The sequence below is a fragment of the Notolepis coatsorum genome (genome assembly GCF_963971535.1).
Source record: "Notolepis coatsorum genome assembly, chromosome: 3".
Taxonomy (NCBI): Eukaryota; Metazoa; Chordata; class Actinopteri; order Aulopiformes; family Paralepididae; genus Notolepis; species Notolepis coatsorum.
In genome coordinates this window covers 129,901,117-130,045,295 of record NC_140167.1, presented here as the reverse complement: position 1 = coordinate 130,045,295, position 144,179 = coordinate 129,901,117, and the positions used below count along the sequence as shown (strand labels likewise).

The 144,179-nt window shown below is 43.9% G+C and overlaps 2 protein-coding genes across 2 annotated transcripts in view; both read right to left on the bottom strand.

Annotated features, from left to right (window-relative positions):
- Positions 1 to 46,597: 46,597 nt before the first annotated feature.
- On the bottom strand, positions 46,598 to 112,170 carry cavin2a (caveolae associated protein 2a). The gene is made up of 2 exons (XM_084310756.1): positions 111,433 to 112,170; positions 46,598 to 50,975 (listed from the first exon to the last, which is right to left on the bottom strand). Exons 1-2 carry the CDS (start codon positions 111,985 to 111,987, stop codon positions 50,127 to 50,129), a joined length of 1,404 nt encoding a protein of 467 aa, XP_084166882.1. The 5' UTR covers positions 111,988 to 112,170; the 3' UTR covers positions 46,598 to 50,126.
- Positions 112,171 to 134,732: 22,562 nt separating this feature from the next.
- Positions 134,733 to 144,179, bottom strand: part of tmeff2a (transmembrane protein with EGF-like and two follistatin-like domains 2a) — a 513,177-nt gene continuing 503,730 nt past the window's right edge. The window contains 1 exon segment of the mRNA XM_084310368.1: positions 134,733 to 134,919. Coding sequence (XP_084166494.1) covers positions 134,823 to 134,919 — 97 coding nt within the window. The 3' untranslated portion in view covers positions 134,733 to 134,822.

Genomic DNA, 144,179 nt, shown 5'->3' with positions numbered 1-144,179 from the left:
CGCTTTGTGCTGGTGACAGCAGAGAACGTGGAAGAGCTTCTGGTGGCTGCAGACCAGCTTCTCGTCACTGGCATAGTAGGAGCGTGCTCTGACTTCCTAGAGGGCCAGCTGTCTCTGGAAAACTGTGTCGGCATCTGGAGGTTGGTGGACATCTACTGCTGCCCTGACCTGAGGCGCAAGGCCCATCTCTTCATTGTGTGCCACTTTGAGGAGATGTTGCACGTCTCACAGGAGTTTGTGGAGCTGTCCCTGCAGCAACTGGTGGACATCATCGAGAGGGATGATCTGAACGTGAAGAGCGAGGAGACGGTGTTTGAGGCCGTCCTCCATTGGATCGACCACTCCCGTGAGGAGCGTAAAACACACATCCCTTTGCTGCTGCCCAAGGTAACTAATTGTATTAGTGTGCATTACATTAAAACAACACTAGGTTCCCTAGTACGGTGGTTCTCAAACATTTGGGTCCAAACTGTTCCCTAGCAACAGAAACCGTCTACAACCGATGTCTAAGTTGTACCCGCTGTCTCTTCCCAGGTTCGCATGGGCTTGATGAGGCCTGACTACTTGCTGAACAACATCCAGAACAACCCTGTGGTGAGGGACAGCCACGACTGCAGGGCCCTCATCCTCAGCGTCCTGAACCCCCCTGGCTCCGACAGGCTCCCAAACCCCCTGATGCGTCCACGCCTGCCCCAGGAGGTCCTATTGGCCATCGGAGGCGTGGGTGGCAGCATCCTGACCATGAAGGCTTACGATATCCGAGCCGGTGCATGGATGGACGTGAGCGTTGAGGGGGAGAATCCCCGGGCCTGCCACGGCACCGCTTATCTCTACGGTCTGGTCTACTGCGTCGGTGGCTGGGACGGCGTACAGGTTCTCAACAGTGTGCGCAGGTTCAACCCCGTCACTCGCAGCTGGCTGCAGGCGGCTCCCATGCACTCACGCCGTTGTGACGTCAGCGTGGTGGTGTTGGACGGCTGTATCTATGCCATGGGAGGGTGGGACAAACGCGTGGAACTGAACACCGCCGAGCGCTACGAGCCTGAAACCGACCAGTGGACAGTGATCTCACCCATGCTGGAGCACAGGAGCGAAGCCGGGGCAGCAGCCCTCCAGGGCAAGGTGGGTGGAACTGTGGGACACAGGGTGCTAGATGAACACAATTTATTTATTTTATTTTATTTATTTATATAAGTAAGCTTGCACATACAAAAGATGTGTCTGGGTCCTTTGGTGCATCAACATTAACAGACAATTAAAGTAGAATGAAATCAAATGGAATATATAAACTAAATTAGAATATTCTTTCTTATTACAGGTTTACATCTGTGGTGGCAGCAACAGGACAGAGGTGGTTCTGCTCACAGCTGAGTGCTACAGCCCAGACACCGACCAGTGGACTCTGATTGCCCCCATGAGCAGCAGGCGTGCCGGAGTGGGAGTCGCTGCGTACGGAGGAAGAGTCTATGCGGTAGGTGCACACGGAGACAAACGCTTTATACTAGATATTTGTAGATATGTATCATTTAACTTTCAATGCCTCTGTGATGCCCTAATTTCCCTAAATGGATTAATAACGTGTCTGCCTGCCTTAACCACACACTAAAACATTCCTCTCATGTGTCCTGTCCTCAGGTGGGAGGGTGGGACGATAGAAACGTCCTGCGTAGCGCGGATGCCTACAGCCCCTTGACTGACTCCTGGAGCGCCCTGCCCGCCATGCTCACCCCCCGCAGCCACTTTGGCATCGCGGTGCTGGACGACCTGCTCTTCGTGGTCGGAGGTGGCTTCTTCACTGATGGCTTCACCTCCATCTCCAAGGTGGAGCACTACGACCAGAGCAGCGACAAGTGGACTGTAGCCGAGAACATGACGACCAGGCGCTGGGGCCTAAGCTGCTGCATAATGCATGGCCTGCCATTTTACATGAGCCAGTATGCCGCTCCCCATGTAGGAGGAGGAGGAGGAGAGGAGGAAGAGGAGGAAGATGAGGAAGAGTAGGAGGAGGAGGAGGATTAGGAGGAGGAGGAGGAAGAGGAGGAGGAAGAGGAGGAGGAAGTGGAGGAGGAGGCAGCTGGGGATCCATCTAAGAACCTTAAACATTTATTAGACCAAAAGAAATCCTAGGAAATTAATAAATTACTATCAGCCAAAGGTGGTGCATTTCTTTCTTCTAGTAATTCAGACAATATCGGTTTTTAGTTTGTGTAATGTAATGTAATGTAATGTAATGTAATATCTGTTTTTAGTTTGTGTAATGTAATGTAATATCTGTTTTTAGTTTGTGTAATGTAATGTAATATCTGTTTTTAGTTTGTGTAATGTAATGTAATATCTGTTTTTAGTTTGTGTAATGCACATAATATGGGAACTTTTATCCATATGCTAGCCCGGCATAGTTCTGACAGCTGTCACTTGTGCTACTGCGAAATAAATTACACACGGCTTTGTGTTGTCAACTGATAGAAATTGTGCGTTTCTCTATTCCGATGATTTCTACAATATAATATATATAAATAACTGTCTTTTACTAGTACCTTACTACTATGTACTATGTTACTATCCGTATACTACCTACCATGCTAATATGTCTATTATACTATGCACTCAGTGTGAGGATTGGTTCTTTCCCCACCACAGGCTTCTTAAAGTACTGTGATGATTGGTCCGTTCCCCGCCACACGCTCCGTTCCTTTAAGGTACTGTGAGGATTCTGTGATGATTGGTCCGTTGCCGAACGCACACTTCTAAGTCAAGTATCAATTACCATCACGCACCTGATGTGTGTTCTAATCAGCGCCCCAGAGGCTTCATATACTCTGACCTTCTGTCATTCGATGCCGGGTCGTTTTGTGTACTACTGTTCTGAATTACACCTGCATATACCTGCTTTCCCCGTCGCTGTTGCTGTTTTTTTGCTCTCCAGGATCTTTTGTGGAGAACTGCTGTGGAGAACCTGGTTCCCCGTTCGGAGCTACGCCTCGTAATCTGCCCGCTTCTCGCGTTGCGCTCTGGTGAGTTTTTGGAAACTGTCTTTTGGATTATCAGTTTTTTGTGTGTGTGGTGAACACCGAAGAGATCCCGTTTTTGTTTGTACTGGACTCACCTAATTTTTGTGTTAGTTTAACACTGAAGATACCGTATTGTTTTTTCTCTGGACTCTGCTAACTTGTGTGTGGTACACCGAAGATCAAGTCACTTGGATTTATACTGGATCAGTCACCTCTCTGCCTCTGTGTGTGCGTTGGGCTAACTCTGATTTCTCTCTCTCTCCGTTTCCACCGGGAGTGAAAGCTGGGAGAATCTGCAGAGCCGCTTCAACGCCACTAGCCAATTCCTCACCACTACCTACTGGGAGTATCTGCAGAGCCGCAACATCTTCACATGCCAGATTCCCCGTTTGTTTCGATTACTGTACTTCATTCCATCTTGTGACTCTGTAAATAAACACGCCCTAGCTTTTGGCTAACTCTGAACCATTCTCTCGGTGCCGTTGCGTTTGAGGTCGGTTACAAACCATAACAAGTTCAACACTATTTGACGAACAATGCCACTGACTATAAGCTGCCAGAGATGCACATCTCCTGCTGACCAGAAAACCACACACTTTTCTGATAGTGGGGTGCCTGGACACTCAGTCATTTAAAATGTATATGCGAAAGTTTCGTTTTCACTTCTAATTTGAAGATAAGGATCTATAGAACAATTTTGGCTTGAGTGTCAAGGAACCAGTTGAATTTAATAAAAATGTATCCAAAATGGCCACAATCGAAATCATGAATTCTTTAAAAACGTCTTAATGTTCACACAATTGCTGTGTAATATAATTTTGTATTGCTATTTTAAGTTAATACTGTGTGAGGAATCAACTGGAGTTCAAATATTGATGTTTTGAATATTCTGGTATGGCAAAAATCAAAGATGGCTGCAATTTCTGTATTTATGCTCATACCTTTTATTCTATTGAACCTAGAATGGTTATGTTGGTGCCTGTACCTAGGTTTTCATGAATGAGTAATTGAATAAAAATAAAATAAACATGATTGGAGCATATCTTATATGATATTTCACACAATGAGACAATAAATATGTGGAGAACTAGAGTTAGATATGAGAACTGTAAACAACAGTTGATTGTGAAGAACAAACGATGATTGTGAAGAACGTCCTCATCACAAGAAAGGATCTGCTTCTCGGCATCAATGTCCGCCATGCCAAAGACCTGATGGAGGTGTTGCTGAGCAATGGGAATCCCTTTGAGGAGGGCAGTAAAGACCTGGTTACATTAGACAATAAGGTGTGTGAGTCTGCGGCTGCTGCCGTATCTGTCCATCAACTCGAGTCTACGGGACAAGAGCAGTACAACAATTTCAGGAAGAGTGCTTGAATCAAATGACAGACTTCTGACAGCACCGATCAAGAGCTCTATGGGAAAGCTTTTATTGTGCTAGACACAATACACGTCAAGTAGAGATATTTCTGTTGACGAGCAATTAGTTGCGCCAGGTGTAACAAGACATTTTCTCATTCCTGTCAAATAAGTTGTTAACAGATGGACAGTTCCCAGATGACAATGATGTCTACATCACTGCAGGTGATCAAGTCCACCATGTTGGAAACAGTCCACCAATGGATCAATGCAACCATGAGGAAGCTGACACTCGTGTCCTATAATACATCTCCTCCACGCCCTCCAAACATCATCACTTGGGAGGGTGCATACTGGAGATACAGACGTTTGTCGTAATCTTTCTGACTAATCTCCATCACATCATTTTAAGGGCCCTTTTCAGGCGGGGGGGCCCCCTTTATGCTTTTTGGGGGGTTTTGGTGATCAAATATTGAATATTGAACTATAATAATCAGTGCAGGGGCTCACTTATCCTTGAAAGACACTTTTATCACTGACTTAAAAGGCCCATACATCTCCATAAATGTTCATGGGGGAGGGAATAAGTGCTTAACCTACAGACCCCAAGAAGTGCCCTATATTCTGTATTGTTTAATATAAATGCATTTTTTATTCCAATCTCGATTTGTATTTGAGATTCCCAAATCCCATCGGACTTGACTTCTTCGTGTCCCTCAGTGAGTGTAATACCAGCATTCAACTGTATGCGCCACAGCGGTTTCTATCATCATCATCATCACCACCCACGCTATGCATAAAATATATAGGTCCGCGGAGAGGCATGCTGAGGAGGCCGTGCAAACTGCAATGGAATTGGAGTGCTTGCATTCTTTCATTTATTTGCATTTATTTTAAATTTGTTGGACCTTATGGTGTTCTTGTTCTGTTCTTGACTTATTGTTATGTTTTCTTCTTGACTTGTTTAAAGAAGACCTGTACGGCCCATGGGGACATTAACGTGTGTTGTCGGGCCTTATAAATAAATTTGATTTGATTTGATTTGGAATATGGGGCATCTCTCTCTCTTTACCTAATATTTTGATTCTATCCTGACATTTTTCAGTTGGAAGGGCAGTCTATATGCGTAACGGTAAAAATTTAAATAAAAAAAATATATAAAAAATTAAAAAAAAATTAAAAAAGGGCACTATTTTTTATGAGGCTCAAAAAGGCAGGTGCTCAAGCACCCCTTGAGCTCTATGTGTGCACGTGCCTGCATACAGGTATATAGTGCTGTTACATTTGTGACATATATGATTATGCAAATATACAGTACTGTTACCCAGAGATCCTAACAGAAAATAATATACATGGGGAGGAGACTGTACATTAGGAGGGGGTGGGTGGGTGGGAGAAAATATACATACGGTGGGGAGGAGACTGTCCATTAGGAGAGGGTTTTGGACATTTACAGTGGCCAGTTTCGAATAGCAGCCTCCCGTAGGTGCTCTTTAAGACCGGGTGTGAATGTGGGTAGGGAATAGGATTCACATATTTTTACGGCTGTGGGTAGGGCGTTCCACATTGTTGTGGCATAATTGCAAAACGTGTTTAGTCCCTTGTTTGTGCCGAATCTGGGCTGCACATGATTTGTGGAACTCCCTCTGGTGTTGTAGTCGTGGTATTCACTGACCTTTGGGAAGTATTTCGACATGTACATGGGTACCTGTGTGGTGTAGTGTATCTTGTAGACCAGGCCCATTGCAAGTTGCTTTATGTACTCTGTCGTCTACTCTAAACCATCCTAGGTAGTCAAAGTGGGCAGGGGTGAGGTCACTGAGGTGGGTTCTAGGAGTAAGGTCAAGTAGTAGTCTGACCAGTTTGTTTTGTGATGTTTGTATCTTGTTTTTAGCGCCTTTGAGGTGCTTTGGTACCATGAGGTGCAAGCATAGTCGTAGTACCCTTGAATGAGTGCTCCTGCCAGAGTCTTCAGGGTATTCTTGTTTACCAGAGAGGAGATCCGGTACAAAAATCTAGTTTGTTGGTTGACTTTTTTTATTACATTGGATGCCATTTTGTCACAGGAAAGATTTGCCTCTAGGATGGAACCCAGGTATGTAATTTCATCTTTCCTTGTGACAATATTGTCACCCACTGTAACTGAGAAGCTGTCGGTCTTGCTGAGTTTGTTATTTGATCCAAAGAGAATGGACTCTGTTTTACCAAGGTGTAATGATAGTTTGTTGATGCCAATGGTATCATGGTTTAGATTAGATTATAGGCTACCATGCTATTTAAGTAGGGAGAGTTTTGCACAATTGTAACGCTTTACAATAGAGGCTTTTCACACAATGTTAAGAATGGCCATTTGTCCAGTATGTTGGAAGAAATACCAGCTGCTATGTGTTGATATGTGAGAAATACATTAGGAAATCATTAGGCGGCGTATTGCTGGAACTGTTAATATCATGCTTTTCCAGTGTTTTACCTACTCGACCACGACACAGATATTGGGCATATCGGTTGACCCTATCACATTGGCATATTTAACACATGCAAGACTGTGTCTTCTTTGATTTTAATGGACAATCAGTAAAAAATCCATTTCAAATAGAATGTAACCAGGTGGAAAGAGGATGAGTGTCCTGGCAAAAGCAATAGTGCATGTTTGGAAATTCCAGGAGGTGGACCCAGAAACAGTCTTCGGTAAAGGTGGTGGTTTTGCCATAGATATAAAAAAAATAGTTTGATTTAAACGCAAACCATTTCAATCCCAATTTGGTTGTACTCATCTAGCAGGCTGTCATTAAAAATTACGAGCAGTTTTCAAGTTTTACAAATACACAAGAACTAGACATTTGCTGTTGGTGACCGACAGCGGGTATATCACCCAAACAACCCGAATCCTCAATCCACCTTTTGTTACTGATATGGTCAAACGGTTTGGCCTACCAACTGCCTTTATACATGTGAGGTATAGTGAGAATACACATGAACAGCCTCGGAGGAGTTGGAAACAAAAGCAGGAAACAAAGCTGTTTTTGAGATATGTAAATGGTGCTCATGTAGTTGTACGCCTCAAAACGTTAGGATATCACAAAGTAACAACACGTTTAAAATATCACCATGATTAGGCAAACCATTGAGGAGTAGTTTATGTTTTTAGTTTTATGAGAATAGCACCTCCATGAGGCCAGATGACTCGGAACTTCACAGGCCTCCTTGCTATTGTAAGACAAACATACCTGTCAAGTTTGGGGGTGGTTTTAGTGATTTGGAGGCCCCAGGCAAAGATTAATGTGAGGCCCTTCTCCATTCTGCTTAACACATTCATGGTGAACAAAAACTATTTGGAGGCAGTTAACAAAGCCACAGAACTAAAGGACAGACCCAACTGTTCTAGCTGAAGAACTTCAACCAACCTTCAGTCAGTTAGAGGAAGTCAATATAGCAAGAAAAATATCATCTTTAATTCTTTGAAGACAAAAGTATAGTACGTGTTTTTGTGATAAAACATTTGAACATCCACAATTCTCTAGGGGTAAGAACTGTGTGCGTGACCTTCTGATTTAGGCTCTTTCCAGCTTTGTTGCTTGACTGGTGATCTGTGTCAGGCTTACTTTTGGCAACTGATCTGAAGAGAGGGGGGAGACAAAAGGCATACTTACACATTATAGACGTTTCCCAACACCTACGCACACGCATATTGCCTCATTTGATCTACTACAAATATTTAACTCATTAGTGTGTTCAGTGACATTGGTCTTCAAAGATGGAAAGTGGAGGATCGGAGAGGAATACATTTTTAATATATCAGATTTTCAAACATAACAAATACATACCCACTTTCCCAACCACCAAACCAAAGGAGAAGACACTCACAGCAACACAATCCAACAAAGCAAAACAAAATTATGCTGTGAGGCAAAAATAGAGAATGATCAGTGACCAATTGATTAGCATGAGCCATCGTCTCAAGTGCGAGTGAGCTATACCTATAGCCCACTTTTAGACCTATCAATTCAATTAATTAAATAATGATTTCATATTTTTACATTGTCATCTTTAAAAACAAAAAAGATGCGCTACAGTGTGTTTACAAACAATTCATTTGTATTATTCCAGCGAGATAACTGCTGTTTGTATTTATGTCGGTACAGTAACAAGCTGCAGTCTCAATTTTCAGACAACGTTTATTATTGTATATTTTATTTATATATCGCCTAATGGACTGTAACAGTCTAAAATATACAGCACGTTTTTGAGTTGTGATATACAGTTATTTAAAATTTGAATGGCAGTTTGATGATGCACATTGCACATGTGTGAAATTCAAACAAACACACACCACCACTAAGAATCACAACACTGCAGAGAGCGTCTTGTTCCTGCAACCACTGGCTTAAAGAAATGTGCCCACTTTAATTTAAAGACGGTAATAAAATGGCTGGAAATCGGTAACATAAACAAGGCAGGCTGGGGGCTCAACATTCTGGAACCCTAGGCCATGGTTACACTGGGGGAAAACAGCAACGTTGTATTTTTGAATGATTACGTTTGCATTTCCAAGTTAAAAGGAAACGCAGTTTTTGCAGAAAAATACGTTTTCCTAGCGGACTGGGAGCTGAGGTTTCCGGAATGTTAAGGCAATAAATTAGTTAATCGGTTGTAAAATTGTGTTGTTCTTTTGAAGACGTTTCAAAATCTTAGTCCATTCTTTGTGTGCCTTTTATTAGCAGAGGAAGCTAGCTAGCTAGCGTCCCTGTATGCTTGGATTTGTGTAGCAGTTGAAGGAACTTTTATATCCTATAATATTATTTTGTGTAACATTAATGGTTTTGTGGATTACTGGAATATTTGGAGAGAATCAATAGTTTCTGCTTTGTTGTGTGTGTTCTTCACTGGCACAGAGGTAAAGGAGAAAATGCAGCTAACATTAAATGGCGTTCATGATGATATAAATTCTAACATTACTGCACAGAATTCCATCTATGTACAACATCATCACTAAATTAGTTGTAAACAAGCATACTAGTACTTGTTATAAGTTTGTCAAAACAATTGAGAATAATGCTTGAGTTCCACAATACATTTAATCAACAATTTGACAGTGAGCAGTAGCCATTTCTTTGTTATTAGAAGACAACAAGTGGGTGTGTTTTGGGAATCTTTTTGCCAAAGATTTATTACTTGGCTGCTGGTGTTAAAGTTATGTGATGTGTACGATTGCATGTAACTGTCTAACTGTTTCCACAAGAGGGCGCTATAGGCGGAGCTGCTAATTCTGCCGCCAGGTAAGAGGTATAAAAGGAGATGTTAACTCCCCCTCTGTCTCTTCCTCCGTCGCTCTCACAAGAGAAGGACTCTCATGTACTGTTGGGTGCAATGTGATAATAAACCACGCCGTTTAATGGCTAAGTGAGAAGACCTTGTCGTCATGACCAACTTATTGTCGCCCCATAAGTAACTCTGTCAACAGCTGGCACTAAATTATTCTGCTTTGATGGCCAGAATGCATGGTTAGCTGTAGAATGTAACGCTTTGTCATGCCACCCTACCTTTCTAGGTAAACACCCAGACCAAACACATCCACCTGAATTTATCATGGACTGATGAGATTTACACTGAATAGAAATGTATTTATGTTTGAAAATACCTATTACCAACAGGAATATGGGTCTGCTATGGGATCCCCATCCGCATGCGCATATGCGTGTTTATGGAAAAGTTCGAAGAGGACTTAATTTACACCAATACGTTATATAGACCCCATATCAAATACTTTGTTCGATTTAGCGATGATATTTCAATGGTCTGGTCAGGGAACGAGGTAGAACTGTCATCATTCTTGTCCTATTTGAACTCTTGTGTAGAATCCATCACTTTCAGCATGGAAAAGAGCCGAGAATCCATTAACTTCCTAGACGTAAAACGAACGTTAGGTTATGGCTATAACCAAGTTCTGTTAGTTAGGGGTGACGCTTGGCATCACACTGCACTCCCTCGCGTACGTGCACGCGTACTGAATAACATTCCACAAATATACCTTTAATACCAGTATTAGTCTGACCACACCCCTCATCAGCTTACCTTCATAAGCAGGTGTGTGGTCACCTGCTCTCCTCCTTCCCAAGCTTTCACCACAAGGTGAGGTCAAGGGCTGCAGCGGCCGTCTGATGCCAAGCGTCACCCCTAACTAACAGAACTTGGTTATAGCCATAACCTAACGTTCTGTTTCGTTAAGGGGCTCTGCTTGGCATCACACTGCACAAGGGAGGCCAAGCGGAGCCGCTGGCTGACAAATACACCCTGCTGACAGCCCCCCACAACCATCAGAACAGGGAGGGCCGAGCCCCCCCGACCCCCCCTAATGGAGGGCATCCCCCCTATTAGGGGCTTCACGGGAGGGCGACGGACCCGACCGTGCGAAGAGGCACTCAAGCAACCCAACGCACAGGGTGAGCAGACCGTGGCTTGACCCCACGACTACACCCACGCACAACCCGCATGCCACCCGGGAACGAACGTAGGAACAACCTCGTCACCGCCCCCAGAATCACGGGGTCAAGGGCAAACCCAACCCTGTGGCAAGGCCGTAGCAGCGGAGCGCGAAGGAAGACCCAGACCCACCAAAAGGACTGGACTCCCTGGAATGGGGGCCCGGAGAAGTCCATGATGCCAGCATCAAGACCCCACCAGGGGGGCACCTAGTGACCCCGCCCCCCACATCGCCAGCGTATTCGGACAAAGGCCCCTCAGCCGAGCGGGCCCTGTCCTCCCCAACAGCACACCGCCTGGAACACAGGCCCTGCAACAGGCAGACAGCATGGTCATAACACACAAGAGTTAACCAACGGAAGCAGGCAGTGCACCGGGGAAAAAGACCAGGCAACAGGCGGTCAACCCAAGCCTGGAAAACTGCGGACGAGGCAGGCGCCAGAAAGGACAGCTGAAACAGCCGCCCCGGCGGAAGGGGCGTATGCTGGCGTTGTCGCATAACCAAGCTTTCAAACAGCACGTCAGAAGTGGGATCCGTAGACCACTCGGCCCCCGACAGCTGCCCACAGAAAAAGCCCATACGATCGGCAGACGTCATGAACGTGCAGGGGCACCCTCAACCGGAGAACCGGGAGTTGACACTGCAGCAACACACCAGAGAACCAACCACCCAGGCATCACCCCATGCAACGGTTGGTCCCATAACCCCTCAGGAAAGAAACCCCAAAACACACCTGCGGCACCGCCGCAGCCCGCGTTCCGGTTCCCAACAGGGCTATCCCGGGCCTACGGGTCAACGAGCATCACCCCGGACCGGGCCCGGTGATACGGGGAGCACAGGGTCCCCCGAGGAGGTTAAAACCACCCAACAGGCTCCCCAGCGCCAAAACGCAAGAGAAGAGCGTAAAAATGGAAGACCAGCCCCAGCACCCCGCACTCGGTATTCCCAGGAGGTCACCCAACCAAGCACCAACCAAGACCAACCCGTACAGCGGTCGAGATCCGACGAGATCGGACGCGTACAGGTCGGCACGGCCGTAAGCCATTACGACAGTGCAGAATACAACGCACCCAACAAGGGTCCCATAACGCTCAACCCCGTGACACCCGGATCGACCTAGCATTTTTCCCCCTGAAAAAACCCCAAGTCCCTCAGGGTACCAGAACAGCAGATCTGCATCCCCAGCGGACAACGGGTGCAACTGATCTGGACCAGCGCGACCAGAACCAGTCCCGTGCCCTAATCACGCCGACCTGCCAACCCCAGGAGAAGGGGCAGATATGCGCGTTTGATCCCAACACAAAAAAGAAGGCGCCACCCAGACGTGTCGGTACGAACCGCGTCCGGTGGCCCACCCCTAGGGCGTGAGACCCTTCCCCATATGTCCAGACCCATTCCGTCATCATCCCCTGACATGAACGGGAACCCATCGACAACACACAGGATGTCGGAAGAGGAAAAACCCCCATCCCAATTGCTCCATAAAAACGCTGTTTCACCCAAGCAAACAAGGCGCGCCAGTCAGCCAATGGCCCAAAAGCACATCCTGAGCCAGCACTATGTGTGCGTTTTGACATACCCACATCAACAATAGGCCGTTTAGACCACCATATTGAATCCCCAAGACGCCCAGGGAAACGACAAGAGGGGCGAGATGCAATCAACTCCATGAATGAATGAATGAAAAAATTTACCCAACAGACTGCAGTACAGGAATACACACAAAAAGATAAGGGGAGGCAGACCTGAGAAAGACGTTAGTCTTGTTTCCATCAGGGACCCTCATTTCCAATCCATCAAGACACATTCAACTCTTTATAAAAATAAAGAAAAGGCATCACCCGTATGACCCAACTGCACAGCTGGGAGTAAAAACCCTGTTTTTCACATGATTTTAATCCAGTCACTCCTTTTAATCAGAGTGTAAGACCAGATCCTCCCAGAAACACCTTCCCACATGAGACTACGGTCAAGAAAAAAGATATGTAAACTGTGAGACACGTGACCAATAGACTCAAGTTTGACACATAAACCGGGCGCAGCAGGCCTGTAAGCCCTGCGCCCAACCTCGACATCTTTAAGACACCAGCTCATGGAAGGCGTCGCCATAGCAACAACGCTACAACGGGCGGGGAAAAAACCCACCGGATCCTGTCATAACAGGAGTCGGTAGAATACCCCTTCCCCCCCCCCCCCCCTGTCAAGCACTGGCTTGGCCCTGACTGGCTCAGCAGAAAAGATTAAAAAAAAACCTAAACCAATCAAGTGGGAAAAAGGAGGGGTTTATTCGACACCCCCTCCCGAAAACACACCCTTTATCCCTACACACAGAAACACAACCGTAGCCATCTTGAAAAACCTCCGGTAGAAACAATGCATAGCATAAGCTAATACAATGCCTGCTACCCACAAAAAGTGTAAAAGGGTTTACAACAAAACACAAGTCGCCTGTGCGTGAATCCCATACCCGTTGCCTATGTCATACATAGGAAAGAACGCCGAACGAGAGTAACGGCTAGGCCGTGAAAAGTGTGCGTACGAGCATTACTGCAACTAACAACACATATACTTAGTTAAAGCAATGGAATAACACCAGTTCTAATTGCATGTGGAGCATCAAGCTAAATAGAACCTATTACCGAGTGTAAGTTGCAGACCTTGCTTAACCTCGTAACACAACACAACTCACCCCCCAACGTAAACAGGGTAGATTCATATATACACAACCCCACCATATGATTTGTATGAAGAAACACACAGTTTGTTCGGCCAAACACAGTCCCCCTTATGTCGGGGAACTTTTTTATTAAAACTAATAAAGTGTAAGGCACAATATCACAGAGGGGCCGGGAAGGGTGTAGGGGAGGGGACACAGAGGGGAAAAAGTCACTCCTAACGGCGTCTGCCACCTCGCGCCGCTCGAGTCTTGCCACCCCGGGGAGCCCCGGAGGGACGGTAGGTTACAGTCTGCTGGACACAACGTTCCCTACCGTCTCCTCCGGTCTGGGATGGGCCGGCGGTGGCCGAAGCGCCGTTTCGTCCCCTGGCCCTCTTGGCAGGGCCAGCAGCGGCGGCGGAGGCAGTGGTAGCGGCGACGGAGACAGCTCGACGTCACGGAAGCCTTCTGCCCCCACCGGCAAGGACGGGAGGCGGAAAATGGGGTTGAAGGATGGATCTCTCCTCTGCCATTTCTCTGCATGTTGAGGTCATCAATTGCAGGGCCTTCCCGAACAGGCCAGCGTCGGAGAGGGCGGCCGTCAAAAGAGGGGCTCTCTTCTTCTCTGGCACACGGGCCTGCTCCAGCCAAAGGTGACGCTGGCCCAGGGTGGCCAGGGCGCGCACTTTCCCCATGGCTATGGCCAGCACCTGGGAAAGGTGCAGGACAGCTCCCGCAGCCTGGGTGATCTGATCGCATTTTACTTCGTTCAGATCCGTGCCGCCCGTCATTATCCCCGATACAAATCTAGCCAGGTGGGCGATGTTAGACGCCGCAGCCAGCGATTGTGTACCAGCGATGAATGACTGGTCACCCCAATAAGCCAATCGCCTAGCCGACTACCCCTGGAGGACCGGCTTGCATAGGGGTTCCCACACCATATCCGGACAGAGGAGCGCGGCCATCGGATTGTCAAGCCGAGGCACGCCCTCCCCCATACCTTTGACTAACCCCGACACCTGCGTAACTGGTACGTAGGCGGGAGTTAGTCCCATGATGTTGGACACCGCCTGACCCCGACGAACATAGGCCCCCATCGATGGGAAAAATGGGTAGACAACGTCCACCCCTCTCACTGGGGGACGCTGCCAGGGATGGCCTATGAGGTCATCAGGGACAGGTGCAGGCAATGGCAGCGGCAGCGGCACACCGTTTGCGGTGGCGGCTACCTCCATGAGCTCGGGAAACAAGGCCCGCAGTTCCCCCTGCGAACCTTCCTCCACGACCCCGCATCCCTCGCATACAGCAGGCTGCGACTGGTCAAGGAGCCACAATCCGATGCGGCCGACAGTAGGGCATCCTGCTGATGAGGCCAAGGTGGTTCCTCGACATCCTCGAACAAGGCGCCCCGTGGGGACCTTTTCTCCCCCCTCCGGGGTCTCCGGAGGAGGGATACTCTCCTCCACGGGACCATCATACAAGAATCCGTCCGCCTCTTCCATGAAGTCCTCAGTTTCCATCAGAAATCCAGAGTCGGACGCATCCTCGCTGGTCTCCAGCAACTCCCCAAACCCAGGCCGTTCGCGTCTGCACGCCACCATCTTGCGACGCGAGCGAGCAGACGCAAAAAGTTTTCGTCGCAAATCCTCCGGCTCCAAAACAATCCCCCGTTCATCAACGGGCGATTCCCCAGAACCAGAGGAACCAGAGTCGAGATCAGGCCATCGCCGGAGCGACGGCACCGAACCCTCGGCTCGTCGGTGAGGAAAACTATCCACCGGCAGTCTCCCGGGCTGGGTCGGCAACCACGAGAGTGGCAACAGCCCAGCACCGAAGCGCACAACGGAGGCGGGAATGGAGAACCGGTGGTGAAGAGTAGGTCTAGCGGGTCTACTCTCCGCGGAATACATTATGACCCAAACCTTTTCTTATACAACAAAGTGAGAGAAGAAAAGATTAAGCACAATGTAAACCAGTCACAACTCTTTTCAACTAACAACACGTCAAGTGGGGTACTACCGAAGGCACTTCCTTGTGGTGAAAGCGAGAAGGAGGAGAGCAGGTGACCACACACCTGCTTATGAAGGTAAGCTGATGAGGGGTGTGGTCAGACTAATACTGGTATTAAAGGTATATTTGTGGAATGTTATTCAGTACGCGTGCACGTACGCGAGGGAGTGCAGTGTGATGCCAAGCAGAGCCCCTTAACGAAACAGAACTAAAGTTAATAACCTAATCGCCACAACCATCTACAGAAAACCAACGGATAAAAACAACCTCCTACAGTTTTCTAGTCACCACCCGGTGCCTTTAAAGAAAAGCCTGCCTGTAAGTCAATTATACAGACTCAAACGTATATGTAGCTCTCAGGGGGAGTTCCACTCCGAAAGTGAAAGTATGTTGGGAAGATTTGATGAAAAGGGCTACCCAAAGCAGTGTCTTAACTCCGCCATGGCCACTGTAAATCAAATTGAAAGAAAATAACTATTCCGTAAGAAAGAAAGAAACAGAACGTCAGGCACCATCAATTATGTCCTTACTTATGATCCATTTAGTTCCGTTATTAAGTCCACAGTCATGAAACACTGGCACATTCTATCATCAGATAGAACCTTAAATGACCGCTTCCAACACCCTCCACGCTTTACGCATAAAAGGGCTACCAACCTGAAGGACCGCTTAGTTAGAGCGGACTCGTATTCAAGGCCAGAGCCTTTTATTTATGGAAGCTTCCCATGTAGAGCATGTACATCTTGTAGCCACATGATCAAAACAAACACATTCCACGACTCCCACACCGGGAAGAATTTCAAGATCAAATCGCTAATAACATGTAATTCCACACACATAATATATTTATTATTCTGCCCATGTAAAAAATACTATATAATATCGGACAGACATCCCGCAAATAAAAAATCAGATTGAACGAACACAGAAGCAATATAAAGCGGGCCGACATTAATTCCCCTGTGGCACGGCATTTTAACGAAATGGATAGGTCTAGAGATGGTATTTCTTAATAGAAGGGGTGGTAACCAACCATGAACAACTCCTTTTACAACGGGAATGTGTATGGATTCATCGGTTCAAATCTATCTGGTATGAATGAAGAGTTCAATTTGGCTCCATTCCTTTAGGTGAAAGCTGAGCCTATTCTAAGTTGTTTACTGTATAAACAATAACTAGTACACTGATTAATGAACGGTCTAACAACCTAATACCCCCAATGCAGGGCCGGCTCTGATCAATTGGCTGCCCTAGGCAGGATTGTATCTGTTGCCCCCTTGCATCACAGTTTATTCACTATACCAATAATATGCACTCACCCTTTTGTTTTCACATTTGTCTTTTATTGAAAATAACCCACACAATCAAACAGTTAACATCAAAACAGTGAACAAGTGACACTATTATAATACATATTTACAATATATTATCTTAATATTAACCAGTAGCCTACTGCCATAAATAAAGTAAGGTCAAATATAATTACAATGAACTTAAATAAAGTAAAATAAAGAAATAAATAATTGCACACAAGTACTGCACACAAACACAAAAGGCACACAAGCACAAGGCTTCGACTTGTAACATACTTAGAAGCCCCCTCATCAAGCTCACTTTACTCACTTACAGTCTTACTTTCCTAACCTTTTGTAGCAGGGTGGATTATCCCTGCTTCGTGGGAAAGGTTGCTGGCAGTCACAAGGTAGCTGGACACAGTAGAGCTCCGTCTGACTGCACCCTCGTCAAACCGGGACCCGGTAGTGGGAGTGAATGGGGCCGGGATTTACCAACCTGGTTTGGTACTCTGGTCCTCCTCGCCTCTCCGGGGCGGTCAGCAGTACTCCCCAACTCGCTCTCACTTCCCTGATTACCTCCGTGGGCCCTCCCACACCTAGTGACTGATATGCCTAAATGGATTCGTCCCTCCCGCAAGCAGTACCCTCCCTTGATGACCACTAGAAACCTTACAATGAAAAGGGGAGAGTTGGGTAGGAAGGGGTCAATCATATATACGTTACCCACACCAAAAGAGTTAATACTGGGCACAGGAATGGACACGCACACACAACAATTCCCGTCTTAGTTGTTTAGCATTAATTATACTGGGCAGTGACAAGTATTACTGCAATGAGTCAAATGGCATACACTATCATTATTCCTAATTACTAATAATTAGAATAATAACATATATAGCACTTATACAATAATACCTTCGACCCCAGGGAGAAACAGTTGGAACAAGACGGGAAGTTAAGAGGCATGACAGTCAATCAAACCATACACTTTATCACACTCAAAATAACAAAAGAATGTGGGCCCACTGTACCAGAACAAAAGTCCTATGCTAATGCCGGCATGTAATGTGTATGGGGTACCCCTGTGGACTATGGTTAGCAACCATTAGCTTCAACCGTAGGCCGCAGCACACTGTGTAATAGATCCAGAGCATCGAAGCCCTCTTGTACTCAACCATAATGGAGGCCTCGCCGCGTCACCACCGTCCAGGTAGTAAGATGGCGTCGAACGCTCTCGGCATGGGCGCCAGCAAGCGGGGCTGGAGCAGGGGCAGTGGTGGGCTGAGAGCGCGTGCTGTGTGATGGCGACCTCTGCTGGACGGGACGACTCCCGTGCTGGCTGAACACAGCCGGTGCAGAGCAGATGCAGAATGCCGGTGAAGACGGCTGCTGATAGCCGGCGCAGCAATACTCTTGCCCACCCTTCTGCTATACGGTTATACTGTCACGCAATGTGGCTGACTACACCACAGTCTCTTCAGCGCCTCGCGCCCGGGGTATACTGGAGTCTATATAGCCGTTAGCAGCATGCTAACTATACCGGCCACACTGCTACTATACCACACTATCTATGGACGTTAGTCCTTGGGTCGGTTTCTCTTACTCACGCACTATCACGGATGCTTCTAGAATAACCCGTCACTAGCAAGTATGTCTCGTCACCCGTCGCTCGCTCCGGCGGGGCTCTCTGGCTCACTTCTCTCACGGGGCTATTCTAAAGCACCTCCCGTTGTAGCTGCGACTGTTCATGGCTACATCCCACACCGAAGAGGCTCTCCTTCCCTCTTCCGTCCCCATTTACTTGCTCCGCCGGCTCTCTGGTACGCTCTCTGCCTGCCACCGCCCCCTGCTGGTCGCCAACTAGCCACACAGGGAGGCTGGGTGAGTGAATATGGTCCAGCGATACTGTTCATAATCCATATTCCAGCGAGTAGACCAAGGAGGAGCCTGCGTCATTGTTCCAGGGAATATTAATGGAAACTAATTAGAATGTCTTGGTGCACAAAGGGGAGATAAAAGGCAAGTCAGCACATCTGAATAATAGGCATTTTTCAGGTTGCTACACTTTCTTGCAGCAAAGTCATCTATGATGTCATCATAAGACAACTGTTTTGAGACCACATGATTTATGCTTATGATGGAAAGTCCACGGAGACATTCTTGCACCATAGTAGATCTCAGGTACGTTTTGGTGAGCTTAGAGAAGCTTCTTTCAGCAGCAGCCACTGTAACAGGAAGAGCCACAGAGATTCTCAGAGCAACCCACATGTTGGGGTACATTTCTGTCAGCTTCGTCTCATACAGAAAGGTCAAGAGTTCCATTAATGGAAATTTAATTAAACATTGTCATTACAATGAAATGTACATTTACATGTACATAGTCCAATAAAGCAGTAAACTGCAGTGCAATACTAATATAGCATAATGGAAAATGTATTTGGCATTAACATTAATGATACACAACCCTGTGATTAATTGGGCCACGGGTGAACTCTCAATGGTGAACGGCGTCAAGTCGGTCTCCGGCGAGAGTTTACCCGCCCCTTCTCCCTCTTCCTTTTTGTCTCCGTCTTCTCTCTCCAGGATGGTGGGGAGCGTTGCAGACTCTGTCATATCTCCTAATCCCGATTTAATAGGCGTGCCTGAGATCTATGGCTGGGCGATATGGCCTCTAAATGATATCGCGATATTTTTTGGCCATATCACGATACACGTGATATTTTGACATTTCCTCTAAAGCACTTAAAAATGCTTGATTTAACCCTTTGATGCATACAGTCACGCAAATATGATGATTATAATAAGTCCCTGCAAAATATGTTTCCATTATTAAACCATGAAGATGCTTTAAAAAATAATTAAATGAAAATGTACTAAGAGTAGTCTACTGACACACTAATAACATTTTTTATTTACATCTAAGACAATTTATATAAAAACTATTGGGTGCCTAAGACTTTTGCACAGTACTGTGTTTTCTATCCACTTTAGCCAAACACACAAATATATATATATATATATATATATATATATATATATATATATATATATATATATATATATTAAACTAGATAAGACTCGTGCACATCTGGTTGGACCCCGACTGGAGGTGCAGGTCAGCGCAAGAGAGATAAATAAACTAAAAGGAGAAAACCTTCAAGGGAAAGAAGGGACCGCACACTCCACAGGACTCGTTTTTGCTTATTTATTGTTGCACAACGCGTTTCGCTATCGCTATAGCACCTGAGGAAGCGATAGCGAAACGCGTTGTGCAACAATAAATAAGCAAAAACGAGTCCTGTGGAGTGTGCGGTCCCTTCTTTCCCTTGAAGGTTTTCTCCTTTTAGTTTATATATATATTAGAGGTGGGCATAGATTATTTTTTTTAATCTAGATTAATCTATCTGCAATCCTGGATTTAATCTAGATTAATCTAGATTAAAATGGCTAAAAAAGAAAAAAGAAAAAAAACTGCCGAAGGCATTCAAAATATGTGTGTTCTACCGAAATAATGACCAGAAGTAAGTCGTTACTTTTTCTTTCCTCCTTATGTTTCTCAGGCCAGGTGGCCCATTACACCATGAGCCCATCTCCCGTTTCCAAAATGCATTACAGACTGTTTGAAAAAGCTGTTTTGCTATGATAATTGGTAATGAAATATCAAAATAATGTTCAATAAGATGTACTTAATAAGTTGTTTTATTCAGAAGTTAACACAAATAAATAATATTACCAGTACAGTACAGTATCTAGCACACTCTCAGGAGCAAAACAGAAAGAATCATTTCAAACTTGAACTATGTGACATGGCTTGAATCAACTGCTCCAGTGGAGTTGCTCAGTGGCCAATGGTGTCAACTGTGGTTGTACTGGGCAGCTCCCAGGTGTGAATGGAACTGTGTGAATGTGAAGCAGGGCGTTCCTGAAAAAGAGCATATGTGCTCAGCGAACCTACCCTGGGTAAATAAAGGTTAAAAAAAAAAATGTAAAAAAAAAAAAAAAAAAAAAAAAAAAATTTAGATTAATGCGTTAATTATATTATCGCGCGATACTAGTATAGCGTTAACGCAGCACGTTAACGCCGTTAACGGCCCAGCTCTAATATATATACACACTACTGTGAGAAAATAATAATCACACACAAAGCCTTACAAAGGGATAATGGCTTATAGCAGACTTAATGATTTTAGAATATTTCAGATAATGAAATGAAATTTTTATATCATCAACTATCCAGTTAGTATTATACTGTAACGTTTGGCCACTTTAAATCATTGAATGTAGAGAGAGAGAGAGAGAGAGAGAGAGAGAGAGAGAGAGAGAGAGAGAGAGAGAGAGTTTGCGTTTTGAGCGTATAAGCTGCCGTAGGCGATGATGTCACACTCGAATGTAAACAGGAAGTTGAACACACGGAGATTGAAACTGGATGCAAGAAACGAATAACCAATAAATATTAAGTTATCCTTAAACCTCTGTTGTCAAGCGTCGTCAATATAACCCACCCCCTTTTCTCACGAATGGAACTAGTGTCATAGTGTCGTGGAGTCCGCTTTGAACGCTTCCAGTGTTAGCAGCTAAGAGCTAACGCTAGTTAGCTTAGCCTATTATGGTTTAACTTAGAAGCTAACGTTAGCCCATTGCATGTCATTTAAGGTCCGCGCTGGTCTGTCTATAATGAAATGAGAGGAACGCTCTGCACTAAAGCAAGTCTCATATCAGCCGCGACGTGACAACATATACTCGATGTTCACGATATAGTAATTTACTACATCTCACGTAGAACAAGCCGCGATACATCGAGTATACTCGATATATCGCCCAGCCCTAATTTGGACCTGGCGGACGTTTTTAGTAAAACGCGTGCTAAAGCACTACCGCCTCATAGGTCATACGACTGCCCCATTAATCTCCTACCCGGTACCTCTCCACCCGTGGGCGTATGTTCTCCCTCTCTCGCCCCGAGACAGTGTCCATGAACACTTATATTCAGGAGGCATTACTCGCGGGGCATATTCGTCCGTCCACATCCCCTGCCAGCGCTGGGTTATTTTTTGTAGCAAAAAAGGACGGTACCCAGCGACCGTGCATTGATTATAGGAGATTGAACGACATTTCCATCAAGAACCGTTACCCTCTGCCTCTCATGGACACCGCCTTTGAGTGCTTACAGGGGGCACAGGTATTCTCTAAACTTGACTTACGTAATGCATACAACTTGATCAGGATTAGAGAGGGAGACGAGTGGAAGACTGCATTGGGCATTATGAGTATTTAGTCATGCCCTTTGGTTTAGCTAATGCTCCGGCAGTTTTCCAAGCCCTGGTTAACGATGTGCTTCAGGATTTAATTGGGATGTCAGTTTTTATGTACTTAGATGACATCCTAATTTTTTCTCGCAATATGGTGCAACACCAACTGCATGTTCGTGAGGTGCAACAACGTCTCCTCAAGCATCAGCTATTTGTTAAGGCAGAGAAGTGTGTGTTTCACACTGACACCATTTCCTTCCTGGGCTTTGTGTTGAGGAAGGGTGATTGTAAGGGCAACCTAACAAGAAAAGATGCCAGTGAGGGAATACTGGGTGAAGCTCTTTCCAACGCGTGATGCTTGTTGATAATAAAAAGATGTCTTCTCCTTGAGTACTTTTGAGAGTTTTTATTCTTACTTGCAGTGTGGACAAATATAAGCGTACTGTAAACTCTGTGTTTAAACTGGACTTTAAACACAGGATAGTTGCTACAAAGTAAACCCAAAAAGTTACTCAATATAACTGAAAACAAAACAAACGAGCACGGTAAAAAGATAGTGTGGCTTCCCTGTGATAATTACCCAATTCCCTGCCGCTGCACACCTGTGAACACATACATATAGACTGCACCTGAGCGCACATGAGCCCCGCCTCCTGTGCCCACTGCCTGCTAATTGGTCAACACTTTCATGGTGACACGGTGCCTTCATACAATAACATAACGGCAGAAAATCATTAAATTGGCTACAACACCTCGGCCCCCAATTGATACTATATAAACATGTAACAATTCAATGCATGCAAGTGATTGTAGCCAAGTGCGTAGTCCACGTTGATATTTAATTCGTAATGTCCAAAGTTCATGCAGTCCGAAGGAAAACAGATACTAATCTTTTTTTTTTGATCAAATTTTTTTATTATTATTCACACGAAACAAGACAACACATTAACCACAATCACAATACATAGAACTTCACAAGAAAATAACAAAAACAATAATAATAATACAGACTAACAATTATACAGACAAGAGAAAAGAAAACAGAGTTCAACCTTCTAAATTTTAATTCCAAGGGGTACTATCTAATAAATGGTCTTTCCCAGTGTTCAGCCCCGATTCCCGGCCGTGTGACCCTATATTAATAAAACGTACATCTCCAATCCACCACAAGGACCATTTTTTGAGAACACGACCCGAAAACAGAGCAATGAACCTTCATGAAAAAACAAAAACCTGTAGAGGTGTTCCATAGACTCACAGAGACCGTGTAAAAGTGGCCAAACAGTGAAGAAATAGTTAAATAGCTGCCCCCCCATAATATCCCCAGCTAAACTCAAGATGACAAGACAAAAGACAAGACAGACAAAAACATTTCCTCCTCCCCCTCCCAAGAGACCGCCGGACTCACCCGAACACGCACCCCAACCCCGCTCAGCCGCACACTGCGGTCTTTACCTTCTCAGCTGCTGCGAACCACAGGTCAATTCCAGCCTGCCCCACCCCAATCACCCGGGCTGTGGATATCTCAAGATAAATCACATCCAATAGAGTTAGGGACCAGTTAAACATTGTAAGCTTCTCAGGCTCCTTCCATCTCATTGCTATTAGCTTCTTCGCTGCTGTGACGCCCGCTAGGACAACCCTTTTCAGTTGTACGGACGCGGGTAGTGTCGTTATATCGTTCAGGAGTAGCGTAACAGCTGTGAATGGGATAGTTAAGCCACACAGATCTGAAAGTTTGTCCGTTATTGACCTCCAGAAGCGGGCCACTGGTGGGCAATCCCAATACATATGCATATAAGTGCCAGTGGCCTTTTGAGAGCACAAAGTGCACCGAGAGTCGGTTATCAGTCCCATAGCACATAGCTTCCTAGGTGTAAGATAGGTCCTATGAATATAATTAAAATTAATTTGCTGGTGATTGGGGTTGCGGGAAGATAATGCCACATTTGCCCAAACATCATCCCAGTCAAACTCGGGGTCCAACTCCGGGATATCCACACGCCAGATTGTATCCAATGATACATTTTTATACGTGGATTGAATTAAGAGCGTATAAAAGTCGGAGACAAACCCTCTGGATGTCGTCCTGTCCACTATGAGCCTGAGGAAGGGGTGTGGGTGCAAGGCCTGAGCCCACGGTACGCCATGCGCCCTCAGTGCTGACCTTAGTTGAAGGTAAAGAAAGAAGGACTCGCCGGGAAGATCATAAAATTCTCTTAAGTCCTGAAACGCACGGAGGCCGTTCTTATCATAAATATCCTCCAGAGTATGCACTCCCCTCCTTTGCCATTGAGGAATATTAACCGGCTTGTGTCCAACAAGTAATTGCTGGTTATTAAAAATTGGAGAGTCCAGGTGCCAAGGGCATTTAACCCCACACGACCTCTGTACATTACGCCACGTTTGGATCACGTGAGTTATGATCGGTCCATACCTCAGCCGGCATTTCGAAATAGAGACAGTGGAGTACACTACATCCTGCAATCTTAGCGGAGATACCGCCGCCGCTTCTAAGGAGCGCCACGATACAGCCTCTACAGGGTCTAGCCAGCACATCAGAGGTCTCAGTGAAAAGGACCAGAAATAAAGTTTAAAATCAGGGATTGCGAGGCCCCCATCTTGTTTTCTACGTTGAGTAGTAGCCCTTTTGATTCTCGGGCGTTTGTTATTCCAGACAAACTTAGATACCATCGATTGTACCTTGCGCCAGTGGTCTATTGGAGGGGGCAGGGGGAGCATTGAGCTAATAAAATTTATCCTAGGCAGGATGTTCATTTTGATTATGGAAGCCCGGGCTTGTAAGGAGTTAGGAAGGGACGACCACCTGTCTAGATCCTGGCGTATTTTATCATAAGTACCCGTGAAGTTGTACTTAGTAGTTTGGTCCAGCGTGGGGAATATCTCTATGCCCAAGTATTTAAAATGTTCTACTATGGGGATATCAGCTGGTAGTCGTAGCGCCTTGGCCAGTTCATTAAGAGGTAGGCAGGCTGATTTGTTCCAGTTAATCTTAAAACCTGACAATTTACCAAAGTCGTCGATTATCCTCAATAATTTTGTGGCCGACCGGGAGGGGTCGTCCATGAAAATCAGCAGGTCATCCGCATAGAGAGCAATTTTGTGTGGAGTATTGTTGACCATTATGGGGACGATGTCCTCCGATTGCCTAATAAATTGGGCCAAAGGTTCGAGGGAAAGCGCGAACAGTCCCGGGCTCAGAGGGCAACCCTGTCTAGAAGATCTGGAGACTGGAAAGAGTGTGGAACAGTTTTTGCCTGTCAGTATCATCGCAGACGGCGAGGCATACAGGACTTTAATCATATGAATAAAACTCTTTCCAAGACCCATGACCTCAAGTACCTTCCACAGGTATGACCACTCAAGTCTGTCAAACGCCTTCATGGCATCCAAAGACAGAACTGTGGACGGAGTTGTATTGTCTTTACTGTTATCGATTACATGCAACAGCCTCCTAAGATTATCTGCAGCCAGACGCCCCGGGATAAAACCAGTTTGATCGCAGTGTACCAATACAGACATAAATCTCTGCAGGCGACGGGCCAGCACCTTGGCAAACACCTTTAAATCGGCCCCGAGAAGACTCAAGGGTCTATAGCTACCACAATCATTGGGATCTTTGTCCTTCTTGAGAAGTAAAGAAATCAACGCCATATTGACATCTCTTGAGAACTCCCCTTGTTCGATAGCGTAATTGATCATATCGAGCATCAATGGACCCAGTTGGTCCCAGAAAGCTAAATACACTTCGGGTGGAATACCATCCCAGCCTGGTGCCTTACCCCTCTGCATTTCAACAATCGTCTCCCTCAATTCTACGAGAGTAATCGGTCTCCCCAGTTCCTTGGCCTCTTCCTCAGAAATGTGGGGTATCTCAAGCCCGCCAATGAACGATTCAAATTTAGAGTCATCCAGATTACCCTCTGAGCTATATAACTGTGAGTAAAACTCTTTAAAAGTGTCATTGATCTTTTTCGAATCAGTAGTGACTGCACCCTGGCTCGTCCTAATCGAGGGGATATCCGAGAAATGATCATTTGAGCGTATTTTCATTGCCAATAGATGGCTAGGTCTGGAGCCGTGAAAATAGTAATTTTGTCTTGTCCTATGTATCAAGAACTCAGACTGTTGTTTAAGTATGGAGTTTATTTCTTTTTTGACTATCTTACGTTGTGTGTTTAGTCGTTCATTATAGTCAGTTTGCAAGGATGCGTATAGGTCCGCATATAATGATTCCAGTCCTTCTAGCTTTTTTGACCGGGATTTTCGCAAATTGGAGGCAAATAGTGTGACATGACCCCTGATGAATCCTTTCAATGCGTTCCACAGGACCCTAGGGTCTTCTACTGTGCCAACGTTGATCTGCAAAAATTCAGCTAGTTTACTCCTGAACTCAGAACAGAAGTCATCGTTCTTTAGCAGGGTCGAATTAAAACGCCATCTGGGAGCTCTTGCGGAGAGCCTGCCAAAGGTTGCCGTAAGGAAAATCCCCTTGTGGTCTGAGAGAGCCAAGGGAACCAATGAGACATCGAAACTATCAAACATATTAGGGGACGCGAATGCATAGTCAATTCGAGAGAAGCTTTTGTGTCTGGCTGACAGGTGAGAGTAATCTTTGAGGGTGGGGTTGCATAAGCGCCAAAGGTCTGTGAGCCCTGTGTCTTTGGCCCACATCCTAAGGGCCTTAGAGGCCCGTTTCTGGTCGCTCGTTTCAGAGGGCCCGGACCTATCCATCTCCGCATCCCAGCACGCATTAAAATCGCCACCCACAATGAGAGCGTATCCATTAAGTTCCAACATATTCTTCGTGATTGTATTATAGAACGCTGAATCAAATGTGTTAGGAGCATACAATGCTATTATAGCCATCTTCCTATGCAAGAATTCAACTTTTGCTATAGTAATCCTTCCCTCCGTGTCCGACCATACATCCAAGATTTTGATATCAAGGTTACGTCTTGTAACTATGACTACTCCTTTCGTCTTATCATCGGCTGAGGATGAGGAGATAACGTGATATTGCCGATTTGCCAGTCTTGACACGTCACCTACCAATAAATGCGTTTCACTAAGGAGAGCAAGGTCAATATTTCTCCTCTTCAATAGCCAAAGGACACTGGCACGCTTGTGTGGGGCGTTAAGCCCTCCTGCGTTCCAAATTAAAATATTCAATTTAGCCATGGTCGAGCTTGTATAAATGCATAGAGAACATACCAGTGCAGCCAGGCTGAGTACAGTGGTGCTGATCCCGGCGGGCCCGGACGGTCAATCCCAGGAGTTCAGAGGAGGAACGATTACACACATATAAGACAACAGTACATAAAACACATAAAAATACCACCCCAGCTACAACCCCCCCTCCTTCTACTCTAAACCCTATCCCACCCGTCCTATTATAAGGCCCCCTATACCCACTCTCCAATCCCCACCCTATGCCCCATCCCCTGAGGATGGTCATCTTCTTATCACTTCCCACTAGAGACATGGATCAATAAGACGCTCCCCACTCCAACCCCCCTCTAGATAAACCCCTGAGTAAACCCCCACTAGTCCAATAAACACAAATAATAATAAAAATAAAATTCAATAAAGATATCGGTTGAGACCCACCTGAGCCCTGGCCCCAACATGAGATAACCATAATGGTAAAAATAGCCATTATTAAATAATAACTCCACATCAACCTGCGGCCATCTATTTCCGAATCTGCGCTTCAACGTCGCATTGTTATGGCCCAAAAGGGTATAGGAAAATTCAAAACGAAATTAAATTAAAGCATCCCAGCCGATAGTCTAAGGCAGTATCGGGTCACAGGTTAAATGTGCAAAATTGTGTGAACAGTGTCAATTAAACCATGACAAAAAAAAGGAAGGGAAAAAAAGGGTTATGGTCAAAGTGCACCCCTTTAGCTGTCCCTCTGATCAGGCACAACGGCTGAAATGACATAACCTATGTAAGAATAGAATTAAACACATTCATTCATTAATCCGGGGATGGTAATAGGCAACACCTGACACCACCTGTTATCATACATTGTTTCAATAAAGATATCGGTCAGAGCAGTTAGTCCAAGGTAGGATCGAATCACAGTTAAATTGCTCATTCAAATGCCATTAAAACAGCGACAATAATTATTATATAATTACTCAGCATCAACCCTGTAACCATCTACCTTGTAGTCTGCATATTAATGTCGCAACGTTATAGCATAAGTGGCTCACGGAAAATTCAAAACAAAATTAAGGCGAATCAGCAGTTAGTCCAAGGTAGAATCGGATCACATTTAAATCGCGCATACAGATGACATAAAAACAGCGACAATAGGAAATAAAAAAGAAAGGAAAAGAGGGTAATGGCTAGAGTGCAAGCCATATAACCATATAGCCATGAAGTGCAAGCCATACCCGACCCAACCTGTTATCATATATTGTATATGCATATTCAACCGACCTTGGCATCTACTTTGGATCCCAAAGCTCAAAACAACCTGGATATAAAAATAAAAGCATACCAGAAGTTAGTTAGGGATTCGGTCACTCTTGAATTGTGCAAACCAATGTCCCTTTGAACAGCAACAGCAACCAAAATACGTAACCATTAACGGGTCTCGAATGTCTCAGCGCAGAGTATAGACGAAGCCCGCTGGCTGGCTAGCCCGAGGCTAGCGCGTAAGCTAGTGATGAATCCGGATAGCACGTTAGCCTATTATGTACATTGTTCAGCTAGCTCGTTAGCTTCCAAAGAGGCGATACACAAGTACGACCATGAGGTCAGCTTTAGCAAGTAACAGAAGTCATTGGGAAGCCCCGCTAGTTGGATGGGCAGAGGACAGTTAGCATGTCTGGGCATGACAGCAAGTGTTTGTGAATAGTCTACCTAATCAATGTATATAGGCCCAAACCGCCAAGTCACTCACCCTCCATAGATATCAAGCAACAGACTCGGGTGTCTCCGCGAGATATTCCTTCGCTTTAGCCAACGACCAAAACAAACGCTGACCACCGACCTTCTCCAACACAGATAATTTCGCGGGAGCGAATAACGTGGGCCTCAGGCCTAGTTTCCATAGCTTAGTCAGGACCACCTTGTATTCGGCTCTCTGTGCTTGAACCTCCGGTGTAAAGTCCTCGAAAATGGCCACTTTGTGATCGCCAAGCCTCAGATTACCCCTTCTGGTACGAGCCGACCGCATGATGAGTTCTCTCTGTTGGAGTCTGTTCAGCTTGACTATGATGGGCCTCGGCTCTTTGTTCACGCCGGGAGAAAACCTGCCCGCTCTGTAGGCCGATTCACAGATAGGAGGCATAGGGAGGACGTCCGTCCCTAGTATCTTCTGCAGCAGTTCGGGCACGGTCTCAGAGAGACGGCCTTCACCGCTGGTCTCCGGTACTCCAACAATCCTGACGTTGTGGCGTCTATCCCGGGACTGCATCTCCTCCATTGCCGACTGTAGTTTGTTGACTTCAGCCTGCCTAGCCAGCAGGGCGGATTCAAGACCCGCCATCTTCTCACACTGTGATGATACCTCCGTTGTTAGCATGGCTAGTTCGTTAGCATTAGCCGATGAGGCAGCGTGAATCGTCTCCATCTTGTCTGTCAGCGGGACTACCGCCAGCCGTATTTCTTCTGATATCTCACGACGGAGGCTGATACAGAAATCCGCCAACACTTTCTTCTGTGCTTCAGCGATGCGTGTCTCAGAGTCTGCGTGTAGCTTGGTCATGACCAAGAGCACAGCTTCGCTTAACTCCCCGACAGCGGGAGACGGTGCGGCCAGGCTCGGCGGTGCCGGCTTGCTGGTTGTGGCGCCTGGTTTCATGGCTCTGGTTTCCACCCCTGCCATCGTAGAAAGTCGAAAAAAGTCGATGAATGTATACTAAACACGACGACCTAGCAAACAGATAAAAAACAAATAAAAATAAAATAAAGACTAATGGGGAGAAACGTATATTCAGCACGGTAGAAGGGAGCTCATGTGAAACACGTCTACTCCATGATCGCTCAGCTCCGCCCTCCAACAGATACTAATCTAATTAGCTTCCAAAAGAAGACAGATCTTGGTGATAGTTCAAAGTTCATGTAGTTCATAAAGTTCATGTAATCCAGTAGGGTGGGTAACCCCAGTAATAGAAAATTGGCTTCAGTCTATTCAGCGTCCAATAGAAAATAGGTCTTTATGATGGTTTGCTCCAGGACATTGTACTTGATCTGAACTTTCACAGATCGCACAAGTCCATGTCTGTCAGGAAAGGTCTGCAGTACCTTGCCCAACAGCCAGGATCCACGAGGGGCATTAGAGTCCGCAATCATGATGATGTCCCCTGCGACAAAGTTCCTCTTGTCCTTTGTCCACCGTTGTCTCTCCTGCAACAGTGGTACATATTCTCGAATCCACCTGTGCCAAAAGAGGTTGGAGAGGAATTGAACTTGCCTCCATCGACGTTTAGAATAAGAGTCAATTTTGCTGAAGAGCCCTGGTGGTAGGGAAGGTTTGCCCTTTAACAGGAGAATGTGATTCGGAGTCAAAGGTTCAAGGTCATTTGGATCCTCTGAGGTTTTTGTAATGGGACGGTCGTTCAATATGGCCTCCACTTCACACAGGAATGTTTGCAATCCTTCGTCATCCAGATGTTGTTGATGAAGAACGGAAGTCAGCACCTTCCTAACCATGCGAATGACCCTTTCCCACACTCCTCCATGATGAGATGCAGCTGGAGTGTTGAAACTCCACTTTACTCCAAGATGAAGTAGTGAGTTTGATATTTTCTCCTGGTTTAGGTGAGTTAGAGCTTCTCTCAGCTCACGTTCTGCCCCAACAAAGTTGGTTCCGTTGTCGGACTTAATGTGTGACACTTGGCCTCTTCTAGAAATGAATCTGCGTATGGCGTTAATGCAAGAACTGGTGTCCAATGAGTAGGCCATTTCCAAATGGACTGCCCGGCTGGCCATGCATGTAAAAATAACTCCATATCGTTTGATGAGGCTACGGCCTCTCTTCACCTCAAATGGTCCAAAATAGTCTATGCCGACATTTGTGAACGGTGGAAGGTCAGCTTGCAACCTTTCCTTTGGTAAGTCTGCCATCTTTTGCTCACCCAGCTTTCCTCTGTTTCGTCGACAGACAACGCAGGAGTTGAGTACTTTTCTGGCAGCCGCATTTGCTTTGGTGATCCAGTACTGTCTGCGAAGTCCCGAAAGCAGGTGGTTCCTTCCACAGTGTCCCAGCTGTTCATGCACGTGGCGTAAGATGAGAGTGGTGATGTGTTGACCTTTAGCAAGAATGACTGGATGTTTTATATCATTGGGCATTGCTCCTTTGCTAAGTCTTCCTCCCACTCTCAAAAGCCTGTGATCCAGTACTGGATCAAGTTTGCAAATGTGGCTGCCTTTCTTCACTCCAGATGTTCCTTCTTTTAAAGCAGTGATTTCATCACTAAACTTGTCCATTTGACAGTATTGAATGATGGCTCTTTCCGCCGTGTCGATGTCTTCAGGACATAAGGTGTGATCACCCATTGTGGCTCTGAAACTCTTCATGTCCTCTTCCACTTTGTTCTTGTGAGTTATGTCAAACTCGGAGCTGGACAGAGCAGCTTGTATTTCTTTTCTCCTTTGACGCAGCACCTGCAGCGTCTTCCTCAGCTGGAGAAACCACGCAACTGAGGTCTTAAGTCTTTTCCATGAGGAGAAGTAAGTTATCAGCTGATTTGTTGCTTCTGGTGCGTCGTTGATGATGACAGCATTAACTGAGGCCTCTCCTCTGACCTCTGGGTCATCGCTGTTGACGGAACTTGAATCCATAATGTTAAGAGGCCATTCTTCCTCACTTTTGGAAAGGAACTCCGGGCCGTGGATCCATCTACTGCAGGTGAGAATGTGTTCAACTTTCACCCCGCGGGAGGCCTCGTCTGCTGGGTTCCGCTTTGTGTCAACGTACCTCCATTGTGAGATATCTGTAGCTTCTCTGATAGCAGCAATCCTATTAGCAACAAAGGTGTGAAAGCGCTTTGTTTCATTCCTGATGTATTTTAACACTGTTGTGCTGTCTGTCCAGAAGGTTGAGTTTTCCAGCTCCAGTTGTAACTCTGATATCAGGAGCTTGTCAACTCTTGCCGCCAGTACAGCAGCTGTCAGTTCCATCCTTGGAATTGTCACACTCTTTAGAGGAGCAACCCGTGCTTTTCCTAGAACAAAAGACAGATGGACCTTCTCATTATTGTTTTGCAGCCTTAAGTATGAAACTGTGCCGTAGCCATTCTCGCTGGCGTCAGAGAAGTGGTGTAGTCTGGCACCTGTTGACTGTCCAAAATCTTTGGGTTGAAAGCATCTTGGCACACTAAAGGTGCTGAGTCTTTTTAAGTCCTCTAGCCACCCCACCCATTGCAACTGATACTTTTGAGGAATACGCTCATCCCAACTGTAGTCCATTTTACAGAGGGTTTGCAGCAGCATCTTGGCAGGTAAGGTGAAGGGTGCTAGAAACCCAATAGGGTCGTAGACTGAGCTGACAACAAACAAAAGACCTCGCCTTGTGAATGGTCTGTCTTGAACTGACATTTTGAACCTAAAGGTGTCAGTTTCTGCACACCATTGCAGTCCTAGGGTTCTCTCGACGGGAAGGCTGTCCCTGTCGAAGTCCAGTTCCTTTACGTTCTTGGCTCTTTTTTCTACATCAATGGTTTCCAACACAGATCTGCTGTTGCTCATCCACTTCAACAATTGGAAACCTCCCAACTGGCATACAGCTGTAAGGTCTGTAACCAAAGATATGGCTTCTGCCTCTGAGGACACAGATTTCAGGCAGTCATCCACGTAGAAGTTGTGCTGGATGGTATCTGTTATGTGGACTGGGAAGTCTGCTTTGTTGTCTTCAGCCGTTTTCCTAAGGGCAAAGCTAGCACAGCTGGGCGATGATACTGCACCAAACAGATGGACAGTCATCATCATCATCATCATTTTATTTATTCGTACATGGAATCACCACAATCCAACAGTACATATTCACATAATTCACAAAAAATACCATGGCCGAAAGGAACAGGAAGAAGAAAAAATCGTATATATACCTGCCCCTACACACGTACAACACACCGATAGACATATTGTGTAAAACCAAACAGAATATACCCATTTAGCAAAAAATAAATAAAAATTTAACATCAACACAACCAAATTAAATCAACATAAATAAACCCATTTTGTCTATCTATCAGTCAAACTACATATTTAGGTTAATTCATTTACACATGTAGCAGGTGCCACCTAGCACCTGCCACGAAATTCGACCGTGCCTCGAGTGGGAGTCGAACCCCGAGCGTCTGCACCGGGGCCGACATAACAAACCGTTGCGCCAAGAAGGGAATTCCCCCCTAAGCGCTCAGTTTGTATGCCTCTGGGGAGTGAGTTTTACACACTTCTATGTGCCGTAGTCACACTATCGCGGCACATATCCGTTACATTCACCCCCCCTAAACTCACACCACCCAAGGCATCCGGGTCACGGCACCACTGTAGCAGGTGCCACCTAGCACCTGCCACGAAATTCGACCGTGCCTCGAGTGGGAGTCGAGCCCCGGGCGTCTGCACCGGGGCCGACATAACAAACCGTTGCGCCAAGAAGGGAATTCCCCCCTAAGCGCTCAGTTTGTATGCCTCTGGGGAGTGAGTTTTACACACTTCTATGTGCCGTAGTCACACTATCGCGGCACATATCCGTTACACACACACACACACCCCCACACACACACACTTATATAATGTATTATACTTCTATATACTATCTAATTTCTATTTTATTATAATATAACTAAATCATACTATTTATTCTACACCATATTGGTACAGTATTATACAATATTTTAATATATTATTATTCTATGTTACGCTGCTATATACTATATTACTATACTCATACTGGCCTACACTACAACTCTATGCTACGTCATCCTGACACGCTAAACTGCAATATTATACTAAACTGTGCTATACTGTCTATGTATCTTTTCTTTGCACAACCTTTTGAAGTGAAATATATTATTGGAACTCTTTTCATGGTTCTGCAAAGAGTTCCATAGTTTGATACCTATAACTGAGGTGCACCTTTGTTTTAAGGTTGTTCGTGCAAATTGGTGTTTAAAATTTAATTTCCTTCTGCTGTCATCTGGACAGGGAACGAACAACCTCTGTATATTTGCTGGTAATACTCTGCATTTTGCTCTAAACAAAACTAATAAAGTCTGTATTTCAGCTAACTCTTTAAGTTTCAATAGTCTGGATTTAATAAATAATTCGTTGGTATGTTCTCTTGAATCTACATTGTGAACTATTCTTACTGCTCTCTTCTGTAATATAAATAATGGCTTTATGTTGCTTTCATACGTGTTACCCCACACTTCCACACAGTAACTCAAATATGGTAGGATGAGTGAACAATATAATATTCGCATAGAATTATAATCAAGCACATTCTTTGCCTTGTTCAAAACAAAAACACTCTTGGCTACCTTATTTTTTATGTACATTATATGTGGCTTCCATGTCAATTTCTCATCCAACATAACACCCAAAATTTTTAACTCAGATACTCTTTCAATATTAACTCCGTCAATACATAATGCCACATTGTCCTTCTTTCGATTAGTAAATATCATAAATTTCGTTTTTTCCAAATTTAGGGATAGCTTATTGTTATCAAACCATATCTTAAGTTTACACATTTCATTTACAATGTCATCTGCAAATTTTTTAAGGTATTTTCCTGAACTGAAGAAATTTGTATCGTCAGCAAATAAAACAAATTGCAATATGTTTGACACTTATATCATTAATATATAAAATAAAAAGTTTGGGCCCTAGGACCGAACCTTGAGGGACACCACATTCAATATTCATACATTCAGATGTGTAACCAGAGAGTTGTACATATTGTTGTCTATTTTCAAGATAGCTACTTAACCAGTTCATCGCCACCCCTCTCACACCGTATGTTTGTAATTTAGAAATTAAAATGTGATGATCTATCGTATCAAATGCTTTTTTTAAGTCAATAAACACCCCTATTGTGTAATTCCTCTCATCTACTGCTGTGGTTATTTCTTCATATATATTCATTAAGGCTAAGGCTGTTGATCGATTTGCCCTGAATCCATACTGACTCTCACTCAGCAGGTTATTCTTTTCAATAAAACTATCTAATTTATGAGCAAACACTTTTTCAAGAATCTTGGAAAATTGTGAAAGCAAAGACACTGGTCTGTAGTTGGTAAAGCTGTGTTTGTCCCCAGATTTAAATAGAGGAATAACCTTTGCTATTTTCATTCTGTCTGGAAAGGTGCCTGTTTGAAAGGAAAGATTAAAAATATGACACAGGGGGTTAATTATACAATCAATGGTCTTCTTCACAATTATCATGTCAATTCCATCACTGTCAGTTGATGTCTTATTTTTTGAATTTAATGCTATTTCTATAATTTGTCTTTCACTGACATGTCCTAGAAACATAGACTGCAACACTTTACTTTCCCCTGTCCAGTCTTTATTTGCTTTCCCTTCATTATGACTTTGGATATTCTTAGCAAGGTTTGGGCCTACATTTACAAAAAATTAATTAAATTCATTTACCACTTCATTCACGTTTTTAATAACCGTATTGTTGTCATTAATGAAGTAATTGGGTAAATCTGCAGATACAGCTTTGCTTCCAATGACATTTCGTAAAATCTTCCAAGTTTCTTTGATATTATTTATATTTTCCTTTAAGACATTATTATAGTGTTCTTTCTTTGCATTTCTAATTATAGTAGTTAATTTATTTTTGTAAGCTTTATATTGATTTTCAGCCTTTTTTGTTCTTAATTTGATAAAATCTCCATAGAGTTTGTTTTTCTTTTTACTTGCATTTTGTAAGCCCTTTGTCATCCAGGGTTTTATTTTATAATTACATTTTTGCTTCCGTACTACCATTGGACAGTGTTCTTCATACAGCGACAAGTAAATGTCCAAAAATGCCTCATATGCAGCATTTACTTCTTCCACATGAACCCCTTTCCACTCCTCATTAACCAGATAATTCCTGAACTTGGCTATTGTGTCATCAGTTCTTACCCTTGTGTATCTAAGGGAGTTTTCTTCCTTCTTTGTCTTAATTTGACAGTCATATATTACAAATATAGGTAAGTGGTCACTAATATCATTTATCACAAGTCCGCTTTTAATATTGTTCTCCAAAGTGTTTATAAAAATATTGTCAATTAATGTAGCACAAGTTGAGGTTACTCTACTGGGTTTTGTGATCAGTGGGTAGAACCCTCTGCCGTATAGAGCATCCACAAAATCTGACGTGCAGTGATTAGATTGCTTTAAGAGATCAATGTTAAAGTCTCCACAAATCAGACATGTTTTGCTCTCATTTAACCCATTCAATAACTCTTCCAAACTGTCTTTAAATGATTCTATGTTTGACCCTGGTGTTCTGTATACACAAGTAACAACAATATTCTTCACCTTATCCATTTCAATTTCCACAGTTATACCTTCCATTAAGTCATCGATTACTATACTTTGCACTTGTTTACATTTCAAGTCACTGTCCACATACAGGGCCACGCCCCCTCCCCTTTTGTTGTTTCTATCCAGGTGATACAGCTCATAACCCTCCAAGTGAAAATCAGCACAATTCTCCTGCTTTAACCACGTTTCAGATAATGCTATAACTGAAAATCTATTATTAAATGTTTTTAAGTATTCATTAATCTTGGTGAAATTCAAGGCTTCTACAATTTAGGTGTATCAACGAAAACCTATTTTCTGGTTTAACAATGTCATTAAGCTGTTCATCTGTATAATATTTACAGGTATTATTAATTGCATTAAACACATGAGTCTCAGGATCAACATCATATTCAAAATCATATATTTCTTCCGTATCCGACATTGTGGTTATGTACTGTACTTGATTTCCAGGCTCCAGTGAGCCTACTTCTTTAAAGTCACCCATGTATGTATCTCCAAATACAATTCCACCCAAGTTGACCATACCATACAGCTGGCCAACATGAGCCCTTGGCTGCCCAAGACACATCTCCATAGTCCATGCTGTAGTTGTCCACAATGCCTCTCCACAAAAGTAGTCCATGCCATAACTCTCCTCTGACCTCTGGGTCATCGCTGTTGACGGAACGTGAATCCATAATGTTAAGAGGCCATTCTTCCTCACTTTTGGAAAGGAACTCCGGGCCGTGGATCCATCTACTGCAGGTGAGAATGTGTTCAACTTTCACCCCGCGGGAGGCCTCGTCTGCTGGGTTCCGCTTTGTGTCAACGTACCTCCATTGTGAGATATCTGTAGTTTCTCTGATAGCAGCAATCCTATTAGCAACAAAGGTGTGAAAGCGCTTTGTTTCATTCCTGATGTATTTTAACACTGTTGTGCTGTCTGTCCAGAAGGTTGAGTTTTCCAGCTCCAGTTGTAACTCTGATATCAGGAGCTTGTCAACTCTTGCCGCCAGTACAGCAGCTGTCAGTTCCATCCTTGGAATTGTCACACTCTTTAGAGGAGCAACCCGTGCTTTTCCTAGAACAAAAGACAGATGGACCTTCTCATTATTGTTTTGCAGCCTTAAGTATGAAACTGTGCCGTAGCCATTCTCGCTGGCGTCAGAGAAGTGGTGTAGTCTGGCACCTGTGGACTGTCCAAAATCTTTGGGTTGAAAGCATCTTGGCACACTAAAGGTGCTGAGTCTTTTTAAGTCCTCTAGCCACCCCACCCATTGCAACTGATACTTTTGAGGAATACGCTCATCCCAACTGTAGTCCATTTTACAGAGGGTTTGCAGCAGCATCTTGGCAGGTAAGGTGAAGGGTGCTAGAAACCCAATAGGGTCGTAGACTGAGCTGACAACAAACAAAAGACCTCGCCTTGTGAATGGTCTGTCTTGAACTGACATTTTGAACCTAAAGGTGTCAGTTTCTGCACACCATTGCAGTCCTAGGGTTCTCTCGACGGGAAGGCTGTCCCTGTCGAAGTCCAGTTCCTTTACGTTCTTGGCTCTTTTTTCTACATCAATGGTTTCCAACACAGATCTGCTGTTGCTCATCCACTTCAACAATTGGAAACCTCCCAACTGGCATACAGCTGTAAGGTCTGTAACCAAAGATATGGCTTCTGCCTCTGAGGACACAGATTTCAGGCAGTCATCCACGTAGAAGTTGTGCTGGATGGTATCTGTTATGTGGACTGGGAAGTCTGCTTTGTTGTCTTCAGCCATTTTCCTAAGGGCAAAGCTAGCACAGCTGGGCGATGATACTGCACCAAACAGATGGACAGTCATTCTGTACTCAGTGAGCGGCTGTGTTAGATTATTGTGGTGGACTGACTTTATACAATATTATAAAGATCAAAGATGAAGAAAGACACGGCAGGCGGTGTTTCAGGTCGGATCTCCGCGGTGTGAGGAACTGTTTTATTCAATGCGTTAACATGAAATTCAACAAGACCTAACAGTGTTCATCTTGGAGGCCACCTTTATACTCTCTCATATAAAGGTCATCCCAGGGTGTGTTTATAAACATGGGTGGATCTTTTCTCATTGGTAGATCTGATGTCTCTTATGTTTATTGAGGACCAGAAGGACCGCCTTCAATACCAACACATTGAACATAGCGCAGACCGGGCAGCATGGTCTTGCCAGCTGCCCCCTACTGCGTTGGCCCGACGCGTCTCCAGCGAGGGAGGCGTCGGTGAAAGACGTGACGTGTGACAGCCTACTGCCCATAGGGACCCCCCTGGTGAGGACCCCAGGCCCTCCCCAGGGGGTGAGGTCCCCCAGTACTGACACGGGAACCTTAGCCGCTTCCACTTGCCTCTCACCGGGTCTATTTCCATACTGGAAAAAAACCACCTCCGTAACCTCCTCCTGGGGTGAAGAAGAGGCCAAGAGGGACCACGGAATGAGCAGATGCCATCATACCGAGCAGGCGTATCACGGACAGCGCCGTAACCGTCCTAGGACAGAACCTCCCGAGCGTGTCGACAACACACTCTGAGAGGGATGCCCATAGCACTCCACCCGTTGACTGGGAAGAGGAGTACTCTACTTCCAGTCTACAGCAAACCCCAGGCTGGTAGGAAACCTGCCTAGTATGAGACCTGACGATCCACCTTGACCGCCAAGGACCAGAACGTTGTCAGGGCAGAATACACTTCGTAACCCCTGACGACGCAGAGGCCCCAGTGCGGCCTCCACACACTTGGTGAAGATGCAGGGAGCCAGAGAAAAGCCAAACGGCAGCCTCTGGTACTCATACACTAAACCCTGCAAAAGAAGTGTAGGTAAGCCCTAGGATGGAAGATCGGGGATGCGAATACGCATCCTACAGGTCTATGAAGGAGAACCAGGCCCCCACCTGACAGTCTTCAATAGGTAGGAGACGATCTAAAAAATGCTGAACCTTCCCATGGGACAGGTCCAGCATGGGTCTGACACCCCCCCCTCCCGATTTCTTGGGCACCAGAGAATACCAGAAGGAAAACGCCACGACGATGGCTTGCTTTGTCCACAGAGATTGGATCTCGTTGACCAGAGCTGTCACTGCTGGTGACCCTAACAATAGGGTCTGTACCAAACCCGAAAACGGGTGGGGTTGTGTAAACACAAGTCCCCGCCTCAGCGTTCTCTCCATCCACCTCGACATATGGTACTGCTGTAGCCATATGTGATGATACTCCCAACGCACCCACCGCCATTTGGCGCAGGTCCGCTAGGAACTGTAGACAGGCGGCCCGGTCCCACCCGCTGTGCGTAGCCAACCCTGGACCCGTGCGAGCAGAGCGTTCCGTGGAGTCGGGACATCTGACCCTGACACTACCCACGAGGCAATCGCACCCAAGGGGACCCCGACAGAAAGGGCCGGTTTGATACGGGGGAAGCTGACATCAGTCTAGGTGACAAAAGCTCCCCCACTGAACACCCCTCCAGAACATGCTGAGGAGTTGTTCTGCAGCTGGACATGCAAGGTGTGAGGCCTAGGGCTGGGCGATATAACGATAACGATAAATATCGCTATATATTTTAATAATCGATATCGAATATCGAAATAAAAAAAAATCGAAAAATCGTTTTTTTTTTTTTTTTTTTATATATTTTTTTTGACCTGCAACAGGGCAGTTTTAAAACCAGAGACAGTGGACAGACTTGTCTTTCTTGCCTGCAACTTAAAGTAATGGCTTTGCTTGTCCAAATGACAATACTGACCAAATTGAGATTTATTTTTCTCTTGTCCATTTATTTTGTTTGCTTTCTAATTTAAAATACAGTTTGAAACCGTCTGTACACAATAGGCTATGTGTGCTAGCAGAACTAGACTCCAGTCACGAGTCACGGTGCACATGTCCACCAAAAAAGCGCCAAAAGATCGAAAATAAACTAGCAGAGCCAGAACTGTTCAACTCCCCTGGAGCCACAGCCAGCAGAGAAGCCGGTTTACTTTCGCTTTTAAACCAGCTGCAGCCTGAGAACTGGAGTGTGAGGGGATGTAACACTAAAGATGGCGGCAATGACAAAGAATTGCTGCAAAATAAACATACATCTTGTTGTTTAAAAAAATAAATAAAAAATTATTGTTTTTTTATATACTTATAACAATTTTGATAATTATCGATATCGAGAAATATGATAACATTATCATATCGTTATCGCGATATGATTTTTTTCCATATCGCCCAGCCCTAGTGAGGCCCCCATGGGTTCCTACACACCGTAGCCCAAATCACGCGCGCCTGCGAGACCACTGCCAATCTTTCAGGAGTGGGAGGCACCAACATGATACCCGGCCTGGCGAAGGCGAGGTCGGGGAAGCCCGCACTGTGTGCCTCAAAAAGGTCTCGAGCCCCCCTGCTGACAACACTTGTAGTTGACAGACGTAACACCAGGCTCAATCAAACACAGCTTATGGTGTGGGAGCCGCTTGACAGCACAACATTCTCACGGACAGACCCAGGCTCAGCCATCAACTGGGTGTCAGCCCCTGTCCCCATGAGAAGCGAAACGTGGGGCCACATGCGCTTCAACGAAGGCTTGCGGCCCGCAGCCAAAGGAAAACGATCAGAGCCCCTTTTCCGCTGGTGTTGGGGGAGGGAGTGATCGGGGAGCGGGCTGCTCGCGGCAGGACGGCAGCGGCTTGTATATTCCAAGCCAAGCTCATCCAACATGGCCGATCCCTCGGCCGCCAAGGCTGTCGGCCTTGTGGACACCTGTTGACTCAACGCCCAGGATACCTCTGGTGGGGGAAACATGGCCGCCTGTCGAGGGCCTTGCCATAGCCGCTGACGAGGCCATGCTCTCACCTCTGGCTGCGCGGCGTAAGGCGGTGTGGGGCCTAGGACAAATACCGCCCGCGCTCCAGCAGAAGACCAATATCCTCTGCGGAGAGGGGAGCCCTAAGGAGGGAACCTCCCTGCGGTTATAGCTTGCGGCTAGGTCAAAGCTAATAACGTCAACAACCTTGCGCGATGTTTCAACGTCGGCTGGCCCTCATGGCCCCGCCACCAGACACCATTTTTGACAGAAAAAACAGCAAGTCGAACAAAGTTACTAATCGCTGCCAATTCCATACCGTGGCGGTACAGGCTTTAACAGACCACCAGCCACTCGCCGGGCCGACCCACCTCATGGCGTCAGCCGGGCGGGGCACTGTTTCAACATGTCAGAGGCAAAGGACTGATGCTAAACACGGAGCACCAGTGGTGATTGCAACCAGCAACCTCCACTGTGGTGTGCACCATGAAGGGGTTAATGAATAAATGAACTAAACACCACCAATATACTGTAGAATGGGCTAGCCCATACACACACGTTAATGGGATGCGGACCAAAGAACCAGTCATTTATATATTCACAAACAGCACACCAGCCCTAGACCTCAGCTCATTCACCCATGAAAAGGTAAACAAAGCCCCCCCACAATACTCCCACAGTAAACACCGATTGACCGTCAGCATGAATAGTTAAGAGGAGGGAAGACTGTAGTGTAGACAGACATTCCCTCATAGGGGAGACAACCATAAACAGTAGCCCAGCATAGCATAGCGTTAGCCGCGTGCTCCAGGGTAACGGGGAAACAACAGCGTTTACCCAGACATCCTGCCTCTGGCGCCGATACACAACTCGGTTGTCTCCCACAACTCTAGCAATATCACCAACGCCAGCATTGTCATGCCTAGTGACATCCCACAGCGGGAAACAGTAGAACAGTGACCCAGCATTATAGTGTTAGCATTAGCAGCGCGCCCCAAGATCGCCTGGAAAACGTCCAACTCAGAGGGACGTTCACCCAGACATCCCGCCCCTGGCGCCGACACACAACTCGGTTGTCTAACAAAACAACCAGCAGCATTACTAACACCAGCGTTAATGCCTGATGACACAGAGCCTACCTGTGTACGAGTCGGCTCGATAGCCAAACCTTGCACGCTGTCCCTCGATCTGCTGCCACAAGACAAGGAAACACGAGGATAGACCCGACGTGTCGTTGGAACATGCCGCGAAGATTCCAGGGGTTGGCAAATCTCCGGTAAACACTCAACATTGCAATTTCTCTAAACTTTTCATAACACTAGTTCACAGGGTGCAAGCATCCGCCATGATGGAAACGAAATAGAGGAAGGGCGAGTGGTGACCACGCCTAGTGCTTTATAGTACGTCACTAGGGCGGGGCCTGGTCAGATGCTGGGTGCATTTGTTTATTCGTTTAATGAAGTACAGTAGGTACTGGAGATGAGGTATATCTCGATGGCGAAGAGCAGGACGCGATTCGCCAGTACGACTATATAACTAATGATAAACTGATATAGAGTTTACTGATGATAAAAGGATACATCCAATATCCAACCTTGAACCTAGTTTTTAGCTAGAGATAACCTCAGAGACGTCTGAACCAAACCTAATGTGTTGATCCAATCAATCTAGGACTTGATATCAAACTAACCCTCCTTAAAGGAGAGGTTACTGAAAGAATCTAAAAGGGATACTTCAAACAACTAGTACTTTATGTCTGTATGCCTGTATGTCTAGCTAGCACGCTTTTAGTTAATACACCGGTCATTGTTAACTCTGTCTCTGGTCTACTATTCTTTCAATTGTGCATATCACTCCTCTCCTCATTCAAATCTAGAACTGTGCCCATGGCGAACAGCTGTTACTGTTAGTGACACAAGTGCTACACTAAGTACTGAGTTAGCCCTATATTAATTCCAAACAAATAGCTGTTGGTGACTCATTTCTGTGTGCCCGATGATTTTCCTGGGAAAGTCCTACCAGACACCAGTGTTTAGAACAGCCAACAACATATAAATTCAAAAGCATTCATGAACTATTTAGAATCACAAATTGTGTCATATCAATTGGTGATAGAGTGGCACAATAGACATTTATGTTTGTATATGAAAATTTTTAAGAATATTACTTTAACCTGAGAAGAACTTTTATTGGCTGGTGAAAGTTTTTATCCACTTACCAGTGCTGCCGACAGACCAAAAAGTTAAGAGTTCTCCACAATTCGTCAAGGCTTATATCCCTGTGTTTCTGTCGACGACCCCAGCCAGCACAGACAGTGTATGTGAGTTAGCCCCTGTTAGTTCCCCTGTTAGTTCCCCTGTTAGTTTCCCCTGTTGACTCCCCTGTTAGCTCCCCTGTTAGCCTCGTTAGCTCCCCTGTTAGCTACCCTGTTCCCCACAGCTAGGACTGTCCTTCCAGCTAGCTTGTTCTCCTTTGCTAGTCCAGCCCTGTCTGCTAGCCTAGCTCCGGCAGCTAGCGCAGCCTATGCTAATGTAGCAGTACAGCTAGCATAGGCCCTGTAGCTAGCAATGCTCTGGCAGCTACCCAGTCCCTCTGCTAGCCCCACTTTAGGTGTAGCTTCCCCTGCTAGCATGGCCAGTTTTTTTTGTTTGTTGCTTTGTCATGTCCCCTGCCCTGCTGTCTGATTTTTTCGGTCGCCCGGTGGCTCCCGTGGAGGGGGAGGTAGTGTGAGGATTCGCCTGTTCCCTGAGCTTTTCCCTGTCTCCTCACTTCACCAGCCCCCACCCTTGTGAGAACTTTTCCCTGCCTTCTACTCTCCTTCACCAGCCCCCACCCTTGCGATGATTTACTCTCCTCTACTCTTCACCAGCCCCCACCCTTGGACTTTCTTGTTCAATTACCATCACGCAGCTGTCATAGTTTGTGATTAGCGCCCCTGAGGGCTTTATATACCTGGACCTCCCTTCCAGTCCTGGTCGGGTCGTTCTGTATCTGTATCTGTGTTCGTTCTGTGTTCATGGAGTGCTGTACGTTACCATTCTGTACGTCACCATCACCTGCCGCGTCTCCGGCGTGAGACGACGGCCCAGCCATCACCACCTGTCGCCGTTTGCCTGGAGTGGGACGCCGTCTTCGCTCTCTAATTCTCTACGGGAGGTTTTCCAGTGTTCCCACTCCAGACGTCAAGGCGGCTCGCCATCGCTCCCGATTCCACGGGAGGAAGGCGTCTCTTCGTGATCCTCGTTCCTGGGGTGAGGCTCGTCGTCGCTCCCTAGTATTCCACGGGAGGTCGGCGTGTTCCCATCCCGGTCCCCTGGGACCCCCTTTGTTCTGCGCTGCCCGTCTGCAGCATCCGAGGAAGAGGAGGAGGATCTCCGTGCCCGGCCCCCGCTGTCGGGCCCCTGTCTCCGTGCGCGGCCTCCGCTGTCGGGCCCCTGTCTCCGTGCCCGGCCTCCGCTGTCGGGCCCCTGTCCCCGTGCCAGGCCTCCGCCGTCGGGCCCCTGTCCCCGTGCCAGGCCTCCGCCGTCGGGCCCCTGTCTCCGTGCCCGGCCTCCGCTGTCGGGCCCCTGTCTCCGTGCCCGGCCTCCGCTGTCGGGCCCCTGTCCCCGTGCCCGGCCTCCGCCGTCGGAACCCTGTCCTCATCCCTGTAAGCAGCTCTGGCCCTCGCCCTGTCCAAGGCCTTAACCCTGTTCTCTGTCCCTGTCTCCAGCCTGCCTTTCCGGGCCTCTGTCCCTCTCTCCAGTGCCCCTGGTCCTGACACAATCCTGATAGCTCACGTTAGCCAGCTGCTCATGCAATCGGTAATGCTAGCAGAATGAATGGATGTAAACTTTATTTAACATATTGCATATGGGTACAATACAATACGGCTCAATACAAACAATTGTTAAGGGAATGCAGACTGTTGTAGCTTGGACTGGGGTCCTTATAACAATAACTTGACAACACATGGTAGCTGAAGCTATTTGGGACACGGAGCTCTGTCCCAAACACACACACTGTTGTCACCGGAAGGGCACGCAGATGGTATCTACTGCGCATGGGCGTTTTCGCAACAACTGCTCCGTGCTGACTACACGCTGTTGTCGAAGCGTTTTTTTTGCGTATCTCCAAACGCAAACACAATTTTGCGTTTCAGCCGTATCCACAAAAAAACGGCAAAAAACGCATTTCTGTGTAGATAGGACATCAAACGTCGTCAAAAACGTATAAAAAAACGCCAGGAATACACTAGTCTAACCATAGCCTTAGCCCTGGTCCTTAGCCTTAGTCCCTTAGCCTGTTCGCCTCTTAAAGGCACAGTGCCGCATTTTCCATATTTCCTTGACTCGTGTTTTTGTGTTTTCCCTTAAAGGGACTGTGCCGCTTTTTGTTCTATAATAAATATTTGCCCTGTTTTGGCTTACTCTCATACCTGTCTTGTGTTGTGCGATTGGGGTCGGTTACAAACCATAACACTGTCAAGTGCAGATGAGCCTATGAAGTAGTACCACAGAGTCCAGTTAATTGTCTCTCTGTTTATTTCTCCTTTCACATCCCAGCTTCCTGAGATCAGTATTGGAGGGCTGACCTGGATTAAAGAAATTCTTAGTCAACTAATATATTAGTTGATTTCATCGATAAATCTGTAACATTAACATTTTCTACATCCAATAATGCAGACGGACCTCTTGAAAATCGTAGCCAACTAAAACCAAACTGACCGATTAATCATGGTTTTCAAACCTTTTCATGTCAAGGACCCCCAAATTGATCAAGGACCTCCATTTGATAAGATCTTGTCCTAATGACCAATGATGAGAATATATTTTTGTTATGATTTAATCCAGAATCCCATGGAGAGATAAACTAACAGAGGAGAAAGCAGTGTAGTCATTCTTATAAATTCTCTCAGACTACTAACTTCTTACTTACTTCTAGTAAAATTTAGAAGAATTAGTGAAATTAAACCATTTCCAATTTCGCTGGGGCCCCCCCTGGAACACCGGACAAATTGATGTGGGGGCAGCCCTACAGAATTCTAACAGCTTTTATAAAGTAGCATATAGCTTAACCCATAAATTATATATTTATTATTGTATATGTCGATATCATTGTAAATCAGGGCTTGCCCTCAATGATCTATCAAGATTAAATAAAGATTGAATGAAAAAAATTAATACATTGAATGGTCACCATCTGAAAAGGAAGGAACACAAGTAACACTCCAAACAAATGTTACAAAATCTTTATTGACGTATTACAGTGCTAAACTCTAAAAGCAAAGGCCAGCATGTTAATTACAAGATACTAGAACGTGAGGAATAGACATTATTAAATATCAAAGTGGCTAAGAGTTTTGCAGCCATGGAGAAAGAGCTTCTTTGGCTTAAGTGATTGACTGTACTAATAGGCTATAGACACAAATAGTACTCCGTACAACATAATCCCATGTGATGTGTGGCGACCATAATTCTGTCACAAAATAGCTCCCATGTTTGACCTAGATGAAGTGAACTGACTTCAAAACAGCAAAAAGGACTTGAGACATCTACCTATGTCACCATGTCTGATTTTGCGTATCAGGAAAAAAAACTAAAAACTAACCAGAGTAAAGTATTTTCATGAATAACAAACAAGAAATACCTGAAAACCAGTCACATTTTAATCATGTTTGACACTTTTTCAGAATAAGGGGGGAAATATCCCTCTGCACGACTGAGCACATACTGTACCATACATCATATAGGCTATATCGGAAAATAATGCGTGTCATTTCATAAAGGATATATGTCTTTTATTTCTATATTTACCATTTTCTCTCTTTTCTTCTTATAGATAATTAGGCTAGTGGAATTTAGTCTTTACAAAGAAAAACACTGTGGCATATAAAGTCTCCCTCTGTACCCCCCATCCTACACATACACTGATGTCAAGCTCTGTAGAAAACATTTCAGTGTAATCACATGCAGCGCATTCTTCGCCTATTTAACAGAGTGTTAAAGACTTAACAGCAATTCCCTTGCATAGTTCTTTCGTAATAAATTTTTTTTGTAGCTTAGAAATCTATACTTGAAGTTGTGTAAGATTGAGGGTGGAACACCACCATGGTTATCTGGAATCAGAACCAAGGTGCAAAGGTTCGTCAGAAACAGCACTGGGATTGGCCATACAGCAGTATTAATTTACAGAGTAGGCCTACATGAAATGTCCACAAAGATGAACATAAACCTCCACAAACCACTCGAAGTTCCCATCTTCTAATGTGTTTTAAAGGGATATTTTAGTAGAACTTATCCAGTTTCATCTATCAAAAGTCATCTACTATAGTAAGCTAGCGATCACTGATGTCCCTTTCGTCTTCTGTCAACACCACCATTACTCCCAGGTGTCAGGCTCCTCATTCACTTCCATTCATTTGGGGGACCTAGTCTAAATATCATACTTCTGAAGTATGAACAAACTGCTGCTGTGCAGATGTCAATAAAACATACAATTCTCAGTCAAAGGTAGGTGTCTGTTTTCGCATTTGATGTGTCTTTACAGATTCATTACCTTTGAAAAATATGTAAATTTTTTGTAGGTTTGAGTGTGGCTGTATTATCTTTGCCTTGCGTGGAATGTTGGGGAGTGGTTACCATGGTCACCTGCTGATCTGCTGAAAGAAAGATTCTAAACATTCTGTGAAAAGTTGACAGTTGGTCAAACACCTCAAATGAGAAATAGTTTATTTACTGACAATAACAAGTACCTTTGACACAGAAAAACACAGAATCTGTCCGACGCCTGGGAGGAATGGTGGTGTTGACAGCGGACGACATAGCTTGCTTACTTGCTAGACGACTTTAGATAGAGGTACGACTGCTGAAAAGCTCTACTCAAGTGAAATATCCCTTTAACCTTCTAACAGCTTTACATCTTCTTTCCTCGCCACATACATTATCAGTCCAAGCCTCAATCCAAATGTATCACCATCTTGTTTACCAACCTCCATCCCCACCCTTACTTCCTTACTCCCTCCCAATACCACCCCCCAACCTATGCCCAGGAGGCTCTGCAAGGGTGAAACACCTGTGGTACTCCTTGTGCTAGCGTCTCAACAAGGAGGCCAGGAGCATGAAAAATGGGCTGCACAGAAGTCATCTGTCAAACCCAGGAATGCCGCCCTACTCTCCCCTTCCCTCTTCTCCCACTTCTCGCTCATGCGTTTACGTATCCGTTTGGCATCGTTTCATTCAAGGAGTCGTTACGTTTGGTTAAGCGCCCATATCTAAGGCTCCTTATGTGTTTAGAATCGCAGACAGGCAGAGAGGCAAGTCTTAGGCAGTACGTCAAAAGAATAATGAAGCTGACGACTTTGATACAGTTTTCAGTTTGCTTATAGCTGATACTTCAAGCTTTCCATCTGGTGGATATCAAACCCCTATAGGTTATGCTCAAGGGTTCATGCAATACTTCTCAACCAGTTAAACGGAGCGAGGGAACACGTTCCTGAAAAGGGAATAAGTTATGGGAATCTTTTACTGTCGCTCTTATCTTCAAAACATGCAGGAATCCATCCCTCCAGGACGGCAATTACTCATGGCAGCTTGTGTAAGTTGACAGCATCGGTGGGTATAAAAGTGTCAGTGTGTATGTGGGGGCGTCTGTGGTGGTTCTCCAGTAAGTTTGTGTGTGTTCAAGAATTTCATCATAATGTAATTGAGTAAACATTTCACCATGCATGCACCATGTGTGCCCCAAAAGGACTACTAATATCCACCCAAGCATTACAGTAAATCGAAAATGTTCAAATGAATGCAATATTTATAAAAGTACACACTCAAGGCAGTATCGATAGTTTCTACTTTATATATGTTGTAAATACCTAGTTAGTAGTGTGATCCCCTTGTCAAAAATTATCATGTAATCCCTCTACATAAAAATACACAGTTGCCCTGCAAAAAGAACGGCCGGAGAAATTAAATAGCGTCACTCTAAACTCTATGATTGTATCCTTTCCATCACTTACTGTATGTGTTTTCCTGTTTGGTGCATATATAAGTAGTAACTTCAGTCCTAACTTGATCCATGTGGATTGATGAGATGAGATGAACAACCTCGGACAACTCGCATACACTTCAAACATATTCAATAAGATCAGGGTTAATGCAGTACAGGACACAAGCAACAATGTAAACAACCTATAGGCATTCTACTCTAAAACACCCCAGGAAACCTTCGCTGAACACTTACCATAGGAACTCCCACGCCAACTAGCAAACATCCTGGCAACACACTGCCTTCACAAGCTGTGGGCAGCACCACCGTTGCCAAAAGATTTACCCATCCTTCATGAAGGCACAAAGAACAAAGAGGCTATTCGTCAGCTAGACAGAAAGAAACAGAGGAAAAACAGAGCAGGAGGGAGATAGTTGGCCCGGAGTCCAGGAGATGTGCTGTTCTTGAAGCGGAGGTTCCAGTTGAATTATAACATGTTGGATAGTTGCTTTCCTTGGGTAGCCCCGCAGAAGGGTTAGGGAGCACCTGCATTGGATCATAGGCACTTGGGATGAGGTGACATGCAAAAGAGTGGACCAAGAGAGACCACCTAAGAAGGCCAAGTTTATGTGTTCAGTACTTTGCTTATGTGGGTGTAATAGGTAGACAAAAAGGGGGGTCCGGTGAAGACTGTTTGGAGAGGAAGGATGACCTTTACTGTTAGCAGTGTAGTATATATAAAATCGGTAACAGGAAAAAGGAATTTATGCTCAACAAAATCTACAAATGACAGATTAAGATGCTTGCTCCACACTAATGGGTGCTGTGGGAATCTGGGCAGCCACTGCCGCCTCCACAGGACTCTTGTGGTGTTCCGCCTCCTCTGCCTCCACATCATCTTCGACATGCTCTGGAACCGCCAGCTTGGCAGGGCGATCGACATTCAGGTCACACTGAAGACTTTCTGCTTCTCCATTGACTTCCAGCTCCACCTTGATGTCTCCTGGGGTGGAGAGGCTCGGTATCTCTTCTCCCATCGTCACATGACCTTCCTGGGTCTGCCCCTCTGCCAGGGGGAGCTCTCCATCTAAGCCACCCAATGGAGGGATCTCCACATGGGCTACCTCCACAGGTGAGCCCACTGCATCCTGCAAGGGGACCTCCCCGTCCCGCACCTTTTTGACATTGAAGGTTATGGGAGACACCTTGAATGTAGAGCTCTTGGAAGTCGGGCTCTTGGGATGGTTGGGGGTGAGGCTCTTCATGATCTTCTCACGGCGCTCGGGCGGCACGATCTTGGTGCCTATCTTGTTAATCTTCTTCTCAATGCTCTGGCGTGAGAAGGCCTTCTTGAGGCTGTCCACTTTCCTCAGGCTGGAGCGCTTCAGCTTCTCTGCGCGGGATCTCTCCGCGGCATGGGTGGCGCCCAGGGCTTCCAGCATCTCGTCTTCCTCGCGGAACCCCATAGCATCCTCGTCCTCATCGGAAGACAGGCTAATGGTCTGGAGACCTTCCTCAGGGCAGTGGTTTGCATCCACTGAACCTGCAATGGAAGGAGCAGGCCGGGAGCCTCCCACATCCAACTGGCTAGAGGCTTTGAGAGAGTCCTTAACAAAGACACTGGACGGGATCTCGTTGTCTTCCTAAGGGGGAGACAGAGGGAGAGAGAAAGAGGACGTGGGTTAAGAGGGTGGTCTTGTGGGTTGGTCATGTGAGACGGCATGACCACTTGACCTACGCTTTAGGTCAAAGAGAAATATGATGCATTGAAGCATAAGGGTTTACTGGGAAAGCTTTGATATATTGTAGTGAGCGTGATGGTTCAACATTGTTCGGATTTAAATGGGTATGGTCAATGTAACTAACTAGTTATTTTGAGAGGAGGCAAGGTAGTTTTTCCTAGAAATGACTTATAATGAATAATTAAAGTCAAGATGATCGATTTCAGGTAGACTCCGAGTCCTAAGCACATTCCTCACAAAAACATTAATCTATACTATCTGCCATGTGCTTTGGCCATTGTAAACGTATGTCAGGGTTCAAGTATAATAGATTGCGACATGCTGAGTCGATGTGCCTGGGGAGCGTTAGAGAAACCAGTCTCCACATGTCTTTCTTGTCCGAGGAATTCCACCTGTTTCTCTGTGTGAGTCAAATACTCCCCCCCTTAATTTGCTCCCTGTCTCCATCCCTCCATATGCGAGCAGCATATTCAACATTTATGACCATATGTTGTTGAAAGAGAGTGAGTGAGAGAAATAGGGTTGGAGAGGGGAGGGGTGAGGAGAGAGAGAGCTAGAGAATTATAAGTCAGGATAAATCAGCTTGATGTCAACAATAAACATCTGTCCGTAGAAAAGGTATGAGCCGAGCCCTCGGATTTCTTTCCCACGTGCAAACAGTGTGGAAAGAAATTCCAGCCTGAGCATGACATAAGAGCAAAATTGCCACCGTGTGAATATGGCCCTATGTGTATACTACCCACACTGATAAACACATCGGTTTCCACTTTGGGGGGATTTTCGCTTCGGTGTCACCTCCCCATCTACCTTGAAAGAACCAATCCAAGTTAGTGAGAGTGAGAGTGAGAGTGAGAGTGAGAGAGAGAGAGAGAGAGATAAATTCTGTTCACTTTAAACAACTGCTCCCTTTGACACGAGCTGTGATTATAGGTGAACATATGAGCCATGGTGGCATGTTTACCTGTATTAACCCCACATGGTTCAATGAACAGCATTGCCAGGGTGGAAGGGAAAACAAGTTCCAATCAAATTAAAGTTAAACATAATTTGATTTGAAGCTCAGTTGATTTATTTTTTTGCTCAGGAGATTACAGAGATTAAGTATATGACAGCACTACAGCAGTGGATCTCGGCATAATGGAATGTGTTAAGACTCAGATGAGTATGGAGAGGGTGTATCAGGGGTCAAGAGTTGTCCACACACAGGTTTCATTAGTTGGGGTTTGCTTTTGGTGGTGTGTGTGTGTTTAATCATATGCTTGCCACTGTGTTATACCTGTATTAGTGAGGAGAAGAATGCACTGAAGTATGAAATGTGTTCTATGGAATCCACTGTAGTAAAAGGACTTTGGAGGAATGCGTCAAACAACAGGATGCCACAAGTTACTGGATGACTGTGTAATGTGTCATCATTGTCCATGAGCTGTCATTAACACATATTTAAGGACTAGACCAACCAGACAGTCAGGAAGAGCCCTGCCCCCCCCTGTCAATCACTCACTCGCCACCAATGGCCTTCCCTTGGCAGTACAGTCACGGTTAATCTCCACAGTGTGCACCAGTCAGCGATTCTAATTGTTCTGGCACATCAAACCCCTTTAAATGAGTGGCTGTCTTGTTTGATGTGGTGTAGGGGCGACAGTGGCTCAGGAGGTAGAGCAGTCGTCTGGTAATCCAGAGGTTCCCGGTTTGATTCCCGCTCCTCCCGGGCAGCGTGTCGAAGTGTCCTTGAGCAAGACACTAATTGCTCCCGATGTGCAGGTTGGCACCTTGCATGGTTGCCTCTTTGAGGAACAAATTCTAAAGCGCTTTGGATAAAAGCACTATATAAATGCAGCCATTTATGTCACATTTATGGCTGCTAATGTTGACAGACAAGCCAAAATCCGTTGTGGGATATGAATTTAAAGAAACTAAGAACATACGGTGCATCACCGTTTATCAGGTGCATGACAACGTTGCAGGAAATAATGTGAATCCAATTCTTTCTATAAAACTTTTTATATGTAACTAAAATGCATTGTGAACTACCACTTTCATGTAATCAGAGCATCTTCTGAATATTATGGAGAATATTATGGTGCTGGGTTATATCGTACCAAATTTAGATTTGGACTATATTGTATATCATTTTGATTCAGCCAATATATTGTACAATATTTTGATAATAATAATAATAATAATAATAATTTGATAATAATCTTTCACTATTAGTCATTGTTAATTTGGACAACAAAAGCATCACAATTCACTATATATTTATATATACATACATATATATATAACAAAAACAAAACAATACAATCATACTGTACATATAGACAATAAATAACAATATCGCTGTGGTATATGGTATATTGTCCTGCCCTACCCCATGGCAGTGCACAGTCCTTCATAACAAACCCATATGGCAGGTCATAGAAAGTGGACAACCAGATACCCCTCTTGTTTTCACAAACCTCCAGATACCAGACAACAGACACCTGACACCTCTCTTGTTTTCACAAACCTCCAGATACCAGACAACAGACACCTGACACCCCTCTTGTTTTCACAAACCTCCAGACACCAGACACCGGACACCTTGGTCTAAAGCATGCAGGCTTGATTCACGGCTCAGGTGCGCTATATGCGAAAACAAATAAAAAAGAATGTCTAACCCCAACTAACCTTACTGTCATGCACTTGTCCTAATAAACTAACCTACACTGGCACTCAACACTTTGATGTACATTGTTACTCAGCTGATAGAGTTGTGCCCTTCCTGATGACTTGTGGTACAGAACTTGTAAGTCGCTTTGGATAAAAGAGTCAGCTAAATGACTAAATGTAAATATGCCAAGCGCATGTGCAGTATCTCTCAGCAAACGCCAGTAAATCTGTCAGCGTGTCCTCGGCACCAAGACAAACATAATCAGCCCTAAGAACAAAGCTCTGCATTCAGAGCTAGGCTTTAGCAAGGGTGTTCAAATTGTACATTTGCATGCAGTGTTGAATTTAATAGTAAAACAATAGTAAAACAAAATTATCAACAATCCATCAGGATAAGTGGAAGGTGGAGATTTTGAAAAAACCTAAACTTAGAAAATATATTGCAATTAAAAATGAGTATTTTACTGAACCTTATGTAATGTTAAACTTAAAGAGAAGACGGAGGTCTCTGTGTGCCCAGTTGAGGTCTGGCACCCTGCCATTGGCTGTGGAAGTGGGTAGATTCCAGGGTAAACCTGAGGAGGAGCGGCTGTGTGTTCTGTGTGATCTGGGAGTGGTGGAGGATGAATATCATTTTGTTTTTTATTGCCCTTTGTACACCACTTTGAGGAGGGCTTTATTTGAAAAAATTCAAATTGCAAACCCAGATTTGTTTTGGCAGTCTGAGAGCTGTATGTTGAGTTGTTTTTTTGTGGAGGACATCTTCGGTTTTGCAGGATTTTTGGAGAAGGCATGGCACCTGAGACAAAACACACTGTATCCTATATAATTGTATTTGAATTCACCTTGTTTTTCTGTTTTTCTGTTTATTTACATTGAGTACAGCTTGTGTTATATTACGTTTTATTGTATTTTCTTGTATTTTTCTTTTTTTATGGCCATCTTGGTCTATGTAATTTGTTAAGTAATTGGTAAAGTATATTATTATATACTTATTGTTATGTGTCTTGTAAGCCCATATGGGCTGGGCATACATCTGTATGTAAGACACGAAAATAAAAAATATCAAATCAAATCAAAGTATAGTCTAATATATCTAATATCCTAAAAAAATAAATAATGTTGATCCACTTTTTCTCCTCCTGTTTTTCTGTCGTTATGCCAATTCCCCCCTCTCCTTCCTGGTCGTTGCTCGCATGTTCCCCCCACTGGTCGGTCTAGGGAGCCCTGAAGTCTATCAGATGCTTCCTCCGAGACATAGGAGACAGCCAGCAGCATCTTTTCACCTGCCAGCACGGACTCTCATTGGTGAGGTGTAACGTGTGGGAGGTCACACTACCCTCCCTCGCTGTGCAGGCGCCCTGACCGACCTGTAGGAGTCGCTGTTTACAACGACCAGAATTCCACCCCACCGGCTTCCCTCCTGCTGACTCTGCCAATTGAGCCAGTATGACAGCCGGCCAAGCCGGATGCAACGCTGACAGCCGGATTCGATACCAGTGTCTCTCGCGTTGGTGACGAGCGCTTAGTCCGCTGCGCCACCAAGCCGCCCTTAATATCTTTAACATTTGTAGTTATTCAAGAGTAGTGCACCATAGTCTCATTGAGGGCAGGAAACTAACATTTGAGTCTACGGGCCAAAGCTGGAAAATCCCATAATATTTTATTTGAGATTTTACACCGGATTTTACATTATTGAGGTATTATTGGACCTGAGAGCCCCTCACTTAAACAAACATGTTGGTCCACAAAAATAGTTTCCCTTTCATTGACTATGAAGCAGATCCTGAATTTACATCTTAAAATCACAGTTTTGAGTCTTGATTCTCTCTTGGTTTCTAATATTATTATTGTTATTATGTTCTATTCTATTATGATTAGGCCTGGGACTTTATCGCATTCATTTTGATTAATTAACTACAGAAAGAATTAAAAGTAAAAAAAAATTGATGCATTTAATCGTATGATGATTTTTCTTTATTGTGTAAGAATTAGAGGTGGGCATAGATAATTTTTTTTAATCTAGATTAATCTATCTGCAATCCTGGATTTAATCTAGATTAATCTAGATTAAAATGGCTAAAAAAAAAGAAAAAACCTGCCGAAGGCATTCAAAATATGTGTGTTCTACCCAAATAATGACCAGAAGTAAGTCCTTACTTTTTCTTTCCTCCTTATGTTTCTCAGGCCAGGTGGCCCATTACACCATGAGCCCATCTCCCGTATTACAGACTGTTTGAAAAAGCTGTTTTGCTATGATAATTGGTAATGAAATATCAAAATAATGTTCAATAAGATGTACTTGTGTTTAATAAGTTGTTTTATTCAGAAGTTAACACAAATAAATAATATTACCAGTACAGTACAGTATCTAGCACACTCTCAGGAGCAAAACAGAAAGAAGCATTTCAAACTTGAACTATGATTTTTATTTTTTTTAGATTAATGCGTTAATTATATTATCGCGCGATACTAGTATCGCGTTAACGCAGCACGTTAACGCCGTTAACGGCCCAGCTCTAGTAAGAATATTACCTTTCAAAGGAGACCAAACTCATGCATGTGCTATAACTTATATAATAAATCGCAAATAACTTTTTTTCTTAGTCTGGTTTGTTCATACAGAAGAAAATGAGAGAAATTAGTGAACAAATTTTTTTTTTTTTTTTTTTGACATGACACAAACATTTACAGTAGAAATCCACTATAAATCACAGGGCTATGTTTGAAGTCTCACGGTGTTCCATTAGACAGACCAATTGAACACCACAGATACCACAAATTCTTCTACGCAAGAGAGACATCGAGAGGTTTTGTTTCAGAATTTTATCATCAATTACTAACGTCCTCGTATGAAACCCTCCAACTTGACTCTGTCTGGAGGAGGGATATACCAGACCTGGAAAATGACTTTGATTGGCAAGGAGCCTGGGCAAATGTCCGACTTACATCAAGGAACCCGGATCATCAACAAATCAATCTTAACTATATTCACAGGACATACTTGACTCCTATAAGACTGTGCCGAATGGGGCTCAAACAAGATTCCAAATGCACCCAATGTACAAATGGGGACGAAGGGACATTTATGCACATGTATTGGGACTGCTCACCAGTTAAGGCATTCTGGAAAGATGTGACCCAACAAATATCAAAACTCGTATCTTGGAATATACCTGTACACCCCTCGGTATTGCTGTTGAATGATGTTTTTGAGTTTGCAGTGAATCCACAGCTAAAGAGATTGGTTTTATCGGGTATCACAGTAGCCAAAAAGCTGATCGCATCACGCTGGTTTCAACCGGAAAAAATGTGCCGTAAAGTTTGGTTTCTTACATATCTCGATGTAATTTACCATGAAATATCTACAGCAAGAATTCTGGGTCTCAATGAATCCAAAATGTCAATGTGGTTAGAAGTGGTGGAGAGAATAAAAGCTAGCTTATAATGGTAGTGTCTGGTTAGGTGCGAGGGATAGTGGAGGTACTTCTCAAGGTGGGGTCCGGGAGGGGGGGGTTCGAGCTGAGCATATGTGTGTAGTTTTTTTTTTAGATAACAGGTATTATGGGTATATCTTATATAAGACAACTAACTAAAAGGTGATCTCATTGGATGTGCCCTGACAATTAATGCTTGTATATCTTATCGTGTGTTGTCATGTTTGTTTATATGTTTGTTTAAAAAATAATAAAAAAATAAAATATAAAAAATTAAAAAATAAATCACAGGGCTATTACCGACATAATACTAACAATAAAAGAAAAGAAGAGAAATTGAGATCAATCAAGAGTTCAATTAAATGTTCTGGAATGTACTTGAAAGTACTGCGTTTTACTTTTACCTCGAAAGTGCTTGAGTTTACAAAAGGTCCTTTGCGCTATATTAGGCTTGGGCGGTATGACGGTATACCAGGATATTTCGAAATCCCGCCGGTATGATCAGGGACGCGGCAAGGGGTGGTGCTGCGGGGGCTGCAGCACCCCCACCTGGCAGGGAGTTGTAACTGCAAGGTTGTTTAGGCTTTTATTCCATTGTAATACCGTATCCTACTCAGTCACGAGCTGCACTGCAGATTTACCCTACTCTTAAAATTCGGAAAAGATCCTCATAGGGGCGCTGTCTCGATAATGCAGTATTCCCTGTTATACAGACCGGTGTTTTAGGCATGTAAACAAAGGGATCCCGAACGCGGAACTGAAAGTGGGTTAGGGAAAATCTTTACGCTACCGGGCTGCACCGGGCAGAAAAGATTATTGATGCCAAGACGAAACGTTGCATTTTGCTGCATTAAGGTAAGACAATGATGGTTAATCTATTATTGGATGCCTTCATTTGAACACTTAAATTGCACTATATATTAAAAGAGGAAAAAATGTGCGCGCTGCGCGGTCATTGCCTCCCCTTCAGCGCAACCCGCCTATGACGTTATTATATCACTTATCTCAGCACCCCCGCGGCCCTGGGTATGATTCTCAATACCGTGACGTCACAGACTGCTATTACACTGACACGGAGTTGATTGTAGTGCACAGCACGCGCCAGCAGAGGGTTACGTGGCTATCGTTGTGAGCTAACGGTGATACCTGGCTGGTGCTGGCTAACTAACGTGGCTATCGTTGTGAGCTAACGGTAGTACCTGGCTGGCGCTGGCTAACTAACGTGGCTATCGTTGTGAGCTAACGGTAGTACCTGGCTGGTGCTGGCTAACTAACGTGGCTATCGTTGTGAGCTAACGGTAATACCTGGCTGGTGCTGGCTAACTAACATGGCTATCATTGTGAGCTAACGGTAGTACCTGGCTGGCGCTGGCTAACTAACGTGGCTATCGTTGTGAGCTAACGGTAGTACCTGGCTGGCGCTGGCTAACTAACGTGGCTATCGTTGTGAGCTAAAGGTAGTACCTGGCTGGTGCTGGCTAACTAACGTGGCTATCGTTGTGAGCTAACGGTAGTACCTGGCTGGCGCTGGCTAACTAACGTGGCTATCGTTGTGAGCTAACGGTAGTACCTGGCTGGTGCTGGCTAACTAACGTGGCTATCGTTGTGAGCTAACGGTAATACATGGCTGGTGCTGGCTAACTAACATGGCTATCATTGTGAGCTAACGGTAGTACCTGGCTGGCGCTGGCTAACTAACGTGGCTATCGTTGTGAGCTAACGGTAGTACCTGGCTGGCGCTGGCTAACTAACGTGGCTATCGTTGTGAGCTAAAGGTAGTACCTGGCTGGTGCTGGCTAACTAACGTGGCTATCGTTGTGAGCTAACGGTAGTACCTGGCTGGTGCTGGCTAACTAACGTGGCTATCGTTGTGAGCTAACGGTAGTACCTGGCTGGCACTGGCTAACTAACGTGGCTATTGTTGTGAGCTAACGGTAGTACCTGGCTGGCGCTGGCTAACTAACGTGGCTATCGTTGTGAGCTAACGGTAGTACCTGGCTGGTGCTGGATAACTAACGTGGCTATCGTTGTGAGCTAACGGTAGTACCTGGCTGGCGCTGGCTAACTAACGTGGCTATCGTTGTGAGCTAACGGTAGTACCTGGCTGGCGCTGGCTAACTAACGTGGCTATCGCTCTGTGATTTGTTTACTTGGTAACACGGGTTGCTAAGGATTGCTTTAGGTTCGAGGTTGAAGAAAGTGCACTTTTAGGTTGAAAGAACGGCCCTAATGTCAACGTGTTTCAATATAAACGTTATGTATGGTGATAGCGAGTATATTGTTAGCTCCCCCCCCCCACCGCCCAAGCCTACGCTATATATATTATTCCTAAAATTGCTGCACTTTGTTAAAAATTGCATTGATCTGTTGGTCTGTGTAGTAGCTAATACAGGATTTTGCTGCTTAAACGTATGTATAATGTATATTCATTGATTCACTCGTATACCAAAATTCATTTGAATTGAAAATGTTTGCTTTTCGCATCAAATATTGATATGCGATTACAATGTGATTAATTTAGATTAATTAACTATAAAGTCTCAAATTAATTTGATTAAAATGTTTAATCGAGTCCCACCACTAATTATTATTATTATTATTTATATTTATATTATTATGTTCTATTCTATTATTATTAACATTATTATCTATTATTACTATTGTTCACAACTATTGATAATGACAACATATAAAAGATCTGAAAGGCAAAGCTGAACCGAGATCAATATTCCACAAACTCTTTATTCATTACTTCACACTTCAAACAAGAGCTTATACCACAAACGACCACTAGGGGCATGTTAAAAAGCCCTATAAAAAGCTGCAGGTTTTCGGTGCACTGAGGGGTTTGATTGAGAAAGAGCAGCTAATCTCAGCGGATGGCAGCGAGTCCCTCAGGGCCCGCCCATGCAGGTCTGGTTTCAACCAGACCTCATTGGGTTAAGGTGTCGCTCCCTCCCTCTCTCTTCCTCCTATCACTCCGTTCTGCTGTATTTGAATAGGAAAATGAATGCCAAATGTCCCAATTTTTTTACGCTGATCCCGACATTGCACCACACCCAAGAAGATTGTGGATCAAGAGTGTGTTCGCATTTGCCTCATTCACTCCTCCACTCTCCAGTGTTGGGTAGAAAACCCAACACGTTACAGTAATAACATTACTTTTCCTAGTGACAGGCAGTGACACATTACCTTTTATGCTTTAATCAGGATGAAAGATGACAATGTTTGTTGTTGATCTTTTAAGTAAAATCTAAGCTGCGCTCAAGACTATAAGATGCCTTGAGATGTAAGAAGACCTAGTGGCGAAAGTAGAGGTTCTTGCACTCTAAAAGTAGAGGTTCTTGCCCTCTAAAAGTAGACGTTATTGCACTCTAAAAGTAGAGGTTCTTGCCCTCTAAAAGTAGACGTTATTGCACTCTAAAAGTAGAGGTTCTTGCTGTTTCATCTGTTTGCAGAGCGAGAGCCCCTTCTTTCCCCTCACTTTTCACTCTTACTTCTACTGAGTAAAAGAGCCTCGACACAGTGGCCATATTTGTTTTCTTGGATCACAATGGGTGCATTTCAGTGAGCGGATGATTCGTTCACTTCTGTATTCTTCAAAACACAAGAACTACGGCGATGAAAAACAATCCGGGTGCACTCTGCCTGTTGTTTTGACCATTTTGGTTCTTGTAGTAGCAAACCTTACGGCAAAGTTTTAACACTGGAATGAACAGGCACTTCTGCATCCCCGTCGCAACAACGTTGGTCAATGTGACGGCCGGGGCTCCCTTCCACTGGTCAAATGACTTACTTGTGAGTAGTACGCCCTTGGGTAAAGAAAAGCAAGGTCCACAGTGTAAAGTAAAGTTATCCAAATGGTTTATTTGATAAGTCTCTAAGTATTCCGGTCAATACTACTACAAGGTAAGAAAACTGTATTTTCCCAGTCTCCAAATTCACCGCCGACTCGACACATGAAGACTCCTTCGAAATGTGGGAACCGCAAATCCACTGGTGGGCTCCTGGCTTCAGTCCTCTGTTCGGTCCTCTCCAGTCTGGTCGAAGATTCAAAAGACCCTTGCTTCTTCTTCTTCTTCTTCTTTAGAGTTTCCGGCAGTGTAGACGCATCGTGGCGTATTACTGCCCTCCGCACTTCTTTTGATGGTCTTTTGATGGCGCGACGCTGGAGTTCACTTCGCCTTTCACATCGCGCCGCGCTTATGGTGTCTAGCACAGTCTCTAACAGTAACAGTAGTCTGACCAGTTTGTTTTGTGATGTTTGTAATCTTGTTTAGAAACACGGGTCTCTTGTCCATTGATGGATATATAATGGATATATTTTGTCTGGCACAGTGGTGTAATAGTTAGTGCTCATTCCTGTCATGCGGACGACCCGAGTTCGAAACCCTGCGTGTCTAATATTATTTTTTTTGGAATATAATATTAATGACTGTATACGCAAAAGTAGCCTAGTTTTAAGTTAAAATATTATAAATCTACATCCATTGAGGATGTCATTCTTTATATAGCTCTCAAAGTGCGCCAGATTGAAGCATTTACATCGCAAAATTTTTTTTTTGAAAAAGGGGGGATTCGAACACGGGTCGTGGCAGATAAATAAAATATCCATTATATATCCATTAATGGACAAGAGAGCCGTACGTCGGCCGCCAAATGAAGTTAGATTTATACAGTACACTTTGACTGCTGAATTGACACGTTTAACTTATTCATTCTTTAATTCAGCAACATGTGCTTCTTACTGTTACTGTTAGAGACTGTGCTAGGCGCGACAATGCTGCTGCGGCGTTGAAGTGGGAAAGCGGCAGTGAAACACGGCAGCCTCTGGCGTTGCCGCCTCGGCCGCTGCCGCGGGGCGGGCCGCGGCGTGTCACGTGGCCGTCGCGGCCAATCAGGCCAACCCCGGAAATCAAATCCGTTGCGGAAGTGATACACGCATCCCCTCCTAATGTACAGTTCCCTCCCCCTCGTATGTATATATTTACTGTTAGGATCTGTTTAACAGTACTGTATATTTGCATATCTTGTATGTCACAAATGTAACAGTACTGTATATCTGTATGTCATAAATGTCATGATTAGATTATATGATTAGATTAGATTATTATATCTGTATATCTGTATGTTGTGTATGTCATAAATGTTATTATGAATTGAAAATGGGGGATCCTGATGTAAACAAGACGAAAGTCTTTCTCTGGTCTGCATCCCCTTAACAATTGTGTGTATTGAGCCGTACTGTACTGTACCCATTCTGCAATCTGTTAATTAAAGTTTTCAATCAATCAATCAATCAATCAATCAATCCTTGAATGGGGCCCAAACGCTCTTATTAATCATGATCTGAAAGCCAAAGCTGATCCAAGATTAACATTCCTGCACTATGACTTGATAAATGTGGACCTAGCACATTGATGTTATGACTTTGTGTGTGTGTGTGTGTGTGTGTGTGTGTGTGTGTGTGTGTGTGTGTGTGTGTGTGTGTCCACAGACCTCACACTGTAGCACAATGTCCTTATCATTAATTAGCGTGCCCTCAATACTGGGACTCATTAGGGCTGAGATCACTATGTGTGTGTATGTGTACCCATGTAGGAAAGCAGCCAGTGTTTACAAAAATTATGTATGAGAAGACAAGATGAAAAAAACAATGGCTCAGTGGTAATTGGAAGGTTCCCGGTTCTGTTCCAGCTCCTCCCGGCAGCGCGTCAAAGTTTCCTTGAGCAAGACACTTACCCCTAACTGCTCCCGATGAGCAGGCTGGCACCTTGAATGGTTGCCTCCACCATTGGTGTGTGAATGTGTGAGTGAATGGGTGAATGTGAGGCATAAGTTGTAAAGCGCTAGGCGGCCGGGTAGCACAGCAGACTAAGCGTCTGTCTACCACCGCAGAGACACTGGTATCGAATCCGGCTGTCAGCGGTGCCTCCGGCTTGGCCGGCCGTCATACTGACACAATTGGCGGTGTCAGCGGGAGGGAAGCCGGTGGGTGGTAATCTGGTCGTTGTAAACAGCGACTCCTACAGGTCGGTCAGGGCGCCTGCACAGCAAGGGAGGGAAATGGTGAAGGTAGTGTGTGTGACCTCCCACGCGTTACACTTCACCAATGAGAGTCCGCGCTGTCAGGTGAAAAGAGGCTGCTGGCTGTCTCCTATGTATCGGAGGAAGCATGTGATAGACTTCAGGGCTCCCTAGACCGACCAGTGGGGGGCACATGCACGCAACGACCAGGAAGGGGAGGGGGGAATTGGCATAACGAAAAAAATTGGGATGAGAGGAAAATACAGAAAAAACAGGAGGAGAAAAAGTGGATAAAAAAAAAAATAAGTTGTAAGGCGCTTTGGATTAAAGCTCTATATGAAGGCAGTCCAGTCAATTTACCAAAATCCTGTATAACCCTTTCACTGCCACATTACCACATGGTTAACCCTTTCACTGCCACACTACCACATGGTTAACCTTTCACTACCACACTACAGAAAGTTAACCTTTCACTACCACACTACAGAAGGTTAACCTTTCACTGCCACACTATAGAAGGTTAACCTTTCACTACCACAGTACCAAATGGTTAACCCTTTCACTGCGACAATACAGAAGGTTAACCCTTTCACTGCCACATGACCAAATGGTTAACCCTTTCACTGCGACAATACATAAGGTTAACCCTTTCACTACCACACTACAGAAGGTTAACCCTTGTAGTGTGGTAGTGAAAGGTTAACCTTCTGTAGTGTGGTAGTGAAAGGTTAACCTTCTGTAGTGTGGTGTGGTAGTGAAAGGTTAACCTTCTGTAGTGTGGTAGTGAAAGGTTAACCTTCTATAGTGTGGTAGTGAAAGGTTAACCTTCTGTAGTGTGGTGTGGTAGTGAAAGGTTAACCTTCTGTAGTGTGGTAGTGAAAGGTTAACCTTCTGTAGTGTGGTAGTGAAAGGTTAACCTTCTGTAGTGTGGTAGTGAAAGGTTAACCTTCTGTAGTGTGGTGTGGTAGTGAAAGGTTAACCTTCTGTAGTGTGGTAGTGAAAGGGATAACAGCGGGTAGCAACATGTATGTATTGTGACAAAAGCTTCCTGGACCACAAAATCAGCCACATTTAAAAGCCAGTATGACTGTGACTCAACCCCTGGTAGGACATGTTGTTGATTTCAAGAGTGCAGGTTGCAGTGAGCATGGAATCATAACAGGAATAGGACAGATGTGTTATAGGGACCCTTGCACTGAAGAACCCTATAACTCCCGATTGTGAACGTGATATATCACAAGAAAGTACTCAACCTACTGTCTATAACTATGAATGAACACAACACACTAACTTACCATCATTAGATAATACAGTTTGAAGACATTGTACATTTAGTGAATGCTGGCTGAATCAGCATAACTTAACCACATACTTGGAATAAACACGTACTTGGAATAAACACGTCATTTAATGGCTGAGTCTACACTGAGAGTCTACACATATCTAAAGGGGAATGTCACCCATTTAAAAAAATAAATCACATATGGTATCCTTGTGCCCCACGACAGGTCCTAAAGCTAGAAAACAGAGAGAACACTCCAATCGGTGATGTAACTGGGATGTAAAATCTGAGGCTTACACCCAAAAAGTTTTGTTTAATTCTGGTGCAGAGCTTCTAGCAATGCTAGAATACAAATTATAACATATAAAATTGGGTGTAAGAGCTTACGCAAATATTGTATGGCCTCACAAAGTAAGAGAGCCCTGTTCATTGTCTATGGAGCTATCCCATATTTTTACCTCCCAGTGACATCACTGATTGGAGTTCTCTCTCTGCCTCTATATCAGGGGTGTCAAACTCATTTTCACAGAGGGCCACATCAGCATTATGGTTGCCCTCAAAGGGCCAAAGACTGTATAAATGTTAATGTAATGTAAAATAAATGTAGCTACACATTTACATATTGTTATACATGTTTCTGTATTTATTACTTATTCAAGTTATACATATTGCATATGCATTTGCATAAATGTAAAAATATATGTTAGCTTATGTTATTTTAACAAATAATTTTAGTTTATCAGAACCCCATATTACTCCATCAATCAATGATCAAACCATTCAAGTAAATAACAAAGAAGAACATCATCAAATACAAGCTATGACATTAAGTTTGTTCAAAACCTTTTTGTCACAGTCAAGAGGGGCAGAACTAACAACTGTGAGCTGCAAAGAACACGTGGGACAGATGTAGCAGATGTTACAAAAACAAATGGCTGCAAACAACCTTGCAGAGGCCATACATCCAACTAATGGAAGATAGTTTAATTAACTTTAATTAACAGATTGCAGAATGGGTACAGTACAGTACAGCTCAATACACACAATTGTTAAGGGGATGCAGACCAGAGAAAGACTTTCGACTTGTTTACATCAGGGTCCCCCATTTTCAATTTGTAATGAAATTGCTATTATGTGTCTGCATGAACACACAACTGTAACTGTACTCAAAAATAACAAAATAAGGGTTGTCTCAGTTCACAACTATATTGGTCAAGTTTTGGGTAGGACTTGTTTGCGTCCCTACAGCTTCTTATTCAATTGAGCGAGATGCTCGGTTATGTCACACAGCCAGTTTGCATCTGACAGTTCAGACAATATTTCTTCAACCCTTTGTTACCTATTCCGCCTGGATCTTTTTTGTATTTTGGGCTGTAAAATTGTCAAAGAATGTCTGAGGAGTAAGTGCTTTTGGCTTTTTTCCTTTGTTACCTCAGATGTTAAAGGGGAACTATTTTACTATTTCTTTCACTATTTGGGCACTTTTACACAATTCCTGTGAGTCTATGGAACACCTCTGTAATATATATATTTTTTTTATTCATTGTTTTGTATTTCTAATCAAGTCCTCAAAAACAGCATTTTTCTACCTCAAGATCTCGAGCCGTTTTGAGCCTGGGCTGCAGGTGCAGGTGCAGGTGCCACTGTGTGCAGCTCATCTTGTATCTCAACATTAACATGCAGCGGTGTCTTTCTGACATCACATATCGCGCACATTTTCAGATGACTCAGTTCAGTGAGGGTGAATATTGTGAGAGGAGAATTGGAAGAATGCACCAATATGAGAATTTTGAGACATAGATCATATTAATATAAGTTCACATAGCTAGGAAACAATGCTAAACACTCAAAAAGGCCATTTATAAGATAGTTCCCCTTTAAACATACATGTATGTGTAAGAATGTGTAATAACTAAGGCTGTCAAAGTTAAAGCTTTATTAACGCATTAACCCACAATTATTTTAACACTGCTATTTTTTTACCCAATATTAATGTACATTTTTTTTTTTTTTTTTTACCTGAGCTCTTGGGGGGCCACATCAAATGACGTGGTGGGCCGCATTTGGCCCACGGGCCGTGAGTTTGACACCTATGCTCTATGTGATGTATATGGAGAGAGTGGTGAGTGTTCACAAATACTGACTGAACTGTTCTGGGGCCACAGGAAGAACATATGTGATTCTTTTTAAATGGGTGTCATTCCCCTTTAACACTTTCACTGCCACGCCGTGTTTTCCTTTTTACCCCCTTGCATGCCACCATCCACTCCAATGTTAACGTTAATATCGCCTAATCTATGTTTTAAATTATGGCTATGTGTCTAATCTGCCCATCGCTTATCAAATAATCATTTTCCAGTCAACATTGTCAAGGCAGATTGTTTTTTTATCGCTTCATTTACGTTTGATAGCATTTTGAAAATCACCCGTTTTCGCGGATAAAAACAACCCATGCCTATGATAATCGCCTTTTACTGGAATATTCCAGAACGTTGTCATGTGTCGGCCTATTTATGAATCGTTTTCAAATAAACGCTAGATGATCGATAGTATATGTGTGCGCACGCACGCTCGTGCCGCACGCTGATAATCGCTGCTCTTATTTCCTCATGGCTTTTACAGTCAAAACAGCCATATCACATATCACATAAACGCTTATATATCCGTGAAAACGAGTCTGATTATCCTAACACTGATAACATAGATTCCTTACCTGAGGTCAGATGGTATCCAAATGGTTTATTCCAATTTCCGATCGCCATTCGAAAAAATCGATAATTGTATTGATCCATCGTGTGTACAGTATAACCCATATTCGCCGTGGCTCAGAGACTCCAGAATGAAATCTGGTAGACCCCGGCTGCATCAGTGAGAAGTAAAATGTGGAGTCAGAAATCCGTTCTCCCATTCACTTTCATTGAGTCCATTCCAAAAGGGTGATTTACCATCTGGGAGACGATAGGGGGCGCTTTTTTCACATCTGAGCGCCGGCGGTCCCTGGATCTCCAACGGTAGGCTCGCGTGATGCAATATGATTTCAGATCGCTAATAATATAAAAAAAATTAAAAGTGAGTGGCATTCAAAATGTTAAGCAGCACCTCTACTTCTGGTAGTTCTAGCAAAAACATTTAATCTACTAGTTGATGTCATTCTATCTGGCAGGACCATAAATGCTGCAATGTAATGTGATGTAAATGTACATCTTTGAGTCTATACAGTCCTCATTCCAAACAATTGGAAATCTCACACAGAGCACAGTAGACTCGCATAGAAGTACTTTGTTACTAGGACTCAGGATCAAATCAAATGGCTGTTGGACTGAGTCATTAACCCTCTTGTGGTTGGTGTCTGTGTAGTCTGGGTATTGTAGATATTCACTTTGACAGGGAGATAACAGTCCTAGCATGAATTACAGTAATCGTTGCTTTTGACTATTTATTGAGTTTTACTGAGTTTATTAAAAGAGTTGAGAGAGAGGGGGCTCGCAGAGGAAGCATTCCACTGTATTATGTGCATGTGTGACAAATAAACATTGACTTGACACTCGACCCATGTGAAGAGTGTGTTTTTCCTGTGTGTAAATGGAGACAGAGCTGCTCGCCTTCCTGTTCTGCTAGCCTGACCTGCCATCAGATCCAGAGTCGCTGCAGTGAGAGACGATGTAAGTCAGTCTTCTTGACTGTCCTGTTCTGTCCAAATGAGGATACCAGGGTGGGGTAGGACAGTGTCATCATGGCTGACTGGGAGAGACAGATGGGCTCTGGTTACTTTGTGTCTATGTGTGTGTGTGTGTGTGTGTGTGTGTGTGTGTGTGTGTGTGTGTGCACACTGCATGCATATGTGCTCATGTGTGTAGTAATACCCGATACGATTTGTTTTTCTTTCTCTCCTTCTCTCTCTTCTTCTCTGTGTGTGTGTTTGTGTGCGTGTGTTTGTGTGCATGTGTGCGCATGTTCCACGGAATTATCTCATCCACTGTCAGATGATATTACACCACGATAAACAAACAGGACAATCATTCTTAAGTGTTGCGTCATCTAAATTAGTCACCCACTTGCTGTAGAATATCTTGACATACCTGTAAGGCAGTTTACCCTTCCATTACCTTCCACACAAAGCTTACATTCAAAAGACACGCGCAGATGCACACACACACCCTCCCTCTCTCTCACACACACACCCTCTCTCTCTCTCTCTCTCTCTCTCTCTCACACACACACACACACACACACACACACACACACACACACACACACACACACACACACACACACACACACACACACACACACACACACACACACACACACACACACACACACACACACACACACACACACACACACACACACACACACACACACACACACACCTTGTGTAGAGAACTGGGTTGTGAAATGTGTTGATTTGAGTGGCATATGATACTGCGTAGCTTGAGCATGAGTGAAAATTTGGAAATTATGTGTGAGTCTGTGTGTGTGTGTGTTAGGCAGCACTACGGACAGGTGTGTTTTCATAGCTCTTCAGTGATAGGATGGGTTGGGATTCCCTAACCCTAAATGCCAACTAGGAAGTTGGCGCAGGTGTGTTGGCACAGTGAGTCATGTGACAGCAAGGGTACACGTCAACACCACACACACACACACACACACACACACACACACACACACACACACACACACACACACACACACACACACACACACACACACACACACACACACACACACACACACACACACTAGCCTTTGTTGACAAAAAACTGCCCCTGAGAACTTGTGAGACAGAAAGAAAGAAAGAAAGAAAGAAAGAAAGAAAGAAAGAAAGAAAGAAAGAAAGAAAGAAAGAAAGAAAGAAAGAAAGAAAGAAAGAAAGAAAGAAAGAAAGAAAGAAAGAAAGAAAGAAAGAAAGAAAGAAAGAAAGAAAGAAAGAAAGAAAGAAAGAAAGAAAGAAAGAAAGAAAGGAGAAATAAATCACTAACAAAAAAAACTGTTTAGTTACGGTAACTTCATCACATTAGAATGCAAGGCTTCAGATACAGCTCAATTAATGGCACAAGAATGTACAAAAACAAACAAACAACTAAAAAACAGGTCACAAACAATCGAGCCAATCAAAAAATGGGGCCAAAGACAAGACTCACTTTGTTCATTGTCCAGTTACAAAACCCTCTTCTTCTCTGACCTCACCTCTTAGTGGGGAATCTGACATTTTGAGTTGTATTTGTTTCTTCTTCTTGTCACATGGAGGAGAATCGTTGTCCCGCCAGTTTCCCTAAAAAACGGCTTGTTAGCATTCCTCTCTGAAACCATGGGGGCCTGGCTAACTGCCACTCCTCTCTCACCCCCCCCCCCCCCCCATCCCCCTTCCTCCCTTCATTTCCACTCCCTCTCTCCCTCTCCTTCCCGCTGAAGTGTCACAGCACACATCCCACTGTCCTGGGAACACGACAACCTCTGAGCCTCTTCCTGAAACTCTGTGACTGGGGTGGGGGTGGGTGGACTTCATCTGCGTGCTTTGAGTATATAGACATCATCTGTCGGTCTGTTTGTGGCGATGCACGGTGGGACCACGGCGGTTCACCCCCACCTCTCACGTATTATGTAACCCCCCCCCACACACATACACGCCTCACCCCAGCAACCCCGACCATCCTATGGCAACAACCATCCCTGGACATGGGAAGGAAGGAGGGAAATGAGGTTCTTTCCTCTGTGGCTGATAAAGATGCTCCACAGGTTCATACTGTAACATGTGGTTCACTGGGCCACGTCACGTGAGCAGCAGGGTATATTAGGCGAGTCAATCTATGAAAAAAAAGCACTTAACCCAAAAAAAATTGATACAAAAGGTTTTTCGATGGATTCCGATAGTATTGGGCGTGCTAAATAACATACTAAAAGTCGACCAAAATCGACCCCCCCGAAAGCCGCCATTTCCAAGATGGCGTCCCAGATGGCGGTGGAGATATTAAAATGGCTATATCTCAAATTGAGAATATGGTGCAAAGGATTTCTCAATTGATTCTGGTACCCCTGGGCATGTTCACTAACATACTAAAAAGCTAGGAAAATACACCTTCCAGAAAGGCTTAATTTTCAAGATGGCGTCCAAAATGGCGGCAGACCAAGCTTAAAATGGCTATATATCTCAATAGAAAAAAATATATAACTATGATTTTTCCTGCATCAGTTTTTTGGGGTTAAACCATATATTGACTCGCCTATATAGAGGAGGACGCTGTATGTCTGCGTACGTCGCAATCATGTGCATTTGCCCAAGGGTGAACACATGTACTCTACTATAAATATACACAGAAAGTGTCTCTCTCTCTCTCTCTCTCTCTCTGACACGCACACACGTGTGTTATCCTCAGGAAAGACACCTTGTATTCTAATTATTATTAGGGATGCACGATAATTATCGGGCCGATATCAGCAATTATGACGTCATCCCGATAAACCCGATAACGTTATTAATAGCTCCGATAATATATAATAAATTTTTTGGTTAAAAGAAATCCGTTGTGGGTGGATTTGGATGAAGGGCGCTTGTTTTTATTATAGCCTCCTCCAGTTTTGCCAGTACTGTGGTATGACTGACAGCGTGTGGTTTAGGAACAGGGAGTTTTACACAAATCCAGCGCTCCCTTTCTTGGCTGTGACGTAGTCACGTTACATTCGGAGACAGACAGTCGATCTGCCAATTACGTCCCTCCGCTTGCACCCACCTCTTCTTCTTACCAATTACATCCCTCCGCTTGCACCCACCTCTTCTTCTTACCACCAATCAGAAGCTCTCGTTCGTTTATTTACCTCCGGATTGTCGGCCATTATTCTACTCTGAGCTATAACGTTAGCTGCTCCCCGCCAGCCACATTGACAAGTACCAGCGCTTATACATTACTGGCAAATGCCTTGTTGCACTTGTGGCAACGAGCGTTGTCAGCATCGACTTTAGTAAAATAGACCCAGACTTTTTTTGAGGAATTTAAACGTCGCAAACTAATCTTGTTGGCCGTTTTCTATCTCTCCTCCCTCTGTCTCTCTCTGCCTGTGCGAGCCGGCTGTGTACTCTCTCACTCACTCACACTCACACTCACACTCACACACACTCACACACACACACACACACACACACACACACACACACACACACACACACACACACACACACACACACACACACACACACACACACACACACACACACACACACACACACACACACACACACACACACACACACACACACACACACACACACACACACACACACACACACACACACACACAGCTCTGCTCTCGACAGCACCCGTGTGTGTGTGTGTGAGTGTGTGAGTGTGTGTAAGAGCACAGCCGGCTCGCGCAGGCAGAGAGAGACCGAGGGAGGAGAGATAGAAAACGGCCAACAAGATTAGTTTGCGACATTTAAATTCCTCAAAAAAAAAAAAATCCATAATTTCTCGAGTACCGATAGCAGTACCGATGACGTCGGAGCTTATAAATACTAAAAAAAATATATAATAATTTTGATTAAAAAAAATATATATATATATACATTTAAAAAAAAATTATAATACAATAAATATCGGTTATCGATATCGGTTATCGGCTTGAGGAGCATGAAGTTATCGGTATCGGTGTCAAAATCAATATCGTGCATCCCTAATTATTATTAGTTTTTATTATTTCTAAACTAAACTAAACTAAACTAAACTAAACTAAACTAAACACCAAGCATACTTTCACTGGAAAGCTTTGTGGTCAGTGTTATGATTCCCTTACAGAAAGGTATCATGGTATTTCCATAATCTTTCGATCACTACCATCATCCATGTAACCATTATAATCATAGTTTAAATTGGATTCTATACTTCTGGTGGACAACTCTAAATGGCCACATGGCACTGCACAACACGTTTGGGCACTCTCCTCCAATCCCCTCCCAAGAAACCCCTCCCAGATCTGGTCCACTAGGGCATGTTGACCAGCCTTGCAAGCTTGAAAAAACAATGTCCAATTCAGGCCAGTGTTGTGCTAATGTGTCAGCAATGCAGTGTCTGTTGTTGTCATTCATTGGAGATTCACTTAAAGGGTAAGTTCAGAATTGTGGAACCGGGAAATGTAATACGTTTTTCCTTTAGAGTTTAGAAGGACTTTAAAGGGGAGATGAAGCGTTAAACAATATGAGCCTAGTTTGTTTGTTGTGTACCTTGGGTAAGACATGGTCCTATAATCAAAAGTGAAATCCTGCTTATTTGTCTGAAAACTCAAATGTAATTTCCCCGTTTTTGCCATGGGCGCCGCCATTTTAGATTTAGCTGGATGGTGACGTCACGGTGATGGTTTGGGCTGGGTCCCGGTTTACAGTGCTGGTTAGATAGCTACGTAAATATGGAGTGTCGTGAAAGTCAGTCAGTAAATTGTCAACCAAATGTAACGTTACCTACAGAAAAAAAAGATATTATATAATTATACTTGTAGTTGTATTATCTGCGAGACATCGCCACCACGTAACAAGTCAAAACGCTCCGCTATCTGCAAACAGCTCAACTGTCTGTGTGTGTATACTGTGCTTTGGTCAAATCACATTCAGCATTAGGTATCAGTTTCCCTTTTTTCCTCCCTCAATAATATTATGTTATTTATGTACGTTATCATTATATAAACAAATGCACATATGGATTGTTTGCTGCAATGTTTCTGAATGAATTGAAGCATTAATAAATAAGCAGATAATTAAATTAGATGTCCATAACATTTGTGTTTTTAATTAGCATAGCCTAAATAAATATGAATTCAAGAAGTTAAATACTGAATTAACGACACATTTGTTAACAGGCTGAAAAAAACAATTAGCCTATTTAATAGGCTAAACACTGTGCATAAAATATAGGCTAATCGGTGGTAAAAGGCAACTTTGGCTATAGCCTTCTAAAACAGGCTAAACTTCGTTTTTGCTTCTTGAGTTCACATTTCTTTGGTTTGGTGCATCTGCGGGCCAATGTTCCGAGACATATTACATTTTATTTGTTAGGCTATTTGAATACACCAGCCCTAAATGGTGGATTCAAATAGCCTAACAATTATACAAATATGTCTCAGAACATTGGCTGTTGCGTTGTTGCAAACTGGGGAGGTGTGAATTAAAGAAGTTAATACTAATAACAGGCTGAAAAAACGATTAGCCTATTTAATAGGCTAAACACAGCGTTTAAAATATAGGCTAAACAGTGCGTAAAAGTGCGATGTCTTTTATGCTGCGCTGTGACAGCACTCCATCGTGACAGCCAGCTGAAGCGCATGGGCCATACATCCCAAACTTTGTAATCCTGCATCTTTCATGCATTTGACCACGTTTCGGGCATTATCTCGGAGTATGACATGAATATTTTCTTTCGGAATATGCCACGTCTGGAACATATTCTCGAATGCTGTTGCCATCGCTGCAGCCTGCAGCAGTATGGGAGCCGGAGGACTCTTGGGAATGCAGGAGCGCTTTACGGAGTTGGAAGTCTGCGTCAATCCACTGAGCTGTCAAACTCAGCATTGACATGGGGCTGACATCAGAGCTCCAAATATCAGCTAATTGAAGAAACGTCTTCTTTCAGAAGGCTATCAATGTGCGAATACACTGCCTGGTAGAGCTTGGGTACAGGGCAATGTCTGAAAAATACGTGCGACCTGGGAGAGTGTAACGCGGTCGTCAAGCCCTATGAATCCATTACTTTTCATGTGATCACCTTAGCCTTCTGACTACCACTGTTATACGCACATGTGCCCTCTAACATGGTTTGCATTAGTGGCCGCTTTGTTTCCTCTGACTTTGTTTGCACCAATAATAAAGAGTTGAGTTCACCATGTAGGCTGGCTGCATTTCATCTCGATATTCAGCCGAACGCATGAATGCTGAGTCTGGCATCAGTTTGCTTACATCAAACACAATGAATGGTTTTGTTACACACGTATTATTATTCTGCAGTGTTCTGGAGGTCCAGATTAATGGTTGGGGTTGGTTCAACGGAGGGGTATGGATTGGGCTATCACCTAAAGTCCACGTTTATTATTTTCTCTATGTATATATATATTTGTTTTATTTGTAAGATATATATTTACTGTTGACCTGATAGTGTTTTATTGTTCGCCCGTATATATGCTCCTTGTATCGCCGCTGCTTACAGCGCGCATTGGAATGGAGACAAAGTTATACCGTTAGTTTTGTATACAGCCGAGCCACTCAACACATATTGAACGGAGAAAAAGATAACCGTTAGTTGGAGAATAAAAGTGAGGAGAGAGAGGTGTTTTGCTACAGCGCTGTGGTGGTAACGTTAGTGCCGTTATTAGTTGGAAACGGTGTTGTGGTGTTGCCAAGGGAGAGGAATACCATACTCCCGCATCGATCTGCCGACGGCGACGGGCAGAGGATAACAGAGAAAGTAGAGACGTTTAGACTGAGTTCGGTTGAGGCTGAACTCATATAGCAACCAACAGACTTTAGGTGATAACCTAATCTATAACTTTCTGTTGAACTAATTCTAATTATTAATCTGGACCTTCAGAACATGCAGTATTATTAATTTGCTCAAATGTCGTGGCCTCACACAGTGCCAACTGCAGGTCCCGCCATCTCAGGTGCCAACTGCAGGTCTCGCCATCTCAAAGATGACAGAGCATGCAGCATCCCCCTGTTGGGGTTGCTCAATGCTGTAAAATATTACATAAATGTGTTTATATGAATAACGATATTTGAGGAGCCTAATAATATTGCTACAGTGTGCTGCAGGTAGTAGTAGTAGTAGCTAGGTACGTGAGAGGCTGCGGGCGAAACCATCTCTGTGACGTCAGCATTTAGCGTGAACAAAATGGTGGCGCACATGTTGATAAATGCTACATAAATGGACATAACAAATAGTTTTTTCTTAGAAACGGCTTATTTTTATAACGTGATTTTTTTCGGTGGTTTATCTAAATACTAATTTGATGCTATGACTATGTTTATATCGCTATGCTTCATCTCCCCTTTAAAATGTAATAACACATTATCCGGGTTTTATTACATTTTAAAGTTCTTCTAAAGCAAAAAGTTATTACATTTTGAAAAGTTATTACATTTCCCGGTGTTACAAGCCCTAACTCTATTTCCTACTTACCAATGATGTTGGCGATCTGTAACGTCCTTTCTAAACACAATCCATGCTGTTCTTCATACTGGTTAACCGCAGTGAGTTAGTTAGCCACAAAACTGTTTCAAAGTCGACTGAGGCCACGTTCCAATTGCATCACAGTTGTACTAATCTCCTTAGGCCTTTTCTGACATCTCTCTGGATTCCCTTTTCACCATTGTTTCAGTACTTCCGTAAGGCGCGCGTATCACTGCCATTGTTTGATAAGGGTCACAGAGATTAAGAGCTTTTTTTGTTTGTTGGTGTTGTTTAAAATGCTACATCCGACTTTACTCACCACAAGACGGTCAAAGGTTAGTGAGTCAAGATTTCCAATAAGAAGCGAGGAAGTCACTAACGTTATCTCGAGAAACGTTATTTTCTTACAAATTCAATAATTAAAAAAAACAATTGTTTTCTGTCTCCGCTCCCTGGACGTTTAGGCCTTGAAAAGTTTCAGGATGAATGCAGGGTTTCAGGGAGGAACAAAGACATGGGCATGATGCCCTAGGACAATCTAATGACAGGAGAAATGAGGAGCTGGAGGGAGGCCATGGAGGAGGACGATTGTTTCCACTTTACGGTGTAACCGGAGGACCTTGAGCTTCCTTGGCAGGGTGCCACCAACTCTACCACTGCCTTGCTTTGGCCAATTAGATACTGTTATCCCTCAGATAAGTCACCACCTGCATGTGTAATATAATACTATGCATGCATGCGAGAGTGTGTGAAATAATGAGAAAGAGGAGAGGGAGAGAGAGAGAGAGAGAGAGAGAGAGGAAGAGAGAGAGAGAGAGAGAGAAAGGAAGAGAGAGAGAGAGAGAGAGAGAGAGAGAGAGATACAGAGAGAGAGACAGAGAAATGTGACATAAAGATGGCGCCCCATCTTAAGATGAGATGATAAGATGTTCCTTTATTAATCCCCTCTGGGAAATTCAGGGGTTATAGCAGCACAGGGGGAGGGGAGGTATAGGCACTAGGCAGGGTAATAAATGACAATACAAATACATGAGAAAAAATATATAATAAAAGGTAAATAATTCATAATAGTGGGGTTCTTCTGATCTGCCAGACAGGTGAAAAAAAATCTGTATATTTTATAGTGCTGTCAGGCGATTAAAAAAAATTATCTAATTAATTACAGGATTTGTAATTAATTAATCTAATTAATCGCATTTTAATCGCATAACCATTTTATGCCTGATATTCTATATTCTATAATCATATTTCAAATTGCATGTGTCCAGATGGCAGAATTCAGTACTGTATCTACAAAACCTTCTGTTTAATCATCTTCCATCTATTAATTTGCTTAGATTTTCATTCAATCAATCACTGCGCAGATTGATTGATTGAATGAAAATGTTATTAACAGATTGCAGAATGGGTACAATACAGTACGGCTCAATACACACAATTGTTAAGGGCATGCAGACCAGAGAAAGACTTTAGTCTTGTTTACATCAGGGTCCCTCATTTTCAATTCATAATGAATTGTAAGTAAGGGTGCAACTTGCACCGTGCAATCCATTCTTTGTGGATCTAGCCCACAGTATTTCTGACACTGGGAATACATTCCCTGAGATTCATAGATGTCCCTAGAATCAGATACAAAGAACATGCAAATGGACCATATTAAAAAGAAGTCTGTAATGTGTATTCTACATTCTCATGGAATGAATGAGATACAAAAAAAAAAAATTGTAATGAATTTTGAGTTAATTTTCATAACACGATAATTTGCTGTGTAATTAATTAATCTAATAATAATAATAATAATAATCTAGTAATCTAATTAACGCGATAAACTGACAGCGCTAATATTTTATTGATAGCATAATGTGTACAGCCCCCCCCCCCTTTTCTCAACTCTGATCGATTTTTTGTATATATATTTTTTTCTATAACAGATATGCCCCTCTAGGGCAAGTATGGGGGAAGTAAAAATATGTTAATAAAACACACATTTTCAAGCATTCAAAAACCTTAGCTTGCCCTCCTCAATACCTTTAATGGAGGTGTGGTATCCAGCCCTACTCTTTCAATAGTTCTACAATGCCTCTTGTCTTTCAACAGTTTTGAATAGTTTTCCTGCTTTGAAAGGCACAACTAAGTCGCCAGGAATCTACGGTAGTCCCTGGCAGTGTTGACTCACTTTGGCTTCAGAGACCGAAACTGTGTGTTGTCTGCTAATGCTTTACAGTGTGTCTTGTTGTCTATAACTGTGTCTTGTCTGCTAATGCGTATGTCTTGTTGTATAATAACTGTGTCTTGTCTGCTGTCTTGTTGTCTATAACAACAATTTGGCTAACATTGGCACATTTACAGTAATGTTGTACACTGTCCCTGTAAAAAAATTATCAAAAATAAAGTAACAGTCAAAGGCAGACTTGTCAAACCTGAATATGGTGAAACGTTTAAGAGCTGACACTTAGAGTAGAATAGCAAATACTCTGCTTGTTACATAACTATCTCTCTCTCTTTCTCTTGCCTCCTAACTTATTTTACTCTAATGTTACTTCTTATTTGGTCGGTCTCTCTCTCTCTCTCTCTCTCTCTCTCTGACAGAGAGAGGATTATCTGAGGAATGAACTCCAAAGGGAAACTGATACTGTACCAAGGACAGGATCCATGAGGTAAACAAACTTTGTTGTTAATTTGGGCTTCACAGAGAATGCATCACACTGCCCTTACAAAAAGTGTGGGTTATATTATTTCCCCCCAAAAATTGTATCATAGTATTGTCATCTTTGGTCTTTGTACGTGTGTCTACTTCTGTATGGAAAAGTTAATACTTCTTGTGTACTGAAATCTAGTCAAAGCAAGCAAGTAGTCTACCTTGGTGGCAAGTATATGGTACAAGTAGGAACTAGAAAAGTGTGTGTGTGTCTTAAATTAGTATCATATTGTGCCTTGAGCTAAGAGTTAGCAAGCCAACACCTGCCCCCCCCACCCACCCACCCACACACCCACACACACACCCCCACACCCACACACACACACACACAAGCTCCCAACTGAAACCTTAAGCTGGTGGCTTGCTCCAACCTGTGGAAAATATGATATAATAGACGACCCTATAGAGTCCACTCTATCCTTCTCATGCTTACAACATGGAGGTACTATTTAGAAATGATACACTAATGAGAAGAATGCAGTCAGTAGAGTACAAACCTCCACCAAGGCCTAACAATGTCCCCACTTTGCTGTCACTTTCACAGGCAACATTTTACTGAGTAGATGACAGAAATAATATATCTCCAGTCTCAATATACCCAGGCTATACATTCATATGTTATGCTAGATGAAAGGTCACCAAATCAACAGGTGATGAATATTCAAAGTACATTTTGTGACTGTAGGAGAAGGTTATGGAAGATTTCAATACTAAGTACAGGGTTGAAAAATTTAATTCAAGGACTTGCAAGTACTTTCCTAACCACTATTTTTCATTTTAAAAGGACATTTATAAGGATACAATTCACTTTTAAATGCTGTTTTTTATAGAAATCAAATATTTATGGCTTAAAACCAATTTCCGACAATTAGTTACACTTTATAAATAAAAATAATTATATTTCTTGTTGCAGAACTATTTCATCATGGACGAACAACACTTTTTTTTTTTAAACTTAAATTTTTTATTAACATTTATTCAGACAGACAGCACTTACAAAAAATAAATAATAAAAAATGAAGAGACTAGTATCACAATAAAAACAAAAAGAAAAAACAGTGCACATAAATATTTACATGGGTATCACATGGTTGGTTGTCTGGTTCCCCTACTGTTGTTTTCTAGGTATTTGATACAAAGGCTGATTGTGTATCTCCCTTAAACAGGCATAAACAGGTAATTCCTACTCAAAGACAATAAATGCTGACTAAGGTTTGTATGTGTGATCTGGGTCCAGAGACCCTCCTTGAGTTTCTTTTTTTTTCTCTTGTTTATTAACTTTCACTTTGCCTTTTGTTTCACCCATTCACAAACCACATCATCCCTGAATATTTAATAACACACCGTAAAACAGACATAAATAATAAGGTATAAAAGCATTCAGCACTTGTAATATCCCAAAAACAAAATAGATAATATTAACTAAAGTACAGGTGTGTGACATGGGTTCATAGACCCTGCTTGAACATCTTTCCTCCTTTACCCTTCGCTCTCTTGTGTTGCATTTGGTTCTTCCTCTGTGATGTCGTTCTCGTTCCTTTTATAATCCTCCCACTTTCCCCATCTTTCCCCAAATTTCTCTTCCTGTAACCTCAGCATGTGTGTTATCCTTTCCATATCCTGTATTTCTTCCACTATTCCTACCCATTTTGCTATTGTCGGTGGGTCTTCCTTATACCACAGTCTCGTTATTGCTTTTCTGGCCGCTATCAACATTATCTTTATTAAATATTTGTCCCCCCCTTGTATTCCCTCGTGTGTCAGGTCTCCTAAGTAAAGCACCAGTCCTGTTTGTGGTATCCCGTATCCTAATATTCTGATCATTGCTTCCCCTATCTCCTCCCAATACCCCTTCAGCTTCTGACATCCCCAGAATATGTGCGTGTGATTTGCCCCCTCCTTCCCACACATCCTCCAGCATGCTTTTTGTGTTGGTGCATATTTTCCCTTCAGCTCTGGGGTTATAAAGAATCTGATTATGTTTTTCCATCCAAATTCTTTCCATATTCTCGATCCTGTTGTTGAATGTTGTACCTCGCATATGTTCCCCCATTCCTACCCTGTTATTTCTATCTCTAGCTCTCTCTCCCATTTCTCCCTTATGTAATCGGTCGTGTGTCCCTTGCTGGTCATTATAGCCCGGTATATTGCTGATATTACTCTTCCTTGCCCCCCTTCGTATGCCCATACTATCATCTTTATTATTCCATTCTGTTCCTCGTCTTTGGCCCCCCTTATTTCTTTGTTGTAGTAGTCTCTAACCTGTAGATATCTGAAGTGGTCCCTGTTTTCTAGTCCAAATTCCTCCTTTAATTTTTGTAGTGTCTGCATTTCTCCCTTCTCTATCATTTTGCATATTGCTGTTGCCCCCCCCCCCTCTCCCACCTTCTGAATCCATGGTCTAACCTCCCTGGTTTGAATCTCTTGTCATGTGCTACCCATCTCAGGACCCCTGACTGCTTCTCCAATTTGTGTGTTTTTACTACTCTGTTCCATATGGTCAAGGTGTATTTGGTGATTGGATCCAATAGTCCCTCTTTTTCTTTAAATAGTTCCCTATCCCCCACCAGAGCTTGTACCTTGTATCCCTCCCCTTCTTTTTCAATGTCTTTCCATCTTGCCTCATATCTGTCGTTACACCAGCACGTCACTGCTCTCAGTTGTGCTGCATAATAATAATCTTGTAGGCTGGGTACTGCCATCCCTCCCTCTTCCTTTGGTAGTTGTAGTGTTTTATATCTGACCCGTGGTCTTCTCCCCGCCCATATGAACCTCGATATCAGTCTGTCCCACTCCCTGAATTGATTCTGTGGTATTTGTATCGGTAGTGACTGGAATAGGTACAGTAACCTTGATAGTATGTTCATTTTAATGACCTCTATTCTTGAATTGAAGTCCAATGGCATTACTGTCCATCTCTCTAGGTCTCTCTTGATGTTCTGATTTATCTGTGTATAATTCGCCTCAAACAGTTTCTCCACCCCTCTCGTGATGTTCACCCCTAAGTATTTAATCTTGTCCATGTCCCATCTTATCCCGTACTGTTCTCTAATTTCCGTCGTTGGAGAGTAGTTCCATGCTAAGTGTCACGTTTAGTTTGTATCCTGAGTAGTGACCATATTCCTTCAGTAGATCCATCAGTGCCGGGAAGCTCTTTTCTGGTTGCCTCATGTATACTATCACGTCGTCTGCAAATAAGCCTAGTTTATATTCCGTTCCCTTTATCCTTACTCCCTTGATGTCCTCGGTCTGCCTGATCAGTTGTGCCAGTGGTTCTATGAAAACGGCGAAGAGCGTCGGTGAGAGACAACATCCCTGTCTGGTAGCCCTCTCTAATCTGATTCTATCCGTCAAGCTGCCATTCACCTTAACCCTCGCTGTCGGCTCTTGATATAGCGCCTTGATCATCTTCATCGCCCTCCCGTTCAGTCCGAACCTCATCAATGTTTTATATAAAAATGTCCAGCTCACACTGTCAAATGCTTTTTCTGCATCTAGGCTAATCAGTACCGCGCTACCCCCTTGTTTTTGTATCTCCTCTACTATGTGTAATGTCTTTCTCACGTTGTCCTGTGTCTGTCTCCCTTTAATAAATCCAGTTTGATCTTCATCTATAATGTCTGGCATAAACGTCTCAAATCTTTTTGATATTATCGATGTATACATCTTGTAATCTACGTTGAGTATGGACACAGGTCTGAAACTACTACATTCCCTATCCTTCCCTTCCTTCGGTATCATGGTGATTATGGCTTCCTTCCACGAGGGGGGCATTTTCCCCTCTTCCATCGTGTGTCTGAACGCCGCCCCTAACATGGGTGCTAATTCAGTTCTAAATGTCTTGTAGAATTCCGATGGGAATCCGTCGCTCCCCGGAGACTTGTTGTTTTTAGCTCTACTAATTGCATCTTCCAGTTCTTGTTCCGTAATTATTTTATTTAACTCTTCATTCTGTTCTTTCCCTATCGATGGTAACTCTAGCTTCTCCAGATATGTTTCTATTTCCTCTTCTCCCGCTGCTTTTGGCTGTGTGTATAATTTCTCATAGTATTCTCTAAATGTCCTCTCTATTTCAGCTGGGTCCCTCAATATTTCATTAGTCTTTGTATCCCTTATTGTGTGTATCGTGTTCAACTTCTGTTGCGTTCTAATTCTCCTAGCCAGCAGTCTGGTCGCTTTTGGTCCCCCTTCATAGTACGTTTGTTTCATGAACCTCGCTTTCTTTTCTATTTCCGTCAATAATTCCCTATTTATCCTGGCCTTTACTTCTTTGATTTCTCCGAGCGTTTCCTGTTCTTTTGATATCTGGTGTCTCCCCTCTAGCTTCTTTAGCTTCCCTATCAGATTGTGATATGTCTCCGTTCTGGCCTTCTTCAGCATTGCTGTTTTTTCCATCAATTTCCCCCTTATCACTACCTTCAGTGTGTCCCATAGAATGTTCGGGTCTACCGCCCCGTTGTCATTTTCTTCCTTATATCTGGCTATCTCCTCCTTGATCTGACTCACCACCCCTTTGTTATTTAATATTCCTACATTTAGTCTCCAAATCGTGTTCCTCCGTCTCCCTTCTAGATCTACTGTCAGATATATGGCACTGTGATCCGATATGTCCGCCACTCCTATACTGCTCTCCCGTGCCCTGTAACTGTCCCCCGTCGTCATCAAAAAGTAGTCTATTCTCGCATACGTCACGTGTGAGTAATGTGTGTATTCCCTGTCCATGGCGTGCATCTCCCTCCAAACGTCTGTAATTCCCATTTCCGTCATCTGAATATTCATATATCTACTGATGGGCGCCCGTCCTTTTCTAGTACTCGTGGCGTCTAGGTCGTGATTCAGTACTACGTTAAAATCTCCCGTACATATCAATATCCCTTCTAGTTCCATCACTATCATGTCAAAAATGGTCTCATATAAATCCCTCTCACTCTCTGGGGGTGCATAAACATTTACTAACGTAACCATTTGGCCCTCCATTTTCCCCTTCACCAAAACAAACCTTCCCTCCTTGTCTCTTACTTCCTTGATCAATTCAAATTTGACTGTGTTTTTGATTAACGTGATTAATCCTCTCCTCGGGTTTTGTTCAAAGGAACTATAGTATGCATTTTCATATCCAAATCTCTTCAGTTTCTCATGACCCTGTGCTACCAAATGTGTCTCCTGCAGAAAAATCACTTCCATCTCACTTTTTTTACATTTCAACATCACTTTGCCCCTTTTTATCGCATTATTCATTCCATTAACGTTTAACGACATCATTTTTATACCTTTAACCCTTGTCATCTTTCTTCTTCTTTCGTCTGTCAGTCCCCCCCATGTCACACTCATTCCCCCCTCCGGTTGGAGCCTCCGCTCTCTTCACCGAATATATATAATGATTAACATAAATAAAAAACATAAACTTTACATAAAGTGCTCCCAAGGCGTTCGGGGGGTCCCTGTGTCCCCCCCTGTCCCCTGCTGGTGGGTGAGGGGTAATTGCCCTCCTAGCGAGGGGCCCCCTCCTGACGGCTTGGGGGTTTGAAACCCTTGCCCCCAATCGCTCGTCATATTTGTCTAGCTTTCTTACTGTTTTTTTTTTTGCTTTCGAGCTCCTGGTCAAAAAGCGCTCTGTCCTTCCTTTTGATCAAAGACCCTCTTTTCTTGTTCCCTCTCAATGTGACTCATATGTTTCATTGTCCCTCCTTCCTCCCATATCCGTGTGCGGTGTCTCCCGTGTATCACTTATTATTTTCTTTTCCTCTCCTCTATTTTCTATGTGATGTCCATTTATCCCCTTAATCCCTCCCAACTGTGTTACTCCCAGCGTGTTTCTATGTATCTGTTTCAGTATGGTCTGTGTCTCGCCTATCAAACCTAGTTATATTTCCATTTATTTCCTCCGTCAGCTTGTGTATTATGTGTCCATGTATACGTTACGTTCATTTCTATATCCTGCCTCTACCTGGGAATGTGTGCTTATGCATATGTTATTTCAGTTTCTATACTTTGTCTCTATTTGAATAGTTTTCAATCTCTTGTGCGTGTACTCATCCGTTCGTCTCCTCCCGCCTCCTCATCCGTCTCCGTCCTCGCTCCGTCACGTTTCACCTCCGCCTTCTCCTCTCTCCTCCCTCCGGTTTCGGTCTTCCACTCTGATCCATCTGCGGGCTCCTTCCAATCTCTGTTGCAGGCTCCGCGTCTGTTCCTCCCGCCTCCTTCCTTCTCCGTCCTCCGCCATCCTCATCCCTCGCCGTCTCATCTCTCGCTCCGCTTCTCGTGCCGTCGCGTACATCGCCGCTCCTTCCCCCCAGTGAATCCTTAGCGAGGTCATGGGTGACTGGAATCTCATTCCGTTTTCTTTCAGGGTTTTCTTCAGTCCCGCGTAGGACCTGCGTGTTATCGCTACCGCTGTCGAGTAGTCGTGATCATATGATAGTCTTTTCCCTTCGATTTCAATCTTCTTGGTCCACGCGGTTCTGAGTACCAATTCCTTAACCTCGAATCTCAGAAAGTTAATAATCACCGCCCTCGGAGGTCTGTCCGGTTGTGGTCTCGGAGCCAACGCCCTGTGGGCTCTCTGTATCTCCATTTTTTCCAGTCCCGTTTCCTTCATTTGTTCTTTGATACGTTTTTCCACATATAGGGTCACCGATTCCCCTTCGACTCCTTCTTTCAGTCCCCATATTCTGATGTTATTTCTCCGTGACCTCCCCTCCATGTCCGACATCTTTGTCTCCATCTGTTCTTGTTTCTGAATCACACATGTTAATACCTCGTGTATCTCCGTGTTCCATTCCTCCGCGTGAGCCGTCCTAGTCTGTAACTCGGTCACGTTTCTGTTCTGTTCCGCCATCTTCTCCTCCACCCTTTTGATTTATGTATTCATTTCACCTCTGAAGTCCTCCTGTTCCTTCCTCAATTCCTCCCGTAGCTTCCCAATATCATTCCTTATCGTGTCCGTGTTCAGTTTTATCGCCGCTGTTATGTTCTCCAGTATCCCGGCCTGCATGTTCACGGCCCATCCTGGCATTACCGTGTCTGCCTCAGCGGTACCTCCCCCTTCTTTCGTCTGGCTTTTCTCGGCTTCGCTCCGGGGATTCTGTTTCTTCGGATTCTCTCCTTCTCGTATGTTCTCCATTTCTATTTCCTTCACAATCGTTGTCTCTTCCTTACTTCTCGTGAGCATTTTCCTTTTTAATTACTTTTCGGGTCTTTTTTTATCCGTTTTTTCACTCATTTGACCAGGAGCTCTTTTGCACATGTGTTACCCGTCTGCTCTCATACCGGAAGTCCGACGAACAACACTTTCAATGTGAATGGTTGATTTGAACTTCAATTACTTTTTAAGCACCTTGTTAAAAAATGGGCCGTTTTCAAGGAATTCCAGGACTTCACTTTTTTTCTTTTTTTATCAAGCACTTTAAGCATTTCAAGGACCTTGTGAAAACCCTGTAAGTACTTAAAGGCCAACTTGCAGGTTAAACCCTACTCTTCAATTATGGGTAGTTTACATAATTTTTTTCCATTTGACGCCGGAAATGCCACTCAGAAAGGGTTAAAAAGGCCCACGCACGAATAACATGTACGGAGCAAATGAAAAAGCGTATCAGACGCTAGCAGGGCCATGACGTCACTTCAGGCAACTTATACCTTATGCCCGTCCGGGTCATAGTACTACTGGCTATATGGCTCTGGCTAACGTTACCCATGGGCGGAGTTTATGGGGGTGCAAGGGGTGCATTGCACCCCCTGGTGGCCGGGGGTGAAATTGCTTTAAAAAAAAAAAAAAAAAAAATCAAGATTATTTTTATTTTAATAAAATTATAATAATTGTGAGAAACAAATCTGAATTCTATTATGTTTTGTTTTACAATACATTCATTTTATAGTAGTAATCATGTCACATTATAAGGCGAACCTTCTGTAGTGTGGCAGTGAAAGGGTTAGCGCGGCCAAGCACCACCATTCGCAGCACGATACAAAGCCACTTATTCTGAGATGATAATTAATGTATCTGGATAACCAATGCACGGATTTTGTCGAGGCAGGTAGCGTTATTTCGGGAAAATTGATATCTATAGTCTGGTATATTTTTCGTCCACGAAAAATGGAGGCTGTAATAATTATTATTGCTCGAGAGTCTCTATGAATAATAATAATTAGAGCCTCCATTTTTCAAGTCAGTTAAAAATGATCCCCCGTAGTGCTGTGTGTGTGAGTGTGTGTGTGTGCTGCTGTACTACCTAAATAAAAAAAAAATTAGGGGTTAGGGCATTGTAAAAACGCTAAAATAATAAAATAAAGGTCAAAAAAAATTGCATAGTAGTTCGCCAAGCAGTCGCACCCCCTGGCGTCAAGTTCAAACTCCGCCTATGACGTTACCCCTTACCCCGCTAACGTTAGCATTATGGCTACTGTCGTGAACCATTGTAAATCGGGGCATGTAAAAGAGTTTCGGGAACGAGTAAAATGTGCAGGTCCTCTTCTCAGACCTGTGGGGAAAAGCACTGCACGCATCATGCCGGCTAGCAAGCTACACGTCACAGCATGTTGATACGATAGTAGCCGCTCGGATAGCACTCGGTGCATCACAGTCACAAAACGGGCTACCACGATAGCTATTAGCTAACTAACGTTAACATTACAAGCTCAAACACCTTATTACTATTGTCGAGGCATGTTAGGAGTTTCGAGAATGCTGGCTACCAAGCTAGCTAACTTAGCTACTAACGTAATATACACAATATGTACAACGACACAATGATTTACATTATTACAAATATGGTAACGTGGTTGTGGCGTTTACAAATAGTGGTTAGTAGGGATGCCCCGATCGATCGGCCACCGATCGTTATCGGCCGATAATCAGTATAAATATGCGATCAGTGATCGGTGATAATGCTTTATTTTCGCCGATCGTCAAAACCGATCGAAAAACATGATCCAATTCTCAGCGGAGATCTCACTCGCTGAGTTCTGTCTCAGACACACAGAGCGAGCTGCGGCGTCTGCTCCTCCTCCTCCTCCAGCCCCTCCCGCACCCGTGTCAACACGGGTCTAGTCTAGTCAGTGGGACCTCCGTGAGCTAACGTTAGCTACCGTTACAAAATGACCCAGTCAACTATTCACTTTTAGTTTAATACATGATGAGGCATTGTCTAACGGTATCTAGCCGGCTAGCTACTGATAGCTCCTGATATCAACAAATGCTCCAGCAATAGTCTAGTACTAGTGTATGATACCTCCGTTAGCTCACGTTAGCTCACGTTAGCTCACATTAGCTCAGTGTTCAAAATGAAATGTCCCATTCAACTAAATAGTTCACTGAGGCGTTGTCTTAACGTTATCTAGCCGGCTAGCAGTAGCTACAGATAGCTCCTGATATCAATGTCTTATAACATTGATTCGATGCGTATTTGAGCCCCGGCTTGCATCGCAGTCACAAACGGGGCTAGCTGAGGGAGTAGGGTATATCTGCAGAGGCGCAGATATACCCTGCTGAGGGCATGCTGAATGTGATTTGATCAAAGCAGAGTATACACACAGACAGTGGAGATAGCGAGCATTTTGACTTGTTGCGTGGTGGCGATGTCTCGCAGATAATACAACTACAAGTAATATTATATAATATATATATTTTATAAAAAATAAAATTAAAATGTATATATAAAAAAATAAAAAATAAATTAATCAAAAACGATCGATATCGGATCGGTATCGGCCGATATGGCTCAAGACGATCGGTGATCGGTGGCAAAAAACGTGATCGGGGCATCCCTAGTGGTTAGCTTTAGAGATGAATGGCTATGATCACGGAGCACTAGTGTTAGGTGAAACAGATACTAGATCCTCGGCTAGTAGTAGCAAGGCTCTCTGCTTCCTGCCACTACCTGCCTGTGACTCTCAGAGCCCCTGCTGCCCTGCACCTGCTGTGACGTCATCATTAAGATGACACACGTACGTTATGAACCATGGATTAAAATATGCATGTGTGGAGGTTGTGGTTTGGTCGACAAAATGTTTGATAAAAACGCTAAAACTGGGTCAATTTCGATTTTTTCCCCCCTCTTCATGAAAGTCACCATTGTCCTAGTCACATTGTTTATTGAACAATTCAATTGAAATAGCCCGCTGTGAGGAAGATTATTCTGCAATCAAGACGATCACACTTTCCCAACTCTCCATTGTACCTTCTCCTCCAGGCACGTGCACACATAGAGCCCAAGGGGTGCTCGAGCACTTGCCCTTTTGTGCCTCATAAAAAGGTTCCCTTAAAAACGTGTTGCACATATAGGGCTTGTGTCCATAGCGGACGTTTTTTTCAAGGCAGAGCGCTTTGAAAAGCCAAAAAAAGCATGTTCAGAGCGTTTCCATAGCGTTTTTTTAGGGCGCCGAGGGCGTTTATTTTTGCTTGGACCGCAATCTGCTTGAGCTCGCGCCTGCCGCGGCTCCGTCACTTGCTCGATGTTGATTGGTTGGGGGAAAAAAAGTTACCTTGATGAACGCGCTCCTCTCCAAAAGTTTAACTAGTTTCAACTTTATGCGCTGGGAGCGCTCCGCCCAAAAACGCTGCCGCCGAGAGCGCATAAAACGTGCGGCGCGGCGCTGGGAAAAGGAGCGCGCCTGTCGCGTCTCCAGCATAGAAATGAATGACAGAAAGGAGCTGACAACTCATAAAACGTCCGCTATGGACACAAGCCCATAGACTGCCCTTCCAACTGAAAAATTTCAGGATAGAATCAAAATATTAGGTAAAGAGAGAGAGATGCCCCGTATTCCATTGCAGTTTGCCTCCTCAGCGTGCCTCTCCGCGGACCTATATATTTTATGCATAGCGTGGGTGGTGATGATGATGATGATAGAAACCGCTGTTGCGCATACAGTTGAATGCTGGTATTACACTCATTGAGGGACACGAAGAAGTCAAGTCCGATGGGATTTGGGAATCTCAGATACAAATCGGGATTGGAATAAAAAATGCATTTATATTATTAAACAATACAGAATACAAATCTGATCTAAGGTTCCTAGAAGTGTGCTACTCCTCACCTTGTATATGGCATAATGGATAACAACATTATTGTATGTATTGGCCTCCTGTTATGAAGCTAACAGGTTAGGCTATTGGGCAAGGTTGAAAACACTGCTACCAGCCATTCCTCTACCTGGCACGAAGTTTGGATAAATTGATTTGGCTCCCCATTGTTAACAGCTGATATAAAATCACAACCTTTGAACTTTTAGATTTTTGTCAAGGGTTGAGATACATAACCATTGTGAGGACCAGTAGCTAAGCAAAACAATATAACAATGAAGGTTTCTGTAAACATTCCCTGTAATGACTGAATTGTCGATGCAAGGGCTTAGTTGCATGTTCAGCCTTCTTTCCTTCTTGTACACACCTTGTATTGTATAGTGTAAAATACAATTGGTCCTCATTCTCGAATGTGTTTGTAAGTGCCTTTGTAAATATCTTGGTAAAAATTTCGTACCAACAGATTCACGGAAATCCTCTTCCGGATTCCTGAATGCGTGAAACGATCTCGGTAACTCTTCAAAACTGGGTTCCCATGAATGAAATACCGTCACTTATTCTTAAACTGTTCTCGTTCATTGAATTTGCATAGACACGCCCGCCAGCTCCTTATAAGGCGAATGAGGCGTGTGAAAAACAGCAGGTCTGCATCTGCACCATGCTGATCCATTCAACAGGTAGCGTGGAAGCCATTTGCGACTGATATCAAAATTTGATTAGATTCAAATGTATTGTTATTATACAGCACAAGTACAATACACCATCCAACTAGAGTGGATAAATAAATGCTCCATAAATAAATAAATGCCTGGAGAAACGGCTTAGGTATTATAGTAGTAAGTTCTACTGTAGAACATGACATATTAGCATGACATCTCATTTAGTAATGTCAATAATGAACGACTGTGCGATTGGCTCTTGACAAGGCTCATTGAGTCAGGACTATAAATGCAAAACATAATTATTAATGATACAAATATTGTCATATTAATTATCATTATAATTATTTTATTCCATGGATGTCTGTAGTATCGGCAATCCCTAATGACTTGTCCCGGAGAAAGCTGTTGGAAACACGGGCGCACACCGGCCTGTCCGACTTACGACTGCCTTTTCGAGTTCGTAAATCCTACATAAATGTTTTGTTTGGTTTGTGATGTGTGTTTTTCTTCCCATGCAATGTGATATGAATGTACTTCGATAGCGTGTGAAATAGGGCTACGGCTACTGTTGATATGTCACACCCTAGCTGACTTGATTAGGAGTCACTTGTTATCAGTCCACATCCCTTCACATCCCACCCCTAAATAACTCTCATCTGGAGGAGTTTCGTGGGGACAAAGTTAAAGGTAGAATCTGTAATGCCAACAAACAGCGACCTCTAGGCAAAAGGATCGCGCTTGGTACTGCAATTTGTTTACATTTATTTTTGTTTTAATCTGATATGTGGGTTGGCGTTGAGTGGGGACAGATGGTGGGTTGCTATTGCTAGCCACATCTCAGGCTCTGCCAGGAGAAGTCTGGATAAATTCACAGTATAATAAGTTACTAAACTCCAAGTTAACCCATGCATCAGACCAAATCAAAATATGTAAACAAAGTGTGGGAAGCCACAGACAGCCATCGGGGACCAACTCCATTTGTAATGCCAGTAGCTTGGTCAAGGGCAATTTAACATTCTAAGTTTACCAAGCTAGCATGCATGTATTTTGGTCTTAATTGGAGTTTTTTTCCCATTCATTAGAAGTTAGCACAATGCGATAATGTATCTAATTCTGGTAATAGGTGTTATTGTTCCGCTGTTCCCTAGCAACAATGTAGAAAGGCATGAACAGTTTTCCTAGATTGGGGTATCTATTCAAATCCATATCTGGTGGCTAGGCCTGGACTTGAACGATTTTGGGAAACCTGGCCACATAAAACCAGATTGCACTTTATTGGGACAATGAGAGAATGAGGGACGATAAAAATGGAATCGTAAAATGAATCTGGTACTGTTGGTTCCCGTGGAGTGAGGGAATTCCATTGTGAAATGGACAGAAAGGCAAAGATGTCTATCTACTCTGAACAAATGACTTTTTACTGTCACAGGAAATTAAATTCCAAACACGCAGAGTTGGAAATATTTCTAGCATACAGCAGTAATGTCGGAAATGACGTTGAGATGTGCACAAATAATCTGTTATGTATCAGTTTGTGGGTGAACCGGGTCAACTGGTGATATCTAAACACAGATGCAATAAATTATGCTTTTAATTAATCTGTTCATAAATAACAGAGGAAGATATTTGATTGTCTCTCACTCTGTTTGTCTCTCTCTCTCTCTCTCTCTCTACAGATGATTTATTTACCCCTCTTTCCAATGACAAAAAAAGAACTTACCTTACCCTATAACCAGCTGCCAACTATGTAAACAAGTCTCCACACAGACTGCACATACTGGGATCTGCGATGGCTGGGAATTGTGTATGTGTGTGTGGTTACGCATGTGATGCATGTGTACCCCTTACAGAAATGGGCTCCGAGGGGGGAGGGGTCCTGAAGGCAGGGAAGGCACTGGTGCACTACCACAAACAAACAAGACCCAAAACTACAGTAATTAAGGGCTGTGCATACTTCCCTGGCTCGTTACTCCTCGTTAGGGAGAGGAGTGCGGCGGAGCGGAAGAGGAGTCCTGTCACATCCGTCAGAACCTGAAGCTAGTGCCCCGTTTGACCCACCGCGGGCATCTACCCAGAATCCCACTGTGTTTCCACCTCGGGTGGTGCGTACAGGGCGCCGAGTGTTCTCAATCAATGCAGCCGTGGGGAACTTGTCGATTGAGGGCAGGCGGGTGGGTGGGGGTGGTGGAGTACTTTTATGCTCTGGGGCGGAGGAGAACATTTGCATTATCAGCAGGTAGTTCAAGGCTGATGGTGTGTGTGTGTGTGTCTGTAGGGCTCCCATGCTCATTTCTGAGAAGTCTCCGGGAAACAACACAGGTGGGCTTGTCTGAGTGTGGTCACATGACCAGCATGGGGATCAAGTTGGGGGGTCTCACAGAGGGACGGAGCGAGAGAGACAGAGAGATAAAAAGAAGGTGATAGTAAAAAGAGAAAGAGAGGATGGGGGGGGGGCAGAAGTGAGGAAATGGAGGATTCAGCAGGAGAGTGATAGAGGGAGGGAATAAGAACTACACTTAGTGCTTTTTACCCAGAGTCCCTTCAGGCACACTGGGTCTTATTTACCAGGCCTGTAACCGCATACACCTACCACATCACCACCCACGGCCAAGAGACACACATGCACGCGCATGCACACACACACACACACACCTCCATACAAACAAAACACACACACCTTCACACAAACAAAACACACACACACACACAAACACCACTGAGGTCATTGTTGCCTTCACATCAAGCTACAAAGACTCCACTCATAGTACGACTCAGAGAATTTGGCCAGCACTTCTATCTCAAAGAATGGAGGGCAGTCCATTCCCCCTAGTGTTGTTTTCTGGGTTGAGACCGTAGGAAGGCTCAGGTGGGAAGATGGTGGAATTCAAACCTAGGCCAGCAGAGGTAGAAGCTATGTTTGCTTCTAGAGTCGGAGCTCTCAGTCACTACGGCACCATATCTGGGCCACACCTTTAACAGAAGCAACGGCCATAACGTTGTTACAGTAGCAAGAAGGGTAGATTTGGCCCAATCCATAGTGTGCAAGTTGGCTATAATAAGGTCATTTATAGGCCTCATATTGGGTCAACTACTGTTAACGGTAGCTAACATCGTTACCACAGCAACCCATGCAGATAGGTTGGTGATGTCTGGGCACACAAATCTGATCTGATTACTTACAAATAAACATTTGAGAAACAAATCAGATTTGCCTGCAGTCTGAACAAAGCCTTAGATTATGTATGCCATGAATGAATGCAAGGGAGGCACCCATACAGAACTAGGATTCTACACTCACAAGGTGCGGCGTAATAAAGTGCAATTAGCTTCAGTGCGTGCCAGGGTTAGAAATTAACATTTTTTTTCAAGGGCTTTTTTTGCCCCCCTTAAATGATTTCCGCATGCTTTTTTTTTTTTTTCGGGGGCACTGAATTGTTATGATAAACGGTAGGGGTGGGACGGTTCACAAAATGGACGGTTCGGTTTGTATCACGGTTTTGGGGTCACGGTTTTCGGTTCGGTTCGATATACGTTAATTTTTATTAAAATCTAAACATGCTTCTCATTTATAAAAAAATAAATAAAAAGGTTTACAGTGTTACAGTGTTTACAGCCTTAAATAATGTTTGGCACACAAAGACCGAACTGACTGAAAAATATAGGCTACATTTGTCAAAGTATTAACTTAGTGCAAACAAACAATATGCTCATCGGCGCCAATGTTAACGTTAATATCGCCTAATCTATGTTTTAAATTATGGCTATGTGTCTAATCTGCCCATCGCATTATCAAAGACTATTTTCCAGTCAGTGCTGTGAAGGCAGATTGTTTTTTTATCGCGTCGTTTCCGTTTCAGAGCAGTTAGAAAAGCCCCCGTTTTGATATAAAAAACAGCTCATTCTGGAGCATTCTATGAAAATCGTCTTTTAGTGGAATATTCCACAACGTTGATATTCGTCTGCCTTTTTATGAATCGTTTTCAAATAAACGCTAGATGATCAATATTATACGTGCACGCAAGCACATTACGGCCGCGCACTGATAATCGCTCCGTTGATTTCCTCACGGACTTTTACAGTGAAACCGAAAGAAGACATTTCACAAAACAGCTTATAACTTCATCAAACTTACTCTGATTATCCTACCACTGATAACATAGAGTCCTTACCTGACATCAGATGTATCCAACTGGTATATTCCAATTCCTGATCACCATTCGAAAAAATCGATATGTGTATGGATCCAACGCGATACAGTAGAACTCCATGATCCGCGGGGCTCTGAGGCTCCAGAATGAACTCTGGTAACCCCGGCTGGATCAGTGAACTGGAAAATGTGGAGTACCGGATTTTTTTCCCCATTCATTTTCATTGAGTCCATTCCAAAATCACTTATGTCATCTGGGAGACGACAGGGGGCGCTTTTTTCCACAGTGATCGCCGGCGCCCCTCGGCTATACTCGGGTAGGCTCGGGTGATGCAATAACTTTTCAGATCGCAAAAAAAATAAAAAATAATCCGAGAAATCTCGTGAGTGGCATTCTACGTCACTATTAAAAACCCGAGAAATCTCGTGAGTGGCACTCAAAGTGTTAATATATAAACACAAAAAAAACTGTCAACCATGTTTAAATCCCCTGATTGTCAGTTCTTAACACTTTGATCGCCATGGTTCAAATTCATAATTTACCATCCCTAGCCAGCTCTATTTGTCTATGGAGAAGTTCCCCTTCTTTGCAGGGCTATAACTTTTTTAATTCTATTGCTAAATTGCCATTATTATGGCCCATTCAATGTCCTATATCCATTGTTCAGGGTGTAGCAACGATATACTTTTTCATTCACATATTCATACTAAAATATGGTCTAAAGTATAAGTATGTTATTATCGTTTTCTGCAGCTTTCTCCAGAACTTGATTTATAGCTCCAAATGCATTATATTGATGATCAAATACAGTTTGGTAGCGATCGTTGCCAGATGAAAAATTTCAACTGGAGGTACTTCTAGAAGTTACTACGTATCATCTGATATTGACCGGATGGGCGAGGGGGCGTTTATAATTCCGTGGGCAACGTTATACCATTCATCTAGTGTGGGTCATATGATCATCAGATCAGTTAGTATAGAATACGTTAGAAAATAACGCTGGATCTTACCATATCTTCCTCGCGCCGTTGGACGATCAGCGTGGAGTAGACAGTTTTCGATTATGGGATGTTGATCCTGATTAACCATTTCCAGGTTGTATAATAATATATACGTCCAAATAACGTTGTTTATTGAGTTAGGGCGAGCGATTGATTATCCAGTGTGTTGAGATGGAGTCCGGCTACCAATCTGCCGATCGGCCACCAGATGGCGCTCTCGAACCGTTAGACAGTTGAGTGGAGCTCACCAGTACATCTCATGTCTCCAGAGGAGAAATATGATTTCGATCACAGATTTTTGAATTATTGATATCAAAGACAAGTTACGGCGTCTTCGGCAGAATGAGCATGGCGAGGAATGACGTCTAAACACGTCATCGGCGATTAAAGTGTTAATGGAAAGATTCGTTTTCTGCTTGAAATTATTATGTATCTGTCTACATTTATTTAGACTAACATTATTTAAATATTGAGTGCAACTGTGGTGGATTACGTAATTCGGTGAGTTGGAACTATCTATGGGTTGGCGCCGGGTCCCCACGGACATTTTAGCGTGTGGCACCTTCAGCTCTGGTAACGTTAGGAGGAGATCATAACATCAACAAGCAGCACGAAAGCGGCAATAGTCCCGGTTAGAGTTAGTAAAACACAGTTGTATGTTAGCCTTCTTGGATGTTGAATAAACGCCTATCATTGTCTTTAAACACAGCGCCTCTCAGACTCTCATTTCCTCCTCTGCTACAGTAGCTAGTAGCTACGGTGACATTTCATTGACTGTACAGTATTAGCTTGCAAGCTGCGTCGGGCTACCATAGTTAAAACGTGCGTTGTGTTATACAAACTGCTAACACTATGGCAAGATGTGTGTAGGCCTATGTAATGTTAATGGCTATGTTTTTAAAGTCGTAATGAAGATTGATTTATATTGTGCTTGCCATTTTTACACAAACTGACTAGCACCTGGCTGCAGTGCTGCTGCTGCTGCTGCTGCCTGCAGCCAGTGCACTGCTCACCTCTCCCGGCTCCGCCAAATAATTTTTTTTATTTGCGCGTCATCTGAACCGTACGATACACAGACGCTCCATTACCGGATAAATATATATATATAATTAGTAAACTGTCAGGGGCATTTTCTGCCCCCCTTAACTGATTTTCGAGGGCATTTTGTCCATTTTCAAGGGCATTATGCCCCAAGCCCCCGTTAATTTCGAACCCTGGTGCGTGCACCCTCAGGGTGAGGGAATACGATTGATAAGAGAGGCAGAGTTAAAGGGGCCGGTGTCCTGTGTTTAAAGGGGGCTACATAATAGCTGTGTCTCAATTCAGGGGTTGTAGCCTTTGAAGATTAGGGCGTGTCCTTCGTAGACCACGAAGGTCGAACCGAGCGTTGTTAAATGACACGGTCTGGTCTACGGAGGAGACTGGGGCTGACGCATGTCCACTTAAAATGAGGAATCCTCTTGGTGCCTAGATTGGGGAAGCCCTTATATCATGGCACACACATATGCCCATATATGATATATGGACCAAGAGAAGCTCAAAATGGTAGGGATGCCCCGATCGATCGGCCAGCGATTGGTATCGGTCGATATTCAGTATAAATATGAGATCGGTGAATTCCGATAATGCTTTATTTTCGCCGATCGTGAAAACCGATCTAAAAACATGATCCAATTCTTAGCGGAGATCTCACTCGCTGACTCTCTCAGGCACAGAGCTGCAGCGTACTGCTCCGCCTCCTCCTCCTCCTGCCCCTCCCTCACCCGTGTAAACACGGGTCTAGTCTATTCAAGTGGGACCTCCGTGAGCTAACGTTAGCTACCGTTACAAAATGACCCAGTCAACTATTCGCTTTTAGTTTAATACATGAGGCATTGTCAAATGCTATCTAGCCGGCTAGCTACTGATAGCTCCTGATATCAACAAATGCTCCAGCAATAGTCTAGTAGTGTATGATACCTCCATTAGCTCACGTTAGATCACGTTAGCTCACGTTAGCTCACGTTAGCTCACTACAAAATATCCCAGTAAACTAAATAGTTCACTGAGGCGTTGTCTTAACGTTATCTAGCCGGCTAGCAGTAGCTACAGATAGCTCCTGATATCAATGTCTTATAACATTGATTCGATGCATATTCGAGCCCCTGGCTTCCATCGCATGAGGGCATGCTGAATATGATTTGACCAGAGTATAGGGTCCAGCTGCAGCGCCGGAGAATCCTGGCTGGAGCTGGAGGCTACTCGAGTATACACACAGACAGTGGAGCTGTTTGCAGATAGTGAGCATTTTGACTTGTTGCGTGGTGGCGATGTCTCGCAGATAATACAACTACAAGTATGATTATATAATATATATATTTTATTTAAAAAATAAAATAAAAAAACGTATATTGTAAACATTTTTTACCAAAAACTATCGATATCGGATCGGTATCGGCCGATATGGCTCAAGACGATTGGTGATTGGTATCGGTGGCAAAAAACGTGATCGGGGCATCCCTACAAAATGGCCATTAGTGTCATCTGAATCAGACGAATAAAGCAATAATTTTATCCAGATTATTTTATTATTGACACGTCCACTAAGTTTATCAATCTAGCTACTAACTGGGAGACTAATAAATTACAAATAAAGGAATATAGCAGGATGATCGGTCACAATATAAACCTCATGTTGAATGGGGATTCACAGATAAACTGGCCATACGTCAACCCCAGTCCTGTCCCAGCCGCTCAATCTCCGAAAACATTGGAGCAAATTTCCAAACAGGCATTATTTGGTCAAACTGACCACATATTGGGAATCTAGACGGTTACATTCTCGCCTGAATATTAAAACTGTATAATATTGGTCCTAGGTCGTACGTTAAAACAGTGTTCGGCCTTGGTAAATAGTCGGCATATCTGCCCGTTGGTGCGAAATGCCTTCTGGGTTACAGGAAAAGAAGGCTGCATTTCTTTGCTGCATTTGAAGTCTCCGAACTGGGACAGCGGTTTCGTTTTTTTGCGCCATTGTGACGCAATTTGACGCATGCGGTCTTCAAATGCAGCTTTCGAAGGCTACCACCCCTTAATTGAGACACCACGAATGAGTAGGGATGGGGAAAACCTAAACAAATTGCTATTCGATAGTCACTGGGAACTGTTCAACTACTATTTTGAAGGTCGGAAAACAAAAGAAGCATTCATTCCAAAAGTGATCACTGATGCTTGAAATGTGTGAACTTAGTGAAACAAAGCGTAACATCTCCGGTAGGGGTGCACCGATATGAAAATTGGCCACCGATACCGATTGTTCAAGTAACACAATCGGCCGATACCGATATTTGTGTATTATTCTATTTGTATAGTATTTGTAATTTTTTTTAATATTCTTTTTTTTTTATATATTTTTTTGTAATATTTTTTTTTTAATGAAACTACTGTATATTTGTATGTGTATGTTTGTATTTGTAGGCCTCTTTACTTACTTAAAAAAAGGAAACATCAAGAAATATGTTTATGGTATTAGCCATGTAGCACTATCCCTCTCCCAGTATCGTCTGGCGGCCTGCAGATGGATACTGTTCTCTCAACCAGAGCTCTCAGCCAATGCAATATAACCATTTTGATTGACAGTCGATTCGACCAATTACGCCACACCGCTAGCACCCACCTCCTGCTGTCCTTACCACCAATCGGCAAGCGTTTATTCCAGGGTTTCCGTTAGAAAGAATTGTTGCCGGCCTCAGTGTCCGGTAGATTGAAATCTACCGGTCAAATGAGAGAAATTCCGGTCAGAGTTTATTGAGCTTAAAAACAATTGATAGGCAAAAGAATGACAACAAAACAAAAGAATGACATCATCAAGGCATGTAGATTTATAATATTTTTACTTAAAACTAGGCTACTTTTGCGTATAAAGTCATTATATTCCAAATAAAATAAGTCCAGAGACTCGTGCTGCTGCCGACTTTAAATCAAATAGGTGTCTGTGGGCAGTCGCCCGACATTAATAAACAACAGTCTGTTATAATCACATTTTTATGAGCTAACGAATTCCGTTATATTGGACATTTGTATTAATTATATCAAGCGAAGAACTGAGAAATTTGGCAGAGAGAGACGGCAACATTATCGTGGGTTTGCGTGACGACTCTCTCTCTCTCCACCTCCCAATGACTTATTTGCGAGAGTATGTCGATGCAGAGCAGCAGATTCAGCTGTTATTGGCTCTTTTCTGGGGACCGCACAGCAGCGCCCCCCACCCCAACATTGAATTGAAAATGGCTGAATTGGAGTACTGCTGGAGTACTGCATTGTGCTGCTGCTGCTCCGGCTCTGCAGCTTTACAAAAGTTCGCACACCCAGCACTAAGCTCTCGCTGACAACGTCGTTGTCATTATTAGAAGCAACGATGAAACAAATGTAATGATTGTTTCGTTCATCGCATAGGCTATTTAATTTTAGCCTATTTTAATACAATTCAAATAATTAAATTGTGCTTAGACTCAGGGAATTATTTTCACCGGACATTAAGACCGGAGAGATTAAATATGTCGGACTTCAACAGATTTTGCCGGTCAAATACCGGTAATTACCGGCTAACGGAAACGCTGGTTTATTCATTTTCTACTTTCGGGCATGCCGCCATTGTTCTGTTTGCGAGAGCACAACAAACTTAACGTAGCTACGTTAGCTGCCCGGCCTGCCGACCAGCGCTCCACAGCATGACCAAATGAGACATAATGATTTTACTGCAACAAATGTTATAATAAAACAAAGCCTTTCTATACATTTGTCTGGTTGAAAACTTTATTAACAGATTGCAGAATGGGTAGTTGGGTACGGAATGAGCAACGGAATGGAACTGAGCTATGAACGGACTAACGGAGTAATGCCTTGCTTACTTCTATCTTCGGGTAAATAATATGCTTGTTATTGAACGTGTAACACTAACTATATAACGTTAATGCCACAAAACGAATGTTTGTGTCATTTTAACAGCAGATACTTTCTTAAATGCCATCTTCCCGAGAGAGGGTGTTGACTGGGAGTTGTGTTATAAATAGCATTGAACAGCTAACCGAAAGCTAGCGTTAACTATTGTTAAAGGTTTAGTCATAACGTTACCTTGGCTAAAGTTGGGGCTATTCATAATCCAGCAATAATGGCTGCAGACCTGCAAGCAAAGTACAGCAAGTTGGCAAAGGAGTATTCCAACGCAAATCACATTTTCACCAGTAACGTTAGTTTTGCATCTCCCGGTAGCTAATGCTAGCTAACCTAGCTCATGTTAGCGTCGTCACTGAGCGACCACCTCGCGTACACAATTAATGACATGTTGCGGACAGCCATATCGGTGACAATGTTTAGCTTTTAGTGCCAAATGATAAGAGTCTGAAGCGGAGTCTCAAAAGAGAATGTTGAATATTTAGTAGTAACTTTGATGCAGTAGCTTGTGTGTGTGTGTGTGTGGGACTAGGGATGGGTATCGTTAGGATTTTATCGATACTACTACTCTTATCGATACTGCTTAACGGTTCGGTACTTTATCGATACTCTTATCGGTTCTTTTTGATTATTTTTTTATGATTTTTATATTTGCAGTTGAGAGCATTGGTCATCTCCCTACAGTAAAGATTAGAAATGATTGAATTATTGTAAATTTGTGTGGAGTGGTGGGAATAGCTGCTTCAATAATAACTTATAACAACAACAGACAAGTTAGACAACTATGTATACAAAAAAACGATATACACTGAATGATTAGTTGTTACCTAAAGTCCTTGGACTCCACTGTAGAGAACGGGTGCAGGCCTTTGACAACACACTTTGTCACAGCCCTGTGACACTCGTTCACCCTATCCTCTGTCATCTTTCCTCTAGCTGCTAGGGGGGAGAAAGGACTTTGGGTGGTGGAGGTAGAGGGAGGATGTGTGGTGGGCTCACTGGCCTGGGACACATTGGTGGCTGACGCCTCAGCTTGACGATCTATAAAAAGTTTTTAGATTGTAGTATTTGTAGCTAAACAATTATTTTGTTTATTAGCCTATTTGTAATAATTCGTTATTAGCCTAGGAAACTCCGTATCTTGGCTTACCGGCTGCAGTGGACGTGGATGCAGATGGACCACTGCGCGCAAGGCAGTCGAATACGGCGCATTTCTGCACTCTAATATCATGTTTTGCCAACAAATGTTTTGATAGGTTGCTCGTATTGCCACCCTTACTGGCAAATGTTTTGTTGCACTTGTGGCAACGTGCATTGTCGGCATTGACCCTTGTAAAGTATATCCATACTTTAGAACGCTTCGCTCTATCCGCCATGATCACGACTCAGTGCATGCAGAGCTGCTGTCTGTGTGCTGCGCGCTATAGCACGGGGCGTCGGGGACAGAACTTTCATTAAGGAGTACCCGTATGTAGTACCCGTATGTCTATGTGTAGCACTAGCGAGCGACTCGCGAGGAGTGTGTGTAATAATTGACTCGCTGGCTGCGGCTCGCTTCTCGTGCAGAGACAGAGAGAGGATCGTTCGCAACTTTTAAATAATAATAATAATAATAATAATAATAATTTCTCTAGAGTATCGATAGCAGTACCGAGGACGTCGGAGCTTATAAATACTCCGGTATTTTCTAATATAGTACCGGTTCCCGTTCAAAACCGGGGTCCGGGGGGCATCCCTATGTGGGACTGGGGCGGGGCCGGCGTTGTGCAGGATGCGACTGAATTTATCGGCTACTGCCATCGGCACATTTGAGCTTATCGGCCGATTGTTGACGATTGCAGTCAACAAGGCACTTATCGGCCGATACCGATACCCGACCGATACATCGGTGCACCCCTAATCTCCGGTCTCTTTTTTTTCTGTTTCCGAATATGTACTGTAGAGACGGAGCCTCCATATATTTTTTTTAAGACACAACGATAGTCAAAATACATTAGTAAATGGGGGAAATATCTGGAATTTCACTCATTATAACTTGGTTGGTGGGCTCACTTGCCTAAGACAACGGTGTTGCATATGATTATCTCAGTTACAACTGTTCGCATATAGGCTTTGGAGGTGTAAAAGTGGCGAAGGTACAGTTACTTTAGATCACACTGGACCTGAGAGAGGGGAGGGTACAGTTCAGGAATAAGATAACTTAGGTGAATGAGTACCTGACAAGTGTATGTATATGTCGAAAATCATGTGGTCTATGTATTAATGTAGATTTATTTTCAGTTTAATGTATTTTTTTTAAATTTTTTTGGGTGTTGTCATTGTAGTCTTGATGTTGGTGGTCTAGGGGTGTGTGTTGTCTTTCAGGACCGACCTACAGTATGTTGATTCAAATGTTTTTGTTGTCCTGATGTCCTGTGTGTGCAAAAAGAACACATTTCAATAAAGTATAAGTCATAAAAAAAGACACAACGATAGTCGTAATAACTATTTGATTTGGTCCCAGCCCTCCTTCTGAAAATACGTTATACTAATGTTGAGGCTGCTGTCATCATCCATTACCCTTTTATGACACCAAACAGCAGGTCTCTCCTGTCGAGGACCATATAACCAAGCAGGGTTTCAATCAAATCAGTCCAAGGTACCAATTGTCTGGTGTATTTGGAGCGACTCACACACATGGTGAGAGCCACGTAGTACAACGTATGGTGTGGCAGGCACCCGTTACCGTTGTGACCAACACTATCGGTTACCAAGGAAACCAGATAACAACGGTGGCTAAGAGCACTTGGTGGCTCTAGCTGTGTCAATACTAGCCTTTCTTCAGCGGGCTGAGCACACACACACACGCACGCGCGCGCACACACACACACACACACACACATGAGGGAGGGAGGGATCGTGCATGTAAACACACACACACACCAGCGTTTCCGTTAGCCGGTAATTACCGGTATTTTACCGGCAAAATCTGTTTAAGTCCGACATATTTGATCTCTCCGGTCTTAATGTCCGGTGAAAATAATTCCCTGAGTCTAAGCACAATTTGATTATTTGAATTGTATTAAAATAGGCTAAAATTAAATAGCCTATGCGATGAACGAAACGATCATTACATTTGTTTCCTCGTTGCTTCTAATAATGACAACGACGTTGTCGGCGAGAGCTTAGTGCTGGTTGTGCGGACTTTTCTGAAGCTGTAGAGCCGCAGTACCAGCAGTACAATGCAATATTCCAGCAGTACTCCAATTCAGCCATTTTCAGCCAATGTTGGGTGGGGGGCGCTGTTGTGCGGTTCCCAGAAAAGAGCCAATAACAGCTGAACAGCTGCCCTGCAGCGCCATACTCTTTGCAAATAAGTCGTTGCGAGGTGGAGAGAGTCGTCACGCAAACCACGATAATGTTGCCGTCTCTCTGCTTTCTCAGTTCTTCGCTTGATATAATTAATACAAATGTCCAATATAACGGAATTCGTTAGCTCATAAAAATGTGATTATAACAGACTGCTGTTTAGTGTCGGACCGACTGTCCACAGACACGGTCTATTTTATTTCAAGTCAGCAGCAGCACGGAGTATCGAGGGACTTATTTTATTTGGAATATATTAATGACTGTATACGCAAAAGTAGCCTAGTTTTAAGTAATAATATTATAAATCTACATGCCTTGAGGATGACATTCTTTATATAGCCTGCCTATCAATTGTTTTAAAGCTAAATAAACTATGACCGGAATTAATCTCATTTGTCCGGTAGATTGAAATCTTGCAGGTCACGGAGACCGGCAACAATTTTTTCTAACGGAAACCCTGACACACACACATGAGAGAGGGAGCGTGCATGTAAACACACACACATGAGGGAGGGAGCATGCATGTAAACACACACACACACACACACACACACACACACACACACTGTCCAACGTTTGGACTACTCTGTCACATCATGCTGATCATTGTCTGTTAACTTATGACCTTTAATATCTTTATTCTATAGAATAATCATGTAAACATTAAATGTAGTAAAGAGTCAGATATGTTAATGTGATTATTGTCATTATTCAATATTGATTTATTCCAGTGTTGCTATGTGACTTAAAGGGATGATTCCGGTTTTTAAGGAACTGTATTTCAGTCAATAAAAAGGCATTTGGTTTTTGTCAATATTTGAAGCAGAAGTGAATAGAAATTAAAATTAAATACACTCCTGAAAAATCACATTCCAAGCAGTTTCCTGTTACATAATACACTTGATCCAAAAGGATTTGCAGATGATTTATCAAATAAATGGTCAGTCTTAGGTAGAGCTGCCGCGGTATTGATTATTTCCTTACCGCACAAATTTGCAAAATATTTCCTACCGTCGCGGTTTTTACCGCACGCACACAAAAAATTAAAAAAAAAAGTTTGAATTTTTCTTTTTTTTAGTAGTAGTCTACTCTTTATAGCATATAGCCTGCCTCTAGTCTAAATGTCTATCTTTAGAGGATGACTTTGCAGCATGAATATTGTTTGGGATTCGGCAAGCACGCATTCGTTATTAAAAGTGAAACACGGATTCGAAGTCTCCCCTCTGGTCGTGCGCCGTTCACTAGGTGTCGCGGGCAGGAGTGGTAGCGGCGCGCCCGCCGGTTACCCCCCCGACCCTTTCTTCTTCTTATTATTATAACGTTACTACTTATGATTACAAAGGCATTCGATTTGTGGCATTAACGTTAGTATAGTTACACGTTCGTATTTACCGGACCATAGCAAGGCAAGCGTTACTAAATTAATATCTAAGTTCCTTTCTTTGCTCAGAGCGTGCCGAGTTGTACCCATTCTGCGGTCTGTTAATAAAGTTTTCAATCAGACAAGTGTATAGAACGAAGGGCTTTTATTATAACATTTCGTTGCAGTAAAATCATTATGCCTCGTTCCCTGAGGAGCGACGGCAATCCACTCCGGTCTCCGGTGGGAGCTAACGTACTATTAGCCGTGTTGTGACTGAGCTCTGATCAATGGCTCATGGCTGAGATTCAGGAAGTAAAAGCACTTCGCGTATCTCTTCTGACCAATCTGTGGTCTGCAGTGTTTCATGTGACTTTTCTGGTACCCAATAGGGTCGCTTGGAATCTCGACAGAGAAGTAGGGTATATCTGCAGAGCCACAAGCCCAACGAGAGCGTAATAATAATAATAATATAATAACAAACAGCGGTGATGCCGGTATTCAGCCCAACGCTGCGGTGGGCATGATGTAACAGCGATACCGCGGTAATACCGATACCGCGGCAGCTCTAGTCTTAGGCCTGCCGCGATAAGCAATAAATCGATTAATTGCCGCGATAATTAAAATTAATGCAATGATTTTGACGGGCGCGATTAATTGCTATTTGCGCGTTTGTTTTAATGAGGCGGAACCAGTACCCCTCGTCAGTCACTCCGTGTGGGGGGCCGCTGGCCTTACTACAGAGCACAGCACGGGAGCTCCGTGGGGCAACGCCACATATAGCTTAACTACATTTCTCAATAGTGTTGCTCCTTTTAACCAAATAGCGTTCTTTGTAGTGTAACGTTAGCTATTTTTAGACCCAAGTAGTTACTCGCTACTGCCCGGAGAAACTGGACTGCTAAATAAAGATTAAAGATCTAGTGTTGATGCTCATTCAATGCCAACAACATTAGCTAAATAGCTAACAAACGAAATACAACGTATAGCATAGCTACAACACAGAATAACTTTAATACAATTACATGCATCATTGTTTACAATGAACGGGTGGGACTAGTCAAAGGACTGGACACGGGGACAAGTTAAACATGAATAAATTTATTATAACAGGTAATCGAGTTGCGCTCCCGTGCCTACGCACCACAGGGCTATTCTATTCTATACGGCTTTGACGCTTCCTCCTCATCGTTGATTGCCTGTAGTAGCTGCATCTAACGTTAGTAGCTAACGTTAAAACTAACCTAAAGTTAGTTGCTCACCAACAATCTCAACATTTGTTTTATCATTAGCTCAAAAACACAGAACCGGAGAGACAAGTTGGCCGCTCATAGATGCTGCTAGGATAATAACAACAATACTTCCGCTCCGGTCGGTGGGCTTCAAAATAAAAGTCTAAAACACCGGAAAAGACGGAGCGGTGGGCTTCAAAATAAAAGTTTTGGGAAATAAATTTCTCAAAAAATAATTCTCTAACCGGTCGCAATAATATCACTTATCGCAATATTTTCGGGGGCAATTAATCGCCCAGCAAAATGTGTTATCGTGGCAGGCCTAGTCAGTCTCATTGCTAATTTTCGCCTTCTAACTTCTAATGTTTCTCAAGAACTGTCTGTGTAAAGCCAGCCAGAATGATAGTTATGTACAACAGGAGTTATGCACAGGAGTAGGCAGGCTACGCTGGAAAGGTTCAGTGAATTGTTTCCAGTCAAGTGAATGGACAAGAGATTGATAAATTGTGACAGTCAGTAACTGAGAAGTCTGAGAGTAAAATCATTAACAGTAGTGTAGTAAAAGGATCAGCTGTAAAGGAATGTGAATCACTACCCACTTTCAAAAACACTCTCAAAGAACACCTTTGAGAAACTGGCCCCTACAAATGTCCTAACCCAGTTGTACAGTAAATGACCAAACTGCTTTGTCAGTATTCCAATGTACAATCTGTCCAATGTCCAATGTCAAATCTGGTACGTCATAAATGTATAGATGTAGCAGTACTGTCTATCTGTATGTTGTGTGTGTCATATGTTATGATGAATTGAAAATGGGGGACCCTGATGTAAACAAGACGAAAGTCTTTCTCTGGTCTGCATCCCCTTAACAATTGTATGTATTGAGCTGTACTGTACCCATTCTGCAATCTGTTAATAAACTTATCAATCAATCAGTCGTGACTCACAGTAAGGAGATTCAGTCAGTCGTCTGATCCTCTATTATTCTCTTGTTTCCATTCCCAGACACACCCTTCATTACACACACGCGGTCTCACTATCTCACTTCTACACAAACACATCATCTATTCCCTCCTAGACGGAGTAACACACATGCAGGCCACACACACACACACACACACACACACACACACACACACACACACACACACACACACACACACACACACACACACACACACACACACACACACACACACACACACACACACACACACACACACACACACACACACACACACACACACACACACACACACACACACACACACACACACACACACACACACACACACACACACACACACACACACACACTTTTCACTCATAACTACTTTCAAGGCAAATTCTATAGTTCATATCATATTCATATCTGCTTGGGCCCACAGGGCAAAGCAATCCTATATCTAAATCAGTGGCGGCTCTGCCACTAGGGGCGCACGGGCGCCGCCCCACCTGCTGTTAAATCAGAGAAGAAGAAAATAAAACTTTTTAGTTTTTTGTTTTATAGCCCTATAAATAATATAAACATGTTTAAAATGAATAATATTTACTCATTTTAAGTATGTTTGTATTTCCAATGCACAATATAACGTTATTATCTAAAATAAAAAACACTCGTTTTCCTGAGCAGGAAGTGACGTTTTTTTTATTTTTTTGTATTTCTCTGCCCGGGCTAGACGCGATAGCGCTCTGAGTGCGTGTCACAGTTTGATCGCTGTATCCGTCACAGCCAATCAGTGCATAACGCGTTGTGCGTTGAAATATGACTATTATGTTGGAATCCGGGCGCGATTTGAAGCGGTCTAGCCAGTAGCGTCAAGAATTTCTGTAGCCGCATTTCGCGGAGACGCTCTCTGATTGGCCGACGCCAGTATTTTTTTCCGTAGCAGAATTTCACAGAGACGATCTCTGATTGGCCGAATCCAATTTCTAATGTTCCAATTCTAGCTTATTCCTAGGTTGGTCCGTTGGTGGTAGGAGATAGTTGTGTTGTTGTGAGATGCAGGCAGCTGTTTGTCTTAGAGCGTGCCGTGACTGCAAGTTCTTTAGACTGTTAAGCTTAGGCACTCTTTCAAAGTTGGTTAAGGTTAGAGTTTGTCTTAGAGCATGGCGATAGAACGCCAGGTAGTTTGCAGTCTGTTTGAGCGGAAATGGACAAAGGAATGAAGTACTTGTGTTGTGTGGTGCTGCTAACTGCTAACAAGCTAACACTTGGCTAACAAGCTATATGGCGGATGCAGTCTGGACACAGTGGACAGTGGTCTGGAATACATCAACAGTGGATTATACACTACTTTATCAAGGCAAGCCCTCCTGCCCTGGACGTGTCAACTAAACAGTGAGTCTCTCTCTCTCTCTCTCTCTCTCTCTCGCTTTTGGATTGAAAATACGTGGATTATGGCTTGTTCAATCCCATCACATCCCACTCCACTGACACATGCCTTCTCTATTTGAATGACCACATCAAACAAGAGGTGGACGCAGGCAAATACTGCGGCATGGTCATGCTGGACCTACAAAAGGCCTTTGACACGGTCAATCACTCCATTCTGATTGACAAGCTAAAAGCAATTGGTTTTGATAGTCTATCAGTGAGCTGGATGCAATCCTACCTTGAGGGGAGAGAACAGATGGTGGAGGTAAACGGTACCCTATCCCCCCCCCTCACAGTGAGCTGTGGTGTTCCACAAGGAAGCATACTAGGACCGCTACTGTTCCTAATTTATGCAAATGACATGTCGTCAGCTTGTGACTGCAACTTGTTCCTGTTTGCGGACGACTCAGCCCTGCTGGTCTCTGACAAGAACAAGTTACAGGTTGAAAAAACCCTCAGCTCGGAACTAGGCAGAATCTGCATATGGCTCGCTGATAAACTATCATTACACATGGGCAAAACAGAGTCCATTCTCTTCGGTTCAAATAACAAACTCAGCAAGACCGACGGCTTCTCAGTTACAGTGGGTGACTGACAATATTGTCACAAGGAAAGATGAAATTACCTACCTGGGTTCCATCCTAGAGGCTAATCTCTCCTGTGACAAAATGGCATCCAATGTAATAAAAAAAGTCAACCAACGAACTCGATTCTTGTACCGGATCTCCTCTCTGGTAAACAAGAATACCCTGAAGACTCTGGCAGGAGCACTCATTCAGGGGTACTACGACTATGCTTGCACCTCATGGTACCAAAGCACCTCAAAGGCGCTAAAAACAAAATTACAAACATCTCAAAACAAACTGGTCAGACTACTGCTTGACCTTACTCCTAGAACCCACCTCACCCCTGCCCACTTTGACAACCTAGGATGGCTTAGAGTAGACGACAGAGTACAGCAACTTGCAATGGGCCTGGTCTACAAGATACACTACACGACCAAGGTACCCATGTACATGTCAAAATACTTCCCAAAGGTCAGTGAATACCACGATCACAACACCAGAGGGAGCTCCACAAATCATGTTAAACCCAGATTCGGCTCAAATAAGGGACTAAACACGTTTCGCAATTATGCCACATCAATGTGGAACGCCCTACCCAAAGCTGTAAAGGAATGTGGATCACTACCCACTTTCAAAACCTCTCTCAAGGGACACCTACGGGAGACTGCAATTCAACACTGGCCCCTGTAAATATCCTAACCCAACCCCCTCCAATGTACAGTAATTTACCTAGTATGGTTGTCAATAGTCCAATGTACAATTTTGTTTGTTTGTACAGTGTCTCCCCCCCCCCCCCCCTCAATGTACAGTTTTGCCAATGTACAGTCATTTACCTAGTATGGTTGTCAATAGTCCAATGTACAATTTTGTTTGTTTGTACAGTGTCTCCCCCCCCCCTCAATGTACAGTTTTGCTTGTTTATACAGTGTGCCCCCCCCCCCCCCCCCCCAACCACCTCCAATGTAGACTACCCAGTATGGTTGTCAATATCCCAGTGTACCCAACCCCCCCCCCCACCCAACCTCCTCCAATGTACAGTTTCTACGTCAAATGTATATACTCCCTTTTCCTGACTCCTTCTGTATCACAAACAGTACTGTATTTGCAAATCTGGTATGTCATAAATGTATAGATGTAGCAGTACTGACTATCTGTATGTCATGTATGTCATATATGTCCTGATGAATTGAAAATGGGGGACCCTGATGTAAACAAGACGAAAGTCTTTCTCTGGTCTGCATCCCCTTAACAATTGTGTGTATTGAGCTGTACTGTATTGTACCCATTCTGCAATCTGTTAATAAAGTTTTCAATCAATCAATCAATCAATCAATCAATCAATATCGTCTATGTTTGAATGAATGAATGAATGAGAACTTTATTAACAGATTGCAGAATGGGTACAATACAGTACGGCTCAATACACACAATTGTTAAGGGGATGCAGACCAGAGAAATACGTTTGTCTTGTTTACATCAGGGTCCCAGATTTTCGATTCATATCGATAGTTTAATAGCTAGCCTTGGCTCGTTTAACAATATGCAAAATATGTGTACAGCCCTGTACTCATACTGAAGTTATTCTTGGTATATAATAGGTCTGATTGTGTAATGAATCGATTCCACGTCGCGCTGTGTGTGAGAGAGAGAAGGAGAGAGGGAGAGATCTGCGTGTGTTTGGAGACGGAGCGAGTTTTGTTTCTAACTTTTCTATTTATATATTGTGTTTCAAGTTGTGAATTAGACTATACTTTATTTGACTGGTTGTGTGTTGTTGTAGTAACAGCTGAGCGACTCGTTCATAAGAGCCGATTCATTGCCGTGAGCGTGAGTCGAATCGCTCACGTCTTGCCATGAGTCGGTTGCGTGGTACTGTACATGTTTGCAAAATGTTTGGTATAGCGCCCCTAGTGGCGAAGCATCCACGAGCCGCTACTGATCTAAATGTGATTTCAGATCAAAGTAGCCTATATCTGAATGTGATTTCAGATAAAAGTAGCCTATATCTGAATGTGATTTAATATTATGAGCCTATGCTATAGTCTACTTCAGCAAGTTTTGGTGATGAAATGTATTTCCAGACAATTGAACACAGGCATGCAACATGAACTAGGCTGAATCAAGGGCTTATGTTTTGTTCAAGTTTTCAAAAGCTATAGGATTTCTGTTGTCCTAGCTATGGCCCAGAGTGCTGATGTCACGTGTTAGTGCCAACCACACACGCAATTTCTGTACACAGACACACCCACAGGAGCTTAACATTGTGCATATTTTAATACCCCCCCACAGCCCACACTCACTCTCTCTCTCACACACGCGCGCGCACACACGTACACACACGCACACTCTGCCATCACTTGTACCCATCTCCATCTGTAATGACATAATTATACTGCAACCCCTATGTCCAACTAACCCAACCCCCACCCCCTTGCCCCCCACCCCGTGTTGGCTCCTTCCGCGGCTTACCTGGAAGATTAGCACTTTAAAGTGATTCCTCTTCAACAGGTGGCTGTGGTTGGCCTCCAGTCGCTTCACCAGGACCGCCTGCTTGTCCATGCGCTCCTTCACCTCCTTCATGTTCCCACTGACTTTACGCGAGCGCTCCAGGAGCTTGCTGACGCTGTTCGAGGTGCTGGTGTGGTTCTTGGACAGGCGGGTGACGTCCCCTTGAACGCCCCGCACGGCGCCCTCCAGGTCGGCCTGCCGCTGTTCCATCCTCCGCTGGTTCTCTTGCACCGCCTCCAGCATGTTGACCAATTTATCGAGCAGCGCCACCACCGTGATGGCGCTCACCTGGCCGCCTGCAGCGGGGCTGCCTGCCACGGCGCAGGCAGTGGGGCTCGACGGACTTTTCAACCCCAAGCGGGTGAGTGTGTTGGTGGGGGAGGACGGGGCAGAAGTCTGGCTAAAGCTCGGGATGAGAAGTTCCATGTTTTCTAGCTGCGGCTGCAGCGGGCTGGCCGGGTTGCTGCTGGAATTGGAAATGCTGCTGCGCTCGGCGTGTGACGAGTCTTCTCCCATGGTTCCGAATGGGTCAGGTGTCCCACTTGACTTGAGATCGTGGAGCAAATGGAGAGAGAATACCGTGTGTGACTTTTAGACGTAAAACGTCTCACACAAACGGTATGGTGGTGGCCGCTGTCTCCAGTAGATATGGACAGATTGTGGAGATTGTTTCACTTGGATGTTTTGGTGTCCACTCCACCCCCCCCCTCTCTCTCTCTCTCTCTCTCTCTCTCTCTCTCTCTCTCTCTCTCTCTCTCTCTCTCTCTCTCTCTCTCTCTCTCTCTCTCTCTCTCTCTCTCTCTCTCTCTCTCTCTCTCTCTCTCTCTCTCTCTCACACACACACACAACTTTCAAAACACCTCCCTTGCAAGCCAATGGGAGGGGCTTTGTTGCTGTGGAAACTGGCCTAGCCCTAAATTGAGAGGGAGATAGAAAAGAGGCATTGTGTGTGTGTGTGTTTGTCGACTAATTGATACATTTATTTCATAGACAGATTTGTAACATTTTACTTACCATAATGAAGAGGGAACTACCTAATGTTGGTCAACTAAGACCAAACCTGCCTCTTTGAACTGCTGCGGTCAGGCTATTTATTAAAGAGATTTGCAATACATTCATACCTCATTTGCATTAGCACCTTACCTTAAAGTTTTTTACCTCATTGTCTGCATTTGTACCTCACTGTTTACTCATTTTACTCACTGTACTTAGATTGTACTTAGGCTGTACTTTAGATTGTGTATTGTGTATTGTATATTGTATATTCCTCTTTTACTTAATTTTTTATTAACTTTTTTACTGTATGAAGCACACTCTCAGGGGCTCATACTGAACCAAGCATTTCACCGTAAAGTACATGTATTTTATTGTGACAAGCTGACAACTAATAAACAAACTTGAAACTTGAAACCTAACGATTAATCGACTAATGGACTATAAGGGGGCAGCCCTAGTGTGTAGGAAAGCAACACATGTACCTTGAAACGGCCTGACCTCCCCAGTGACCCTACGAATTAACAGCAGCTAATAATGCAAGTTTTAATCCAATTAAAGGATTTGTTGTACACGTGAATGTAATAACATAAGGTGAGATAAACAAAAACAATGTAGCAATACAGTACAATTGTGATTAAAGTAATTCTGTCTAATTAGAAAAGTAATCCATCCATACATCCATGAAAACTAGCTTATAAGCAACCTCTGGCACATTTACATGATGTGGAAACTGAAAATGTTGATTAATGTGCAGCTTCCTTGGGTAAAAGATAAAGACACATCCCTGTGTACATTGAATTTTGACTTTCCTGTTCCTCTAACAGCAGTCCCTCTATCTCACTGAATCAGGTTAACCTCTATGTCACTGAATCAGGTTAACCTCTATCTCACTGAATCAGGTTAACCTCTATCTCACTGAATCAGATTAACCTCTATCTCACTGAATCAGGTTGACCTCTATCTCACTGAATCAGGTTAACCTCTATCTCACTGAATCAGGTTAACCTCTATCTCACTGAATCAGGTTAACCTCTATCTCACTGAATCAGATTAACCTCTATCTCACTGAATCAGGTTAACCTCTATCTCACTAAATCAGATTAACCTCTATCTCACTGAATCAGGTTAACCTCTATCTCACTGAATCAGGTTAACCTCTATCTCACTGAATCAGGTTAGCCTCTATCTCACTGAATCAGGTTAGCCTCTATCTCACTGAATCAGGTTAACCTCTATCTCACTGAATCAGATTAACCTCTATCTCACTGAATCAGATTAACCTCTATCTCACTGAATCAGGTTAGCCTCTATCTCACTGAATCAGGTTAACCTCTATCTCACTGAATCAGATTAACCTCTATCTCACTGAATCAGGTTAACCTCTATCTCACTGAATCAGGTTAACCTCTATCTCACTGAATCAGGTTAACCTCTATCTCAACCTCTATTTATTGATGAAGGATTGCACTACAACTCGTACACCTTACTGTAAATTGTACCTAAATTGTACCTCATCCCATTTCTGCTTTGCACTATATAGTACTGTACATTAGTACACTGCATAGTATTGTATATTATATGGTAACTCAGAACATTGTACATATGTCTATACCGAACACTGTGACCTCATTTTCTTCTTCTAAATTACATGCTATACTATGTTATTTGATACTATCTTGTCTAGCACAGTCTCTGGAGCGTAACAGTAAGAAGCATTTTGTATGAAAGTATTCTGTACTTCTGTATGACAACTATTAAAGAAACTTGAAACTTGAACTTGAAACTATCTCACTGAATCAGGTTAGCCTCTATCTCACTGAATCAGGTTAGCCTCTATCTCACTGAATCAGGTTAACCTCTATCTCACTGAATCAGGTTATCCTCAGTGCCTCTATCTCACTGAATCAGGTTAGCCTCTATCTCACTGAATCAGGTTCGCCTCTATCTCACTGAATCAGGTTAGCCTCTATCTCACTGAATCAGGTTAACTTCTTGCACAAGAAATGCTGAAATGCCTCAGATGCTGTGGCAGAGTTGGTCTTATATGAACTGAGAAATATTCAACAGTTTTGTATTTCTTTTTATTTATTTCTGTTTTTGGTCGATTTTTATTTGTTTGTACTACCGGGCAGTCCGGTAGAGAGAGATAGAGAGGAAGAACGGGAGACAGAGCGGGGGGAAGACATTCGGCAAAGGACGCCGGGTCCAGGAATCGAACCCGGGTCAGCCGCTTCGCGACGCAGCCCGTTACATGGGTCGCCACTTGGGTGCCCAGTTTTGTATTTCTATATTCATTATTGTTCATTGAATGGTTAACATCTACAAATATATACCGGCCCATTTACGACAAAAATAAAAACAAAGATGCTCAATCTCCTCAGCACTGAATCAGAGGTACAGTACATACATACAGTATGCAAACTAAATCACTCCCATTCAGCCAAGGCATGCAGTGCAGTTCATCCACACTATGATATCATATAATATCGTTCTCTTTTGTCTACGGCTTTTTCCTCTATTTATTTTAATTTGTATTTATTTATCCATTTTACCCAAAACACAAACACATCAGACAAATCAGAATAGTAAAAAGTAAAAACATCACACAACAACACAAACTTAAGAAAACCACTATGTACATATGCTGAAGCTCAAGTAGTGCACTCCCTACACAAACAAGTTTCAAGTTTGTTTATTATTTGTCACATATAAAATACATGTACTTTATGGTGAAATGCTTGGTTCTGTATGAGCCCCTGAGAGTGCTTCATACAGTAAAAAAAATAAGTAAAAAAGTAAGTAAAAGAGGAATATACAATATACAATACAATATACAATCTAAAGTACAGCCTAAGTACAATCTAAGTACAATGAGTAAAAAAAAGTTAAAATGCAGACAATGAGGTACAAATGTGGACAATGAGGTAAAAAACTTCAAGGTAAGGTGCAAATGCAAATGAGGTATGAATGTAGTGCAAATTCCTTTAATAGATAGATACATATAATGTAGTGTTAAAGTGTCTAAAGTGAGTGTCAAGGTGAGTGTTTGTTTAAAGTGAGTGTCTGCATCATCATGTGGATGTGTGTGCAATGAGTGTAGAGGATGGTTTGACAACAAACCATACGTATATTAATACATCTCTCCCCAGGTATATCCAACAGACCCTATACACACACACACACACACACACACACACAGACACACACACACACACACACACACACACACACACACACACACACACACACACACACACAAACACGCATAGCATGCCCACAGGCTACTGCCTACAACGGCAAAAATCAACAACCTCATTACTAATAGTGTTGATTTGTATGACCAATATTACACATTTACAATGTTATACTATTCCACACTAATTATATCTTATTTGCTATAATGGTGTGTGTATCCGTTATGGCTTATGGCAATTATTTGTTCCAAAATAAATTGGCTCTTCAGTGTATTCTTAAAACAACATAGACTCAGATTGGTTCTGCATACAGTTTTGAATATCTTATCTTGTGAATATCTTAACAAAACTAGACCATTAGTCTTGCAAGTGAAACCGCTGCAATATGACACAGATAGTATCTAACAGAAAGGTAATCGACCATGGAGCTACCCTTGTGAACCCCAGAATTCTGCACGGGTGTGTGTGTGTGTGTGTATGCGTGTGCGTGCATGTGTGTGTGTGTGTGTGTGTGTGTGTACCCATGCGTATGTATGTGCATGTGTGTGTGTATGTGCCCATATGTGTACCAGGCAGCCCCCCCTCTTGTTTTCCTGTTCTGTGCTCTGGCCTGGGACACTGGAAATGTGGAAATCCCTGTTTCAACAATGAGCTCATCTATGCCCGTGGCACAATCCCAGGGTCTCTCTCTCTCTCTCTCTCTCTCTCTCTCTCTCTCTCTCTCTCTCTCTCTCTCTCCCTCTCTCCATCTCACACACACACAGACACACACCACACAAGCATAACATACAGTAGATAGATAGATAGATAGATAGATAGATAGATAGATAGATAATGTTATTAACGTATGAAGGAATATAGCATATAACTCAGAATATAACTAGGGAAATTACTAGGGTATCACAGCAGCATTAGAAAATTCTTCCGGTATCCATTTGATCAGTAGTTCAGAGAGAAGAACCACGGACAATCAAAACTAATAAAAAAAAGCATCAAACAAACTACAAACAACAGAATACATCAGACATCGCTAAGCAAGTGGTGGCAAATTATGTTTCCCCTCTGGGATTAAGAAATAAACCATACCATACCAAGTGAGTGCTTTTTGGGGAGATTTTAGCCTCACTTTGAAATAGTGAGGTGTAATCTTTTGGTTAGGTTTAGGGTTAGTTTAGGGTAAGGGTTAAGGTAAGGCATGTAGTGGTTATGGTTAGGGCGCTATGTAATTAATGTACAGTAGCTAATGGAATTCAGGTAACCATCCTCACAACTGTAGCAGTACCAGGCTGTGAGCGTGCGTGCGTGTGTGTGTGTGTGTGTGCGTGCGTGCGCTGAGCTTCCATGTGTGCTGCACTCGTTCTTGTGCAAGTAAAGAGTACTCCTATGTACTTATCTATGGAATCGATTCCCCCAGTACAAAGTAACGCATGAATGCCACAACAAGAATCCACTTTATAACGGCGAGCTATGGAAGGTATTCAAGCCCTGCACCTGTTTTTTATTGGATTCCGTTACGGTGAAGGCTCACTCGGTCATCACTTCAGCTCAGCTCACAGCAAGCATGCAAGCCTCCGACCTGAGATTGGGTTTGCCTACATGTAATATCTTACTGTACTGTTGACTTTATTATAGTTCTGTTTGTGCTACTTACATTAAAAACGTTACCCCTTGTGGCAGCTACGTAGTTGTGGCAGCCTTCAGAGTTCTCCAGCCGATTCCCTCAAAACATGTCCAGGACGAATACTTCTGAGGGCTGTGCCTCTCTCTTTGAAAGCCTCAAAGCATCGAAGGTTTTAGTGGATTTTGAGGGTAATCATAGTCCTGAACTCGCCTGAACAAGTTTCTTTCTGTGTTCCGACTCACCAGCGCAGTCTGGCCTTCGCCGCCAGGTTGTTACATTTCGGTCACACCTTACATGAAAGCGCGAGCACTCAGCGCTAGCACTTGACCTCTGACCTTTTTCACTTTCAGCCCCTGCGTTAAAGCGGAGAGAATGACGCTTCCATCCTGTCATTCTTCCAGCTGCCCCCCCCTCCTCTTTTCCTCTCCTCTGCTATCCCTTTCCCATCTCTCTCTTTCCCCAGCTTGTCTTCTTTTTGTGAGTTCTTCCCATGTGCCAAACGCAGTGGTTGACATTTCCTACTGTATGTTGTGTTAAGGGTGGGTTGAGTTTCCTTAGCCTTCTTTAAGGCTTCTTATTTTGTTAAGGGTCCCATACCCTCTTTAACACATACATACCAGTTAATCATACTGCATTGCACTGGGATCTCAAATAATCATCTTCACATGAGATGGGCAGTGAAGAGATTACTCAAAAGTAATAATTTCCCCTAGTCTGCTTGATACAAGGGGAATACTTGCCCTCTGCAGGCAATGAAATGCAACTACATGTCTTAGAATCGGTGTGACATTGATTGATTGATTGAAAAGTTTATTAACAGATTGCAGAATGGGTACAGTACAGTACAGCTCAATACATACAATTGTTAAGAGGATGCAGACCTGAGAAAGACTTTCGTCTTGTTTCCATCAGGGTCCCCCATTTTCAATTCATCATATGACACACATGACATACAGATAGACAGTACTGCTACATCTATACATTTATGACATACCAGATTTTCAAATACAGTACTGTTTGTGATACTAAAAAAATCCAGAAGAAGAGTATATACATTTGACATAGAAACTGTGCATTGGGGGAGGTTGGGTAGGTGGGGTGGGGCTGTACATTGGAGGTGGGGGGGGGGGGGGGGGGGGGGGGGGGTTGGGTAGGGGGGGGGGACACTGTACATTGGAATACTGACATACATTTGACATGGAAACTGTACATTGGAGGAGGTTGGGTAGGTGTTGGGTTGGGTGGGGCTGTACATTGGAATACTGACAAAGCCATGCTTGGTCTTTATTGTACAACTGGGTTAGGACATTTGTAGGGGCCAGTTTTGAATTGCAGTCTCCCGTAGGTGTTCTTTGAGAGTGTTTTTGAAGGTGGGTAGTGATTTACATTCCTTTACAGCTTTGGGTAGGGCGTTCCACATTGTTGTGGCATAATTGCGAAACGTGTTTAGTCCCTTGTTTGTGCCGAATCTGGGTTTTACATGATTTGTGGAGCTCCCTCTGGTGTTGTGATCGTGGTATTCACTGACCTTTGGGAAGTATTTTGACATGTACATGGGTACCTTGGTCGTGTAGTGTATCTTGTAGACCAGGCCCATTGCAACATGGTGTGTTGTGGTTTCAAACGTTTTGAGTAAGTCTATCGTTGTCCACTGTCAATGAGGATTTAATTTAGAAAATCTAGGCCAGGACTAACGTTAGACTTGATCCTGGTTTGTGTCAGGTTCCTATTTCTCATGGTTCTTTTAACAAGATAAGCATCGTTCAGAATTACGCTTTCATTAGGCATTAGGCATTAGGGGCACTGTTAGCACTGCTGCCTCACAGCAAGAAGGTCCAGGTTTCAAACCCCAGTGGAAGGACTTTCGGTGTGGAGTTAACATGTTCTCCTCATGTTTACATGGGTTTCCTCCTGGTTCTCTGGTTTCCTCCCACACCATAAACACATGCATGTAAGGTACATATGTTGCAGCTAGAGTTGGTCCCCAGGTGCTGGACTCTGGCTGTTCACTGCTCCTAACTAGTTCCTAACTGGTTGGGATCGGTTAAATGCAGAGGATGCATTTCAGTTATATGCAAAATGTGCTTGATAAATAAAAGATAATTCAACTATAATTTCAACCACCAAGTCAACGGTGCAGTTATTCATGCTGGGCAAAATAAGTTATTTTAATGAAGTACTGCCATTTTTACTGTGCAATGAGGTTTCTCCTAAGATTCTCATAATACATTTTGTATCAAGTCTTAAAAACCTGTTCTACACAGTCTTGCAAGGTCGGGATATTTATGCCAACAGGCCTCTTGGAATAGGAAATTGTGACAAATTAATTGACAAACTCCATAAATGATATCAACCTTGGATGTCCCGACACAAACACACAATCATTCAACTGCAGTCTCAACTAACAAGCCACTACAAGTTTCATTGACTATTATGAAAGGGTTTTTTAACCTCTTGGGAACCGACCTGGGGTTGCCTGCTTCCTGAGAACATTCAGTAGGGTGTGGCATTTCTGTAACGGCTGGCTATTGGCTATTGGCCAGCTCTGACTGACAACCGGTTTGGCGAGTCAGTGGATGAGCAGGTTTTTATATTTGAATATTAAAAACTGAACAAAATAGGCATGGGGCATTTGTAAGGCCTTTGCATCTTAATACATTTGCCTTTCAAAGCTGACGTACACATTTTATTGAACTTGGTTAGCTCAGTTTACTTTACAATGCATTCCCAAGCCTCGCTTCTATAGACTGGAGGGTGCTTGGCCGGAGTCGTGGATGTGTTCATTAGGCACAAATCTGAATTGATTTTAGATTTATTTCATGCGGCGAGGGAGAGAGAATTACTTAATGTTGTCGTAGCAGCAAAAATGGTTTAACGTTAAATCAATGAAACGGATGCAAAATAGATTATGAACTTGTGTTGGTAATAGAATATATAATGAATGCCTTTAATTTAATTGGCGAATATAGCATTTGCATACACCAACCATCGCTTGGAAATTATGGTCCATTAATAAATTATTTGTGGGGTTCAAATAGCCTAATGATTGAGTACCTAACCCTTGAGGATCTATACGTAAACAAAGCACTAGGAACAAATATTATACTGCTAACATTTCACTTCAGGGGGGTCAATAATAATGATTGTGTACAAAGGAACTAACAGGAAACTAAATGTTAACAGTTACTCAAGTCTCAGGATTTGAGGAAATCCTTCCAGAATGGATTATAATCTATATCGCTTCCCAGTGACATGTTCAGGAAATAACTATCCGCTCAAATCTCAATTTTCTTACCTTTAATTCTACAACACACACACACTCACACGCGCACACACGCGCGCACACACACACACACACACACACACACACACACACACACACACACACACACACACACACACACACACACACACACACACACACACACACACACACACACACACACACACACACACACACACACACACACACACACACACACACACACACACACACACACACACACACACACACACACACACACACACACACACACACACACACACACACACACACACACACACACATCCTTAAAGGTGAACTACACTAAATGTATGAATTCATACATGTTATTCCTCTGGTCTAAGACAGTACAACAATATTAGTGAAAACTGATCAAGTGATGTACATTTTCTGTTTCAGAACTGAGATCACTACTATAGAATAAAGCTAATTTGGATATAAAGAAAAAAGAAGAAAATCTGTGGATCCATAAAACCATTCATTGTCAATGGAGCAGCACTTTTTTTACTTGATGACATCACAAGTTTGATTCTTACTTCTCTGGTTTCTGGCTTTGGGAGAGAGTAGCTCATCACAAATATTGATTGAACTGTCTTAGGACATTTGTGAGTAGCTCCCCTTTAAAACAGTTCCAGAGAGGTCGCAAAACCCAAAATGGAGACAGGAGACATCCTCTTTGTCAAGTAGTTTCTCGTTTGGTTTGGACATTGCTGGATGGTCCGTTAAGTCATCACTGACTCATAAAACATTTGCAAAACATTTTATACTGAAAATTGTGAGGTTTAAAAGGTAAATAAAAGTTTGATAGCGGGGAGCAGGCTGCACGCTCGTCTAATCAGCACACCTCATACCAGAAATCTCCCCGTCCTCTTTGATGTGGTGCCACGTGGTCAGACACTCTGTTACCAACTCCAGCGACGGTCGGGCATCTAACGGCTGGCTACTGCGGGGCTAGCCTTGATGTGGAGGCAGGAATGCAACAACAACACCCAGGAGCAGACTCCATGGGGACGTTTAATGATGGTTTCTCACACAGACGCACCTCAGAGCCCCGTTAGTGGATGCTCTCACGTGGAATGTAACCATGGTCTGCCTGCGAAGGAGGGCCTTCTGTACATGGCTACACATACTTGTATTTTGTTAAAGAATCATATATATTTATTTTGAGTATTGTGATACATGCTCTAACAAAATTACTGTTGACATGGATGTTAGAATTGCCATGCTACATTATTGACATATTTATATATATAAGGTTCTTCTTGGTTTGAAAAGTACAGGAAGTTGTTGTCGTTGAAGTCGTTCTTAATGACTTGGAGGAACTTGTGGCTGCAGATGTTTTGATATTTTTTTTTACTGCCCCTGTATGAACCCTGATGTTGATGACTTGTGACGAATATTGATGGTTATTTTTTTTATATTTTGTGATTCTGTAATTTATTTTACAAATTTGATTGCACATTTTAAAATGTTATTATGTCTGCAACCCTGTGAATTGTGCTACAGCCTGTCTTGACCAGGACGTTCTTGTAAAATAGATTTTAAATCTCAATGAGTCCTGGTTAAATAAAATAAATAAACAAAAATAAATAGAATTTGATGCTACATGCTGTTGAAGATGCCTCTTTGGTGACCTTTTAGGTGACCTTTTTCTAACAGCACAACATTTCAGATAACTTTGTTATTTATAGTGTTGTTTTTATTTGTAGTATATAGCGCTGGAACTCTTTGCTGGAACTCTTTTATTGGCTTCAAAATAAGTTCTTGATGTAGTAGTAGTAGTGGTAGTAGTAGTAGTAGTAGTAGTAGTAGTAGTAGTAGTAGTAGTAGTAGTAGTAGTAGTAGTAGTAGTAGTAGTAGTAGTAGTTTATTTTTTCAGTCATCACACACAGTACAATATTTGATTATTTACAGTGACTGAAACGGTACAGACTGAAGCATAGTGCTTATATGTGCCTGTCCTATATTCTTACCAACAAATACAAAAATGTTGACTCCAAAACAGTATTATAAAGAAAAGAAAAGAAAAGAAAAGAAAAGCAAGAAAAACAGTATTTTTCACCCTTGTAGTTTTTCTAAATTTAGCTTTACAAAAAAATACAAAAATGTAGATTCCAAAACAGTATTCTAAAAGAAAAAAAAAGAAAACAAAACAATGTCATTCACCCTTGTAGTTTTCAAAAATAGCTTTACAAACCTTTTTCTTAAAAACCAAAATCGAATTACTCATTCTTAACGTATGGTTATGTATATAACCAAGTTCTGTGAGTTATGGTGCGCTCAGCACCAGTAGCACTGTACTTCACTTCGTGTACATACACTGAATAAAAAGATTCCACCATGTACCTTTACATCCCCATATTCGTCTGACCACACCCCCTTCCGCTTACCTTCATAAGCAGGTGTGTGGTCACCTACTCGCCTCCTTCCCAAACTTTCACCACAAGGCGAGATCAAGGGCAGCAGCGGCGTCCTGGTGCTGAGCGCACCATAACTCACAGAACTTGGTTATATACATAACCTTACGTTCTGTTTCGTTAAGGCTTCGCTCAGCACCAGTAGCACAACGGGGGCTGAGCGGGAGCCTTAGCCCGACAAATACACCCCGCTGAGGCCCCCCACAACCATCAGACCGGGGAGGACCGAGCCCCCCCGACCCTCCCTAATGGAGGATACCCTCCCTATTGGAGGCTGACGGGAGGGGGACGGACCCGACCAGGCGAAGAGGAACTCAAGCAACTCAACGCACAGGGTGAGCAGACCGTGGCTTGACCCCACGACTACACACACGCACAACCCGCATGCCACCAGGGAACGAACGGAAGGAACAACCTCGTTACTGCCCCCAAAATCACGGGGTCAAGAGCAACCCTAACCCCGTGGCAAGGCCGTAGCAGCGGAGCGCGAAGGAAGACCCAGTCCCACTGAAGGGACTGGATCCCCTGGAAAAAGGGGGCCTGGAGAGGTCAATGACGCCAGGCATCAAGACCCCACCAGGTGGTCACTTAGTGACACTGCGCCCCACATCGCCAGCGTATTCGGATAGGGCCCCTCCAAGAGCGGGCCCTTTCCCCCCAATAGCACACCGCCTGGCACACTGACTCTGAAACACAGGCAGTCAGCATGGCCGTAAGCACTCAAAGGTTAACCAACGGAAGCAGGCAGCGCACCGGGGAAACCAGGCAGCAGGCTGTAACCTGAGCCTGGAGCACTGCGGACGAGACAGGCGCCAAAGGAGTCAGCTGAAAACAGCCCCCCCGGCGGAAGGGGTGTATGCTGGCGTTGTTGATCACCATGACAAAGCCTCCATTAAAAAAAAACCACCCAGAGGGGTTGAGGCAGAGAAGGCTGACATGATTGGCAGACGTCATGAACGTGCAGGGGCACACTCAACCGGGTAACCCGGGAGTTGACTCTGCTCCAACACACCAGGGAATCAACCACCCCCTTGGTACCAATGCGGTGGTTGTTCCTATAACCCCTCAAGAAAAAGGGTTATCCCAGGTCTACGGTATCAACAAACTTTACTTCGGACCGGGCCCGGCGGCTCGGGAAGCACACAGGGTTACCAGAGGAGGTCCAGAAGACCACCCCAACAGCCCTCTCTCCGCCATGCGTGAGAGAGGAGCGAAGAAAAGAGAACCAGCCCCTTAAGATAGTGCCAGGTACAAAAGAGTACCCAACAAGGGTCTCCATAACGCCTAACCTTGTGACACCCCGGGCCGACCCGGCATTTTCCCCCCCAAAAAAGCCTAAGTCCCTCAGGGTACCAGAACAGCAGATCTGCATCCCCGGCGGACAACGGGTTAACTGACCTGGATCAGCGTGACCAGAACCAGTCCCGTGCCCTAACCACGCCGACCTGCCTACTCCGTGAGAAGGGACAGATACGGTGTGAACCGTGCTCGGTGGCCCACCCCAAGGGCGTGAGACCCCTCTACCTATGTTCAGATCTTATTTCGTTAACATCCCCCAGACATGAACGAGAACCCGTCGAGAACCAGTAACAGGTTCTCGGAAGAGGACAAACCCTCCATCCAGTTGCTTTATAAAAACGCTGTTTTAACCACAAGCAACCAAGGCCGCATGATTCCCAAATCCCATCAGAAACACCCCGAGCTAGCACCATGCATGCGTTGGGACACAACCACATCAATGAACAGGCTAATGTAGACCCTTCATTGAATCCTCAAGGCGCCTGGAAGAAACGACAAGAAGGGTGTGGGCTTCCTATACTCCACACTCTTTTATTAAAAAAGAAAAGAAGCACAGACTGTATGAACCCCATTTGACACAGCTGAGGATAAAACTGTTTACATTTTTATATCCAGTCACCCCCACCACAGAGGATTAGACGGAGCTCCTCAGGGAGACTTCCCACGTGAGTCATAGAGTGAAAAAGCCATGGCAATCTTGAGTCATGTGACCAACCGACTCAAGTTACACATATATCGAGCGTAGTGGAACCCACGCTCTATCCCGACACTTTGACAACAACAGACCGTCATACGGGTCTAACTCACGGAAGCCATCGTCAAATAGCAACGTGCGTAGTGACGTGCAGGGGCGGCGGGGGGGAGGGGCTAGCAGGGTCTTAAGCCCCCTCTGAAAAAGGCTTAGCCCCCTCTAAGCCCCCCCTCCCAGTTATGTTTTTTATTTTATTTATATATAAAATACATTACGAATGTATTTTAGCGAAGAACTGATAAATTTGGCAGAGAGACGGCAACATTATCGTGGGTTTGCGTGATGAGTATCTCCACCTCTTTTATTGTGAAGCTGTATCTATCTACCGGACGTCATCAAAAGCATGTCTGTCACTATAGCCAATTGAAATGCTAGAAATGGTCACGTGGACTGGGAGAACCAATGGAATAGTCCCACCGGGACTACACCAATAGTCCCTAACGCACTTTCACTTCCGCGTTCGAGATGCGTGCGAGTTCAAAAAACAAAACAAACATCTTTGGATAGAACGGGGAAATATAACGCTTCTTTTAATAAACAGGAGCCATACATAAAATACGGGTTTATCGCAACAGGTCGGTGATTCTTGCGTGCCGAGCCGACGTCCTCTCTGCATAATATGTGGCGACAACAACAACAACAACAACAACGAGGCAAGTTGGCAGATAAAGTAGCTGCTGCATTCAACGCCAATCTGGAATTGGAGGGCGGCGAGTGGATATGTGACATGTTTCAAACATTAGCAGGGATTTTGGAGGACTTAACAACAAACAAGGTAGGGTGAGTCGTGTTTGCATGCATTCTGATCTGTTCGTCACCCGCCGCGGTGATCTGACTGCAACAGCTGATCTGCTGTTCATGAATGAATGAATGAATGAATGAAAAACAGATTGCAGAACGGGTACAATACAGTACGGCGCAATACACACAATTGTTAAGGGGATGCAGACCAGAGAAAAACGTTTTTATTTTTTTTCAATATCAGTATATTAAATTAGCCATTGTTTTTGATCCTGGCCCGCCAAGAAACGGCTTGTGGAAAATATGGCCCGTGGCCAAACCTAATAGCCGACCCCTAGCCTATATTAGCCGGTATTTTGTTTGTTGCATTAAAATTCATTAGCCCCTGCTATAAACAATCCAGCCCCTCCAAAGCTCCCGCGAGGCCAATTCTCTGGCGCCGCTACTGGTGACGTGTGCTATGACGGGGGGAAACCCAATACTCAACGCCTGTGTAATAGGAGCAGAGTTAGGGAGAGTGAAGAAACACACAGTTTGTTAACAAAAAATACAGTCCCCCTTTAGAGGGAACTTTTTATTTTTCAAACAAATCATACGGCAAGGCCGGGAAGGGAAAAACAGAGGGGACCACAGGGGGAAAAAGTCACTGTGTCTAGCGGCGCCTGCCGCCATGAGCCGCTCAGGATTTGCCACCCCATGGAGCCCCGGAGGGACGGTAAGCAATCGGCGGCTGGTCTCGACGGTCCATACCGTCACCTCCGGGCGTAGATGGGTCGGCTGTAGCGGCGGCGCTCTCTCTCCTCCTGGCCTTCTTCCTCGAAGGACCAGCAGTGGCGGTGGTGGCAGCAGCAGCCACGGCGGAAGACGCTCGACGACGTGGCAGCCGTCTGACCCCACCGGCAACATCGGGAGGGGGAAAATGAGGTTGAAGCACGGAGCGCTCTTCCTGCATCTCTCTACAGGTCGAGGTCATCAACTGTAGGGCCTTCCCGAACAGTCCAGCATCGGAGAGGGGTGCCGTCTTCTTCTCCGGCACACGCGCCTGCTCCAGCCAAAGGTGATGCTGGTTCAGAGTCGCCAGGGCGCGCACTTTCCCAGCGGCTATGGCCTGCAGCTGAGTCAGATGCAGGACAGCTCCTGCCGCCTGGGAGAGCTGGTCATGTTGTACATCACTCTGCTCCATTCCGCCCGTCAATATCCCGGACATGAATCTTGCCAGCTGCGTGATGTTAGACGCGGCAGCTAGAGATTGTGTTCCGGCGATAAATGACTGGTCGCTCCAGTAAGCCAACCGCCTAGCCGATTTCCCTTGAGGAACCGGCTTCCGTAACGGCTCCCACACCACCTCCGGACAGAGTAGCGCGGCCATCGGCCTATCAAGCCGTGGCACGCCCTCCCTCATACCGTCGACCAAACCCGCCACCCGCGTAACTTGTACGTAGGCGGGGTGAGGCCTATGATGTGGGACACCACCTGGCCCTGATGAACATAGGCCCCCATTGAGGGGAAAAATGGGTAGACAACGTCCACCCCTCTCACCGGGCGACGCTGCCATAAATGACCTATGAGATCATCAGGGACAGGAACAGGCAGTGGCTGCGGCAGCGGCACGCCATTTGCGACTGCCGCCACCGCCATGAGCTCGGGAAACAAAGCCCGCAGTTCCCCCTGCAGACTTTCCTCCACCGAGCCCGCATCCCTCACATACAGCAGGCTGCTACTGGTCAAGGAGCCACCTCTCCGATGTGGCTGATAGCAGGGCATCCCGCCGACGAGTCAGAGGTTCTTCTCCAACGTCTTCAAACGAGGCGCCCCAAGGAGACATCTCACCCCCCTCCAGTGTTACCTGGATGGGCGGGATACCTGTCTCCACCGGGCCTTCAAATAAGAACCCGTCCGCCTCTATCATGTAATCCTCTGTTTCCATCAGGCATGTAGAGACCGACGCATCCTCACTGGGCTCCAGCAACTCACCAAACCCTGGCCGTTCGCATCTGCAAGCCACCATCTTGCGACGGGAGCGAGCAGACGCAAAAAGTTTGCGTCTCAAATCCCCTGGAACCAAAGGAACCGGCCGCCCAACAGCGGACGATTCCTCGGAAACAGAGGAACCAGAGCCAGAACCAGGCCATCGCATAGGCGACGGCACCGGTGCACCAGCTCCTTGGAGAGGCGAACTACCCATCGGACGCCTACCGGGCGTGGCTGTCAACCATGAGAGAGGCAACAGCCCCGCTCCAGGACGTACGACGGAGGCGGAAATGGAGAATCGCTGGTGGAGAGTGGCGCTGCGAACACGACCCTCCGGAGTAGACATTATGATTTAGGTTTTTCTATCGAATATATATGAGAGAAGAAAAAAATAAGCACAATGTAAACACGTCTCAACTTTCTTCAGCTAACAACCTCGTCAAGTGGGGATCTACCGAGGCACTTCCTTGTGGTGAAAGTGAAGAAGGAGGCGAGTAGGTGACCACACACCTGCTTATGAAGGTAAGCGGAAGGGGGTGTGGTCAGACGAATATGGGGATGTAAAGGTACATGGTGGAATTTTTTTATTCTGTGTATGTACACGAAGTGAAGTACAGTGCTACTGGTGCTGAGTGAAGCCTTAACGAAACAGAACTGTATATCCGCATTGTTCCACAAGATGTAAAAGAAACTAAATAAATCCTAATCAGTAAGCAGTATTGAAACTAACTATAGTTACTAAGCCTTGCTGTACATATTGTGTCTCAATATTCTCAAAGCAACGCTGGGGCCACAATTATCATTTAGATCAGATGTGTGGATTCAAATTGATAGTGAAAAGATAGTTTGCTTCTCATATTACCAGAAAACGTGTCTTACCTGAAGGATTGTTATTTTTTTGGTTGTTGCCTGAAACAATAAATACATTTATTACCACCATTTTAATATTTCGTAATAAATTACTTGTGCAAACAACTGCAAATGTCACAACAGACATCAGGCGGGTACCCTCCCCCCTTAGCAAAATGGCACCCTGGTGGTTGTGATTACCACAGCATATCCCCTCGGTCACAGGTGGGCTATGCTATGATGATACAGTTAGGTATGTTTGATTTTTATAACCAGCTCAGACCTGCTGTCTGGCCGCCCAGTGGGGAGGCAGGAGGCAGCCTTACCTTTTGTCGCTGACTCAAAGGCGCCTACTGAGGAGAAAATGGCCTGCTGGGACCAGAACAGACTTTAAATTACCCTTTTTTCACAGGCCAGCGTGTGTTAGACACACGCTCACTTATGGTGGCCTTGTCCATTATTAGAGGAAAAGATATGGGTGGGTGGAATTGTGCGTGTGCGTGTGTGTGTGTGTGTGTGTTTGTGTGTGTGGGCATGTGTGTGTGGGCATGTGTGTGTGTGTGTGTGTCTGTGTGTGTGTGTGTGTGTGTGTGTGTGTGTGTGTGTGTGTGTGTGTGTGTGTGTGTGTGTGTGTGTGTGTAGGATTGCCCAGGCACTATCAATTCTGCAGCTAATGTAATGGACCAACCTCTTGAAGTGTTGTGCTTTCAAGAAGTGTGTGTGTGTGTGTGTGTGTGTGTGTGTGTGTGTGTGTGTGTGTGTGTGTGTGTGTGTGTGTGTGTGTGTGTGTGTGTGTGTGTGTGTGTGTGTGTGTGTGTGTGTGTGTGTGTGTGTGTGTGTGTGTGTGTGTGTGTGTGTGTGTGTGTGTGTGTGTGTGTGTGTGTGTGTGTGTGTGTGTGTGTGTGTGTGTGTGTGTGTGTGTGTGTGTCTGACTGAGCACAAATTGACGCACGTTCCGTATCTATGAATGTGTGTGGTTTGGCTTCACCATCAATTTTCACATTAATGGGCCAATTCTTTCCAGCCGAGGGAGTTGAGGGGCTGTTTGTTGATTGTAAAATCAATGGGAACAGGCATTCAGTCGCTCAGGGAACAGAGGAAAGAGAGACCAAACCAGCTATCGTGATACAGAGCATATTTCTAAGATCCAATGGATCACAGTCCTACAGGCTTATTGGATGGGCTTGGGGATGTACCGTTAGTATTGAGATTAAGTGTGTGGTTACGGGTTGTGTGATAGGTAGGATATGAGATAGTGTGCATGTGCAGCACGAGTGACTGTCTTGACATTTGGAAACACAAAGTCGGCTGAGACTCCATCTCCGTGTGTGTGTGTGGGTGTGTGTGTGTGTGTGTGTGTGTGTGTGTGGGTGTGCTTGTGCGTGATTGCATAAACAATTGAACAGATCAGGAAAACCCGGAATCCACAACCTCCTGATTAATAAACAGTTTCTACCTTTCTCCTCCGCACGGCCTCTGATCAGCGAGCCCTTATTAAAATTCAATCTGAGCACATGTGGGAATAAGCATTCGAAGCCAGCAGCGCACAACACTAGCCCTGCCACAGCCCCAGTGGATGCCTCCATAGGACAGGCTGTGGTAAACAGAGTGATTGACTTTTCTTCCTTTAGTTCTCTGTCAATTTATGTAGCCCCCACCCCCACACACGCTGTTTGTAAATGAGATTATGCAAAGCCATGGTATAAGGCATGCAAATGCTGCTTGTACCCAAAGTATTAGGAACACAAGTGGAAAAAAACATTATGTAAATTAACACACTAGTCATGTGAAAAACACACTAATACCTCCAACAATTGTATTGTATTTTGTACTGTATATTGTATATATGTATATTGTATATGCCTATTTACTTACTTTTTTGTACTTACTTACTTTTTTTTTTACCGTATGAAGCACACTCTCAGGGGCTCATACAGAACCAAGCATTTCACCGTAAAGTATGTGTATTTTATTGTGATATTTAATAAATAAACTTGAAACTTGACATGCAAGTACGATCCTAGATTGCATGGGAAGAGGGCCATATTTTTTCCTTTTCCGAGTACAAGACGTAGTAGGTATGGGTTACGAGATAGCCTATCATTCATCATCCCAGTGTGGTAAGAGCAGCATAAATCTCCACGGTGCTGACCTTCCTGTGAGGGAGAGAGTTAACTCCACTGCTGCAATCCTGGCGTTCCTGAGCGATAACGTCCCAGCATTCCCAGGGTCTGCCTGGGACGAGGGGAGACACTCGAGACATTCCCAGGCTTCCTGCTCCTCCCCAGTCATCGCCCCTGGAGATGGAAAAGGGACAGCGGAGGACAGGAAACGGTCAGGATTCCACTGCCTTCCCCGCCGTTCCAACTTACCAACCTCCCCCCCCCCCCCCCCCACCCTAAACCCCCACCCTCGGTCTGTGTTCAGAATGTGTTCATATGGGCAGATGTGTGTATATATGATGTGCTGTTGTCTATACAGTACATATGAGCTGCAGTTTTTCCAGGAGCTGAACCCCAGGGTGCTCGGCTCATTACTGGGTGTGGGGAGGACGGACTACATCAGTGCTAGATGAGTCAGGGGACGTCGGACAGGGGAGCTTCTAGACTAGAGTCTAGTTGTAACCAACAAGAAGGAGCTCTTTGGTAGAGGGTATATTACTTGAAAGGATGAGGAAAACCATGACATGAGTAGGTTTTTGTAAACATAGTACATTGCATTACCGTATTTTGTCGACATTGATCATCTCCACTAATATCATGACACCAAAAAGCATGTTTCTGATGACAAGGTAAACATTATAATGTGTAGTCAATGTATACTGTATTACTGATGCCAGACGAGGTAATAGTATTTTAAGTAATTCAAACCTAATTACAGGGGAATGCCATCCATTTTAAGAATCCCCTGTCCCCCCCAGTAGCACAGTGCAGAGTTTGTGAACTTGCACCACTCCCCCCTACAGCTGGAAATCAAAGTGAGAATGCTAAAATGTGTAATTAAGGTGTATTGATAATTAGTCCTTTTCATGTGGTTCATGTCTTTTTTGACAGTATACAAGTCTCTCTCTCTCACTCACTCACTCACTCACTCACTCACTCACTCACTCACTCACTCACTCACTCACTCACTCACTCACTCACTCACACATACTGTACACACACACACTATCTTAACAAGAATGTGGTGGGAATTTTCGTGAGTCTGCCAGAGCAGTGACCCCAAGTGAGTCCTGTTGACCCAAGGTGTTTAAGGTCACTCCCCACTTCAACACAACCAGACTCACAACCTGGTCACTGGAACAAATCTTGAGACATTCCATCCACTGAACAAAGTGTAACTGTGTAAATCCTCAAGACGTTGCGCTGACTTTCTGTACTGTATGTATATTTACTTCAACACCCACCATTACAGTCCTGATTTTAGTTTTCAGAATTTAATGACCTGTTTATAGTGATCCCTACTTTTTTTTATAATTTTCTTTTCATCTTTTTCAAATTCAATTTCATTAAGTTTTATTGAGATACTTTTTGGGGGGTTTGTTCTTTTGATCCATAGTCTAGGGGGGTGCTCACAGAGGAAGCATTTCACTGCCATTGTACATTATTAATAACATATGTGTATGTGACAAATAAACGTTGACTTTGATCTACCGGTAAGTTGTGAACATGTACTGCATCCTTTGATGCAGCCGGATATTACGGCTCTAGGCCAGACTACATTAATCTTGTGCTGAGACAAGATTTGGAAGAGGCTGTTATAACAAGTACAAGAGTACCGTAAACAAGGTGTTGTTTTGTAGATGGGCTGAGAAAAAAAAAACCCGACCTAAACAGGTTCTAAAGCAGTGGTGTTTCAGCCTCATGACCATGTTTATAGTGAAACACCACCACCTTGTGGTTGATGGACAGCTGACACGGTTATCCTTACTGTAACTTAAAATACCTCAGTTTCTGTGGATATTGGGCATCAAAAATACTTTGTAATCATTGAAGCACACTTGTGGTTGAAAAGATGATGACGGGGAGAGTATAAATATTGATATAATCAAAAGCATGCCCACTGATCATTATGAATTCAAGGTCGTATTTAATAACCGCATTCTATCCATGCGCTGTTTATATCACAGACTTAGAGGCACTCAACAGTGAAAAGAGCATCATCAAAGACCTCACTCACCGTGGCAACCGCCTCCATTGGGGAGACATTATAGGACAATCAAGGCACAAACCACATGTCCCCACAGCTGAATCTCCAGGGCAGTCACCTATTAACCCAAAGGACAACCCCACCACCACCCCCCAACGTTACTCTTAGGACAGTTTGTTTATTCAGTAACGCTGATATATAACTTCCCCCCCAAAGCTACACAGTGCAGCCTTTAAGATAGCATTCATCAATGACAACATATTTTTTTCTTTTTATTATTTATGAATTGCACTTCATAAAAAAAGATAACGACAGCTTCACATGCTTTTACCATCCTATTTGGTTTAAGTGACTAGAGGGGAGGGCCTCTCATAAGGGGGAGGATCTAGAATATTCACGAGCCACTTGTGAGAGTGATATGAATAAATGTCATGACCTTTCAGAGACAGTTTTGAACCACGTCTCATTACTCAGCCGTTCCTCTGGCGACCAAAAAAGGACTGGATTAGCTGAAACACATTAATACACTGCCGGAGAAATTCAGCCGGTTGTCTGGATATTATGGAGCAACTTTGCCACTCATGAGAGAGCGCATTCTGAGGTTCTCCTGTCGCTCAACGAGAGCAGTGTTGCTGTGGATGTCAGAAACAACATGGAGCGGAGATAGAAGCATTGATATTATTCTCGCGACACAACGACCTGTCACACGTTTCCTACCGATGTGGCGCTAATGCCATAATCGCAGATCAATGTCGGGACCCCTGATATGAAAGCAGGTTCTCTCCTTCCCGCTCAGCCCAACTGTTGCACTGTATGATTGCTATTTTGAAATGGAAAGACCGACTGACAATGACCTTTTAAACAGCAAGAAATCCACTGTAGAAAGTCATGCAAACTGACTACAGCCGGATATGAAAGACGCACAATCTCCAAGTGTTTTAAATGGTATGGTCAATAAGGGGTCACTTGTCAAAATATAATTGGTGACCTCTGAGTTCAGATGAAGAGACTGCTAATGTGTTAGAAAAGAGTCGGACGCAGTTTGCATTCTTCACCTTTAAGTACCTTTGAGTTTCAAAAGACAGACACAGGCAGGTGTAAATTTTGTGATATAAATTATTTATTTACATTTACAGAAAAAATACCCCATCAAGACAATGTAATAATAATAACTATCGGAAATAGAACCCAGGTAATTAACGTCATCGTCATTGTTATAACCAAATAAGAGAGCTGTATACGGTACCACTGTGTCCACTGTCACACGGGGTAACCTATACCACAAGGTGCAAGGCATCACGTGTAGCGTCCCCCGCCCCGCCCCAGCAAAAGCTAATACCCCACCCCTGCTTTATTTCCCCCTGCACTACCGCCGTTTTCCCCCCATCTACAAACAAACGACAGACATCTGCTAACCTGCTTCTCCCTCTACGCCCCTACGCCCCTCATGTAAATGGACGCACACACATACACACATGCACACACACACTCGCGCGCGAGCGCGCGCACACACACACACACACACACACACACACACACACAATATTCACAGGTCCACACATACAACGCGCATACACTCTCACATCTGAAGACCCAATTTCCGCACTCCCGCCCCCCTTCCAAGACCCCATAGTTCTGTTTCCCAGGAGGCCCGGGTGGGGAAGTGACAAGGCGTTAGGAGGGATCACCTCAGCATCTGAGGAGGATGTGTGGGGGGGGGGGGGGGGGGGGGGGTGGTAAGGTTGTCTGTCACAGCTTCTAACGATGACATCATCCACGCGACTGTCACAGCTGACATGGGAGTTCCGCCTCCCAGTGCTACCGCCGTACCCCCCCCCCGACCACTGTGCTCACTCTTAACAACAGGGGGGGGGGGGGGGGGGGGGGGGGGGTGGTGGGAAAGCCATTTTTCACGGCCTACACGTGGGGGGGGAGTCTAAGTTGGAGTGCTTTGTTGGGGGAGGGACGGGGTGGGGGGCGTAGCGGGGGGGGGGGGGGGGTGATGGCGGCAATAACAAATTATTGATATTGACGTCATCATCCTCCTCTGTCTTTTTGGGTGTGTCCAGGCTGTGCCCCGTCAGATGAGCCGGGTGGAGGCGCGCATGGTGTTCTCCGAGCTGTAGTGGGCGTTGTTCTGCTTCTGCCTGTTGATCCTGTTGCTCCGCGGGCACTTCCTGTCCAGATGTAAAGAGAGAGAGAGAGAGAGAGCGAGAGAGAGAGAGAGAGGTCAGGTTTTCTCAGTGAAGATCCACTCAGCATCCAAATGTAGACATTGGAGGAGCGCTACCACTGAACAGAAACTATGTGATGGGAGTGATTGACTGAACCTTTGATGCAAGGACTGACAGTTTGTGACAGTTACAATTTTCTTTTTAACATCACACCTTGAGAAGACAAGAAAGAAAGACAACCATTACAAGCTTCAGCCCAATGAATGCTTGGAGCTTCCCCTGAAATATCAGAAAGAAAGCCTCCATGTTAAACATCAAGAGCTGCAAAGAGTGGAAATTATGACATAAGCCAACAGAAAGCCTCTAACCTCACAGAGGATATAACACCGAAGGGCATTACTACAATTCCAAGTTAGTGCGGTAATACAAACAAAACAAAACAACCCTGCAGCAATTACAATAGGACAGATTCTGTGAAAATGAGATCAGCAAACAGACCTGTCCTATAACATCTGACATCTACTGTATGTGGCATACAAACTGTCTCAATTCCTGAGGCGAGGCAAAGAGAAAAATGCTTTTGACTGGCCCTAAGCCTATATTCTGGCTTTCACTGCCACCTGGCGGTCTGTTGGGTGACTTGCGAGTCTAAATGAGGGGAGAATTCATAGTGTTCTCATGACGTGTTGTGCCAGTCAATATGGCGCAATGCCACAGCTCATTGGCCACGGTTGTCATTTAACGATAATCACTTATTATCTGATTATGATCACCTGTGCTCGCCGACCAAGACGCCTTGCAATTGAATAACATGAGGAGACCCTTTTCCAGCCAGGCACATCTCGGCTTTGGTCTGGCGAGGCATGACTTGCATTCCATTTCAAGCTGCCTCCGTGAACAATCGGCAATATCGACGAGGAGACAGTAGAGGCAACAAATACATTGGCAACTACATGATGCCGGCAAGGCCGACCATAGAGATGGATAAGAATGGTTGGTATGATTGTCATTCAAATGGTGCTAAAATCACATTACTAAAATGACTGGACCCATAAATTAGCTGCAGCTCTGTTTAAAATGTTATAATCTTTTTTAACCTTTTAATATTTGAGTTATGTATGTGCATGTGTGTGCGCACTCTTTGTGAGGTATAAGTGTATTCCACTTGCTGTGTGTATTGTGTATATTGTCGTAGGAAATATTATCATGTCATTATAGATCTGTGTTGAGATATCATTTTATCTTTGTACAGCTTGACTGGTTCAATATGGCCAGCTAGTATAATGTGTGTGTGTCTCTTTAAAAGGTCCAAAAGTACCAAGGTTATCTTCCCAGCCAGCCAACGCAAGGTTGTGCTATTACTTCCCGTAATTGGGAACCATTTTTATTTACTATTCATCATCATATCTGATGTATAATGTTACGTCTATTTCTGTGTATAATGTACGTTCTGACCAGAGCTCTTGGTCACTTTATGGTCAGACGCTAGTGTGTGAACATGATGTATCTGTCTGTAAACTGTCCTTTCATTGTGGCCACAGTGAAATAAACTTCTATTTCTTTTTTTTAATAACGACTCACAATGATTACAAAACGGCTCATCTTTTGTCCTTTAACATTTTCCATAACAATATTTAGTGCTGTGAGCAGATTTGATCACTTGCCTCAGCCTGTTGCCTCGAGGGTTGAGGGTGTACTGTAGTGAACTTGACCTGCATAATTTATGGACTGGACCAACACTTTGTGATGTGAGAACAACATCCGGTTACAATTGGAATCCCTAGGGTCAAAGGGCTAGAGCGAGGGTCTGGGGGGCTAGAGTACCTCAGCTGGAGGCTGTGTGTGTGTGTGTGTGACGTGTGTGTGTGTGTGTGTGTGTGTGTGTGTGTGTGTGTGTGTGTGTGTGTGTGTGTGTGTGTGTGTGTGTGTAGTCACACAGGATTATGATTGCACGTGTACCTTGGGTACGGCAAAATCGTAGGGTGCATTATGTGTGCGCGTGTGCATGTGTATATATTCTTTGTGAGGTATGAGTATATTCCACTGCATGTGTGTCTTGTGTATTATGTTTGTGTTATACGTTCTGCTCTTGTTCCCCCCTGTGTCTGTCTCTCCCTCTCTCCTATTTCAGGTATTGTATTGTACTGTATTGTACCTCTCAACGTCATTGTAAATGAGAGCTCGCTCTCAATGATCTTTTGAGATTAGATAAAGATTGAATGAATGAACAGGTGCCCTCTCTCCTCTTTCATGTGCCATCTCTCCTCTTTCCTCTCTCTCCTCTCTCCTCTTTCAAGTGCCCTCTCCTCTTTCCTCTCTCTCCTGAAATGGGAGCTGAACATTAACGCTCTCTATAAAACGTCCCGGAAGAGGATGCTCTTCCTGCGTCAGCTGAGGAAGTTCAGGCTGCCGAGGACCATGATGGCTCAGTTTTACACCTCCATCATCGAGACTATCCTCACCCTCTCCATCATCACCTGGTTCCCTGCGGCCACGGTCAGGGACAAGGCCAAGCTGCAGCGGGTGATACGATCGGCTGCTCCCTTCCCTCCCTCGAGTCCCTACATTCCACCAGGGCCTTGAGGAGGGTGAGGAAGATCATGGCAGACCCCGCCCACCCGGGTCACAACCTCTTCACCCTGCTTCCCCACGGTAGGTGGCTACGGCTGCCCAAGACACTGAAAACCCGCCACAGACTCAGTTTCTTCCCCTCAGCATCTCGCCTAGTAAATGAGTCAGGTGTCCCCCTGCTCCACCCCCCCCTCTATGGCAAGCTGCGAGAGCTGGAATTTTAAACTTTATTCTGCACTGACAACATGTCCTTAGCCATTGCACTTTATTGTCTTGTCATTGTCTCACTGTTTTGTCCTGTTTTGCACTTTTTTATTTGTGAAAACACGAGTATAGACATATACATGAGTAATCGCGATGGCGATGGGATCATTGGGGATTATTCTTTTTGGACTACCTTCTGGCTAAGGTAAGGTATATTCTATGTCTATTTTACCGAACCTGAAACATGTTTTTGTATCGATCACAGTGTCGTATTTTACCAGACCTCAACCATGCTTTGGCGCAAAATTGAGTAAAGATGGGGTAAAGAGCGTGGCGCTCAAAAAGTTAACCCCTAATTGCTCCCGATGAGCAGGTTGGCACCTTGCGTGGTTGCCTCTGCTGTCGGTGTGTGAATGGGTGAATGTGAACAAACATTTAGCGCTTTGGATCATTTTATTATTATTGTTTTTTTTTTTACACTCTTGCCACTAGGGTCTAGAGTGAGGTTTGGTGCTAGAGTGAGGGGCTAGAGTGAGGGAGGGGCTAGAGTGAGATTTGGGCTAGAGTGAGGGAGGGGCTAGTGTATTGGAATACATGTGTCGGCCTCCATTGATGAAGGGGCGAGAGTCGCGAGACATGTCAATTACACACAGCTGCCGGGTGGAAAACTCGATCTGATCGATTTTTCTTTTTTTTGCCAATGCCCACTGTCACCTACCCGCGACCCCACTTTGGGTCGCGACCCGTAGTTTGAGAACCGCTGGGCTAGAGTGAGGTAGACACACACACACACACAGAGACACACACCTGTAGAAATGCAACACCCTGGGGCTCATTAGCTATGTTTGTCTCTGTGTGTGAATTGGAGAGCTTTTGGCACAAGAAGGTTGTCATATCCACATAGCTGAGAATGCTAACTAAATTGTTAGCTAAATTAGTTAAGTTTCTAGCTCTATTTTGATGATTTTGAAAGAGAATTGAGCCCATTCCTACCGGAGATACAGATTTGAAAGATATATATATATATATATATATATATATATATATATATATATATATATATATATATATATATATATATATATATGCGTGTGCGTGTGTGTGTGTGTGTGTGTGTATGTGTGTGTGTGGTATATACCTTTTAGCCTTTTTATGATGAAGTATTTAGGGAAAGCTCTTGCTCCTGAAACCAAAATGTGTGTGGATCCTTTGGGGAGAGACTCCAGGGCCCTCATTTATTAACACTTCTTAGAGAGTGTTCTATTTTCATACGTAAGCACAGAATTTAGAATGTGTGCACGCACAGAAATATTGGGATTTATCAACCGTGCGTACACAGGTCCTACGCTCCTCCGTGTTGATAAATACCTATTTGTTCTACCGTCAATGCTCGTGCATGATTATCCATATATGGTCATAAACCCCCCCCCATGGGATGTGAAATAATGGACTGACCCGAGCGGAACTCTGAGAAACTTCACGGGAGATTGTTCACTGAGGCGCTGCCGAACCAAGAAGACACAACCGATGTTAAACTTATGGGATAAATAAAAGGCTGACTTGTACACGGTGATGTCAGATATCAACGGCTCCCTAAGACCATTGCTGCAATTCTGCCTGGACAGCTCAAAATACTAATAAAGACCGTTCGTTGACCACTGTTTGGCGTTGGTGGTGTGTCATTATAACCGTGCTGTAATATGAATGCCTTTATTAGTTGTGTTCGATTGGCTATAATATGATTTTTAGAGGCTTAATACCGACAACAAAATAGATGCCTCTAAAAATCATATACTATTAGGTAGCCTATATGAATTACATATAATAGCAGCCATAGCCTACATTATGCAACAGTAACTTGCGCATATATAATAGCACAATGCACAGCCCTGCGAAACCTGCACAGTGAACTAACTTGATCATTAATCTAGCTGTTGTATCTTTACGTTCATGAAAACATTAAATAATATGTTTTCATTGCATTAATAGCCTATATTCTCAAATGGCATTTAATGGCTATCCAACTCCTCGTCGCTATCCTCGCGGACGGACCAGTGTATATTCATATAATAGTTTACTCTATCAGCATACCAGCATGTAATACGTTCTGAGTGTGTATCTACCTCAACTCCTTATTATTTTGCGCATAGATTGCAGAAATACGGAAACGTTTTGATTTATATTAAAAGGCTTTGACATTGTAAAACTAAATACGTGGAATTCTGTAAGCATAATACAAGTCATATCACCCACACGATATGCTCTGTGTCCAGAGCATGTATGCTTTTCATTCATTTAAGACACATTATTGCAAGGGTTTTGTAATACACATACACCCTCTGTTCTCATTGCAATGCGTTTTTTATTCTTTCTTATACAGTAGGAAGGGGGAAGAACACTATATCGTGGGTGTTCATATGACTTGTATTCTGCTTACAAACACCTTCCGGCTCTCGACATGAACGGTCGCAGAATATCCAGCTCTTGCTGTTCCCATGGAAACCAACAACAAAAAGAAGATATACAGGAATATTTATGCATTTCTTGCTCGCCATACTTTGGATTACAGACGTGTGTCTGAATTCAGCACAGAATCGTCAGGAAACGGCGGTGGAAGGCAACAAACGCGCAAATCTACAGTCCCATTGTGACTTTTACCTGTTGAATGGCTCGGAGAGTAAACATCCGGCTATTGGAGCGGCAACTATTCACAGACTGTTGACGGCGAATCCCGAAAGAAAGAGACTACCCCCGACAGGCAAGTTTGAGATAGAAAATCGATGTTTTTATTGTATTTGCTCCTGTCTGGAGACATTCATCAGAACCCAGGACCTGTTTTAACGCGCCAACAGGCGAAGAATCAACGGCTCATCCTCACACCGTCAATAGCATGCATCTCCACACCGTCGCCGGCCCAGGACACAACGGCCAGCGGATGCACCAACCGACCAGCAGGCGGCGACATCCCCTCACCGAAGCCCAAGCAGAGGAGCCGAGATGCAAGAGGGAGAGAGCTTGCAATCAGGGGACTCATATCAGCGCGGGACGTGAGCACCAGGGACCCGCCGGTTGACTCGGCTAGCCCCGCCAGGACAGCTAGACTAACCGACCCACCCCCCCTCCCCCACAACGGAGGGCCTCCAGACACATCTGAGGACAGCAACCAGCCCCCCCCCCACGTCGCGGGCTTTCACACCGACCAAATACACCAGCAGAGGACAAAGGATCATCCCCACCCCCCCTCCTAACATCAATGAACACAGGACCCCATCCCCCCCTCCCCACCTACCGCCACAAGATCAACCACACACCACAGTGGAAAAACAATTTGAACTAGACGACATTAATGAAATAACAAACTCAAATGGACTTCACATATTTCACTTAAACATAAACAGCTTGAAACCGAAATTGGCTGAAATCAGACATTTGTTTCTAAACGGTAAGGCTAATATATTATGTTTCACAGAAACAAAACTTGACTCATCTGTTCAGGATCCAGAGATAGAAATCGAGGACTATTCAATCATCAGGAGGGATAGGAACCAGTATGGAGGTGGTGTCTGTGTGTATATACACAAAGATACCAAATTCAGCAACCGTACTGACCTTAACCATGACGAGATTGAAACTGTATGGATTGAAATCTTATTTGAAAGGGCAAAATCAGTACTAATAGGCACAATCTATAGACCACCAGAACAGAGTGGCTTTTATGACACACTTGATGGGTGCTTAACTGGGGTGGAGGGCGTAGAAAAAATCCTTATTGGGGACTGGAACACGGATATGCTACGTAAAGCAGCACCCGTCTTCAAGGCCTTCAGTAGATTTTCTGATCTGCACGGTTTCAGCCAGCTAATCACCCAACCCACAAGGGTGTGTGAATCAACCCAGACTACCATTGACCTCATCCTGACCTCCGACAAGTCCATGATCTCCAATAAAGGGGTGATAGCATGCGGGTTAAGTGATCATTATATGATATTCTGTTCCCGCAAAAAGCCAAAGCAAAAGGCTGGCTGTCACAAAATGGTCACATCTAGAGACCTCAAAACGTACTCTAGCGAGGCCTTTAACCTTGAACTGAAGAGCCTGGACTGGTCAGATGAACTCAATGGTACTGGTTGAAGACGCCTGGCTTGGCTTCAAAACCAAATTCTCAACAATACTAAACAACATGGCCCCCCTAAGAACCACCAGGGTAAAAAATCGCGCTGAGCCGTGGATGCACACTGAAATACTGACCGCTATGAAAGCCAGAGACAAAAAATGTGAACTCCAAGCCCACGTGACTGAACTCAAACTAGAAAGAAACAGACTAAGAAATGACGTAAACTCCATGATAAAAACTGCAAAAAAAAATTTCATCAATGACAAAACTGAGGAAAACAAAAATAAACCACGTGAACTTTGGAAATTACTCAATAATCAACTAGGCTGCAGTAAAAAACTTAAAACCAGGTTCTCAAACATAAACATAAAGACGGACAACACGCTCATCACAGACAAACTGGATGTAGCCAATTACTTAAACACTTTCTTCACAAACATAGCCACAACACTGGTAAACAAACTACCCTCCCACTCAGGGCAGTATGGGGTAGAACACATAGTAGCATACTACAAGAACCTAGGCGTCCACAAAGACGATTTCAAACTGGAAATGGTAACTACAGATGAGGTACTCAATAAACTGAGCGCCCTCCAACCGAACAAGGCCACTGGCCATGACAACATCCCCTCCAAATTCCTCAGAGACTCAGCAGCCGCCATCACCCCAGTCATCACACACATAATAAACCTCTCCATAAAACAGGGACACGTCCCCAAGGACTTCAAAATAGCGAGAGTAACACCCCTGCACAAAAAGGGCAGCAAATTAGACCCAGGCAACTACCGCCCTGTTTCTATCCTTACATCCATCTCGAAAGTCATGGAAAAAATAGTATACGAACAGGTCGAAAAGTACCTTACGGATAAAAATCTAATCTACGAATTCCAATCTGGCTTCAGAACATCCCACTCCACTGACACATGCCTTCTCTATTTGAACGACCACATCAAGCAAGAGGTGGACGCGGGTAAATACTGCGGCATGGTCATGCTAGACCTACAAAAGGCCTTCGACACTGTCAATCACACCATTCTGATTGACAAGCTAAAAGCAATTGGTTTTGATAGTTTATCAGTGAGCTGGATACAATCCTACCTGGAGGGGAGAGAACAGATGGTGGAGGTAAACGGTACCCTATCCCCCCCCCTCACAGTGAACTGTGGTGTTCCACAAGGAAGCATACTAGGACCACTACTGTTCCTAATTTATGCAAATGACATGTCGTCAGCTTGTGACTGCAACTTGTTCCTGTTTGCGGACGACTCAGCCCTGCTGGTCTCTGACAAGAACAAATTACAGGTTGAAAAAACCCTCAGCTCGGAACTAGGCAAAATCTGCATATGGCTCGCCGACAACAAACTATCATTACACATGGGCAAAACAGAGTCCATTCTCTTCGGTTCAAATAACAAACTCAGCAAAACAGACTTCTCAGTTACAGTGGGTGACAATATTGTCACAAGGAAAGATGAAATTACCTACCTGGGTTCCATCCTAGAGGCTAATCTTTCCTGTGACAAAATGGCATCCAATGTAATAAAAAAAGTCAATCAACGAACTCGATTCTTGTACCGGATCTCCTCCCTGGTAAACAAGAATACCCTGAAGACTCTGGCAGGAGCACTCATTCAAGGGTACTACGACTATGCTTGCACCTCATGGTACCAAAGCACCTCAAAGGCACTAAAAACCAAATTACAAACATCTCAAAACAAACTAGTCAGACTACTGCTTGACTTGACTCCTAGAACCCACCTCACCCCTGCACACTTTGCCAACCTAGGATGGCTTAGAGTAGACGACAGAGTACAGCAACTTGCAATGGGCCTGGTCTACAAGATACACTACACGACCAAGGTACCCATGTACATGTCAAAATACTTCCCAAAGGTCAGTGAATACCACGATCATAACACCAGAGGGAGCTCCACAAATCATGTAAAACCCAGATTCGGCACAAACAAGGGACTAAACACGTTTCGCAATTATGCCACAACAATGTGGAACGCCCTACCCAAAGCTGTAAAGGAATGTAAATCACTACCCACCTTCAAAAACACTCTCAAAGAACACCTACGGGAGACTGCAATTCAAAACTGGCCCCTACAAATGTCCTAACCCAGTTGTACAATAAAGACCAAGCATGGCTTTGTCAGTATTCCAATGTACAGCCCCACCCAACCCAACACCTACCCAACCTCCTCCAATGTACAGTTTCCATGTCAAATGTATGTCAGTATTCCAATGTACAGTGTCCCCCCCCCCCTACCCAACCCCCCCCCCCCCCCCCCCCCCACCTCCAATGTACAGCCCCACCCCACCTACCCAACCTCCCCCAATGCACAGTTTCTATGTCAAATGTATATACTCT

Coding starts and splice junctions, on each gene's coding strand:
- cavin2a (XM_084310756.1), bottom strand. CDS start 111,987: ATGGGAGAAGACTCGTCACACGCCGAGCGCAGCAGCATTTCCAATTCC. Junction 50,976..111,432: donor TTAAAGTGCTAATCTTCCAG/GTAAGCCGCGGA, acceptor TCTCCCCCTTAG/GAAGACAACGAGATCCCGTC.